Consider the following 119,838-nt stretch of genomic DNA (forward strand, 5'->3'; position numbering starts at 1 on the left):
TAGATTTAACTAAATTTAGCCTTTTCTAGGTTAATTAGGTTAATAGTATGGCTAATTTAGAAAACCCTATAATAAACCTCTAATAGTAGTTTATAAAGCCTATAAATACTTAAATATTATAAACTGTGCACAGGATTAGCTATTCTTAGATTATTTTAACCCTGTCTAGATTAATGCTAACCCCTTTAGGCAAGACTATGTACCTAAGGTACTCTGTACGTTAATAGTGCTATTTACACTTATCTAAGCGCATATAGAGGTTTACTTTAGAAAGCCTCTCTAAGACCTCCTTAATATGTCTAGCGTAGTCTTCCTCTATCTTAGAGTATACTAATATGTTGTCTAGATATATAATATAAGTTATATTAACTAATCCTATTATTGCCTTGTTTATATAGGCCTAAAATTAGGTAGGAGCATTTATAAGTCTAAATAGCATTACTATATACTTAAAATGTCTATACCTAGTTTAAAAAGTAGTCTTCTATTTATCTCCTTTCTTAATTTAGATTTAGTAATATGCCTTATGTATATCTAGTTTAGTATAGAACTTAGCTTACGCTAGTTATTCTAGTAACTCTGTAATTAGTAGTAATAGATAGTAGTTTTTAACTGTTATCTTATTTAGACCTCTATAGTCTACACATAGTTGTAGGTTACTGTCTTTCTTCTTTACAAAGAGAATAGGCGCCCCTGCTAGCGACCTTAAGTGTTATATCTAGCTACGTTATAGATATTCTGCTAGATACTTCCTAAGTATTTCTAATTCTGTTATAGATAGTCTGTATAACAGTTAGTAGGGGGGAGTAGCTCCTTCTGTAATATTAATTACTAGGTTGTGCTCTCTATGCTCTAGTAGGACTTAAGCATTATCTTCTAATCCTAAGTGCGTATATTTGCAATACACTTCTAAAATTAGGCCCTTTTTAGCAGATATTAGGTTATATATACCTAATAAGTTTACTATATATATATAAACATCTACTAAGAGACTTCTTATAGTGCGTTTAAACTCTTTAGCATCTTCTAATACTATTTTCTTTAGTTTAGGAGAGTCCCTATACTTCTTCCCTTAGAAGAGCATACACTAGCTTAAATAGCTTAGCTTAGGGTTTATCTAGTTAATCTAGGGTAATCTAAGGTATATCTTATACCTTTATAGGTCTATAACTATAAAAGGTATCTGTTAGACCTCCTGTCTTCTACAGGAGTTAATAATAGATACTTCTGCTGTAGTTACTCTATAGATAGGCAATTCTGCTCTGCCTACACCTTTAGCTACTATTTTATTTAATAGTGTAACCTCTAGATCCTGCTCCTTTGCTAGGAGAACTAAAATTAAGTTTAGTTGTAACCCTCTATCTATTAAGGCTTCTACATTCTCTATATTACCTATAGATGCTTTAACTATAAGTAGGCGTATATGGTTTAGATATACTACCTTATAAAAAGAGATATTCTTCTTCTTCTTTTTAGATAATTTAATATAGTCTACAAGAGAGGAAATTAGGTCTTAGGTCTCTTATCTTTTCCTAACTTATCTAGAGCAGGGTCTTTCTAGTTTAACTTTAGCTTTAGGTAGTTAGGGCAGTATTAACTAGTTTTTCTATACTTAAGGTATATGTTTTATGTCTTATATAGCCTATCTTAGCCCTTTTTACCCTTTACTAGCTCCTTACAGAACTTCTTAGACTTAAATAACTTTTTTAGAGTTTTTGTGTTCCCCTTTAACCTAGAGTTACTAAATTAGCACTTCTGTAGTCCTTTGTTAGTTATCTTACCCTTAGCTAGAGTCTTCTCAGGTATCTGTTAGCTATGCTAACCTAGTCTCTAGTTAATAATATTAGCTTGTTCCTCTACCGTGTCCGTGCGCGTGATGCCCGGATTCGCGTAACGCCCTACTAACCGCCTTAACGCTTATACAGAGATGAGGTTATACAGCCACCTACAATAGCTATTATTATAAGATTTTGTGGTAGAGTAGTAAAGTAATGCTTGCAATTAATTTAGCCTATCTATATTTACTTAGAAGGGTAATGTTGCAGCTGCTGCAGGTAGTAATAGTTAGGGCAGCTGGAGGCAGCAATAGGGGACTACGTCCACCAACATTATCCCTAGGAGCACGTTTTTAACGCTTTTTTAGCTAAGTTGCTTATAAAGCTTTCTTTTTACCCCTTTAAGGCAATTATATAGCTTTTGCAGCATTAAGCTCTTGTTATTAACGCTGCTTTTTAGCCTCCTGTTTGGCCTTCTAATTTGCTGTATCAGCCTTCTCCTTCTTACGTACTACCTTAGCTGCCTCTTACACTACACGCCTCTTCTCCTTCTCCTTCTTCTTAACTAGCTTCTTAGCAGCTGCTACTTCCTTACTAGTAGCTTTTCTAAGCCTCTCCTCCTTCTCCTTATGTTGTCTGACTTGCTTATAGAAGTGTGCTTTATTAACCTTTCTAGGTAACTAGAACACTGCACTACTATAGTACTTCTGCTGTTGCTGCAAGTCTAAGGTTTTACTCTTCTTTTTGTGCTTCTTCTGCGTCTTTAGAGTCTTTTTAAGGCTATCTATCTTATGCTAGAAGAGTAAGGTTTTAACTAAGATATAGTAGATTAATCATCTTATCTTTTTAACGTTACTCTTACTCTAGTTTTTAACTACACGCTGCAACAACGTCTCTATTTTAAGCTAATCCTTGTTGCTATAAATAGACAATAAGGACCTATCTAAATCTAAGCTCTCTAGTGTTTTAACAAAGCAGTAGAGGATAATGTTAGAATTAAGTAGATAGATACCTGTTGCCTTAAAGGACTTAAGTATTACCTTTTTAGTAAAGCTACACATCTACGCTAGCCAGAATAGGCAGAAGAAGTCTGCTCTAGTAATAGGTACGTTGTTTTAAGCCTTATAGATGTGTGTTATAACTACTTTTAAGTATACTATTAATAGAGGCTTAAACAGCACTATATTAAGCAGCTAGAGCGTTTAGGTTAAGTAAGGGGGAAGGACAGCTAGAAGGATCTTGTAGTTATTATAGTACTTAATAAAGTCTATTGTTATATAGGATCTGTGGCTATCTAGTATTAAAAGCCTCTACTTTCTTTATGCTTTCTCCTTAGTGTAGCAATTAAACACCTGCTTAAGCTAGGCAAGGCCTATATCCCTATTTGTCTACCCTAAGAAAGATAATATAACTATTATAGAGTGTTTTTCTAGCTTAATTTTAGCTACCTAGTCTAATTTAATACTAGCGTTAGCTAACTTATAGATAATGCCTAGTAGTAGTACTGTTCTATTACTACACACACACGCTATAAGCGTCTGCTAAGCTTAGTTACTATCCTAGATAGATGCTTTAATCTCTCCCTTTATCTATATACACTTACTAAACATATATTTTATCTTACCTTTAATGCTAATTATAAAGCCCTTTTTATCTATATTATGTGTGTAGTAACCCTTAATAGAGTATTTAGAGATTTTGTACTATAGTAGGTTAAAGTAGAGCGTATATTTATTATAGGAATTAGTATTATAACATAGTTAATCTATCCTAGTAGAGTAACGCAAGATAAGATAGATAGAGTACTTGTTAATAAAGCAGGTAACCTAGCTCTTACTAACTAGATTTTAAGCCACTAGCAACGCAAAATTCTGGATTATCTCTCTAGTAGGTAGTAAGTAATAAGTACTAAGCAACTCTATATACTTTATAAGCTCTATCTCCTGTTATAGCGTTAAATGTTGCTAGTTAATGTCCTTAGTCTCCTAGGAGTCCTAAACGTGCTTGTGTCTCTAAGCTAGAGTTACGCAGTTAACGCTAAACCTAGTAGCAAAATGCTAATACATAAGTTTTTTGCCTAGTTTTAGCGCATTAATTGCTGTAAGCGCTTTGTTAATAGCTGCTATAGTGGTTAAGTTACGACGCGTTAAAGTATGGTGTAGTTGTGATAATTCAGTTGTTGCGCGACTCTGGTTGTTGCGCGCACGGACACGGTAAGCCCTCTACAGGCGCTAATCAGAACTTCTGTGATGCTGTTTTGGATAATGCAACCGCAGCCCATCTTGCGGTCAAAGAGCTCCACGAGTCGGTACTATTTGATCGCAGAGTCAAAGTCCAACGTTTCACCAGCCCTTGACGACACTCCGGCTTGCGTCTCGAGTACGATTGGGTTGCATCGACGGATCCCAATCCTGAACGCGCGCAATGCAGACCACCGCTTCTCAGCGTCCCGTCGATATTTTTAAGCCTGTTCGAGAGGACCGTCGCGTGACGGTTTCCTGTTTTGGCCCTCAAATTTTGAACGCGACCCGTGAGTACGAAAACATGTACAGAATGCTCCACATGTACATCTTCGCCCTGAGCGAAACCATGTCGCCACATCCCAACAAACGGGCCTACTAGTCATCAGTTCATGCCTACTTCTGCACCCGAGATGAAGCCGATCATGCTCTACACACCTTTGATGGGTATAACATGTTCGGCACCCGGTGCATGGTGCGGAAATATCAGATCCCCGTCAAGCATCTCGGAATTTCCTGGGACTCTGGCCGGAAGGGAGAACACTTCTCCGGACGTGATCAAGGTAGTGCAGCGGGCACCAACTTTGAGCGTGTAAGCCCACCCAAGAGTTCGTCTTGTGTCCTGCAGCCTCTATGAGCTCTAACGTCGCACTATGCCTACGTTTACACAGGCGAACAAGCCGGTGTCTAGGCTCTCGATAATGCTAATTCACAACTCTGGGCTCAAGAATAAGTGTTTCGGAAAGCAATCTGGGAAAGTGTGACAATAAAATATGGGCTCCCTCTCACACCTACTGATGAGGCACCTCACAGACGCACTGTACTACCACAGTATGCCGTACTCAGACTGTTGATCATGTCGAAATGCTGATGCAGAGCAACAAGCCCTATGCTAGACCGTCGAAATAGTCTCTTAGCTCAACCACTCTCCCCACCACCTTACTGCGGCCCCCTTCCCCTTGGCCATCGCCTCCCTCTCGCCTGGCACCTTTTCATTTCCTCTCGTCAAACATCCATGCGGCACGCCCGGAAAATGAACCCATTCAAACGGCACATTCCGTTTCGCAAGCAGCGTCTTAAAAGCATACTCCTTCATCTCATCCGAAAACATACCATCCTGCTCCGGACTCAGCAATATGACCGGCACTTCCACACCATCAAAGTCTTCATTCGTGGCCCAGCTGGGGTGCGCACAGACGATAGCATCGACAAGTTTGACAGCAGCGAGGCGTAAGACAGCCCAACCACCAAAGCAGAACCCCGCTGCGCCGAGCTTGATGTAGCCTTTGGATTTGATCTCCTTGGCTGCGGCGAAGATCTCGGGCTCGCGGATCGAGCGGGCGTTGCGTTTGCTGAACCCGGCCAAGTCCAGGTCACCCCAGCGCTCTTCACAGATGGCGTCTGCGTCGAGGACCTCACCGCCGAAAAATCGGGGAGGTAAACTGTCACGTTTGCCTGGGGGTTTGTCAGCGTTGCCATCCTTTGAAAGCATGAAAACGCAGCGAACATAAGATCCAGCTCTAGCATCTATCAACTTCCAAAGAAACGAACATAGCAAGTCATCCATCCAAAGAAAAAGAGCCACTGACCTCCCTCGCATAATGATCAGCCAGCAGCCTCGCATTCCCAAACCGCCATCCCAGCGCATCATGCACATACAGCACCGCCTTGTCACTATTATCCCCCGTCACATACGCCGGCAACCCAGCCACCTTCTCTTCGCGCCCAGAAGGCAGACCACCCCACTGGAACGAGGTCAGACAGCAGGATCTGAACGTAGTCGTCGAGTCGGCCATGGTGCGCGGGCCTCTGCAACAACTGCGGAGTGAGCATCAACTTATGCAGTAAAGTGGTGCGTGGTTGGAAGCAAGACACTTGACGCGCCAGAGTCAGAGTGCCGATCAACTCCACGGAAGATCTCATCGCGTTTTATATCTCTACTGATCATCGCCCGTGCAGCATGCCGGGCTGACATGCGGACCCCAAAACGGGTCTATCGCGCGGGCGCTGGCCTTAACTCCATAACTGGTCCGCTGCAATCGCAGCGCAATTTCATCCGTCATAGGGCCCCAGTTCTGCTATTTATCGAAAACATGTCCAAGCTAGCTTTGAATCACGCGCCTGGGAAGTGGAACTCCCACTCGGAATTCCGCTGCTTGGTGGACGGCCGGAGTTTGCAGGTACGAAGTGCCGATGTGGGAGGGTGGTGTTGGATTCGCGGTTGGCGAATTACCTTCAAGTGAGTACGAGCCATAGTCGCTGATTTAGTGCTCTTTTAGCCATGGGTTTTTTTTGCGCGCTGCTGCTTTAGTTTGCTGTGAGTTTGGACGTCGTTTATAAGCACCAATCCACACACAGGGTCCAGCATAGAGTTCAGCTTAGCAACAAGACACGGTGACTCGGAGATGGGTAGGGTGCGAGCAAAGCGCATGATAGTGGTATAAAATTGGTGTGTAGCGCCTGTTGAGAGGCCAATGCATCTAAAGTAAAACAACGCAACGCAAGCGCCGCTCTGGACTTTCCCTCGGTGTCAAACTGCCTCCTTTCTTTGTGCAGAGTGATGAACTCTACGCCGTGAACGCCGTTCTAATGTGCATGAGTATGGTACATAGGAGAAATAGTCGAAGCTTCGGTGGAATGCGCAACAAGTGTGAGGCTACTTCCTGTTGATCAGGTTCAGAAACTCTTCTCTTGTCTTGGCCGCGCTCCGCATAGCGCCCAGCATGCAGCTTGTAGTAGTGGTGGCTCCTGTCTTCTGAACACCGCGCATAACCATACAAAAGTGGCTGGATTCGACGACAACGGCGACACCTTGGGGTTGCAGCATCTCGGAAAGTGCAAGGGCGACTTGCTTGGTAAGGCGTTCTTGGACCTGTAGTCGACGAGCGAACATCTCGGCGATACGGGCGAGTTTGGACAGACCGATTACGCGGCGGTTTGGAATGTAGCCAATGTGCATCTGTGGTTGTTAGTTGCTGTATCTTGACAAGGTACTGCGGAGGCTTACCCTTCCAGTAAACGGCACTAGGTGGTGCTCGCAGAGTGAAAAGATCTCAATGTCCTTCACAATAACCAGCTCATCGTGGTCCTCGTGGAAGACAGCGCCGTTGACAATGTCGCGTAGGTTCTCCTCGTATCCCTTGGTGAAGAAAAGCATGGCCTTTGCATATCGCTCTGGTGTATCTAGCAAGCCCTCACGATCGGGGTCCTCGCCGAGGCATTCCAGCATAGTCCTCACAGCGCCGGACAGCTTCTTCAGATTCTCTGCTTTCTCTTCTTCGGTGGCTTCCTTCCTGGTCCGTGTGCCTTTGCTGGGCCAACTAAGCCCATCGAAGTCGATTGTGGGGTGTTGTGTGTAGGGGCTGTGGGCGCGGCTGGTGGCTAGGGGTGTCTGCGGCTCATAGTGGTCTTCTACGTCGGTTTCGCCATTCCGGACGATGTGTCTGTTGTGCAGGCTGCCGCCATCAACGGCGGCACTCGAGCCTGCGGCAGCAGAAGGGAAGTAGCTCTTTGGTCCATCAAAGTCGACTATCTGACGGCCGCGCTCTGACAGTTGGATGGCATGGTGAAGACTGTCGCGCTCCTTCTGGTCGCGCGACTTGACTGACTTGACCGACTTCTTCAGCGGCGAGCCACCGTTGGCGATGTGGGAGGGGATGGCTGTGGGCTTCGCGTGCTCGTCCATTGTGGCTGCGGGGGACTTTCGCGGTCGAAAAGTTTTGGAGGGGCAGGGTATGTGGATGTCGATTACATCTACCTAGGTCCCAATGTCCCAATGTCCCAATGCGGTGCTTATGTATAGGAGAGCGGCACAGGTGCCTGGATATTGCAGAATCAGATCTGGCGCATGCTGGTTCGGGGACATGGCGAGGGACGCGGGACCCGTGAGCCATATTCGAATGACCTTCTTTCGACCGAAAAGGCGTTAGCCAAGGCCGATGACGCTCGCTGGCTCAGGGCGGCAGGGTGGGGTGGGCAGGTCGGCAACCGAAGGAAGGCGCGCCCGGTCACGGGTTGGCTGCGCTGCAAGCGGGCTAGGATCGAGCAGGAGCGCTGACTGCAGCAACACGACACCACCGGCACCACCACCCGTCGCAGCCCATCCCCACCGCCAACACGCCTGCTCCAGGTATGTGAGGTGCTCCGAGACCAGCTGCTGTTTGTCTCGATATTCACAGTGCTCCCGCTAGGATGACGACGTCGTTCAGTCCGCCCTGAAGGGCTTGTAGTGACGGGTGGCTCTCTCGACTGACCACCAACATCATCTCGGCTCCAGCAGACCTGGCCGCTCACAGCCTGCGTTGTCATGGATGCCTCCACGATGTCGTCATGGTCTTGCGTGCTTCGACGATTTTGATACTCGGTTATAAGGCGAGGGAGACGGACGCACGACGTGCAGGGGAGGGGTGTGTTTGGCAAGCATTCATCACAATGATGGATTTGCTTCCTCGGCCATCTGCTGCGAAGCGCCAGTGTTTTTTCTTCTCCTAATTCGCAGCCGTGTATGACCCCATGGTTGACTTGAGCTGCACCCTGCGGCCGCGCCATTGCCTGCGGGCTTTGCTCTTGGATCCAAGACAGCACCCAGTACGCCTACGCTTCTGCTACTCTGGCGCACAGTCTGTACGGGTAAGCTCTGCGTCGCTGTCGACGACTGGCCTTCAGGCGAGCACACTGGAAGCAATCTGGCGCCTGCACACTTGTAGTGCACAATCGTCTACCGGTTTTTGGGTGTAGCTGCTGCCATGGTGCCGCAACAACATCTTGCACAGTCTTGGTGGAGGTAGTGGCCTCTATCGTGCGTGCAGTGGACTGAAAACCTCTGCCCAATCCTTGACCACTCGAACATATCGTCAGGGATGCGCAGTACTATCAAGACGGCGGTCACCTCGCACTTTTACACACTGGACTGCATGACCTTTACTACAGTCTTTCTCACATACTTCTGGAAACATGCTGCCGCTGCAGTCCACGTTCATTCGTCGACGTTCACGACTCGGCCTTCTGCGCTCGCAGCTATCGCAACACCACCGGGCGCTTTGTTCACGGGTACGTACGCATGTGTCCTTGTAGTCTCCAACATGTGTGCATTAGATAGCTTTCGTGACTGGTGGAAGAGAGCTGCAGAGCTGCAAGCTGTTGGAGAGGCGCACATGCAAGATACAGACAGACGTTGAAGAACAGAGCTGCAGCTTGGGCAGGCTTCGAAGGCTGGAAGGGCTGCTTTCCCACCCGCTCCGCGGGTCACGAGGCTGGCTTGGCGCACGAAAAGGCGGCGACTGCGATGCTCGCTGCAACAGCACAGCCATCACTGAGAAGAGCCACACCTGTTACATCAGTGACTGTGTCCCGGCCGCAGGCTTACTCCGAGATTTCTTCCTTATTGTTGTTATCTGGCGCCTTTCGTCATCAGGCTGAAGGGTTGCGGCTTGCGGCTTGTTGGTGGACTTCTGACGCTCGGTTCGGCTGTGACACTCAGACTCCCGCGAACCGCGAACCTTCTGAAAGCTGCATCTACCCCAGTTCTGATGAGATTCCCGCCTACATGGCTGGGTTGCGACGGACCCAGGATATAGACCAGTGGAGACCCGAGGAACCGTCTGTCAGGGATAGGGAAAGAAGTAGGGAGCGTCCGAGAGAGCGCACCCACGAACCAAGCACGTCGTCACCCGTGCCACGCGCTGCGAGGGACACCTCCAGGCGCACGCAGGACACCGAAGCCCGCCCGTCAGCTAGGCACGCAGGAGGACGTTCGCGCGAGAGAAGCTTGAGCCGGGATCGTACGCGTCGACGAAGTCGGGGGGGTTCCAGGGACGATCGTTATCGACTCTCGAGGAGGGAACCCAGCGCAGACTGGGTCCCGCACTCACACCGGCACCACCACCGCGACCACCGCGACACGACCCCATCTTCAAAGCGCCACCGCAGCCGCTCTGCATCTCCGCGAGATAGCCACAAACGCATCAGACGGCAGAGAAGTCGAAGCCCCGTGCGCTCGAGATCAAGGACGCGCCGCGCAACTTCCTCGCACCGTCCTATTCAGAGGGCACTCTCCCCACGTCTGCCACGCCCTGATCGCGGCCGCGCATCTCGACGACCTACGCCAGACACGTATATTCCTCCGTCAGCGACTCGTCGCCGCTCGCCGTCTACCGACTCGTATTACCGGTCGCTTTCACATCGACCACGCAAGCGGTCCACTTCACCTGCTAGGAGCATCAGACGTGACCTGAGCCCCCAAAGGTCGCCGCACAGGCGACACACTGACCGAGTCAGCATTACAGCAGTAGGCTTGAGTGATAGGTCGCACAAACGCTACGCCAGTCGCGAGAGAAGTCGTAGTCGCGCATCCAGGCGTGCCAGATCGCCCTCCCCACGCCGTAGGCGATCCCCCCCGCTGTCAAGGAGACCATCGCCTCCAAGATCGCGAGCTGCCAGGCTTTCGTCACCAAGGAGCCGCTCCCCACGTGCATCAAGCCGCCGGTCCCGGTCGCCTGTTCGATCTTCCAGAGTCGAGAGTGAAAAGCCATCTCGTCCAGATCAGTCCACCTCCAGAAGGGACTCGCCTGCGCCTGCGCCTGCATCTGGTCACGACTCTGATACATCAAACACTAAGGTAGACGACGCAAAGATGCAAGGAGCCTACCAATACCAGGGCCGAGCTGGATCCAGTTACCAGCACTCCCCTCCGTACCCTGCACATAATCAATACTCTCCACCCAATCAGTCGCCATACCATGGCGGGAGAGGCGGTTGGAATGGAAACCAACATTCCAATCAAGAGTAAGCTGATGACGTCTGTACTTCTTCTGATCAGTTCTAACTCATGTCAGGTCTCCCATGCACAGCTACTCACCCAATCAGTCACCGTACAACCACAACCAAAGCTACTCACCAGGTTACCCTGCAAGCCAATCGTATTCCCAACCTAGCTACCAGAGCAGCCCTTATCGAGGAGGCCGCGGTTCCCATTACAACGGCCCGGATCGCCGCACATCAGGGCCTGGCTCCAACGCTGCCTTCGCACCACAAGGAGGTCGAGGTCGCGGTGCAGCGCCCACGCAATTCTCCAACTTGTCGTGGACACCAGCATCTGGCACAAGGGGCGGTCGACCTGCGACAGAAGCACCTCGTCCAAATCCGCCTACGATACAGCCATCAACCGAATCTACATCAGTCGATGCTGACGATAACCCCTTTCGACCTTCGAAAGACTTGCGTGTGGAGGATGAGGGCCCGAAAGATGACAAGATGATGCCACCGACAAAGTCTGTCGTTGCTACTTCCACACAGCCCAAGTCTGGCTTCAGCTTCTCGTTAAAGACCAAAAACCCAGTGCCTGTGGCTAGCAAAGCCAAGGTAGAAGAGCCTGAGAAGGTCGAGCCAAAATCGAAAGAATCTTTGCTCGAACCTAAGAAAGACATTGCGTCTCGCAACTCCCGGTACCCTTCCGATCCTCGAGGCGACCGTGATCGCGACTACAAATACGACCGCGAGCGGGAACGCGAGCGAGACCGTGATTATCGAGAGAGAGATCGGAGGTTCGACTACCATGAACGACAACCGCCGTACAGAGATCCGCGCGATAGAGATCCTCGCGACCTACGAGACCCACGAGACGCTCGAGACCCCTACTACCGTGAAAGGGAAAGGGATTACAGAGATCCTCGTGATAGGGACCTTCGGGATCCTCGAGACATCCGTGACCTGAGAGACCGAGATCCGCGAGACCTACGTGATCCTCGAGATCTACGCGATCCAAGAAGCTTGCGAGACCCACGAGACATACGCGACGTACGCGATGTGCGCGATCGTAGGGATGCATACCCATCACGACGACCAGACGATCGCCGGTCAGAACCCCGCGTTGAGAGCCGCCTCGATACTCGTCCAGACCGCAAAGTCCCACCGCCTGATGTGCCAAAGACAGTTATGATCAAGCGGAAGAGAATAAAAGCTCGTCCAACATTGGCTCCAGACTTTGCAGCTTCCGACTCTGTCTATTACCGAAAGCCTGGCAACGAGTCTGTAGTCGGCTCTGGTACGTATGGTAAGGTCTTCAAGGGTGTTCATGTCTACACGAAGGACATGGTCGCACTTAAGAAGATCCGCATGGAGGGCGAACGTGATGGCGTAAGTATTGCATAGCAAGTAGCATCTGTGATTCATACACTGACCATACTTAGTTCCCTGTCACTGCTATTCGCGAAGTCAAGCTTCTTCAATCATTGAACCACGAGAACATTGTCAAGCTACGCGAAGTCATGGTCGAGAAGAACGACTGTTACATGGTTTTCGAATACCTCTCGCACGACCTTACCGGTTTGCTGAACCATCCCACCTTCAAGCTCGAGCAGTCACATAAGAAGGATTTGGCGAAACAACTGTTTGAAGGCCTGGACTACCTTCATCGACGAGGCGTACTCCACCGCGACATCAAGGCCGCCAATATCTTAGTTTCCAATACTGGACAACTGAAGCTTGCCGATTTCGGTCTCGCTAGATTCTACGCAAAGAGGAGCAAGCTGGACTACACGAATCGCGTCATCACTATTTGGTACCGTTCCCCAGAGCTACTTCTGGGTGAGACGCAGTACGGTCCCGCCGTTGACATTTGGTCGGCTGCTTGTGTCCTTGTCGAAATCTTCACGCGGCACGCCATCTTCCCTGGTGACGGTGGGGAGATCAATCAACTGGACAAGATCTACAACATCCTCGGTACGCCGACGAAACAGGACTGGCCTGGTATAGTCGATATGCAATGGTCTGAGCTCCTTCGTCCCACGGAGCGCAAGCCCTCGACTTTTGAAGAGAAGTATCGCGACCGTGTTAGCCCAATGGCTTTTGAGCTTCTCCAAGCCATGTTCTTGTACGACCCATGTGCAAGACCTACAGCTGCCGACGTTCTCGAGCATCCGTTCTTTACCAGCGAGGCGCCGCCGTCGAAGCGCGCCGAAGCGTTGAAAGAATTGGAGGGCGATTGGCATGAGTTCGAGAGCAAGGCGCTCAGGAAAGAGAAGGAGCGGGTAGACAAAGAGGCCAGGAGGGCGGCGAGAGAGGAAGGGAAGAAGGATGAAGGGAAGAGGAGGGCTGATGCTACAGATAGCGAAAGGGAAGCGAAGAGGGTCAAGAGTAGCGAGACTCACTGAGTGGCAATGTTTGCATTAGGAATATTGTACACGGTATAAGATGGTCTGGAATGTCGTAATTTTAATGCATTGCAATGCAGTGTGAATCCCTCATATCTTGTCTTGCCTTGCCAGTCGTCTAATGATCAACCTCAAGGACAGCCCCTGTGAGAAAGCTTCCAGAATCGACGCTACCTTGCAGGCAGCAATTACTCCCAACTCGAAAAGAACGCGCAACACCTCAACCACCCTCTCTTGTCGTCAATCATCCTCGCTGACTATTCAAACAAACCCTTCTTGGACGCCATGCTCGTCTCAGTCATCGCTTGCATGCCTTCATCCTCGCAACGACAACTGCTAGTGTCGGGCTCCCAAGCCTACCGTGAATCTACCCAATTTGATTGACCCGTACATGCACACTGCTAGGTGCTCGTTTCTGGTATTGTGAGTTCGTCGCTTCGTACCTCGAAGCTTGGGGTCAGCGGGCGGTGTGTTTGGGTTATTGCATGATGTTGAGCATGGCTGGTAGATCGAAAACGAGAAGCCTTCTTCCGGATGTTGAGGACGCTTCTTTCTGTTGCGTTGCGAGAGGTGTTGGACTCGGGTTTTGGGTTGCTTTCTCTGAATTCTGGGAGGCGCTTGGGGCGGGTTTGGAGAATGGTTTGTAGGCTTGTAGGTACGGTAAGGACTACGGTTCTTTTTGACTGCTTGGGATGCTTGATGAAGTTCTGTGGAGGGCCTCCAGATGTTGTTGTTGGAGTTGGGGTTGGGAGGTGGCATGTGCTGTCCTATCTCGGTGTTTGGTTGCTGTACAGAAAGCTATTTCATGATGTTTAGAGTGATGTAGGGTTCTCGTATCACGAAACACTGTGGAAAAGGCAGGTTTCTCTGGATTTTGGGAGATGGTCAGAGCGGCTTTGCAGTGGTCTTTCAGGTTTATAGGTACTGAGAAGACTGCAACTCCTTCGGATTTTTCAAAATCCTGGCCGAATCACTGCTGAAGGCCTTCAGGCATTATTGTTATAGTTGGGATCAAGATTCGCTGCATCTACGTTGTCTCTTTACATGAGTGCTTCTGAAACGCAATGCATTCAAGCAGGTCGAAAAGGTCGCGTTCTAATGCGCTTCTAGTGTCTCAAACGTCTGCACCTTCTTTCTCTCAGTGAAAAATCACTACGATGATTATTAGCAAATTAGATCATCGTCCGGTGAGAATGTTAATGTTGTAATTCACTTGATTAAAGGCCTATAAACGGTCTCACAGCTGGTAGCATAGCCACTTCATCGGTCCTTAAGAAATGTACTCATTGTTCTCCAGATCAACTTCCGTCATTCCCAGACACCTTTCCGCTCGCAGAGGGCACATCGCATATGTAGTCAGAAGGGGTTCGTAGGCTTGTAGGTACTGTCAAAACTACAGCTCTTTTTGATTGTTTGGAACGGTTGGAAAAAGCACTGCTGAAGACCTCCAGGCACTGTTATCAATTCTGGGATTAGAGCTACTACATCTCATTCTCCTCACTACCTAAGAAACTCTAGACAGTGATACATCCAAGCAGCTTGATAAGGTCGTCATGTTATGATGCGCATTGAGTAATCCAGCTTTTCTCGTCTTCTTCTCTTCGGTGACAAATCATTGTGACGGTTGTGAGAGATCGGTGTTTATCGTGCTTCGAATGGTGTAGGTTAATTTTTGGTATTATTCGGGATCAGTGGGCGGTGCATTTGGTCCGTCCAACAGCATAGACGCTCGGCTGGTGACTTGCACACACCTTCGATTCTATCAGCATTAGTGCTTCGATACACAATTAGATGAGGGAGGAGCCAATCACCGAGTCAATATACTGAGGGACTCTCCCTTGTATTATGGCACAGCATGTATGAGGAATTTTCCAGGATACTTAGGAGGCAACCAGTGTTGCCGTGTAGACTTGCTGCAGGCTTATTATCATTTTGAGGAATACGTCGTTCTTCTACTGTTCATAGCACTTCTACAAAGAAGCTGTTAAGTGCCTCCTGGGGTCCTTTCAGGATTTGGGTTTAGCAGTTTCAGGTCTACTTTCACTACAACAATTTCGAAAGACACGACTCTAGTATGTGACATCAGCCTAGTTAAGTCACTTTAGTACTATCTGCACTTTCTCAAGATTCCCGCGCAGTTCCCTTACTTGATCTTTCATAGCTTAAGAGAACAATGTAATAACGCTATGTTCACAAGGCTTTATCAAAAATCACATTGCACAACTGCTGTCGTGAAATGACTTCTCGTGCTTGTCAAGTTATGCAACGCAACTGAAGACATGTTAACACATCTTTCGAAGGGTTCTCTATCAGAAAGATCATCATAAAGAAGGAGACATCAGCAGGGCCAGATGATAGAGAAATCTTCATCTTTGAGATGCTATTGGGCTGCTGCTTTATGCGCGAAGCTATCAAGAGAAAAGAAGAGGCGCTCTATCTAACAAGCTGCTCCCTTTATAAATGTGCGTATGCTTGTCAGCATCAGCGTTTTCATCAGCGTTTGCATCGTTGATGAAGAGGCACGATAATAGCTTTTTCTAGAGAATGACTGCATCTGTTCAATAGAAGTTCTCGTTTGATGAGCCTGTCATGGAACTCAACGCGCCAGCCGTTGACTGATGTCCAAGTGTAACACTGAAATAAGATAACCTTTCTCAAATACTGACTGCAATTAGTAGGGGGGAGTTTTCTTTTGATGAGACAATGTAGTTTGTTGTGGCAACATCAACATGTCAGCAGCTCACTACAGCGTTTGTTCCCTTGCGTTATCTACAGACCGTTGCGCCCTCGGTATGAGACAGAACCTTGAACACCAAAGGTTGGAAGTGGATACATGGAGTGTTGAACATCTTGTTAGACTTGAGTACACCTGGAACAAGTGCTAGTCGGAGTCGTTTGGCTACGCTGTAGAATGCCACAAACAGCAGAAAGTTCTTCTATATTGCAAAAGAAGTTATACACAAACGAGCCTCGCAACGATATGCGGCTGTGTCTATCTTAGTGCCTGTTCCAATTATGCACCAGGGACGACACTCTTTCTTGCTGCTTCCTTCTTCTCCTTCTTCTTTCACGACTCCTCAACCTTCAGTTTGACAAGCTGCAGGCTGGTTAGTAAATAATATTAGACTTGAACGATGCAACTTACGTTTCGGCGGAAGCCTTCCTTAGGCTACCTGCTTACCTTGTCCTTTGTGCTAGGCAGTACCCTATCCTCACACAAGAGAAGCCTCTCCTTCTTAATCTTCTTTTTTCTTAACTAATGAACATGTTTCTTAATTGAACCATAGGAGTAAAACTTGGAAACTCTAACAGCTTTCATCTACTCTTTGCAGTTTGCACGCTTAATAGCTTAACCGTTGTAAAACAGGTTATTCAAGGGAGTGGCATGCACACATCAGTGGCCGCCGTCAAGTTAAGACTTAAGCCACCGCATTGAATGGTGATCAGCATGACCCTTACAGGGTCACTCGGCTCCTGGAACTGCTTTATAGCAGCGTCTCTCTTGCCCGATGACATATGCCCGTTGAACTCGATCAAATCGATACCGAAGGCTTTCAGTGCGTTGGAGACAACGTCCAAAGTCTGTAGGATATCGTCGAAACAAGGATTTCACCCCCAGTTTCATCTTCTACTTGTGGCTGCAGCAATTTTATGAGCGTGTTGATTCGCGAAGATTGCCAGTTTTTCTTAGCTTTCGCCTTCAGGCGTTCCCGGTTATCGGGGTGTTCGGGAGGGATATCTGTTTCAATAGCGAGAGGTTCTTGAATGTCATCTTCAAGGATTTCCTCAAGAAGGTCCTCAATAAAAAACGACATCTTCATGTTCCGTCACCGCCAACTTACCATACTTATCGCCAAAGTCTGTGTACTCGCACTCGCCACACTCTGTATGCACGGACTTCATGCACGCTTTTTGAATTTCCGGCAGAAGGCGTCCCATCATGAAGAATCCAGCTTCTGCCTCTCCCGAGCCTTTGTCCCAGATGTACCCCGTAAAGTCCTGATATTCTGAGTCTTTGTCTTTGAGGAAAATTCCGGTTTGTTTCCTTACTGCCTTCTGGAGCTGGACAACTGGTTTACCGTCAAAGGTGCAATCGATCTGGAGCGGATACACAAAGGCCTTCAGGCTAGTTGACAAGATCGCGTTACGATGCGCTTTGAGTGTTTTGGCTTTGCTTGATTTTTTCCCGTCGTAATGAAGTACTGTAAGTTGTTAGTGATCAATGTTGTCATCTGCTCACTTCGGCGAAGGTCTTGGCATCGTCCCAGGACTCGATACGTAACCACTTCATCAATGTTTGTAGCTCGTGGTAATCCTTCTATATAGGCGTACCCGTTATTACCAGACGCCTTTTTATGCGAAGCTCACACATTGCATGTGAAGTCTGCAAATGTGCTCGACTCGCCCTACCAATCTCGTCTGCAATGATGGCAGCAAAGAAAGTAACCATCAGCGGATAATCTCCACGGGGAGATAAAGGTTTATGGTAGGTACCTGGCCATCTCTGATCGCGAACCGACGCGGCTAGCAGATAGACTTGGTGCTTTCGGCACACGTTGTCGTAGGTTGTCAGGATGACTCGGTGGGTCTTCAAGAAAGTAGAATCAGTCTCAAGATCAGGCCCTAGAAGTATCGGAATACCCGTCCCATGAGCAGATAGTATTGATCTTACTGCAAAGGTAATAATCTGTCAATACATAAATACCCAGGTCTTCTGTCCACTGGCTCGACAGCTATAGAGGGACAACTATGAGTATCGGTCTATCGCCACCAACGGCTAGGCAAGCGTTCAAAGCATCTATTGTCATGATCAGCAGAAAAATATAGCTGGACCCTTCTCAAAAGCAATGATTGAACCAGGCAGTGTTGCAAGGAACTTGGTGTGCTCTTCGCTAGAAGCGTCGCTGGAAATATAAGCGTCCATGATGACCTCCTGCCTACCTGTTTTACTCAGCTGGTGGGGCATGAGTTCGATCACCCGACTGAAGAAGCTTTCTGGTGTCTGAGACAAGGCCTGTGAATTAGTGTAATCGTGCGGGGCAATTTTGCGGCCTTGGTGGAACAAATCCCATGTCTGCTTGAGAACTGTCTCATCGAGATCAATATTGTAGCACAAGACGGAGCGCTTCTGGACTATCGTCAATATCGATGTCTTCTGCGTCACTATCCGCGTCGTTCTCATCAGATGAGAAGTCTGAATCAACGTCCTGTGCTGGGGGCAAGGGTACGTATGTTGGGCGAACGATGTATATCCGGTCTTCCACGAATACTACCATGTGAATTGCAGCAGCCCCAAGCTCGCAATCGCCGAGGAAGTGGTCTTCTAGTTGGACCGCATACTGGAACAAATGCTGAGGTATGTCGCCAACCATGTACACACAAACCATAAGCTAGAACTTTGGACTCTATAGATTTAATAGGCGGCACTGAAAAGATACACACATAAATCTACAAAAAGTTCTGGTCGTGCATTGCTGGTTGTAGCTGTTGTTGTTGTAAAAGTGTGAAAAAAAGTCAAGTAGTTCATCAGCGTCTCTCAGATGCAGTATTTCAATACTTATTTAGTGGTCAACTCGTTCTATGCCTTGTAAAATACCCGTGACTTACCATAGGACGCCGATTGCGGGGTATAGCAGTTTGTTGGTGAAACCACTGCAAACAGACCTCTATCTGCATCTCGTGTCCTTAAGGCTGCTGGTATGGCCTAAGTATTTGTCTTGTTTCATAATTGCAAGTAAGCTGACAGCTTTAAAAGCACGCTGTGATGCCGTAGATACTCTCAATTGTTGCGGTATCAATTGGGTGTCAATCGGACCGTCTACCCACGGCAGACGGCCCTAGCTTAGTTGGTCTCGGGACAGGTATATATTGCACTCTCCTAGCTAGACAGCAATACAGCGCAGTCTTTCCATTGTTCCCTACAGCGGCTAGTTACGCCGCCACATCAATTCTAAACAGGGCTCATTTGCTATTCTAAATCGTCCGTGCGCAGGAACAACTTGCCTGTGTCATCTCTGACCTCGATCCAGCAAAATCAGCTCGTCTTGTTCTCAAGTTGTCGTCCGCATGCGGCAAATGTATCTGAAGGACGGTATTTCTGTGCTTACGTCCGCGCTAAGTGTTGTGTTCCTGTTCAGCCTTAGTTGAGACTCTAAGGTCGTCATTGGTATACAAGCAAGATTTATTACTCAAGATCGGGATGCAAGGGATTTTCACAACTCATTGACTTCCAATCTTCAGTCCTGAATCATTGTAACAAATTCTCTTACGATGCACTTTTCCACTTCCTCGTAAGCTGGATACACGACTTCCCATCATGTTCTGATATTCACTATTCACACTAGTCGCCATATGCGGTCTTATGGTTTCCGTGACCGCGTTGACCAACTTAGACGATGCACAAGCTAAACTTGGATTCTCCATCACCAGTAGCATACAAAACCCTTGCGCACTAGTCGAGTCGAATCACGTAGATGCTAGCGCTCAGCTGTTCAGTTGGCTGGATTGTCAAATTAATTGTGAGTTTTGCTTTGTGTCATGAGTCATGCAAAGAGTCATGATGTTGTTGGAGTAATCTATCCATACCCAGGAAACGGCGACTGGCCCTCGGTGCGCAACTCGACATTTTGCAAAGACATCAAGTTCACTTTGTTAGAGCTCTATTACAGCTTCAAAACCATGCTCGGAAAGATTTTTCCGCCATTCGAGAATGGTTTCATCAACACACTAGGCATTCCCAACGCAAATGGTGACAAAGGCGGCTTTGTCTACAGGATATTTTGGGCAGGGAGCATGCATAGGCTGGCGAAGCGTCATATTTACTTTAAAAATGCCACATTTTCCGTCATAAAGGAGAACGATTGAAAGAGGGAGACCATCGAGTTCCGAGAGAGCAGTAACATCTCAAACACGGCACAGATGTTGGACCAGAACAAACGGACAGGTAGCTTTACGGAATATGAAGAATTGTAGTTGGGTAATCGTTTGGTATGACGAGCCCCGCAAGGCATATTTCTACGACATGCAGTGTTCAGCTCAAGCTTCAAACATCTTAGCACTACATGGATAGGTATCACTATGAAAGTCGACAACGGCCGTTAATACGTTTATGTAGCTTCAGCAGCCCTCGCATTGCATGCAAACCGATCAAAACTATAGGCAAGCTCAGCCCTGACCTCCTTCGTGCTGTTCTCAATCATTCCCAAACTCGCCTCCACATCCTCAAAATCTGCTTTCGCAATCTGTAATGCTCTCTGTCGTGATTTACCCGCAACAACATATATCTCTGCTACATCTGTAATGTCAATGCCGCGTGCGATGACACGATACTCTTCCACGTCCTTCTCCAGCATTTTGAGCTCTGCTTTGAGCGAGGTTAGCGCGCCTGAAATTTCTGAAGGTAACAGTGCGAAGCTTATTTCGTCATGTAGTGTGGCAATTTTGCCCCAGCGCTGTTTGATCTTGTCGTAGTTTGCTGGAAGGACTTCCCAGAATGTTTGGTCCAGAAGCGTGAGGCGTGGCGTTGGGTGTGTACTTGCAGGCATTACTACTGGCAGGCGAGTCAGTTTGCTGAGCAGCGAGTTTTCCTTGTTGGTCTTTGTGTGTTGGTCTTCGGTGGGCGTTGGTTCTAATATTCGTTGATGTGAACGCCTTGCATGATCACTGCACGCAGATCGTGGATAGCCTGATGTCACAGCGGAGCCAGAATTTCATTAAAGCCATACTTGAAGCTAACATTGAAAGCGACCGATTTGTTCACCGTATGGCGTTACTGAGACTCACGGATAGTACTTCAAGCATAACTCGGAGAAATCCTGCGCCACACAGTATCGTAATCCCCAAAAAGCTGTAAGACTAACGTCGTAACCTCGATGCGCATTATGAGTGGGTTCTAGCATCGGATGCTGAGCCATTGTTCAAGTCTATGGGTGGAAAAAGCGAAAGAGGAGCAGCATGGGCAAGACAGTGGATGAGTGGCGTCTTCGACGCATACGAGAAGTTAGGACAAGCCCTGACCGATGCGAAACTGGAGCTTGAATGCATATCGAAGAGTGAAAAAAGCGATAGTGAATCGTAGGTTTTGGGTTTCATTCATTAGAAAAGATATTTTCATACTACTCTAGCATCAAGCGGCTGATGTCGGATACCTATCGGCTCTCTTTGCGAGCTTGTGCTATGTAGTCGATTTAAGGTGTCGTCGTGCATTTCCGTCCACGCGCTGCCAGTGTACTTATTGCCGGGAGCGGTATCTTCAGAAAAAGTGCGCCCTCTTGGATATTCGGACAAATGAGTTCTGTCGACGGAGCTGTCCTCTTGGCGGCCGTGCGCAAGCGCATAGATCGTTGGTGCCACCGCGACAACGACAGCTAACAAGACCTCGAGTGATGCCCACACCGTGTGACTGCTCTGAACTCGCGAGCCTTTCCCTTTAACAATGCGGACGATGCTAATAGCGATAAGGAAGATACCGATACTGAAGAGGAACAGCACACGGAGTCGCCTGTATGACTGATTAGAATGATGTTGTTCCAGGTTTGCCCGTGTGCGAGGACAGATTCTACTCACTGCGTTGTAGATATTGTAACCGAACAGATAAGAGTAAAAGGCAGGGCCATGAGCAACAGATCAGTCACAATATTACTCATCTCATAGGTGATGAGCCAAATGTTACCAATAACACTGGAGCGATCAGCTTTTGGGCCTTCATCTCGAGTGGACTCTATCATACCAATTCCCAGGGTCTGGGTAGATTTGCCAGTGCAGCTCAAACGGACGACAACCAATAAAGACGGTGACCACAGAAGCAACAAAAGTCAAGGACAGCACGGTCCAGAGGCCGTAAACATGTACCCGTTCATATGGCATCTTAGCGATGATTCTTGCTAAGAGGTCAAATACAGCCATCTTAAGGCACCACAGCCTGTTACTTTGTGAATAATGAAAGCGCTCATTCAGTGGTTGGAGAACTTACAAACATGTCAACAGAGTTCGAGTCACCAAGACCAGCTTGCTTCCTATCACAACCTCAGAGGCTGAGGAACCAAACTCAGGTTCAAGATGAAGCTGAAGGCGGTGCTCTGTCGATAGAACTGCATTCGAGATTAGCCTGCAGCTCTTGCAACGAGATCGACATACATACTCCTTATCGAGCCATAGATCAATAGAAAATAATTGGCAGCCAGTCGCGTGATTGTAATTACAGCAGCCAATAAGCACCAGTAGTCACCACGTATAAGACGCTGTTTTCTCCATAGTCGGAGTCCGATCCGGAGGGCGATCAACGCGACGGCCAGCAGAAGGCATACCCACATGGAAATCGCGGAGGACGGGCTTGTCGGCATTGCGACGAACGGTGCGGTGTTGCCGAACGACGGAAATGAAGCGTGGGCCAACGCGGGCGTCTACATGGAGTGCAGATGTCGAGATCGGAGACCGCAGAGCAAGGTCATGTCCCGTCGTCTTATGGCATCGGAGCTGTCTGGCAATTATGCAAGCCACATGCCGTCAGGAAGCCGTCTATGGTCTGGTTACGGTTGCGCAGCTCATGATTGGGTCTGTGACACGCGTCTGATGAGCCGCGGCCGACACCATGACATAACGACTCACCCTCATCGAATTCCACTACTACGCAAAAGCCTTCCCAAAACATCAGCCCAAGGGTCTGGGTCTTGCGCAAAGCGGCAGATGAGCTAACAAGAGTTCGAGACTTTCCGCTTCGCGGGCTTCGCGGACTCGGCGCCGTGGATCCGAGGCCAAATGCGGGAAAATCCAAGGGTCGACTAAGAGCTGAGGTAGCGTATTTTTTGGCCCGTCGCAAAGCCACCAGCTCTGACTTTTCCGAGCACATGACAAGCTTGGTCTTGATCATGTGTCAACTTACATGAAGTCTATCCTATGTGTCGCCATTACTGAGTCACAGCTTTACCGACATACTAGCAGTCAAGCCACACAGTATTCGACTTTTCTGTTTACAACCTTCTTGATATCAGAGGGCTAGTGCAGGTTTTCTTTTTTCGCCAGAGCCGTGGTGCTCTCGACAATATTGCGGAGGAAAGCTTCCAAGGTTGAGCATACGGTCAGTTCAGTAAGCGACGAGAAAAGAGCTGAAACCGAGAGACAGGAAACGAGTAAGCATGACCACCAGATAGTACAACCATGAGCTTACCTCATTAACGCGAACGAGGGGACAATGTCCAAATCAGCTTTTGGAAATCCTCGAGTTCAGTGAGTGATTGGGTTTTGTCTATCAGACGACCTTCCATGGGCTTTGTTGCCAACCCTAGTAAGCGAACATGATTCGATTATACATACTTGAAGGCGCCTAAGACAATCAGAAAGGTGGATTATCAAAGTCGTGATGTGAAGGAAGGCCAGCAGTGGCGGCTAACAACACGCAGTCCGTGCTTAAACGGTCTGAGGAAGGTGAAGGAATCATGATCGGGTAGAGAAGAGTGGAGGATATCAAGTCTTCGCATAATCCAGTCATCTTCAGTTATGACCTGAGTGCTGCGAAGCTTCCACTTTAACATACAGGTCTTGTGTTCTCTACTGCCACCGTCGACATGTGTTTGAAGGGTGCCTTCCCTGGTACTACTCGCGCACGTGCCCACGCACAAACGGTCAGCCTCACATCGATCGCCAACTGCGCTTCACCTCTCGCCCTACTGACCAGACACTGTATCAACTCCTATGGTCGGTATGTGTGACTACATGGACACAAATCTGGAGACTGACACCGCAACTGCAGGCGCGGCAGGTCTGTTAAACTCGTTGAGACAACGCTGATTGAGAAGAGCTAACCACAAATAGTGCGCCAACGCGTACGGAAGCGCCTGGAAATACTGCGACGATTTCAAACGCAGCTCGAAGAAGACAATCGTGGGGTTCCAGAAGATCTCTTAGACCTACGTTTGTCTACGCTATGTGACCTGACTCTGCAATCTATCAAGTCGGAAGCATGTTCGTCGATTCCGAATGGAGAAACGGATCTCTCGCTTGCTGAAGAGGCAGCAAAGAAAGCACGAGACTGGATCTTCCATACTCTCTGCTGGCACTTCCACAAATACCACACAGCTAAAGCTCGTAACAAGGTCTTCCTGAGGTCAGCAATTGAGAAGGAGATGCGGGGTCGAGCCGAGGAATGGAGTGATCAAGAGCGTTTCTTCATGGCCGTTACAGACGTCAAGCTTGACACTTGGGTGGAACGACTGAAGACCGCGTTCCAAGTAGCTCTGCAGGGCGACTTCGCAAATCGATTAGCGCCCGTAGAGAACAAGGCTTCCCAACACCTCGAACGATCTAGACGAGCCAAGATCACGGGTAGAAAAGCAGACGAAATTCGAACAAGAATAGTTGACAGGATGCAGACAGAACGTGTCGATCATTTCGCATGCGCTGTGCCTCTGTCGAGCATCGAACACATACGCGGGCGTTCTGGTCCGGAATCAACATGTCCTATCTGCCACCATTCCTTCACCAACATGCACGCATACTCTATCGAAGAGCTCCTGGCTGACTTTCCGGTCCGAATCAAGTATTGTGGTCATATTATCGGAAAATCGTGCCTGGAACAGTGGATGGACACACCAAAGATAGACGAGGCGAAATATCCAAACCGCAGCTGTCCGCTATGCCGCGTCAAGATCGAGGGTGTGCCAGCACCAACGGTACCAACTCAGACAAACAATCACATCAGAAAGAACCTGACAGCAATCGTGAACAGGAGAAAGCTGGAAGAAATGAGCGAGTGCGAGCTCGACTTCGAAGAGTGTCTTGATGCCATTAGTGCTTGCAAAAGCGAAGAAATTGCTGCAGGAGAGTTGATGGCTATGATATCGAGACAGGATAATCAGCCAAGAACAAAGCTCGAGGTACAAGGGGCGTTTCTGCAAGAAAAACTGGAGACGCTGAAGATGGAACGATGGACCTGGGGCTTTCGCAATAACATGGCGTGGAAGAAGTCAAGAGACGAATGGATGACAAGTGGCGTCCCTGGAAAACTATGAAAAAAATACAACAGATATGCTATCGCGCAGATTTCATATTGTTTCTGATTTGTAGTTCGAAGCACCAGTGTCAACGTTCAGACGAGGTATCTGACCCAGCGTCACGTGCGCCCTGATTTTGGGTCGAAAGTTGCGTCCAGCGGTCCAGGTACGGGTTGAAACAGTACGTCTAGCATCGCGGCTGCAATTTCACTGTTGTTTACGCGTTGCAGGGTAAGCCTAGCTGCGCGCGTGAGCGAGCTCGATTATCCAGTATTTTGCGCCATGGCGTTCGTCATACCTACCGATGTTCCCAAATAAACAACGCACACCAGACATTCTTCCGCACTGTTCAACACGACATAGGAAGCATGATGCACAGACTCAGAAGATCGCTTGACCGAGGCAGAGGAGGAGGTACACCAACAACGAACACAAATGCAGTGCAGATTACGGATGTTGGCACGTCAATAGTACGTTTCGTAGAAAACTCGCGGAGGGCCGGGTTGTGGAAACTCGCTAACCGATTCCCTGCAGATCCAAGGGGCACGCCCGCACCAAGAAGACAGGTTCATAGCTCTGCAACCCGGAAGCTTCAAGTCAAACCAAGACATCGCGCTCTTTGTGGTGCTTGATGGACAGTACGTCTACTTTCCTGGAATTTCAGTGCAACATAAACTGATTCCCTGTGCAGTGCAGGCGCAAACGTAGCAGAACATTCGCGAAAGACCCTGGCAGACTATATTGACGCGGCCCTTTCCAAGACCACATCGCACTCGCAGGAGACTTACAAGGCCGCTATTCAGGAAGCGCTCGACCAGGAAGATGAGCATGCTGATCGAGAAAGTTGGGATGATGGTTCTACTCTCGCGCTGGCTTTGATCGACACAGCACAGAAGATACTTGTTGAAGCAGACGTCGGCGATTCTCACGTGATGCTTGCTGAACGCACCAGGCGAAACCCTAATGAACAGAAAAAGCTCAACAAGCTGGATAATGCGTTGAGGGCTCACCATCTTGCCAAGGGCAAAAATGAGTGGAGTATCACACGATTGTCCACGCCTCACGACCCTGACAATCCAGTCGAGAAGAAACGAATTGAAGACGCTGGAGGCGAGGTAAAATACGATACAGGTACACCCAGGGTCGGTAAGTGAACACCCTCACTGTGTGTTTGCGATTGCCTGACAGCGTCCTACCACAATACGATCAACACTGACCAGACGTCTCAGGCGCTCTCGCGATGTCTCGCTCCCTGGGTGATCTCGACTTGAAACTACCTAGAGTCAACAGGCTAGCCGGCCATAATCTCACTGATCTGGACGGTGTCGAGACAGGCCTGAAGCCAGGTAGGAAGGCGTCAGCGAATCTGGTCATTAATAAGGCACATTTTAGTGTACGAGATCTCAGTGGGGGAAGCTTGCTCTTTCTTTCTTCGGACGGCATAGGTGAAGCGAGCGACGCGGAGGTGGCAACCCGACAAGCTACTAGGTGGAAAACGGAAGGAAGATCGGCGAAGCAGATCGCGACGGTTATGGCTACACGTGCTGGCAAAGTCAAAAACTCCGACAATGTTACGGTACTTGTGGTGTGCCTGGAAACGTCTAGTGGTATGCAATAAGCCATCAGACGACCCAACAGAGGCGCCTCTTTAGTACGGTCTGTACTTCCACTACTGAAAAGAGAAATCTACCATTAGTATGTACGTGGTTTGATTTACCACATTCGTGATTTTTCCCTGACTGTGCAAGCGGTCAGCCATATGTACTCAGCCTCTGCCGAGACTTTTCAGTATTGTTCGGCTGCATTTGTTCGATTGCACAGCCCTCTCCAACTTCTCTTAATTAATTGATCGCAACCGCAAGGATGGCCGGGCGTATGCCATATCTTTGCACACACGCGGTGTATAAACTAAAATGCTACAGCAGATGAGAATGAGGTCTCAAAGGGTAGGGACGACAAACAAAGTAGGCTCAGCCAAGTACTGTAAGACCGCAACTTATCAAGCGCAGAGAAGAAAGAAGCCAGTAAATTGCGCTCGTCCATCAACTTATCTCTTGCGACTACAAGTACGAGACTTGCGAAAACACCGCGGGAGATAGGTGTTGCAACTTCAAGAGACAGTGCTGTCATGAAGATCATTGTTGTAATTACGACCCTCTTTCTCCCTGGGACATTTACAGCTGTAAGTTATATGTCTTCCTTGAAAGACCTGACATTAGCCCACTTTATCTAGATCTCCTTCAGTATGGCGTTCTTGGATTTAAATATAGATCTCAACTGTCCTGTATACTCGTGCTGGCTATGGCTTCATTTTGTCGTGACCCTTGGACTGATTGCTGTCGTAGTTGCAGGCACGTGATATCTATGGACAACGAAAGAGAAACAAGCGGAAAATCGATCTGCTCAAGAAATCAAACAGTGCCAGCCACCCTTGTAGATACTCACGAAGAGCGAGTTTAGTCTTGAGACAGTCCTTCTAAGGTTTGCGTCGTCCTTGCAGCCAGCGATACAGCAAGACAGATTATCGCATCCCTCAGAGTAAACCCCAACCAACCATCAATATTGCCCGTAACGAAGTCAAGCACAGCAGCATCCAGATCGTTTCACCTTGTCACATCTTGTGTAGTGAACAGCCTGATTTCACTAAGCTCAATCAATGCGGAGTCTTTCACCGTACACAAGCTCGGAGCCTCGTCATTTTGATTACTGCTTAGCAATGTGTTCCTGTTGCAGCCAAAAAGAGTAATTTTACTAGTACAACAATACCACAATTTAGTGCTACAATGTAGGCAAATTCCGGTGCGACAGTTCCGTTGTTGCTAACCATTAGAGCCGTCTTGCGCATTACTGGCTGGCATGATAAGGAAGTGATTTTAGATCAGATGATCGTCCAGGGCCAAAATGCTACGTACACCGTAAGCAGTCTAGCTGACCATCAGGAAAGCAGTGTTGGCATAACGAAGGATTGTTCAACCCCTATCAATAAGTGGAACACGGACAGTACCAAGTTACATCCAAAGTACAGGGGTATTCTGCGGGCACAAATACCCCGCTCGAGTACGACCATAGCCGTCCGGTATCTTCTCATCATTGACAAGACTCAGCAATTAGTTCATATGATGAACAACAGCGACTTCTTCATTGGGGGTTTCGTTGGTGTAGCACTCTTATACGCCATCGCTTCAATTGTGCGATTCTCTTTGCTGTCCCTTGCGCCTAAGAATTTTCCTCCCGGGCCACCTACACTGCCCTTTATCGGCAATGTGCACCATTTCGCTTCGAACAAGCTTCACATAAAATTCACCGAATGGCGAAAAACCTATGGCGATATCGTGGGACTCAAGGCCGGACCTGCCAACATTGTTGTCCTGAACAGTGCTGAAGTCACTCGGGAGCTGCTTGAGAAACGAGGAAATATATACTCTGGTCGGCCCACAGACTACATATTTCGAGAACACATCGTCCATGGTGCACAACATATTCTCTTCTCGCAGAACGATGCGTACTTGAAGCGGTGGCGTTCTGCAGTGAGGTACTTGCTTGGGCCTGCCGGCACTGAGCAAGCTCTACCATTACAGAATGCGACTGCAGCATGTCTAGCATACAACCTGGTTTTGACGCCTAAGATGTTCCAGGACCATCTGCACAATTGGGGCCTGGGAACACCGTTAAGCGCAATATGTGGCCATCGAGGAGCACAGAAAGACAAAAACCTCATCAAGCTGTTCTACGGCAACCAGAAGAATTGGTTGGAGCTGTTGAATCCCGGATCTGCTCCTCCGGTCGGCATGTTGCCGTTCCTGAAATACGTGCCCGAGTTTCTAGCCAGGTGGAAGGGCCAAGCGAAAGAGTTGCGCAAGAACCAGCTGGGTTTCTACTACATGATGTTGAACTCCGCTAAAGATGAGCTTGAGCGTAATAAAAACCGAGAAAACGACAGGCCTGATGGTTTCGTGTCGTTGATGGAGAGGCTTCTGCAAGAGCAAGGAGAAAAGGGAGGATTTGATGATCATCAGCTTGCGTACCTCGGGGGTGGCTTGCTCGATGCTGCAGTCGATACTACATACCTCAGTGCCCTTACTTTTATCAAAGCATTGGGTGCTCATCCTGAGATTTTGAAGCGTGCGCAGGCCGAGGTGGACAATTTCTCTTCCGCAAGCCAGCCACCCCGATTGAAGGATCTGGAGAAGCTGCAGTATCTGAAGGCGTGCTTTTTCGAGGTAAGCTGCCATATCAGGAAGATGCACTAGCCAACAGTGAAGACTAACTTCAGTAGGTCCTGCGCTGGCGCCCAGTAGCCGCTGTCAACCTGCCGCACACCCTGGATGTCGACGACATCTTTCGCGGCTACCACATCCCCAAAGGAACAGTGGTGTTGCAAAATATCTGGGCCGACTCTCACGACCCTTCGATCTACCCATCACCATCCACATTTGATCCCGAGCGCTACCTCACCAACCCCTACGGAACACAGATGTCAGCAGAAGCCTGTCAGGCCGAAGGCAGGAAGATATCCTACGCTTTTGGCAGCGGCCGACGCCAGTGTCCTGGTAATGTCTTTGCGCAGAATGGGTTTTTGGCCATGGCAGCCAAACTCGTCTGGGCTTTCGATGTTGTGGCGAAAGAGCCGTTGGATCTGAGTGTCGAGACAGGATTTCATGGTGGACTTCTGTTGGGATCTGAGCCATTTGAGGTTGATTTCGTGCCAAGAAGTGAGGCACGGAGACAGGCTATCATCGAAGATTTTGAGAAGACAAGGAACTGGTTAGATTGAAACTATGTGGTGCTGACTTTTGGGTAGGCAACAGACTGATAGAGATGTGGAAAACCAAAATTACTCGAGTGATCGTAAATTACTTGCATCTTCCTCCTTACGGTTTTTGAAAAAGTGCTAGCAAGCTAGCTGCTGCTGTGAGCCTTTGCTGTCGTCCTTGAGGCCTTCTGTGTTCATCAGAGTAGCGAAAAGCGCCATATACTCCTCGTTGGAACGGTTCCGGGTATAGATCTGTGGAGGATATGGGTACCGTTTGATCACTGACTTCTGATGCACGATGGGCTTTTGAGACTTGCACGAGTCTTCTTCAACTAAGCCTTGATGTGGAACCTCAAGAGATTCTTCGCATTCCCGTAGCTTTTTCGACTTCTCCTCGTGTGTCTGATCCTGTCCAGCAGATGCATAGCTACTCATAGAGCCGCTCAAAGAGCCACTCATGTCTTCTTCGAAAAAGCTCTCGTATTCTTCTGGGCTTAACTCATTTTTAGAGGGCCGTAGCTTTGGCTGGTACTGATTAGGATATAGCACTCCGACTGGGTGGCCTTCGACTCGGCCTGTTATCATCCATTTGCTGATGGGACCAGCTGCTGTGGGATCACGCAGCTTATCAATGAGGTCTACATAATTTTTAACGGGCTTGTTGTGGCGGCTAGGCCGGGGGTTAGTTGGAGGTGTGGAGTTCGACTTTGAGATGTCAAGGAATTTCGGTGCCATGTGTAGATGTGTCTGCAGCTTACTCAAATTTATGTATGGTTGACTCCAAGACTGGGAGGGGTTATTCGATGGTCTATATGTTCTGAGACCGTTTAGAATCAACCTTGTTCGTGAATGATGCGCAACAGAGCGCTTGAGCGCTTGAGTGCTTTTGGTGCACATGGTGTTTTTCCACTGCTTTGGTTGCAGTGCTAGACCCAAGATGAAAAGTTAAACATTGTGAGCTTCTCTATGTCTGCACAGAGAAAGTACTTGGTCTGCTCAGTTACGGCAACGTTGAAAAGGTGTTGAGTGTTGACGATGAGCAAGGTGAGGCAGTTGTGGTGTGGTCCTTTGGACGCAGTGCACAGGCCAACAGATGGAGCTCAGGGAAGAATGAACTCTGCGACTTCCGCCGAGCGCGCCAGTCGTCACCAATTGCAACGTAAACACTAATCCACCCAAACGCTCCCGCACCTCGCCGTGAGGAATGCTTCTCTAGCAGAAGCTGCTCACTATGAAGCTTAACACGGTAGTCCGAACATGGATCATTGGGGCGATCCTTGGGCCGACAATGCCAGCCACAGATCACCAACAAAGGACGCGGTAGCGTCACCACTCCCGCCGGCCTTCACGTTCGCGCCTGTCCCTCTGAACGGCTTTGTGGATGATGCAGGCTGGGGAAATAACGATGAGGATGGTTTTGGCGACTGGGCGACTTCACCAAGAGTCGACTCGGGAAATGTAGCGGGAAATGTAGCCTTAAAAGGGGTGGAGTCTCTACCAGCTGGAGACCAAGCTTTGGACAGCGCTCGATGGGGCAGCACATCACATCAGGGAAAAGAAGATCTCGACCAAGATTGGCCAGAAGCAGTCTCAAACACGGCCCAGGACTTCGAACACGTCGATTCAGAACCCTCGGATTCAGCGACCGTGTCCCAGCTCGACGAAGTCGCGGACAAGGATACTGTCAAAGAACCCATTCTCCGATCACAGCCAGATGTCGAATCTCTACGATCTTCGACGTCGCCTTCCGAAACGAGTCGCAACGAATACCCTATCGAGTCGCCGCGAACTTCGATCGAGGATGAACGGAGTATCACGAAGGGCAAAGTACCTCAAGACGAGGCATCGGCTTCCACCTCAGAGCCAGACACCGTCGTAACAGAAACCAGTTCTGAGGTAGAATCCAAGGTGAAAGAGAGTGACAAGGCGCCAGAAGACAGTGAGGACGCAGACAAGCACGCACCAGGCACCTCAAGTGATCCAAAGGGGTTATCACCAAGCTCACCAGACGATTTGCATGAACTAGATGTTCATGAAGAATCAGATGTGATACCTGATGATGCCACTGCAGTTCAGTCTCGTGTACCATCGACCGCGTTTGCCTCTGATGAAGCCGCCCTGGCTCAGTTGTTTCCTTCAAGCAGAGATTCCGGAGAGCAAGTCGATGCACACGACGATCCTATCTACACAACCTCTGCTCGCAAAGCCTGGTACAGGTTGACCCGGAAGCAAACCATGCGCGAGTTCAATCACGGCGACAACGACGACAACTACATTCGCGTCACATGGATGAACTCACACGTCCGAACTGAGGTCAACAAGGTAGTCGGGCGGTGGGCGCGAGAAGATCGTATCTCAGGTACCGGTCCAGGCGCAAGAGCTTCGTTCTACTGGGACACAGCTGCGCCTCCTGAGCCCAAAGCACCCTTCGGTCATCTTCGTACACAGTCGTCCGTACCTACTACGAAAACTGCCCTTCCCGCGAGACAGAGTCTGCCGCCACTGGCTACCACGGACAAACCAGCAGCGTTTGATTGGAGCTCTCCAGCATCTGCCGATCCATGGAGGTTGGATAGCCCTGCGCAACATTCAATCTCTACACCCTTAGCGCTGAAGAATCCTGCTGTGGCCATGATTCAACAGCAGGAAGGTCGAGCAGTGTCGGTAGACTTTACTCCGCGCAGACCAGAGCAAACTATGCACAAGCGAACCGCAACCGTGTCACACACATCTCCTGAAACGACAGCTGTAACAAAGCTAATATCAACACCTGTATCACAGCTGTCCGCTGATGTTTCGGACCCTTGGACCAACGGCAGCAGCATTGATAGCTCCTCAACTTCTACAGCTAAAGCTGTTGATCTTCCCATTGATGACGAGGATGATTGGGGTGAAATGGTACAGACACCTACATTGCCAGCTCCAAATCAGCTAGATCCATTTCCACAGCCTGCGTCTTCGAACACTGAAATCACCCAACCATCGTCCTCCAGACCAGGTTTGCTAGGAGTTCGTCCAGCTCAGGCTGAACCTACCGAGTCGATGTTTGCTTCTCCTATTGTACGGTTGCAGAGCACCATTTCGCCAACATCAGCTCTTTTCCAGACTAAAAGCTTCGTCCCACTCCGCGTTGAGCAGGGCCCTGTTGGTCCAGAGCTTTTAAAGCCAGCGAATCGCAACATTCAATCAACCCCTGAGAAGAAGCCGAAAGAGGATGAATTTGCCTTGTCAAGTCCAGAGAAGTTCGGTGCCGTTGCTCCAACCTTGATTGAAGACAAGGGTGCAAGCGATGGCGAGGACCATGCATGGACAGCACCAGAACATGCACTAAGTCACAGGAGCAAGGAACTACATGCTGCCACTCCCACAAACAGGGAGTCAACATCAATCGCACAACCAGTCACGCCCATACAGGCTTCAGCAGATCCTTGGGCAAATGCCGACTTCTCATTCTTTGAGTCTTCGTTGTCGGTCCCAGCATTACAACCTACCTCGCAGATGCAGGAAATATCTGGATTGTCCGATCCATCTTTTACAGTCTCTCGTAGCACACCGGATCTAACATCTTTATCCCGGCTGCCGCAAGCCTTCTCGCGCTCGCCACCTCGAGACATAATGCGGCCAGTGCCGCAACCACTGACCACCGCCACCAGTTCGGTGCAACGAAGGAGGGTCGAGGAAGAACAAACGATCAGCAACATTCTCGCCGGGTTACCAAACTTGAGGTACATGTTGCGATGACAATATGACTAAACCCAGACGACTGCACTTGATTTGCATCTTGTATGATGTTTAGGTCCACCAGATATTCAGCCCAAGGGGTTGACATCTCATTACATACACTGGAGAAGTACATAGGTATATAAACACATTCGCAAGTTTCATCAACATCGAACGCAACACCAAACTGTATTAACACTTATTGCTCAACCCTCACGACGTATAGCAGTGTCAATCGTTAAGGTGAGGATTGACGACTGACTCATGTCCAACGAACTTTCTCTACCTTCACTTGAACACCTCTATCCTGGTGGATGAGCCAGGCCCATGGAGACTGGAAAACAAGAAGTCCGTCTTTCACCAAGCCACTGCGATATGCTGGTCTGAGCGTGGACCCTAGCGGATCCAAGCTCCCACAACCTACATCTGCGTGCGCCCAGCAACATCTATACACATACAGTTCGTTCGAGTTTACCTCTTCCCGTCGATCCGCCAAGTGAGAATATCTCGTTCGCACATCCTACACCATCGCGCCACCCTCCTCTCTAGAGCTTGGCGCCTACAGCGCAGGAAGACGACTGGTCGACAGCGTCGTTCTACACCGTGGAAGAACACATTCAGGACCTACGCTCCCCCAATACTTCGCCGAGCGCTTCCATTTCGCCCCTTCGATCAGCAGGACGACGTGAGATATCGCCCACTCCCTATCTCTCCCGTCAGCCCACACCCTACCGCCAGGTGTATCAGTCGTCACGAACACGCCAAGTTCGCCCGTGCACACGTTGCAGCTCTAGACATGTTGAATTAGAGACGAGGACTGTTAACCTCGCCGGAGGCCGTGGTCTGAACATGATCATTAACAATCGTCACTCAGATGATACTCCGCAAGCCTTGCATAAGGGAGGAACTTGTGTTCGGTGCACTCCATGTGGTCCGCTCGGCTTCCGCTACTGTCCTGCTTGTGGGAAAAAGCAACATTCCCATTCCGGCATTCAGGATCAGTCGTTCCAATTCCCAGATACCCTGAAGTGCGCCAGTCCTAGCACTGATTTCCAATAGGACTTGCGCGCTCCATCACAGTCAGTACTGTGAATCTGCGCCCTGCCGTTGCCCACCATCTGTCTTCGAGTCCCACTGTCTCTGACAGCATGGACACCTTGAGTGACATCTTCAGCACTAGACAATCGTGTCTTAGTCCTATTTCGAGTAGGTCGGCAATTCTTCGTATTCAACATTCGCCGCGTGTGGATCTACGACCACTTCCTACCGATGTCAAGTACGGACCCGTTACACGTCATTCGGATGGTGAATATAAAAGACGGCATACCTACGAGCAGGCTACGAACATAAGCAAACGTTGTTTGGAATCTTCCTTTTCAGGGCAAGTAAAGCCTCGCTCTGCTTTTAGCGGCCAAAGTACTGTTCGCGCCCCCTATGCACCAAGACAAGCCGCCAACCTAGGTCCACGCAGTATTTGCAACAATCCCTCTGACAAGGTTTTCGATGGATACGACACAGGAACGCCGTACTACGAGTTCACAGACAAGCGTGAACGAGCCGTTGAGGCTCTGGGTCCGTCATGCGAGCCAGACAATCCTTCTGCGCGGATACGTTACGACGAGCGCCCCCGTCGATTTCGGAATTCCGTTCCTGTTTACCCACACTGTAATGGTTACGACAGCCGTCCTCCTCGTGGGGGGGTTTCCCAATCTTTGCCGTACGCCAGTTCTGGATGTGCTCCTCATTGGGGCCTTTATCCTACTGCTTTCCCTTACCCCGGCGGCATCGAGGGTTTGGATTTTCCTCCTCTGGATATGGCACATCGGCCTACGACATACTACCAACACCCCTGAAAAATCTATTATGGTGAATGGAAGGGAATCCTTGCCGCTAAATACTATAACGGTGCTCGCGAACACAGCACCAAGGCCTCTCCGTTTCTTTGTTCTGGGTAACCAGTCGCTCACATTGATGGAATTATATTGTTTGCACAGAAAGGTTGGAAAGCATCGTAGAAAGTGTTGTCAACTGATGTCTTCTAGAAGATGGCGTGTGTGGAGATATCAAGGGGTTGTGGACCAGGGACTGGTACAAAACCATGGGATTATTTGCGTAGAAAACTTAAAACGATCGACGGATTCTGTCAAACTTGATTGATTCGACGACTTCGCGCCATGATTTGGCGCCTAGTACTGCAAACCACTGCGTAGTACAGTATAACAAAAGACGCTGTACAATTAATAACCGCACATTGCAGATAATGAGAGATCGTGACATCGAAGAGGACGATTTCACAGATTGGGTGCTGTTTAGCAATGCATACACTTTTGTTGCAGCCAGAAAGAGTAGTCATACTAGTACAACAATACCACAACTTAGTGCTACAATATAGGCAATATTTCCGGTGCGACAACTTTGAAATATAATCTCAGACACGGTCGGGTGAATTGGAAAGCATGAGTACCACAAATAAAGTCTCACGGTCCGCTGGTTGGGACAGCAGCGACCTATATGTACAATAGCTCTGGTGGAGTATGCAGAATGTATTATGCTACAGGACTGCTTGATTATGTACAAAGAAGATGACACTATGAAGCCACATTCCACAAGGAACGGTGGTTTACTTGAGCGCAAGGATCTTGGCAGCTGCTTGCTCAGCGACCGCAATGATGTAAGAAGTTGGATTCGTAGTGATGTGGCTGCGTTATGTTAGCTTTTGCTGTGCGTGAGGTAGTAGGTTCGACTTACGCAGGGAAGATTGAGGCATCAACGACGTGGATATTATCTGTCCCGTACACCTTGGTGTTCAAGTCAACGACTGAGGTGCCGCCTGTCAGACCACTATCGGATCCGATCTTGTTGGTACCGATCCAGTGGTTGGCACGGCGAGCAGAAGGAGTTTTTGGTAGCTACAACTACATTAGTATGGTCCTTTAAATTGTAAGGACGCGACTCACGCTGGCGACATATGCTTCGACGGTAGTGCCGGGAGCCGGGACCTGCATCTCGATCTGAGGATTCCTCTGGATGGCCTTAATCATGCTCTTCAGACTGGCGATGACTGCATCGGTATCTGCCTGGGTCTGAAGGTACGGCGCCTTGGAAACTGTCATAGTAAGTGCGCCGTTGATTGATGCAACACCACGAGATGTAGACCCGCGACCAAGGTAATTGCTAATAGTCATAGAGTGGGTATCGTTTGCTCCTGGGCCTTCGACACGAGCAGTCCATTGGAACTGACGGTCGATGCCGTCAGTACCTTTAATGACTTCCCATGCCACGGGGCCAATGTTGGGAGCAGATTGAGTAAGAATACCAGCACGCTTGTTGAGGTATGCATCCTTATCAGCCTGGATGGGGTTGCTCCAAGCTTGGTAGAAGTCGTAGAACGAGACGTTCTTGTGCTGAATGACAAGATCAGTGTTAACGTGGTCGTTCAGGTTCTGGCCAACAGGCAAGTTGATCCACTGAGCCTCTGGGATGAAGGTTTTACCATCTTGAGCGCTGCCCTTGACGATGTTAAGCTGGTCTTTGGGCCCGATGCCACTGCGGAAGAGAAGCTTTGCTGAGCCAAAAGCACCAGCAGAAAGGATGACTCGCCCACCAGCATTGAGTGTGACATTACCGCAGTAGCCGCCAGCTCCTCCCTCGAGCTCAACACCGGTCGCCTTTCCAGCAGTTCGGATAACCCGCTTGACGGCAGTATTTGTCCACAACTTGAAGTTCGATCGCTTCATCGCTGTGACGAGATACGTACCAAGAGGACCTTGTCGCTGTCCGTTCTCGTACATGTAAGGAGTATGGCTGTAGGTGCGGTGCTTCTCGTTAGGCTTGTCGTTAGCCTTAATATTGGACCAGCCATCTGCACCGAGTGCTCCAGACAGCACATCATAACCCTCCTGTTTGTAGAGCTTGCCGTCTGATGAGGGTTTATCTGTGCCAACAATGCGCTGGAAGACCCGACCAACGGCAGCGCTCATGTCGCCGGCCTTCCAACCGTTCGGAAAGCTGAGGTCCCAGTCGATACTGTTAGGCTTCCACCAAAGAGCAGCGTTGACAGCAGCGCCTCCACCAAGCACGCAGCCAGCCATCTGGTCGGTATCAGTACAGGCAACACCAGCAGAATCAACCCAGATCTGATTGCAGAGACCCGGTACATCGAAGCGAGTGAGGCCGGTTCCCTTGAGCCAAGCTGGTCCCATAGTACCACCAAAGCGACCAAGAGAAGGTGGGCCTTTCTCAATGAGGAGGACCTTCTTGCCAGCTTCCGAGAGCTTATCGGCTACTGGAATACCGCCAGCACCGCCGCCGACGATGATGTAATCGTATGAATCTTTAGGAGCAGCGCTGCCAGTGCAAGCTGCCGGGCCGACAGCTGTGGACGAGGGAGTAGAAGAGGGAGTAGGGGTAGCACCACCGCCCACTGGGGGCAGATTAACCCAGTCTGAGTACTTTGCGTTCCTAGCTGGAGCGACGCTGATACCGAAAATGGATTGCCCATTGTCGTGCTGCACAATTGCGGCTGGATCATATGCTTTGCTGTGTTGAGCCCATCCAATGACTTGAACTTCTCCAGTCGGCAGCTGTGATCCTGTTGCACCCCCCTGGTTCCACACCCAACACCATTGACAGCGGTAGACCAGTTCGAAGCTGGTGTCTGTGACTGTAGCGTTGAGTTGGGTCAAGGTAGCGTTTCCCGTATATTTCACGGGCTGGGAGTAGGCGCTGTGGATTGTCAGCAATGCATTCGAAAGAGACAAAAGGAATTTACTTACGCAGCAAAGGTGAACGCGGTCTTGACAGCTGTGCCCTCTGCCCAAGCCACGAGGAGAAGTGAATTGGGCATAGCTCCAACGTGGCTGATACCAGAGTATCCTTGCTTACCGGCGTTCAGAGGACCTTTCTTGAGAGAAAGTCAGTGTGCTAATGCTAGACTGCCAGAATACATCCAACTCACAATGTAACCGATGTACTCATCGTTGTTTCCGCCGGCCGCTGCTGGCAGTGCATAGCCCCATTCGAATCCACCTTTGGTTTGAGCTTCAGGTATAGTCTGTTTGTAAAAGGTGATGCCAGTCTTAGCATGTGTGTAAGTTGCCGCTTGAGCGTCGACAGAGGAGGCAAAAAGAGAGGACAGCAGCGAAGCTGCTTTGAAGAATGTGGTGATCTTCATGATGGAGAAACGTCCAGCGAATGCTATGGTATCAATCGATCGAAGTCGCCAGCGAAACAGACAGCAAGCTTGATGTTTCGAACAGGCATTGCACTGCGGTCTTATACACGCTCGGCTTGGACTGCATCGGCTGCAGTCTCCATGATGCAGAGCCACAGAGCCTATTAGCCAAGACATGGCATTCTCACGAATCGCCACGCCCACGAGCGCTCTATGCCAGGTACGGCTTCTGCAGTGAGACGCATCCTTTGGGGAAGGATGTGCTCCAAACCCAATAGCCTGATGATCATTCGCAAGCGTGTGATTGGATCGTGCGGCGCCAAAAAGCCGGGCCAGCGATTCAAGGCTGGCTTTCAATCTGTAAGCGCAATGTTCACGGGGTACTTTTGATTGATATAAATTGATGAAAGGCGGGATGCAAGGCCCATCTACCGGCGTCCCTGTCGGCCAAGCCGCCCGTTCCAGAAAGGGCGGCCCCAGACTCGCTTAAATGCCTTGAAGTGGCCTGGCAGTGGCGCGTCGTGTTCCTAACTCCTGTTCGTCCAAGACGTTCTCAAACACTTCGCCTGCATACCGATATCCTTCGAGAATTTCCCACTCCCGCCATTCACTGCACTGACATATTCCTTGCAATTAACGCCGGCTCCATACCCGGTTAGATGTTCCATGTGGCTCCCCCAAACAAATGGCGACTGCTCGCCAATGACCTGTCTCATGATTTGGAACAACCTAAACAGCAATAGACAGCAATATAATAGATTGTGATGTCTCTCGGTTCTAGTCTTCTCAGGCAATCTTTGTCGTTATTTGGCCCTGCAATCATCCACTGACCTATCATCAACCACCGGCTTTTTCTACCACAAATGCGCCACACAAACTACATCCAGAAAGAAGATTTCCAAATTCGATTCAGTAATCATCTACCAATCTACACGCACCTGTTCTGGACTCAACGCCTCGTCGCACATGATGCTTTCGAGATTCCTTCGCCCCAAATTACAGTACTGTTGCCTGGAGGTTGGATCATTCACCTCTCCTGCGATACTGCCATCCCGAAAGTCTGGCCGGTCTGCGATACGATCCGGTAACCCGTTCTCGAACCTCGTCACTTTCAGTCTGTATGCGTAAATGGACCACAGATGGCTGAAATCCAGGGCGGATACGCCCGTATGTTGTATACTATAGGAACTTATTGACAACGATGTCAGGCGACCACGTACCCCAGTTGCAGGCACGGCCTTGCCTCTCGGCTCAGGCTACCGACCACCGACAGCTCCGTACCCAATTTGGTGGATTTGAGGCCAAAGTACTGGTGTAGTGTCATATAGGAGCGTGTTCCAACACGAAGGCAGGAGGTACTAGCTTCCTCTCGCCACGCTTCCTTACGCTTAGGATGAAATACACGATCATTACAAGCGCTTTGCTTGCTAGTGTTTCAGCACACACGATATTTACCCAGCTCCACGTCAATGGAGTAGGCCAAGGGCACACCAAAGGTGTCCGAGTACCCGTGCGATTGTCTCCAGGACCAGGTCATCTGACGCCTACTGACTGAGTCTTAGACCTACGATGGACCCATAACTGACGTTACCTCGAATGATGTGATATGCAACGGAGGCCCCAACCCGCTGAACCAGCCGCTACCCAAAGACATCATCAACGCCAAGGCCGGCGACCAGCTCTCCACAGAATGGCACCACACGCTCGACTCGACTCCCGAGACCGACAAGTCTGACCCCATTGATCCAGGTCACCTAGGGCCGATCATGATCTACCTTGCCAAAGTGGACAGCGCCTTGACAACCACCGTGACAGGGCTCAAGTGGTTCAAAATCTACGAAGACGGCCTCGACTCGAATGGCACCTGGGCAGTGACCCGCCTCTACAACAACAAAGGCAAAGTCTCTTTCACACTACCCAAGTGCATCCAAAATGGACAGTAGGTCTCCTCTTCGTCTACTTGCACACTCACTGCTAATACGCCACCCTAGGTATCTTCTCCGCGCAGAGCTCATTGCGCTCCACGCCGCCTCCAGCTACCCTGGCGCACAGCTGTACATGGAGTGCGCACAGATCAACGTCACTGGCGGAGGGAGTGCTACCCCGACGACAGTAAGCTTTCCGGGCGCGTACAAGGGGACAGATCCGGGAATCAAGTTTCAGCTGTACTGGCCAGTGCCAACGAGCTATACGATCCCGGGGCCGAGGCCGTTCACCTGCTGAGTAGGGTGAAGTGATGCATTTAGTGGGTTGTAGAATGTGGCTGCTGCTGAGGAGGGGCAGAATGAAGACAGAGCCAGGTTGTGGTGACGATGGTTGATACGATGGCCTTATTGATATGACTTTACAACGCCGAACTCCTCGCTCGTAACTCATGAACCCCCAAGAGCAACAAAAGTTACTTCATACTCAGCCCCCCAAACACCCTATCCAGCTCCTCCCCTTCCCGACTCTGCCCACCACCCTGCGCACCCGTAAATTGAACATCCTGCATCTGTCCCAAACCTTTTCCCTGCGCCTCTCCAGACACAGGTTGAGCCTCGTCTACATTCTCCGGCTTCAATATATGAACCCCACTATCGAGCCACCCCGGCGCAACCCTCCTCTTCTCATCCAACTCCTCCTTCTCACGCCTAGCACGAAACGCCTGCAGCGTCTTCCGCGCCTCGATCTCTAGTTGATCCAGATGTTCCTGCAGCGCGACACAGCTCCGGAGGATCGCGTCCGGGTGCGCTGACTGTCCGGAGCTGGATGTGACGTATTGCGGTGGTTGGCTGGGGTCGGCGCTTGCGTTTTGCTGCAGGATCGAGGGTGGGAGGGTAGAGGGGAGTGTGACGTAGGAATATGGGAGCGGTACGCTGTGCGGGAGCGAGAGGAAGGGGGAGACTGTGAGGGGCACCTGGGCGAGGAGTGGGTGCGGGTCTGGTAAAGTTGTGTTAGGGAAGGGTGGCGTGGGTTTGAGAGACTTACGTTCGTCGTGCATATTGAGATTCTTGTTAAAGTATATCCACGGTAGTAAGGTTTGTGTTCTAGGCGCACGATTGTGTCCTGGTTGCGGCTTCGCGGGTGGTGGGTTGCTAGGGGACGGGATGACGCGGGGGAAAGACGGAACGGTGGAGCTCTGAAGCAGGTACCGAAGTTGACTTCAATGAGAGCACGTGAAAACAAGCTCGTTTTATATGTCTGCACCTTAACAACTCAAGAGTGAGGGTTGTCCCGACTTAAAACAAATAGTCCATGCTGCAATAGCTACGATCGAGCATCTGCACGTGGTACCAAGATCATAACAGCAAGCTTGCGGATATTACAGCGCGGAACGGCAGTGCGACCAGCCGCACCAAGCTAGATTAATCTACCAAGTAGAAAGCTATGAAGTATAACACGTAACTCGAGCCCTTCAACCCAGTACACATTTTCGTTCAACCCGGAACCCGCAACCCCGTCGCGAAGTGGCATTACAAACATATGGAAATTCGAAATAAAGAGGGGAATCTCGAAGGAAGAATACTGAAGATCGACGCCCTAGTGCACAGCAACCATTGCTGCTACACAAACACCATGCAATACGCTTAACGACGGCCGTGCGAGCGGTTGACGCTGCCTTGCATGGAATCGACTTCGGTCTCGAGACGCTTGATCTCGGCGTGGCTGGCCTCGAGGTCCTTGTTGAGGCGGTCGCGCTCCGCAATGAGCTTCTGCTCCCACTGCCTGAATCGCTGCTCCTCAACCTTGACCTGCTCGGTGAAGCGCTTGCGGAGAGCCTCCTCCTCTTCCTTGAACTTGGGGTTGTCGAGCTTCCTTGGGCGTGCCTCGCCAAACTTCCGTGTCTCCATTTGCTGTGCGCGGTATGCCTCGTAGTGGTTCTCCTCGGTGGTGTGGATGAGGTCGAGCATGTGGGTTCGAATAAGAATAGCGCGAAGCTTTTTGAAGTCGCAGTGCTCCTCGTTCTCGACCTCGGCGACGCCCCAGGCGTACTGACGGCCCTTGACGGTGCGGCCGTCGTTGGTCTGGACGTCCTTCTCGGAGCCAATAACGGAGAAGGGCATGGCGTCGATCAAGCCGTGGGCGTGGGCCATGGCGGCAGCGTCGTCGTCCTCGAGTGGGGGAGTGTAGATCTTGATGCCCTGGGCATCAATGACCTGGCGAACCTGGATCTGGTCAGCTTTTGCAATTACAGAGCACCCGCGCTTCAGCGTACCCTGGTCTTGAATTTGAAGAGGTCCTGGGGGCTCAAGGTATCGGCCTTGGCAACGACGGGTATCAAGTTGACGCGTGTGCACAGCTTCTTCATGACTTCGATGTCGAGGGGCTTGAGAGTGTGGCCGGTGGGGCGAATGAAGTACAGGCAGGCGTGTACACGAAGATCGATCTTCTCCTTGCGCTGGGGCTGCTGCTCCTGCAACATGTACGACTCGTGCTGGTCATCGAGGAACTCGATGATGGGCTGCCACGAATCACGGTTGTTGACGTAGTCGCCGAAGCCGGGGGTGTCAATGACAGTCAGGCGGACTGCAGCTGTTAGCCAAGGGGTTCGTCAATCATAGGATCGCCAAGTGTACCCTTGAAGAACTTCTCCTCGAGCTCGGCCTTGGTGATCTCAATCTCGACCGTCTTGTCCATCTGCTTGTGGTGTCGTCGCTTGTGGTCGGCGTAGTTCTTGATGGTGGTAGAGAAGAGGGTGTTGATGAAGGTTGTCTTCCCGAGACCGGACTCGCCAGCAACCTATACGTGTAAGTCATGCGATGTGCAGAGTTCCTGGGACAGTCGTACCATGATGGTGAAGGCAGCACCGCGCTTGGCGACAATCTTGTGCCTGTCCTACGTTAGTCTGATACGGATGCGTGTCCTGAGGGGGTTGTACCTCTGGTTGGGCAGCTAGGAGAACAGGTCAGCATGGAGTTTGCGGAGCTTGGAGAGGGAGTAAACGCACATTGGCAATGCCAATTGGGGAAGCTGACTCGGCCATGGTGAGCCTATGTGTTCAAGCTGTCGTGTGTATGGGGGACTGGGGCGCGTGTTAGTCAAGAGGGCCCTTGTTGTGTCTGTATTTCCGTGTGTGTAAGACTGACGTGCTCGATTCGTAGACGGATGGACAGGGCAGACACCGTGAGGAGATGCGCGCGCTACAGTCGTGGGTGGAGGGTGCTGGGGGAAGGTGGTGGTGGTGGACAATTTGGTTGTCCCCTTTCTGCACGACGCCCATTCGGCAAGCACTGGCCCTGAACGGGGAAACCGCGCTACTGCGCGCCGGCCATTTTCAACCTGCGCTCGGACCCGCGACTCTCAAAAAAGTTGAGATGATGCTCCTACGCCCCGCCGCGACCAGTCGACAGTGCCGAGGTCAGGAACACTGCAAAAGACCTGCACAATGAAGACAGACTTTCAGGTATGTCGCGCGACAGCTACTGTTTCAGTGCGACGCCGCTAACTTACTCCCAGTTCTCCAATCTGCTGGGGACCGTCTACAGCAGAGGCAACCTGCTGTTCACGCCAGACGGCACGTGTCTGTTGTCGCCGGTTGGTAACAGGGTGACTGTGTTTGACCTTGTCAAGTACTTGCACTTCGAGCCCTACTCACATAATCCCACTGACAGTTCTTAGCTCGAAATCCTACACCCTTCCATTTGCACACCGAACGAACATCGCCCGCCTGGCCCTCAACCCTCGCGGCAACCTGCTCCTCTCAGTCGACGAGAATGGCCGTGCCATCCTGACGAACATCCCCCGCCGGGTCGTCCTCTACCATTTCTCTCTTCGCGGCGAGGTCACCGCCCTCGCTTTTGCGCCATCTGGACGTCACTTCGCAGTAGGCATTGGAAGGCAGATCGAAGTCTGGCAGACGCCTTCGACACCAGACGTCGCGGATGGCGATCTCGAGTTTGCACCATTCGTGCGACACCGAATATATACGGGGCACTACGATGCTGTGCAGAGCATCGAATGGTCGAGTGATTCGAGGTTCTTCCTTAGCGCATCCAAAGACCTGACAGCGCGGATATGGAGCATCGATGAAAAAGAGGGTTCTGCACAGACAACACTAGGAGGTCACAGGCAAGCAATCGTGGGTGCATGGTTCTCAAAGGACCAAGAGACGATCTACACTGTCAGCAAAGATGGAGCCCTGTTCATGTGGAAATATATGTTGCGATACGATGCGCCAGACGACGCCGATGAGGACGACGATGATAACCTGCAATGGGGCATCGCGGAGCGACACTTCTTCAACCAGAACAACGCACATGTCACCTGCGCTGGCTTCCACCCGGAATCGAAGCTGCTGGTTACGGGCTTTTCGAACGGTACCTTCTTCGTTCACGAACTTCCCGAATTTGCGCAAATCCAGAGTTTGAGTATCTCACAAAACGACATCGACTACGTCGCAATCAACAAGACGGGAGAGTGGCTGGCATTCGGCGCATCGAAACTTGGGCAGTTGCTCGTCTGGGAGTGGCAGTCAGAATCGTACGTCTTGAAGCAGCAGGGACACTTCGATTCAATGAACACAATCGCATACTCTCCAGAGGGACAGCGGATCATCACCGCAGCTGATGACGGCAAGATCAAGGTGTGGGACGTAAACTCTGGTTTCTGCATTGTGACCTTCACCGAGCACATGGGCGGTGTGACAGTGTGCGAGTTTGCAAAGAGAGGCAACGTCTTGTTCACAGCCAGTTTAGACGGTTCAGTAAGAGCATGGGACTTGATCAGATACCGTAACTTCCGCACATTTACAGCACCATCGAGGCTATCCTTCTCATCGCTAGCGGTCGACCCTAGCGGTGAAGTCGTATGCGCAGGCTCGATCGATACGTCAGACATTCACATCTGGTCTGTGCAAACGGGGCAATTGCTCGACACACTATCTGGCCATGAAGGGCCGGTCTCGTCACTAGCATTCTCGCCAGACGCATCGACATTGGTGAGTGGAAGCTGGGACAAGACCGTTCGCGTCTGGAACATTTTCGCTCGTACACAAACCAGCGAGCCTCTACAATTGATGGCAGATGTCCTCTCAATCGCTTTCCGCCCCGACTCGAAGCAAATAGCTGTCACAACACTGGATGGTCAATTGACATTTTGGAACGTGTCTGATGCCGCTCAAGAGAATGGCGTCGACGCTCGTCGCGATGTGTCCGGTGGGCGCAAGATGTCAGATCGTCGCACGGCGGCCAACGTAGCCGGCACCAAGTCTTTCACAGCGGTCACGTACAGCGCAGACGGCTCCTGCGTTCTTGCAGGCGGCAACAGCAAGTATATCTGCTTGTACGACGTACAGTCAGGTGTCTTGCTCAAGAAGTTCACTGTTTCCGTCAACCTTTCGCTGGACGGTACACAAGAGTTCCTCAACAGCAAACTATTGACAGACGCTGGGCCACAAGGCCTTATTGACGAAACAGGCGAAGCTTCAGACCTCGAAGACCGACGCGACACCACACTGCCTGGCGCTCAAAAGGGCGTTGGCGCAAGACGAGTGCGTCCCGAAGTCAGGGTGCCTGCAGTGGCCTTCTCGCCAACAGGGAGGGCTTTCTGTGCAGCCTCAACAGAAGGACTTCTCATCTACTCCCTAGACAACACATTTCAATTCGACCCTTTTGATCTCGACATCAGCGTCACACCCTCCACAACTCTCGAAACTCTCGCTCAACAAGAGTACCTCAAAGCACTTGTCATGGCTTTCCGCCTCAACGAACGCAATCTCATTCGCCGCGTTTACGAAGCCACACCAGTCGAAGATATTCCTCTCGTCGTCAAGGACTTGCCAGCTATATACCTTGGACGATTACTACGCTTCGTTGCTGCACAGGCTGATGAATCACCACATCTCGAGTTCAACCTGGTCTGGATCGAATCGCTCCTCAGCAAACACGGACGATGGATGAAGGACAACAAGAGCGGCCTCGAGGCTGAGCTGCGGAGCGTAGAGAAGGCAGTCAGACGGATACAGGCAGAGCTTGCGAGACTGGCGGATGAGAACATTTACCGGATAGAGTATCTGCTTGCGCAGCCCGTCGAGAAGACCACAAAGTCAAAGGAGCTTGACTTTGAGGTCAAGGCGATAGGCAATGGCGTTGTGGACGAGGAGATGGCTGATGGCGAGGACGAGGAAGACGACGGAGGTTGGGAAGGTTTCGAATAATTGTTTTATATAGTTTCAATATACCCGCATCAGCGGCTTCATGCTGACTTTCATCAGCTCAATCATTTCCCCATTCCAGATCATTACATCGCATATGCTTTTGCCGGCCTTGCACTTGACTTATTGTACCATGCTCAAAACAGCCTTAGTCTAGCGTGATACCCCACAATCAGCCACCATACGTCAGCCATCTCTACTCCAACCTTGGAACCTTCACGACTTTCTTCGTAAAGCGCAATCTTACCAACTCCGTTCCTAATAACCTCTTACGATACCGACTGTTAGACGAAAAGATGCCTTCCAACTGTCCGTCTGTAACGCATCCAGCAATCTCCTCAATCAACGTGACTTCGCTCTTATACGAGCAATACCAGGACGCGCCTAAAGACGACTGGGAGCGGTTGTTGAAATGCTGGGGCATTTCTGACTGCGGAGACTGTCATCGCAGCAACGGATCTTGTGGATGGTGTCCGATTGTAAGCTGCTCTCCATCTTCTCCTTTTGCCTCCGCTTCCCTTTGAACCTTGCCAAAAACATCACGTCATCGCGTAGGACCAACATTCTGATATCAATGCAGTCCTCTACATGTCTCCCTCTTCCTAAAGACCGCCTTTCTAGAGCTTTCCCGCTGTTGACCCCTGTCAGATACAAAGGTATCTGCGCCCTGGGATCTGAGCGTTTCGAGCTGAGGACTAGCGGCCTGGGATGCCAAGTATCCACGATTACATTCTTGACTGCCATTGTCACTATCTTCGCAACCATTTTTGGGCTCTTGGTCATCTATGGCCTAGCAAATGTGATCAGGTGGATGTATCTAGCTATCAAGGGAAGCAACAATGGCTGGGTACAGTATGAAGATGGTACGGGCGAGATCTGGGTCCGAAAGGAAAGCTGGGGCAGGTGGTGGAGGAGAGTTACTGGACAGCAGAAAGAGTACGAGATTGAGGAGGTTGATGAGGGAACGCATGAGAGGGGCTGGAATTGGTGGAGAGCCGTGAAGAGCAGCGTCAATGGCACGGCGGCGGATGAGGGCAGGGTGCGGTTGGAGTGATTCATTTCCTGCCGCATCTCGGTCCAGGGTCGCACATGGGTCTGTCCGTATTGGAGTGCGGACGTCTGTGTACACCGAGCTGGGTGTAACTGTACGGCTCTGAACTTGCCTCGAGCCTATCGCCTATGGCGTCATCAGCGGCAACGTATCAAGGTTGGCCTCAGCAAAGCGCGCTCTCAATTCCTCTCTCACCTGTCCCCCTTGCGGAAGTGGGTCTTCGCCCGTGTTGCGCCACCATAAAGCTGCGTTTCCTCGTCTTGGTCCACCTTCTTTCTCTACTCCACTTCATGTCTATTGACCTACACCAACAACCTCACTTTTACACAGCTTTCTCACATCAACTGCTGTCAACATGTTCAAGGTGCCCAGCAGCACCATCCTGTTCAAGCCAGACTCAGGCGGCCCAGACGGATGTAACGTGTCTGAGTCTGAGTCTGTTTGTACACCGTCCGATTCTGACTCTGCCGATGACACCAATTCTCTGGCCAAGGTCAAGGCTATCTTGAAGACGCGTACATGTTCCAATGTGATACTCCCATTCTTGACTGACATCACCGCAGGAGATGAGCTTCAGCGCGAGTACCAGAAGCTACGCGCTGCTCGTTGCGATGAGAACGCCGACCCTCCGATCGACCTGCGCAGCCATGTTCGACGTGAAGGACGTCGTACCAAGCACAAGTGGAGTTCGGTCAAGGTCACGCGTAGTGAGAAGTCGGTGGATGAACAGGTGCAGATGCAGGCTTCCGTGACAACACCGCCGGCGCCCCACAAAGCGAAGACCTGGGCAGAGTTGTTGCAAGACAAGTAGGTGTTGCTTGTGTCTCATCTGTACAAGAGTGCTAACTTTGACCAGGAAGCTTAGAGACCAACGCAATGAGGCCGTGCAACACCACGCTACGGCTGGACAGAGCTACAAGAATACACGCGCAGGGAATAAGTTCCGCATGACCCAGAGGGCTAGCAAGAAAGCCAAAGACCCAATCAGCGCAGTGTGTGTCGATTTGAGAAACATCAGTGGTCCATCGATGCAGTTCAGCGAGGCTCATTCTGTCTCACCTGTCCCTCACTCCAACACCTCGACCTTTCCCCATGCTACGCAAGCCAGTCAAGCTACCTGCGGTGTGTGGCTGCCCCCACATTTGCGGCGAAGGGTCGCCACGCCTTCAAAGCCGGAAGCCTCCTTTGATACCTTTGACCAGGCCGCGGCAGCATCCACTGTGCAAAAGGAACCGAAGAACAAGTACGTAGAGAGATTCACGCATTCCTTGGACTTGGATTTGATTCTTTCTCTCCTTACACACAAGCTAACGACGTCAGATTCCCGAAAGCAAAGGATATCGACGACCCGGGATCTGAGCATGAAGGTGCGGCTGGAGTCGGGTCCAGCAGGGTAGACGAGAGACGCTTTACGCGCACCGACTGCACACGCCAGAAAGACAAAGATGTGGCAATGTTCGCTAATAATGCTTCTTCCAAAGACAACAGCTTTGCTAGCGCCGACGCTCCTGCTGCTGAGGTCTGTGGCCCATGTTACCTCAAAGATGATGAGCCCGCGTGGACTTTTGACCATATTAGCAACGGTTCGACTCGTACTGAAGATCCAGAGGATTTTAGGCTCGGCTCGGACAACAGCAGGTCCCTCGAGCAGCGCATGCTGGAAGACTTTGGCGACGATGCCGTTTCACGTCCTGTTTACTCGACGCCAGACTGCGTTTCCTCAGCACCTATCGTAGCCAGCCAGACTGCTCGACAAGACCATGGTGTCAGCGACTGCCAAGATCAAGGCCGTTGGAGCAACTCCTGCTGTCCCTCACTTCATGAGTCCAATTTCAGCCAGACCAACGTCGACCTCGACGCCGAAGGTCATCCTGAGGACAACGGAACTATCCACTGCCACCATTGTTCGTTTACTTTCAAATCAGAGCCGGGTCTTGCATGCTGCCCTGCATGCCATCAGTCTTCTGGACTGCACACTGGCGATCCTGCAACTGCAGATGTTGCGAAGGGTACACTGCGCACAATTTCGGAACCTGATATCGCAGAAGAGCGCGCCCAAAACTACTTCACATCTCCTCGTAAGTTCTGCGATCGAAAACCAGATGGTTTCGGGACAACACTCGAACACGCTTGGGAGGTGCTTGCGCTCCAGCGCTATATGTCTGTTGATCATCCCACGCTGCTGCAACATCTGGGCAACGCCACAACGCAAAAACTCGACTATACCGAAGCAGCGACTGCCTTTGCTGCAGTCTTGAAGCACCAAGAAGAGACCGGCTGTTGGGATCTTCGTCTGTGCTGGACCGACGCTGATGACAAGAAGCTACGGGAGTGTGTTGTGAATGAGCAACTCGAATGTGATGACTCGTTAACAGACAGTCTTCAGACCAGCGCAAAGGACTGTCGTCGACGCTGGAGACAGATCAAATCGAAGGACATATCGTTGGGAAAGACCAGCACGCCAACTACGAACCAGCCTCCCAAGACCACATACCCTGATGGCTGGAGTGCAGAACTTGACGAGGAGCTTTTGGATCTGAGGACCAAAAATTACGATCTCCGGGATATTGCCTTCGAGTTGGGGAAATCGGTTTCGGTGTGCAAGTCGCGCTTCAAGCAGATCGAAGCTAAGGGCTGCAACTCGAAGTCGCTGGAGCAGATCGAGAAGGACGCATCCGAGACACTTTGGTCACCTGAAATTGATCGCGACCTCATGAGCCTGAAAGAAAAGAAGAAATCATGGCGCGACATCCATGAGAGACTCGGCATACCTGCGGGAGATTGCAAGGCGCGCTTCAAGGAGATCAAACCTGCAGACTGGAGGCCAAATTCCAAGAAAGCCGGCAAGAAGTCTGCTGCAAAGCTCTTCACTCTTTCGAAAGGCAAAGACAAAGGCAAAGATGTTCGTGCAGAGACACAACATAGCGGCGGTTGGATGCTGGAGAACGCGCGCGATCGGGGTCCTTGCGACAGCAATCCAGACCGTGATCATGTCCACGGAAACGACATCGGGTACAACGCTGATGACGACAAGCCCACTGTTCAAACGCGAGATTGCGGATGCGAAGACAATGGCTGGTGTTACTGCCCTACTGCTGCAGAAGTTTTACGCACCACGGCTGACACTTCCGACAATCAATCCTGGTGCGCGGGGTGCGGTTATCATCCTGACTGGTGCATTTGCTGGCTCAATTCGATGGACCAGACCGATCCTGTCAAGAACACAGAAGCCGCTGATGGTTGGGGCAACGCTGTGGAAGATCCCTGGGGTACCCGTGACTCTCCTACGCCTCCACTCCGTGACTACAACAGCTCAGGCTGGGATTTTGGACATGGAATCCCTGTTCCCCCCAAACCAGCATCTTCGGATGACGGTAATCAACGGTGGGGCATGCCAGACACCTCTCAGCACCAGCCTCGGTCTGCACCGTATACCCCTTACACCGTCACCTACCGGGCCACCATCGAGTTTGGAGACAAAGAGATGAACGTCCCTATCGACGGCAAGAACGTCTATGGTCCCGAGAAGACCGTCGTCGAGGGTGGTATGCAGAAAGTGTGGAAGTGGGTGCACGACAAGGATCTCGCTAGCAAGATCGGTCTGCAGGATGCGTTCGAGCTCGCCCAGGCTATGCATGAGGGAGAGCAGGATGAGAAGATCGAGACCGTCAAGGTTGGTCGAAAGGGTAGGTCAGTCACCAAGTCTGTTCGCAGGAGCAGGTCTGGCAGTGAGTGCGGAGGTTGGGGATGCTGGGAAAACTTGAACCGAGCGAATGTCACCATTTGAGAGTGTGGAGTTCATGAGCTTGGCGGGGTGCGATGCTTGCTTTTAAGGATTTGGGAAGAAAGGTACGGTTACACGGTGCTTACACGATGAGCTCACCAAGAAGCTAAGGTTATATGGCAGACTAGGGCTTGAAAGTCATGATCAAGCAAAGATGGCAAATGAAACCACATTCGTGACAGTCTCGTCCACATGTTCAGTAAGCCATTGATACCAAGCTGTCTGTCCACGTTCCCTGGAGTTGTGTCTCGTAGCCACTGATCATAACAACCATCCTCACGGTGGGCAACGCTTCTGCAATCGCACTCCCTCACATCCACAGCAGCCACTCCTTTACACATAGCCCGCCTTCCCTTTCCGTCTTCTCGTCCTCCCCATCTACAACAGCCCCTTCCGAGCCAACTCGACCTTCTTCGCAAACTCACCCTCCTTCCACCCTCCCTTGGACCCACAGATCGCAATACCATCCCCAAGCTCGACCTTGTCTTCATTCGCTTCCCAGGCGCAGGGGCAGTGGTGGGGGAAGTGCACGCAGGAGAGGGTGCCGGGGCAGAGGTAGTGGCTGCATTGTGCTGAGCAAGGTATTAGCACTGAACGGTTGGTAGACATGAAAAAACAAAATGTTTTCTTACCGTTCTCGTACTGTGCCTGGTACCACGAGCTGTCGCTGCGCACGTTTGCTTGCTGCTGCTGCTGCTGTTGCTGGCCTCCGCCATTGCCGAACATTTGGTCGAAGAAGCCGAATTGGGCAGTCGCTGTGAGGGTCCAGAGACCGAGGAGGAGGAGGGTCTTGAACATGGTGCTGTGTGTGGTTGTGCGCCCAGGAGCGAATTTGGGGATTGGACAGAGTGACGACGATGCCGGTGGTGTTGCTGATGTGGAACTTGGAGGCTGCTTGGAGCTGATTGGCCGAAGGCTGGGAGGGCAGGAGAGCATCGCAGTGCAGGGATGCACAGCCAAGACGCGCCAGCTTCGGCGGTCCGCAAAAATTCAATGTCGAAATTCGCACAGCTGCAGCATCCGCGACCAACATCTCCACGCACGCCGCCGTCCACTACACGACACCAACACCGCCGCCATGCATCTCATGTACATTGTCGACCCCACCGACCCGACCAAGCGCGTCTACACCCTGCAGAAGGTCATCGATGGAAAGGTCTCCAAGAGCGCCCACCCGGCCCGTTTCTCGCCCGACGACAAGTACAGCAGGCATCGCGTCACCATCAAGAAGCGCTACGGCCTGCTCTTGACACAGCAGAGTAAGTGAAGAACCTCGTGGGTGGGGTGGGGGTGGGGGTGGGATGAGCAGATCGCTAGAAACAACAGGACAGCGCAGGAGCAGAAACTTTGAAAATAGAGAATGGCGTCCAACTTGGAACAGCGCGCTGACCACTCTGCAGAGAACAAGGTCGCCGAGCGCGCTTAGAGGGTTGCAACACCAGATTCGCGAATGGGCGACTTCCAGCTACTGAGACAATTCGCCTCGATTTGCGCACCCATCCAGCACGACACCTCCAACGCGCAGGGTACGGCTGCTGGAATGACTGCGATGTATACAAAAAGGCACGGCATGGCGTTATACGGCGTATGGGCAAAACTGCAGTCGACCATCACACGACCAGCATGAGCCTAGGATATTCTGAGGGTGCATCAATACCATTTTCACACTTCACAAAGCTCTGCCTAGGCGTCCGTTCCTGTCTTGCAACTCACACCTCTTCCTTCGCGTTCACCTCTTCGTCTCTCTTCTCATTCACAATCAACTCGTTGCCCTTCTCGTCCACAGCCGAATTCGCTCCATCACTCCTCGCGACCAACGCCACGTACGAAGACAGTAGTCCCGTCCACATGAGTATGTCAAATGCCAACAGCTGCGTCAGATTCAGCAAGCCACTCGGAGTGAACGCAACATCCATCCCCACGAGCCCTGCGCTCCAGACCACAAAACCCCAGAACAAGGCATCTATGCCAAGACCCTGTATCAGCCGCCTGCCGAATTGGACGTCCATGTTGCGTTCCGTGATACGGAAGCAGGAATCCACAATGAAAGCCAGTTGGCCGAACGTCGCCACAGTCGTCGTCTTCGGGTGCCGCTTTCGAGGCGACGTCCATGTGTAGCTCATGACCAGGCAGAAGTGGGCTAGCTGGAGGCTGGCGATGAGAGCAAACGCGACGCGGCGTGCCAGCTTGCCCAGCGTCAATCGATCCATGGTCGCGGTGGATACTGTACTATGCAATAGGTAGATGTCGGCGAGCGTTTTGTGAACGTCGATGTGCGTGGTTAGACAAAGGGCAGAGGTCGAGTGTGCCGTGTGCGAGGTTGTGAGGTCGGTCATGACCATAAGGGTCAGGCTGGGCTGAAGCGGGGGGTGTCAGCATGCAGGGTACACAATGATTGTGTTCTGATTGAGGACTTGGATAGATGTTCACTACATTTTTCAGCCCTGCGTGTTCGCAGCAGATCGATCAATGCATTTCTCTCCGGCGTACGGTCTACGCTCGCACCTTGATGTTCCAACCCGTGATCGATGCTCGTCCGACGACCAACACACAGCTCCCAATTAGGACCGTTGCGCCTCCAAACATCTGCGCAGCTAGATAGCTACCCCCGTGGCTCTGAATCAACGCACCTGCAATGGGCGGGCCCACGAGTGTACCGACTCCCATGATGGCGAAACCCATGCCGTTCCTTGTTCCCACGCGACTCATGTCTTTCGTTAGAGTCGTCATGACTGCGGGGAATATACCCTGAAAGCCAGCAACGAAGAATCCATAGCACACCGCCCATCCATACAGTCCCGCCTCGCTGTGTACCAGCGGCCAGAAGAACAAGACAATGGATGATACGAAGCAAAACGGTATCAGCACGTTGTACGGGCCCGTGTACCTGTCGGCGAAGTAACTCGGTATCAGCCGCCCTAGGATGCCAACACCGTTGAGCACCAGCAGGACATTGACGCTCGTTGCGTACGACACGCCGATGACATGGACGGCAAAAGAGGAGATGTAGTAGAACGCAAAGTACTGCCCCAAGCCGATCAAGAAGATGGCAATCAAGAAGATACTATACGCCGGCTCTCGAAACGCACTGAACTCGAACAGCGGCCCGGACTTGCGCGGGGGCAAGCGCGGTTTGAGGAGCGAGCAGTACATGGAGCCGACGGCCAGCATCATGAAGCCCATCACCCTAACCGTCCACGGAAACCCGATCCGCGGCATCAGCTGGCGCGCAATCGTCGGATACACGAGCCCACCCGTCGCGCTCCCACTGGCCATGATAGCCATAGCGACGCTGCGATGGCGCGAGAAATACGTCGTGACGAGCGAAATGGTAGGCGCAAACTGCAGCCCGCAACCCAGCCCGGTCGTCAGGCCCTGCGCGAGGAAAAACTGCCAGTACGTCCCGCACAGACTCGTCATCATGGTGCCCAGGGCGGCGAGCAGCATGCCCGGGATCACCACCCAGTGGAAGTAGCCGGCGTCGAACAGTCGCCCGCTGAACATGCCCAGCGCAAAGTGGCCTAGCATCTGCATGGATCCGATCCAGGATACCGCTGAGGGCTCCAGGCCGAGGTCGTTGGTGTAGTGCGCTTGGAAGACGCCGAAGGTCGCGATCATGCCCCATGTGTTGAAGACGACAAGGTGGCCCATTAGGGATTGCGTCCAAGCTATCGTCCCGCCGTCTGGTGCTGGTCCTGGGTCGATGACCGAGGCATTGCTGCGGGCGGTGATTGTTTTGGCCACGTTCGTCAAGGCGTCTTTGGTCTTTACGGCGCGGGAGACATGAGAGGAGTGCGTTGGTATTCTCGATATGTCCTCCTCTTCATTCGAGTGTTTTGACGATATCGACGTGTGGCTGGGCGCGCAAAGGTTGTTGATAGTGTGGGCGATGTTTTCCGTCGCGGCGTCATCGGACATTCCCTTCTCCACGTCGTGAGCCACCATTATTGTGATGGTCGTGGCGGTGCCTTAACGATCCCTGCTCTTTCCTCGCAAACCAATGCCCTGGGGGTTGTGTGAAGCTCAGTGTACAAGCCACACAGGAAGGGAAAAAAAACAAAAAAACTGCACCAGTGTCGAAGAATTCAATGTTTATCCGGACCGCACGATGCGTCTTTCAAGAGCTTTTGCTGCAGCGAAACCCGCTCCGGCCGCGGAAGCTAGCCAGATGTGATTTGGTAAGAAAGCTTGTCTCTCCCGCATCTCACGCATCTGCAGTGATTCCCCTCGACAAAACTGTGTCACGTTCGTGGAGACAAAGGTTTGCAAAGATGGGGGGCCGTTCTGGGGTCTCCACATTTCCGGACTTCTCGCCGGGGGTTGACCAACATCTATTCGGCCTTTCTGCTGCATCCTCACCACATAGTGCAGCGCTTTTGCTCTGTCGTCGACATTATAAATCTACGGATTGCTGTACGTCGCACAAACAGCAGCATGTTGCGGTGCGCGTGTCGGCCGCGGGGGGCGTTTGCTGCTTAGCAACGCGGTGCTCCTGTCGTTGTCGTCAATCTTCGCCTGGTGAAGCGCGTTGGGTGATGGCGGATTTCAGGTGACGAATCGTTCGATATTCAAAAATCTGGTATTGGCGTGTGATCACACTTCGGCTTTCACCAGTTCCATGGCCAGTAGTCGATTAAAGAGAACGAATGGTTTGCGACAGGGCTTTTGATGCAAACATGCATCCACCTTGCATCTGTTTGCCTTCGAATTACTCCATGAAAGCCCATGGAAGACACCATGGAAGGCTGAGTCCATCGTAAAGCGTGGCGGTGCTGGATGCTTACGGACTGATATTGATCTTGGCCTAGCTCAGCCACGGTCTCGAAACGCCACTCTTTGCATTTCCTCATGTGTGGTGCATACAACCCGTGGAACACACTCACTGCTGGTCAAGAGGTGACACCAAGTGTGGCGGGGGGTCTCAGAAACCGGGAAAGGCCGCGTGAGCTCAGCAAGGCAGCCTGTTGAATCTCTCGACAAAGTCGTACCCTCAATATCGTCTTGATCGCTTTTCAGGACACTACCTACCTAAAAAAACGCTACCTCCTTCAGACGAGGCCATTTAAAAAATATCGACAGATTCCAATGGTCGATAGATACCGACAAATATCGTAAACGAAAAGACCTTTATTTGGGTTGTTCCGCTGCGCGCTCGCTAGAACACATGAGCAGGTGTTACGCGAGTGTCAGGGTTACAAAGAGGACAGCGACCTTTTTAGGGGTGAAGATATTTGACATTGTTGGAGATTTCCTGTAGATGCGCTGCGAGGACTGGTGTATGAGATACAACGTCATCCAGCAAGCAGCCAAGGTCTCCAAATGCGTGTTTGAGTCAGCATGCATGATATGGGACGTACAAGGCCAGGAAGCCCATCAGACCAATTGCTGCAATGCTGTGAAGATTACTACTCTGCTGATGCATGTTTGTGAATAAGAGTTGAGCCATAGATCGGCGTTCCTCTCTACCGTGTTCCTTAAGCCGACGTTGACAGTACACTGTTCTCTGCACCACGCAAAGCGTTCAATGCGCGATCCAGCTCATGCTCCGCTACCATCACAGTCCCCGCTCGTGCTGTACTAAGATAGCTCATTTCAACAGGCTCTCGGAAGCCTTCAGAGGTCTCTCCAACCAAACGCCCTGCAACACCGCACACAATGCCCGTGCTCTCCATTGGAAGATCGCGCAAGTCCAGCGTTATTGGGATGAGGTACTCCTCTTTGGAGCCAAGAAGGACGTCTTGCGTGAAGTTTGGCAGTAGCGTATGATCGATCAAGAGCGACGCCGGCTCAGAATTGGTTAGCGTGAGCGATAAAAATCTCGGACAGGGAGATGATATGAGGCATTTGACAAGACCGAGGTGCAGCGCATCGTCTGCAACACTTGCCGAGCGGTTGCTGTGTTCGTCTCGGCAACCAGCGCATTGGACGAGACGGATCTTGGAGTCGACTGTGGGGACAATGTTGCGGCGTTTGAGCGTGGCAAAAGTCTTCGTTTGTAATTCCGAAACTGTTGCTGGGGGTGGCGAGCCTGGTGGTTGGACTTCAAATGTCGGCACAGAAGTCTTTCGAGTGTGGTGATTGGGGTTGATGTACGACGAGGTCTCATCCTCAAAACGCAAGCCCTTGTCTTCTAGAGCCTGAATGACTTGCTTGCGATATCTTGACGGGACGAGAATGTAATCTGAGAAGTAGCTGGTGATGAAGAAGATTGATCTGTGACCCGTTAGATCGGTGCTCTGTTTGAGACAGCACAGCACTCACATTCCCGCCAGAGCGAGTGGTCCAGTCAATTCTAAGACACGACGGTCTGCATCAAGACCCTCGCCATCAACCTGCATGACCACAAAGTCCTCTGTGGTAATATGAACTTCGTTCCTGGAAGTGGCACTCAAAAGATTGAGGATAGGAACGAAGAGTTCGTTCACAAGTTTTCTAGAGCAGACGACCGAACATTCGACAGGCGTGATCGAAATGTTGATGAAAGGCTGTTCATCGTTCCATGCATCAGGTGGTTGGACAGCGCCGTTACTGCCATCGACTCTGCCACCATAAGGTGCAGTTGGTAATATTAGTTGTAGGACGGACTGGAGGAAATTGCTGTAGAGATGCAGCGGAATATGAAGGAGAGCGAGTTGTGTATCCTGAAATGAGAACATGTTAGTAAGAGCTTCTAGGCGAGAGGAACAGAGCACATAGCGGATATAAGACATGCCTCCCGTACATCCGTTCATACGCCCCACATGGCTGTTCCAGGGCAAGTATGTGACAAGAACTGTATTTGGATGCAAGGTACACAACTATCATGAACGATAAGACACATACCAGAAACTTGATGTCTGCACTCAGCAAGGTCTGAGATGAATCCATGACGTGCAACTACGCAGATAAGACTAGACCACGGAAGACGGCCGGTAGCGTGATCGCAGAGTGATGCTGTGGGTACCTCCCGGGTCGGCGAGTACAAGTTCGACAGGGCTGAAGCCAAGACCGGGGATGGGTTGATGAGAAGCGTATGAAGCGACGCCCGCTCGAACAAGCAATATGGACTTGAGATGGTACTTGATACTCGGTGTTAAAGTATGCAAACTAAAAACTATCGGTTGATGTGTTCTTGTCCAACGGGCCAGTGGGATATATCGTTCTTGAATCCAAAATTCATTCCTTCCAAAAAGTGCTCAAAATGCCACTCAACGTGGGGAGCGAATCACGGCCGAATATCGACGGTGGTGGACAGGATGCTCAAGCTTTAACGAGAAGGACTGGACCTTCCAACGGCCAGTAGTGCGGATAGACGTATCGGGGTACTTTGGCAAGAAACAAGACCGCTGGTGCCGCTGAGTGCCTCTTGGTCTCGGTACGAACAAGGGCGGTAATCTGAGCTTCGAAGAAGTGCAGAGTGGGAAAAGAAACCCCTCTTTTGTGATTGGCTGGCAGACTCGGAAGACTTGCAGCTCAATCTACGTTGCAGTTCGTGTCAAGAGCGCAATGCGCGGAAGCGGGGCGTGGGGGTAGACTGGATGTGAATAGGTTAGAGGCGGCTGAAGGCTAGTCCCGTGCCTGCGTGTAATGCGGTTGCTGACGCTGACGCTGACGCTGACGACTGCCCAGTGCAGAGACCAATATCGTTGAGCACGACGACAGAGGATCGGGCATGATCTGATATCTGGATATGCCGGAGCTTAAATTATTCAGACAGTAATGTGGAGCAGATCTTTTGTGGATGACTCGAACCCCAAGGTCCGAATTTTTCCCTTGGAGCGTCGTGCTGGAAAATCGGAGATAAGAGCATCGGCCAGCCAGACAATTAGCAAACAGCGAAGAGAATGACAGCGAGCTTGGACGACAGCCACAACGCATCACCCTTGTTGGTCATGCAGCGTGTCTTGGAAGGATGGAAAGGGAAGGATGGAAAGGGAACGGTGGGTGGGTGGAAAGGGAACGGCGGCCGTGCGCGCATCGTGGTAGCGTCGCTCCTGCCTGGGTTGTGACCTCATCTGCCACCACCACATCGCGTACCTGAATGTACCTGGCAGATGAACATCAATTCGACAATGGCGACATTACACAGCATCGATCGACGCAGCCAGACGCCTCCCTTCTCTTCTCGCCTGCAGGCGTTGTGCCGCACATCACCTTTCACCTAACCACAGGCTCGAACTTCAACCATCTCCAGGCAATCACAAGCAAGCTCTGTCATGCAGCTTGGTGAATTAGACCTGGCGTTGCATGTTTCAATCGCCTGCGCGGCTTCTCCATGCGGAAAGCCGGGCTGCTGTAGCGAGGATAGCTGCCGCCATCTTGGACCCTGTTCGCTGATCACTCTATTATCGACGTCGTTGCAACTCACAATGGTCCACCATGCTCGCAACGTGGGACTGGGCCGTAAGAAACGCACTACACGTTCTTTACGGTTACAACAGCCAACAAGAACTGTGCCCTTCATGGTTGTGTGACGCTGGCCTACTACCCCGCATCTTCATCTCCACCAACTCGTCGCTTGTGCGTCGACCACCACTCGTCCAACCATCTCACTGGCCAAGCAAATGACGTGCAGCGAAACAGGAGAGCTTTAGGGGAGCTCGCGGCCCTATGCGATCAGAGCGGCTTCCTTCGAGTGGAGGTTGCCCCGCTAGACACTCAGCCGACGAGCATGCTGACCCCCACGCGTCTCAGCACATGCATAACACATGCTGCAGCTGCCTCGAATCGTAGGAGTCTGACGACGCCAGGACGTGCCCCAGGTCAGGCAACACAGTCTGCTGGTTCATCTTGCAAGCTGAGCTAGAAGTGTGTTCAACGCTCACTAAACTGCGACTGGCCATTGATAATGCGTCCGCAGATCATGCATGCAAAGCTAGGCCCTTTCCCAGGCATCAAAGAGGCTATCTTCCGTATTCTTATACCACCTCACACGACCACAGAATGACGTGTAGCGGCCCCGCTTGAGCAGCAAGTGGTCACTCCACTACATCGAGCGATAACGCATTGCAATTTCCTTCGGCAATGAATCCTATGATGGCTTCTTCTTCGATCCTCTATGGAATAGTCTACGTCTCGAAATCGAATTCACCTCAGGCTGCACTTTGTTGCGGTGTATGGCAGTACGATCGTGAGTACTCTGCAGGCTTTGAATTGACACGTGTTAGCGCATGCTGTTACTGGCTTTCACGTAGCTACAAATCAACTGTTTTCTCTGGATCCGACACAGCAACTGTCTTATCACCGAGCACCCGCCTTGTGTGCTAGTGTGCTGGACGTCACACACGCCCTGCTTGTTTCCGAGAGCAACGTCGTATACACATCGGGTCTACGTCTTTGCACTACCAAGCGTCACCTCTATCAGCGACGTGTACGGTGTACTTTGAGTCTGTTTCCTAGGTCCCATGGCTTCTGGTGTGAGATTGTGTTGATGATGTGCAGATTCGACCAGACGGTATCTCGTGCGTGCACTTCGGCAACCTCGTATCTCTTGAATTCTTTGGGTCTACACGTGAGTTATAATACAGTAGTGTGAGGTACTAGTACCGCATCTAGAGATCATCAGGATTGAGATTTGGCTTGATCCATGTCTTTTATAAAGATGGACAACTAAGTAACCCCGGGGCAGCTATAGTGGCTTACTGCTGCCTCATTTCGTATATCTATCAGTGAGACGACGCTGGTGGTACCAGATGAGAATCCAGTCAAGAAGTGCTCTCTGATACAGGCTCATGTTCTCAGCGCTTGCGTAGAAGCTTAGTGAGTAAAGACTCGTTGGGAACATTGTTCTGATCTAAAAAATGCGAAAGCATGATTCTCTATAACTCGAAGCCGAGTCTCTCACAGCCATCAACCAACGAATAGAGCGTCTTTGCCACGTTTGCGTCTTTGCCATGTTTGCGTCTTCCCCAGTCATCCCAATCTTCGCCCACAGTTCGCACAAAGCTCTTATTCGCTGCAGACTCCTCAAAGCTCACTCTCTTCGTCCACCACGGCAATAACTCCTCAGCCCTTGCCCCACTATCTGCATCCAACTACCCAACCGCTCCGTCTACCAGCCCGACTCTTCCCTCCTCCCTCCCACCATCCCAGGAAATGATGGCAGCACATCGCCCACGGAACGTCCTCGTCACGCCTCCGCTGCTCGTGTGAGCTTTCATAGTACCCCAGTACTCATCCGGCGTTTCTGTCACGCTGTGGTAACAAGGCCCTCTATCACGCTGGCGCAGGCTAGCATTCCCATTGCGAGTGAAGAGTATTCTCCCAAAGTGCGTGATCATGAGAGGAGCGACAAAAACCAAGAGAGTTCCGTCGCCAAGCCAAGAAGAGAGTCTCTGTACAAGGCTCGCGCAGCCATTGAATCGGGCCGATGTCTCTACCATGTATACCATTGGGTGTATATCGATGTTGCCACTTGTACAAGCTTCCAACGCAAGCGTGGCCTGGCTTGATCTCCAACCGTCTTTTTTCTATCACGTGACCCTTGGGAATCTCATTCGACATGTCGCGGTTTACCAGGCTGAAGCCAGCGCACCGTTCTTGAGATCCCCTCGTCCTCACACTTCTCCTCCAGCCCCTCACCGTGCTGCGTGAAGTGATCCTAATTTTCTTAGTGCACAGGGACAAGCACGACATCTTTGATATCGCGAAACAGCCGCGCAGCCTGGCAGCCATCCATGGCGATCTGCAGGACGTCACCGGGCTAAGCAGGGTGGTCATGGGGCGTTGATTTCGTCAACGGTCACGCGTCCGAGATTCATCATGGCGATGGCGATGTGGTATTTTTTGGATTCGCAGGCCAGCTCTTCAATCCACACGGTGTCGCTGGAGAAACACGGCGTTGGGAAGGCCGTTCGGTGCGGTTCTGAAACTCGCCGTCGACGGGAGGAAGACAATGCACTCGCTGGCCGGGCCAGTGCTTGCACGGCGTGGCGGTGATGTGGAAAGTGGTCTCCGCAATACGGACGTGCTTTTCTTCCCAATCGCTGGATCCGGGGACGATGGGTCTTGGGGCTAGGTTCTTTGCGCCGTCGTTTGTAGTGACGACGTGACGGCCGTCGAGCAGCTGCCGTCCCAGCTCGTCGAGGTTGTCGGGGTGGTTTTCGTGGCTCAAAAGAACGGCGTCGATGTGCGGGGGTTCACTCAGCCTCAGTGCTCGGTCCGAGGTCACTCTGAGAGGCGCCTCGTGGTGTTCGGTCTTTCACTCGCTGCCGGCAGGGGAGAAGAAGGGGTCTGTGAGGAAGATGATCCCGTCGATGTCGAGGATCGCTGTAGCTGTTCCGATATGGGTAGTGCTATCTTGTTCTTGAACGCCGAGACGGTCATGTTTGCGGGAACCGCTTTGAGGTTAGGCAGAAGGAACGAGGTGACGTTGAAAGAATCTTAGACCTCCTTGTAGAGGCCACTACTGCGAGACGCACTGATCGATCTTGTACTTGGCTGGGAGGAGTTTTAGTTCCTGACTTAGTGCTCATGATACACCCCCGGCCCTCATCTCTTGCTGGCACTGACAGGTACACTACTTCTTCCTGGTACCATGGCACGGCCGACAAGCTTGTTCAAACCTTCGCGTAGCTCGTCATCGGGTCTCAGGCGCAGTGGATGGCAACACGAATGTTTGTGCAGTATCTTTCTATTGGGTTGGTAACAATTCGTAGACTGTACTATTTCGCACGCCATCGCGCTGTGCCCTACTTACTGCCCCTTGACCACACGTAGTTGTCCACCGGCGCCTCCGCCTTAACCGTGTCCCAAACCTGCTCGATGTTCTTAGCCGCCTCGTCACTCAGCTTGCCCTTCTTGATGCTCGCCGCCGTTTGCTCAATCTGGCTAAGCTTACTCGCGCCGAAGATCACACCATCGCCCTCCTCCGTCAGCGCAGAGTGGTAGGCAACCCAGCGGTACGCCAGCTCAGCCTTGCTAACGCCCTCCTTTTCGGCAATGGAGTTCCACGCCTTCAGTCCCTCGCGCAGACTCGGCTTGTCGTACATGCCGCTGTACATGCCGCCGAGGGCGTCTTTGCCGAAGCGCCCCACGCCGGCGTCGAGATCGGCGGCGGATTTGGTCAGGAAGCCGCCCGCGAGCGGCGAGTAGGCGTAGAATACCATGTTGAGTTTGCGCAGCACGGGGAAGAGGTCCTTCTCAAGGTGGCGCGCCACGGGGTTGTAGTTGCCCTGATAGACTTCCGGAAGCGGGTAGCCCTTCTCCTTGGCGAGGTCGTATACGCGCTGCACGTCTTGGGGCGCGTAGTTGCTCAGTCCAAAGCGCTTGAAGATGCCCTGCTTGTGGGCTTCGTTGATACCGGCGAGTGTGTCATCGAGGGGGATGTCTGGGTCGGGCGAGTGGATGTAGAGGATGTCGAATTGCTTGATGGCTACCTTCTCAAGGGCTTCCTTCGCGTGTTCGACGATGGTGTCCTTGTGTGCTGTGTCCGGCGCAAAGCCGCCAGGTACCTTTGTATCGATGGTGAATTGTGTGCGCTTGTCTTGTCGACCGAGAGCAGCTTCTGAGCCCGGGTATATGCGCGCTGTGTCAATGGTGGTTACGCCCGAGGCGAGGAGGACGTCAATGGCCTCAGAGACCTTGTCTGTGGTGGGGAAGCTGCCCATGGCGCCCTGGTCCATGAAGCTGCCTCCGCCAAATACTGCCTTAACCATGTTGCCGGAGTGTAGTGGGATTGTTGTGTATGTGTTGGAGTTTATTCGTGATGGAGTTGTAGTGTTGAATCTTTCTTAGAAGAGAGTGATGTGTGGGTGATTTGCAGTCATTTAGTACCATACTTATACCTCGCGATGGCCCATCGATCGATCGACATCTCAAATACTCACGTTCGACCCCACCGAGTGCCGTAGAATAGCGGCGCAACATCGTGGCGGATAGCTCCACAATAGATCGCAAGGGCACGTCACCAACCGTGGATCTTCCCGGGGTCTGGAATTTGCATGGCGTTATCTCCGGGGCAAAGATGAGAGAGTGCAATTCATTCCCGCTCCCTAGCGTGTTCATGACTAGGCGGTCGAGGACGTGGTGTTCCCAATCAGAAATCAGAAGCTTGTCAGAAAGCTTGTCAGAAGCGTAAACAGTGTAAGCAGTTCTTAGCGAGGCGACCTACACAGCCGGACGGGTGGTCGTTGAAGCCGGACGAATGATTACCTACACCGCGCAGTGTCAATGCCACGTCGGTGTGAAGGTTATGAAGCCAGTTCTCGTTTCGTTCGAGTAACATTCAAAGGTCAGTGTTGTCAGATGTTCATATGCTGAACGCTCCTACATTGCCAGCTCTCTTTGTTACTGGAAGAACCAGGTCCGACTTTATATCCAACACATCTAGTTTTGAGTATCTATTCAATGCCGCTCTAAACAGGGAAGTCTACGATGGTCCGGAGGCCATATCCTTCCATCCCCCTTCCGCGCCCCAAACACCAGCTTTCGTGTAGTCACCGCGTCCTCCGCCATTTAGATAGGCGAAGCGGAAGTATTCGGGCACGTCCTTCATGTGCTTGACCCATGTCCAACTTTCCAGGCGGTTGTCTGCATACCCTCTGTACCGCTCTACATCGTTGACTAGGATGCTAAGGCCGTCGTAGTGCTTTGGGAAGGGTAGAGTCCATTCGAAGGTGATGTTGGCTTTCAGGTGCGTGTGTAAGTTTTGATGGATAATCGGGGCGGTTATAATGGGCAGGAGAGAAGATATGGGTCCGTCGCGACGCAACTCATCTGGTGTTTGGAGAATACTGTCAAAGCCCCATCGCGCTATGCCGTTGATGAACAGTCCGACGAGAATACCTTGGAACAACAAGCTTGGACGCGTTTGCATAGAGGTGCCGGGGACAAGGAGCAGACCGAGAATGTAGTGGTGGATCCGAACATTCATCTTTGGTATCGCTACCAGCAGAAGTAGAGAGCCAACAAAAACACCATAGATGCCAAGATACTGAGGCAGTCGACCCTCGATGCGCAAGCACCATGCTTGTAGCAGTGCTATGCTGAAGAGACATAGCACGACGATGATGAGCGCGGGAACGGCGCCTGGCTGGTTCTGTAAGTCGTGGGGGGTCAGGCGCTCGATGGGGATCTTATCAAATGTGTAGTTGTTGAGTGCACCGATCCAACAACCTCCCAGCCATAGTATCGTTTTCTCGAACTGGGCATCCAAATCGCGGAGGGTCCTGGAGACTGCGAAGCGGTACACAGCATACATGCAGAAGCTTGCTGGGAGCAAACGGCCGAGGCATATAGATACCAAGGCATAGTAGTCGGTCAAAGAGGGCGGATCGGAGGCGAGCGCTACGTGGAAGAATATGCCTGGGAAGATGGAACAGAAGAAGACAGCTGGCGATGTCGTGAAAAGGGAGAGTAGGATTGTGAATGTCAGAGAGACACCGAGGAGAGGCCAGCGTAGGTCCCGACACTGAGACGAGGTGCCGGGGAGGAAGGAGAAAGATTTGGGGAAGTAGGAATCGAAGCCAATCGATCTGAGGTGCTTGCGGTTCACGCTGGGATAAGACGCTTTCTCGCCGATCATGGACACGACACCACATCCGCCTGAAGCGTCGCTGATGAAGCCGGCGTGGATAGCAGCGCTGCAAATGAAGGAATCTGCGCGGTAGTATGTGTTTTCCAAAGACTCGTCTTCGCCTGTGGGGCCGCCAATTACCAGGGGCTGGTAGTTCGCGACGTACTCACCCACGGCGTGAGGGTTTTGCAGTATTACACGCCTGCAGTTTGCGGGACAGCGGAAAGGCATTGAACTGTTCTCGAATGGGCGACATGAATCCCCGTTGAGGCCGCATCCGTTGCCGTCATTCCAGAAGCGTTGGGTGCAGCCTATTCTCACTGGAGCCCCGTAGCCCGGTACGTCAGCTGAAAAGGCACTCTTGTGCAGGATGAAAGCAAAACTAAGAATCCAAGCGGTGTAGCAGGCAAGCAGCAGCAGCAGTCTTTGCTTCCTCTTTGGGAAGAAAGTGTCTATCAAGCGTATGGGCGCGGTTTGGATCTTGGGGAGGAATGGGTGTATCTTCCAAGGTCGCGAAGGCTGTGGTCCCTTGACCCAGGTCTTCACGCGGATCCAAGCATGGTGTAAGCGCGGTGGTATGTGTCTACCGGTGTGATGATGCTCCTGTTGCGGGTGCTCTTCCTCTTCAGGCGCGTCGGCATGACCGATGACTACGGCTTCTTCGGGATCAACGTCAATGAGCTCGTCATCTCGGTAGGCTCGTGGAGGTGCAGCCTCGTCGTCGACGTAGCGCTCTGGGCTCATGTCCCGGATCGAGCGAAGCTCGTGGCGGGAGATTGGCGACGACAGCTTGGAGGTGGTGCTTATCGATAGGAAGTCCGCGGGGACGAGATTCGAGCTTCGAGCTTCGAGCTTCGAGCTTCGAGCTTCGTTGATGTTGAGGATGCTATTGGCCAACGATAGGGAATGATTAGAGTGAGATGGGAGGATGACCAGAGTGAGATGAGAAGAGGATGACAGTGAGATGAGAAGAGGATGACAGTGAGATGAGAAGAGGATGACAGTGAGATGAGAAGAGGATGACAGTGAGATGAGAAGAGGATGACAGTGAGATGAGAAGAGGATGACAGTGAGATGAGAAGAGGATGACAGTGAGATGAGAAGAGGATGACAGTGAGATGAGAAGAGGATGACAGTGAGATGAGAAGAGGATGACAGTGAGATGAGAAGAGGATGACAGTGAGATGAGAAGAGAAGGACCAGAGCAAGATAAGAAGAGAATGGAGATGAGAAGCGCAAATGCAGACCAAAGGTGCGAGATGTCCGAATGTCTAGTGTTTAGATGTATAGAAGTAGAAGTACAAAGGTACAGAAAGGAAGAGGACTGGAAGCCGCGGAAGCTTGAGGCTCAGACGTTGCCGACTCCATGACGCGCCAAGGCAGCCTTGCCAGCCTTGGCTTGGCAGAAGTCGAAGACGCGTCGACGCTTCGGCGCTGCACCCCGTCGCGCGTTTTCAGCATTTTCATCGTTTCATCGTTTCATCGTTTCATCGTTTCATCGTTTCATCGTTTCATCGTTTCATCGTTTCATCGTTTCATCGAGGTCAACGACGAGAGTGGTGCAATGGATGCAGCTTCCTCTTCGGGCGGGCTGCGGGCGCATGTAGCCTAGGTAGTCTGTTGTGGGTTAGCTGGATGTCGTCGTCTCCTTCTGGCATGTCGTCATGATGTCTCAGAGCATTTCTAAGCAGCGCGGCTTATCGAGTGCGCTCCCGCGGCTCACGTGAACGGACAGCGGATCGACTCTCTTGCTCTTGGTTGCACACGGATTGCTGCTGATTGCAGACCGCACCCGCTCCCTGGACGATTGGTATTGCCGTGAAGATTGTGGTTGTGATACAGCGAGCGTGTTCGAATCCCGCCCACCGCAGCTCGGTCCTACCGCCACCATGGCGCACTACACGTCCGACCCCGAGAGCTTCCCCGAGCCGGTGGACCTCTCGCACCACCTGTCGCGCAGCACAAAGGCGCGCGAGGCGTCGAGTGTCAAGCGCTTCTACCAGTACTTTTCCATCCCGGGCATCGCCCAACTGGCTGGCGGTGAGTGCCGTGCGCAGACACGCTCGCTCGCTGCACGCACTGACAGCACCGCCCAGGCCTGCCCAACGACAAATACTTCCCCTACGACACGCTCGAAGCAAAGGTCGCGCACCCAAGCCGATGGGAGCCCACCCCCAACAAGCCCGTCGACCCGCCCGCCGACGACCCGCCCACCGCCCGCCTCGCGGAACGCAGCCTCGCGAGCGGCAGAGGCAAGGGCAAGCATGACGAGCCGCCAGCCGCGCGCCTGCTCGTGCCGCACGACTCGCACACGCCAGACCCGCGGCACAAGATCGACTTGATGTCGGCGCTGCAGTACGGACAGGCCCAGGGCTACCCGCCGCTCTACTCCTTCATCCGCCACTTCACCCGCGAGAACCTGCACCCGTTCATCCCATACAAGAACGGCCCTGAAGTCATCCTGACCTGCGGCGCCACCGATGGCCTCTCCAAGACGATCCAGGCCCTCAGCAACGAGTGGTCCGCAGAGCACGACCCCGTCCACGAGAGGCCGGGCCTGCTGTGCGAGGAGTACGCCTACATGAACGCCATCCAGACCGCCAGGCCCGCGGCTTCAACATTGCGCCCGTCAAGATCGACGACGAGGGCATGCTGGCCAAGGGGCCCGGGGGTCTCGCCGACGTCATGGAGAACTGGGACCTGTCCAGAGGCCGACGCCCACACCTCCTGTACACGGTCACCATTGGCCAGAACCCCACATCCGGCACCCTCTCCGTCGCACGCCGCACCGACATCTACGCCGTCTGCGTCAAGTACGACATCGTCATCATCGAGGACGACCCATACTGGTACCTGCAGTTCCCCTCGTCCTCGCCCGGCGTCGTCGCCGCCAAGCCAAACAAGTCTTCCGGCTTCGCCTTCCTCGACAGCCTGATCCCCTCGTACCTCAGCGTCGACTACCAAGGCCGCGTCGTGCGTCTCGACACCTTCTCCAAGACGGTGGCCCCAGGCTGCCGTCTCGGCTGGATCACCACGCAGCCTGCCCTCGCCGAGCGTCTTCTGCGCATCACCGAATCCTCCACCCAGCAGCCCTCGGGCTTCGTCCAGGCCATGGTCGCAGAGCTCCTCATCGGGCCCAACAACGCACACGACCCAGGCCGCGGCGGCGCTGCAGACGGCAGCGGCTGGAAGGTGGACGGCTGGGTGCGCTGGCTCGAGGGCCTGCGCGGCAACTACGAGCGGCGCATGCAGACCATGTGCGACGCGCTGGACGCGGGCAAGGAGATTGTCAAAGCCGGGCGCCGCAAGTCGCTCACCTCCGTCGCCGACTCGGACGACGAGTGGGCCGTCGTCGAGAAGACGCAGATCTACTCGTTCGTCCGCCCCCTTGGCGGCATGTTCGTCTGGGTCCGCTTCGATTTCACCACCCACCCGCTCGCCGACGACGTCGCCCACGCCCGCCTCTCGCAAGCCTTCTGGGTCTTCTTGACCCAGAAACCCTATCTGTGTCTCGTCGCGCCGGGCAGCATGTTTGCGCCCTCGCAGGAGATTCGCGAAAAGGACGCGTACAACTGCATGCGCCTGTGCTTTGCCGCGTGTCCCGCCGAAGACGTCAAGCCCATCAGCAAGCGCTTTGCCGACGGCGCGCAGGCCTTCTGGCGCATCAAGAAGAAGACCACCATCGACAAGCTGCTCGAGGAGGACGAGGCTGCGGGCTTTGATCACGTCGCGGGTATGGCTGTGTTGACGGGCATGTGCTAGGTCACAGCGAGTAGACTTGAATAGATGCAGGCGAATGACCAACCATGGCTCCTTTTTATCCCAAGACAACGTGACTACTATGATATCCAACCTTGTGCGAACCTCGAACCCAACTACTCAACTACCAGTCCCATCTATACAAAAGCAATGTCCCGACTCACGGGCCGAACAGAAAGAACCTCCTTTGCGTCCTCAAACCGCGCCTCGTCCTCGAGACTCCCAGCATCGTACGACTCGCGCAACGTCTCCGTCTCGGAGCCACCGGCGCTCAGACTCTTCCTGCCGTCGGAAAAGGGCAGGAGATGCATGGCGTTCAACCGCGTCTCGACCTCGACTTCAAACTCGCGCTTCCACTTCATCTCCGCGTCACCGGCGGCGCGGTCCGCCATGGGCCCAAAGCGCCCGAGCAACTCTGCCGACGCGGAGCGCATGAGCTTGTTGAAGCTGAGGGGCGGCGGCTTGTGCACGGCCGTCTTTGACTTTCCGAGGTCGGGCTTCCACCCCATCGCCATGCGCGTGCCCGAGGCTACCTGCTGAGCGCCCGCTGTCGCGTCGGGTGCGCTGACGGTGCGCCAGTGCTTGCGCTGGCTGGGTCCGTCGGTGCCAGGGATGGGGGTGTTGCTTGCAATCGCATGGACAATTTCGGCAGCAGTTGCTCTCGTCCCCGTCGATGAAGCAACGGACTCCCCGTTGGGGCTTTCTCCCGTCTCCGAGATGCCTTCAGAGGACTTCAGGGTGTCGCTGCCCGAGCTGCATCCCAGATGAGGTACTGGTGTCAAGGAGCTCAACCGATGGGGACGGGACAGCGAAACAGAGGAGCGTGAGTACCGGTGTCGGTTGGAGAAACTACTCATGCTGCGGAGGTGAGGTTGGGATCGGCATGTGCTTATGGATCGGTATGGAGAGGCCGTGTCCGGGTATACTGCTCGTTGTGCAGATGCGGAGAACTCGATGGGTATCGAGTAAGGCGCGTATGCTGCGGGTGCGAGAAGCGCATCGGTGCGGGGCGTAAGTGATAGGCAGCGGCGGTGCGCAAACGGAACCGAGACGGGTGCCTGGAGCTGAAGCGAAGGGCTTGTGAAAGCAGGAGGAAGTGACGGTGGAGCAAAAGGCGAGGTAAAGGCGCCCAGGCCTGCTTGATCGCGTGATGGCGACGACGACTGTACGATCGAAGCTGGCCTGCTAGAGTTCAGATCTAACGTCTCGACATCCGCGTTCGTAAACAGCGACGTGCTCCTAGTGTAATCGTCTCCAGGCATTCCGCCCTTGGGAACCAGCTTCTCGGTCGCAGCACGATCCTCAGACAGCCTTCGAGAGGGGGGTGACGTTGGATCAGGGTTGGTCGGTTGACGTTGGCCGTATGCAAACAGATGAGCTTCGAAGGGACGCCGCACAGCAGCCATCATGCCAAACAAAACCAGGGATGCGACACTACGCATACGTGTCAGTGGAAGTCAAACCAAGCAGGGTCCTGGTAGCTACTCACAGCGAGATCATAGCGAGAGCCATGCCTACGCGGCTGACAAGGCAAGTAATGCCAGATTCCCAGCTTTGACCATCAAGCTGATTAGGTAGGCAGCTTGGCCTCCGAGCCACCAAAATCATATTCCATCCAGCAGTCAACAGCCACAAAACACACAGTGAGATCACCAAACGATTGGCGATGTAGGTCGTCTTTTTGATGGTGCCTGGATCTAGTTGCTGGTAGGTCAGAGCTCTTTGCTTGACCGAGTATGTTGTATGTACGACTGTGTAGACTATTGTCACAGTAGCCTGGTGCTAGTCAGCGAACGATCTTTACACAGTGTGTGGTGCTTTATACCGAAACGAGCGTCAAAACACCTGGTAGAATGTTTGAGGCATCCTCAGAATCGGATGCAATCTGGAACAGCGCGATGACCAAGCATAGGACGGAGCTCCAAAGTAGTGTGTTCAGGATGATTGTTATTGTGAATAGACTGAGTTGCCTATGGGGTGCTGGGGCGCTGATTCTGAAGGCGACAAGCTTCGCTTCGGTTGACGCAGGCTTTTGAGACAACCGCTCGCCTGTACGACTGTGGCGATTCAGTCTTGCCATTTAGGCTACTGTGTATTTTGAAAGTCGCCTCCAAGTCTTTGGTTGTAGATGCAGTATCGCAGGGAGGAGTGCGCAAGAACTCAGGGAATTGTAGACAGCGATGGCATGTCGGAAGTAGCAGGCGTGTAATTGCACTTGTGTTGTAGAATACAATCGTGAACCGGGAGCCAGCGGCAGGACGAGGATGCTCGAAACTAAGCTGTCGCAATGTATCGACAGCTTAGTTGACGCAGCTGTCAAACTGTCAGAGTGATAGTGTTTCAGTAATCGTGACAATAGACATGCAGCGGTAGAACCACTAGTATAGCGCTATCTGCATTCCAAAGGGCTGTTGAAGCGATGCTCAGGCAAATTGCGAGGAGGATGCTTGTGCAACCTCGAAAGAATGCTGTTGTGCAGGGAATGTGACTGCCTCCCCATCAATGCGCTAACATGTCAATCGAACCATAGTGGAATATCGTCAGTCGCGTTTGACCTCGTGCTCACACAGGTGGCAGGGCTTAGGGTTCATAGTGGTCTGTGGTGGTCCATGTCGAAGTCGCAACCTGCATGGGAAGCAGGCGCGAAGCGCAAGCCCATAGAACCCGGTTACGTTCCTGGCGGAGGCTCACATGAAGATTAATGACTTGGCTTTGTCATAGACCCCCGTGCCGACGGTCACTGACAGTGGTGTAGTAAGAACCAGAACCGCAATACCGGCTACGAAGAAGGTTGAGTCATGCATGCAATGACGGTGTTTCGATCGCTGTGCTGGTAGATACCATGCTGATCCATCAAGTAAGTGCATGGAGGGTCCTGTTCACCAGTGCCGGTAATCTGGAAGATGGCTCCTGAATAGCGTGCCTTGGATTCTAAGGGCGCCGGATAGAAATTTACAATCTTCGGGTTCGTGCTCAGAGGATCAGGAGCAATACCAGAAGGAGGATCAGGACAAAGATGAGAACTGCGATGCAGCAGCTCGACCACTTATCTTCGAGAACAACATTAGCAGTGGTATATATATATATGTGTGGAAGCACCTACCCTCGTTCTTCCTGATGATGAAGCCGACTTTCTTCATACCGGTCTGCAGCTTGCCGCCAACCCTGTCGGCCACTGTGTCGACGTCGTTGAGCATCTCGCCCTGCTCTTCCAGCTCGCGGCCCATGTCATCGGCTTGCATGCGCAGGTTGCCGACGGTACGGAAAACGCCGTCAAGTGCTTCATCCTGCTCATTCATGATCTGCATCTGTTGCTCTTGCTCGAACTGCGCGTAGTTGTCTTCGTCTTCCTCAAAGGAATCAGGGTCTGGCAGCATGTTGCCCTTCTTCTGCGCATCTTGCACCGTCTGCTGCAGCGCCTTGTGCATATTCTCGATCTCGTCGCCGACCTCCTTGACTAGTCTTCTGCGGCGCTCCACCTCGTCAATCTCAAGTCCGAACTTGTAGGGGTCATGTTCGACGGCTTTGACACTTTCGACGAGGTCTTCGAGATCTTGGCTGAGGTCCTGGAGTGTCTGTTCAAGCTCGTTGCGAGCTTCACGGAGCTCTGGACTGTTTGCTGATGACGCCGAGGATCGTATGCGAAGGTAGGATTTGAAAAGCGGGCGCGATGTATTGAGGGCTGATAGTACGTCTCTGTGACATGTGTCAATGGAGCTGCTTGCCTTCATTGTGGCGGAGATGCTTACGCCTGGACCTGCAGAAAAGGGTCCTCGTCACGGGTCGAAGACATCATTGTGAGGATGGACTAAGCTCAATCGCTGGAACGCTGCACGTATAGCACGAAGACAAGCAATGACGTTGGGGTGTTCAAGCTGCGGCGGCGCTCGGGGGTGTTGAAGACGCGCCGCAGCATCTAGGTACCCCAGAGCCACAACTGAGCGCTAGCACGGCACAGACCACCCACCGTCGAAAAACCGCACAAGTCAGGAATAGAAACACCACAATCACTGCCATGCAGTTGGTGGCACACGACCTCCAAGAACAAGCTAGACCGGACTTTCCAGAAAGGGGGTACGGCTAAGACTATGGGTCCTGAGCAGCCTCTCCCACTTCCGGCCGAGTTCGACAATGTCGACGAATATGTTGAATCACTGTTAAAGTTCAGCACTTCCTCATGGCTTCTTCAGACTCTGTGTGGAGGTGTCCACGTCCTAGATTTCTACACACGCACGCCTGATCTATACTCAACTATTCTACCAGAATCTTGGAGAGATTGGTTCAAGACCCGAGATATCATGGACGTCCTTGACTTGCTCATGCGAGAGGATTTGAGCCAATTCAACCATGGAACACCTAACTGGCGAGATGGCCCAAACCCCCCTGAAGATCTCCTGCGGTACATTAAAGATGTTCGAAGACATCTGCTGGCACGCGAGTTTCCTCGACCAGGCTCCGAATCACGGCCCGAGAAAGCATCGTTAGCACGGCATATCACCATGGGCATGAAAGTCAAGAAAGTGCACGAAGTTGACAACTTTGCACGCTACCTTGACAGGTTGACTTCAGAAGTCGCCTCCTCTGGCAAAGAGCCCATCACGCATCTTGTAGACTTTGGTTCTGGACAGAATTATCTTGGCCGCGCGCTCGCTGCCCAACCTTACTCCAAGCACATTGTTGCTGTTGAGAGTAGACCACACAATATCGAAGGCGCGAAAAACATGGATGTCCTTGCCAAACTAGTGGAAAAGCCTCTTGTGATGAGGAACAAGAAGGAGTATCGAGCATTGACAGGCAAGGGAAAGAAGAAGAAGAAAACCAACGACCCCCAAGTCATCGGTTCTTCAGATACCAACAAAAAGGACTCGGCCTTAGAAAAAGATCATGCCAATAGCCTGGAGCCGAATGTCATTGAAGTTCCTTCAATACCTGTCGCTGTTAGAGAAGTATCATCTTTGCCTACACAGACTGCGGGTGGTGCAGAATGCGATGACGATGGCTGCACTGTCGAGCACGCGCCGCCGCCAGGACAGAAGAAAACTTCAGATGTTGAAGTTGTGCACAACGACTCCAAGGGTAGCTTTGTTAAGGCTTCGAAGGCCAACACGACCAACCTTCAGATATACTCAGAGGGCCATGGTAGTGTACAGTATGTGGAGCACATCATCCAGGATGGCGACCTCCGCCCCGTCATCGACCAAGTTCTCGACCCCTCGCACATACCAGAAGACAAAGTCACCACTACTTCCGCAACTACCGAAGTGCCATCAGACCTCACGACAGTGCCGAAACCAAAGAATGTCAATGCCATGGTCATGTCGTTGCATTCGTGTGGAAACCTTGTGCATTACGGGCTCCGCTCTCTCCTCCTCAGTCCAAACATCTCGTCAGTGGCCATGGTAGGCTGCTGTTACAATCTCCTAACCGAACGTCTCGGCCCTCCCACATACAAACTCCCCACCTTGCGTCCAAACCACCCACGTCTCGAGGCTACAGCAAACGCGTTCGATCCCCAGGGTTTCCCTATGTCTGAGAAGCTCGTCAACTACCCTATTTCCAGGCCCCCGCAGCTCGACGCTTCATCCCCCGATGCATCTTTCGAGCCTTCCGGCGCCAAAGGTCTCCGCCTCAACATCACCGCACGCATGATGGCTGTGCAAGCGCCCTTCAACTGGGGCCGTGCAGACAGCGAGACCTTCTTCAGCCGGCACTTCTTCCGTGCGCTGCTCCAACGGATTTTCCTTGACCGCGGCATCGTATCTGCGCCCGTAGATGCATCCAACTTCCCCGGCCCTGTCTCGGCGAACGGGCACACGAGCCACGTCAACTGGACACCGCCGAACGGGCGCGGACCGGGCCTGAGCTCAGACGGCACTTCGACTCCGCTGACGATTGGCACGCTGCGAAAGTTCGCATACGGCGATTTCGTTAGCTATGTCCGGGCCGCCGAGGCTAAGCTCGTAGCTCCAAACTCGTTTTGCGAGGTGGATCCCGAGTTTATCAAAGGGAAGATGGAGGGCTTGACGGACGATGACATTCGAGACTATGAGGTGCGCTATGCAGAGCGCAAGAAGGAGCTGAGTGTCATGTGGAGCTTGATGGCGTTCAGCGCGGGCGTGGTCGAGGCTGTCATTGTGACAGATCGATGGCTGTGGTTGAAGGAGCAGGACGAAGTCGAGCACGCATGGGTAGAGCCCGTGTTCGAGTACAAGCAGAGTCCGAGGAATCTTGTTGTCGTTGGCATTAAGAAGTAGATGATAGCGGCGGCGACGCGAACACCCCTTTATTGCTAGAATCCAGATTCTGAGCTCGGGTTCGTCAAAACTCATGTAATGCTCCAGCATGTTCGCTCTGAGTAGACTTTGTTTGTGCCATCCCACATGTGCAAGGTGCCACTGCGCGCATGGTGTCACTTCAAGTACCTCCAGCAACACACGCTCTCTACTATTTAATTCGCGCAAACACACATCAAGGGCTGTAACCCATCACTCACGAGTTGCCATGCTTTACGTTGCGTGCAGTCAGATGAACTTTGAGAGCGAGCAATACGCGTCGCGAACTAAGACCCCTTTGCTAAAAATAGCCCTCCACCACACCACCCTCCAAACGCAACCACGAAACCCCCCCCCCCCCCCCAAAGCTCGCCACATCCCCAAGAAGAAAAGACCTCGCCATCTGGCACTCAATGACCAGGCATTTGGTTGGTACAAGCGCAGGCCACCGTCGGGCCATCCGCTTCGTACATCCGTTGTCCGACGATGCGCTCCGCTCCGTTCCGGACGCTGCTGTCGAGTCGACACGAGTAGGTACCATGCGTACTAGAAGGAGATCTGGAGACGCCGTCTTTGCGGGGACGGGGGCGGGTAGGCTACGGTAGCGGTGCGGACGTTGCGGGTGTTGCGGGGGATCGGTGAAGCTAAATCAGACCGCAGGTGGTGTTGGATTCGGTGTTGAAATGGTGTTTGAGAAGAGCTGAGTGGACGCAGTCATGGATTAGTGAGCTTTTTGTGGTAGTAAGGATAGACGGAAGAAGGCATGTGTGCATTGCTTCAAGTACGTGGTGCTGGTGGTGAGGCTCTTGTGAGATGGGTCAAAGTGGGTGGGAAGATGAGACGGTAGGTAGTTACTCCTCTCGTTCCACTCAGAGACAGCTAACGTCCATTCGATGCGTCCGTGCTTGTTGAGCCCGAAGTGTTTGATGAGCTGGTTGATGTGCTCGATGCACTCGTCGAAACTCCTGATGCTTGAGGTTGAATAGAGGACGTCTGAGGTTGGCCAGAAGAGGGTGCGGCTGAGACTTGGAAAGGCGCGAAGCGAATCGGCGTAAAAGACATACTGCTTGAGGGCGGTTGGGATCTTGGACGAGAGCGATAGATTGATGATGAGATGACAGTGATGAAAAAGGTTGCGGTTCGAAAATCTGAAGTTCGATATTGGCAGCATAGTGAAGGCCATAATATAGGCTTCCGATACAAAGCTACACATCGCTTACTTCGCGTAGAAAGCGAGCACCGACAAGAATAGAGACGAGATATGAAACCGCGTACACCAGGGCTTTTGTGATGTTGTCCGAGGGTTGTGGAAACGTGTCTGCCTTGTGCGTGAGCTCCAGGCACATCCTATGTTTGGCTGTACCTGCGCGCTCGCACTTGACCCTGTGTCATATCATTCGTCCCATGTTCTCTCTAGGTCAACTGCGGTTTGGGCCGCTACGTCAGAGCGATTTAGGTTTTACGAAGCGGAGTAAGCATTCAGCCCTGTCCGCCTACCAAGACTTCGGTATAACATCGACATCGTAAACGAATTATGGAGCTATTGAGCGTTCACCTTGAGCTTTGCTTAGGACCTAAAACTCTTGACAAGTTTCCCCACAGTACTAACTGTTGGCGTTGAGGTACGTAGTTGAATATAGCGGTGATGTATCAGTGCTTGAAGCGAAGTTATCATAGTGGAGACTGTCGAGGTAGTGCATTGCAATTAGCTGTGACGGGTCGAAATACGCTTCGCATGTTCGACAGTGTGTGTGTGTACTGATTGATGTGCCCTGGTCCAAGCAGTACGGCCTACGGCTCCTATTTAGTGAACAGACCCTGTACGGAAAAATCGCAGCGTTCATCATCTCGGGGGCCGCGGACGCCTGAATGACACGGGAGGATGCAGCCACTGTCGCGCACGGTGAGCTGGGCGGGAGGTACTGCAAGGGCGTAAAATAGCTCTCGAAGATTCGATCTCACCTATTGGCAATCATGGCACTGCACAGGATATCATGTGCGGGCTGTGTAACGTTCTTCAGGAGCCAGCGAGAAACGACAACGCCAAGGCTTCCGCGGAACCCGTAGCACTCAGTCACGACTCACTGTTGAGCTCGGTAGTCTTCCGCTGCTGCGAGTCAATCACTGTCAAAGTCAGCTCGTCAATATGCGCCCTTTTTTTCTTCTCTGTTTTCTTTCTTCCCTTCAAGAATTGCACACATCGCTCCTCCTGATAAGCTTTGTCATGAGCACAGATGAGCGCAGATGAGCACAGATGAGCCGAATCGACACTTGCCAGCACGCAGGCAGAAGCACCGGTACCGGTGGAGGCGCCGAACGCCAAGCAAGATTCGATAAGCTTCGGCGTCATGAAACCTGAGCGCAGAATCCTCGCGGCGTCCAAAGCGCAGACGGCAAACGGCAAATGAGACGCTGATACCTAGAGATGGAACGTCTGAAAATCTAGACTAATGCAGGTTGCTTATGATTCCCCACCTTGCACCATCCAAGGTAGTCCGAGAAGAAGGAAAGAACAAGCAACACAACACACCTGAATCGGGCCTGCTCGAGTTCTTGAGGGGAGCGGGACTGGCATGACTCGAGACGATGATATCCTGACAAAGACAATGTGGGGCGTAGTGGATAGAGGATAGTGGCAGGTGAGTGGATAGTGGATAGTGGATGGTGGATGGTGGAGAGTGGTTAGTGGATCCGTGCAGCAACATCAGCCTTACACGTATGAGGACCATCGTTCCCTCCCCAAACAGGGGTTTGTTCGTGCAGATGGCCGCCGAAGCCGTCGTAAGACCGTCTTGCTGTTTCACGCAACACACGCAACATGCTCGCGACACCTGGCGTCGTGTCTTGCGGCCACAAAGACGTCTGCGAGGCTCGACGTCACTGCCTGCTTCTGAACTGCACTTCCCGATGCGGGTAGCAGCCGCTAGAGCACGGGCCCTCGGCATCGCAGCATCGCTTCTTCGGTGCGCGTCTGTGTTGGCCAGGTGTGAGTCGATCGCCGCCCTTTCTGCTTCAATGCAAGACGGCGTCCGTCCGAAGCAGTCCGCTGAGCAAATGACAGGCTCCACTCCGCGCCGCGGGTTTGAACGTGTAGCTGAGCTGGTCATTTGCCTAGCCGCTGAGAACGACATCTTAAAATTCTCGTGTTAACCTCCCTGAGGCGTCCCGGGCCCACAATCTCTAGCCTGCGCGGAGATAAGACCCATCGCTGCCATCCCTCTCCAGTTTTTGTTATAACAACAGCCGCCCCCAGCCCACTTGCCTTCTCGGTTTGTTGTTGCTTTCTTCCCCAATACTAGTTCTTTAATCGACGTGCCGCAGTGTGGAAGCACATTTCCCCTGCACAACCCTCTCCGGTAATAGTGTCGAGGTGCGCCTTGCATCTTTGTCGACGCCATGGAGAACTCCAACGTGCCACTGAACCACTCAACCGCCCGTGAGGAGACCGAGGGGAAAACATACGAGTACATCCACCCGGATCGCCACCACATCAAGAGCGACAATGAAAGCGCCAGGACTGCCTCAGTCTATGGTGAGACTACACGCAACCCTGAGTACGTCAATGAGAAGGGTGCCAGCCAAGTCAAGGGCGGTATCGCCGTTCAACGGGCCGAGGCCGAGTTCGCTCAATTGTCCAAGGAGCTATCGCGCACGAGTGGCATCTCACGCCGCATGAGCCGTGTACAGAGTCACAGCCACAAGGCCCACACTACCACCGACGTCGAAAAGGCTGTCGATGGGTCCAGCGTCTCGTCTGAAGAGGCTTTTGACCTGGAGAAGACATTGCGCGGTAACCGCGATGAGGAAGAGGCTGCAGGAATCAAGTCCAAGCGCATTGGCGTTGTGTGGGATGGTCTGACTGTTAGCGGTATTGGTGGCGTGAAGAACTATGTCAAGGTAAGGACCAGTCCTTTTTTCCAACCTGCCGAGCTGTGATAGCTGACTGCCGTTTCAGACTTTTCCTGATTCATTCGTTTCTTTCTTCAATGTCTTCGCGACTGCTCAGAGCTTACTGGGCCTTGGCAAGAAGGGCAAGGAGTTTGATATCTTGAAGGACTTCAAGGGTGTACTCAAGCCCGGTGAGATGTGCTTGGTCCTCGGTCGTCCCGGCAGCGGTTGCACTACTTTCCTCAAGGTTATCAGTAACCAGCGATTTGGGTACACCAAAATCGACGGCAACGTTCTATACGGTCCTTTCGAGTCGCACTTCTTCGAGAAGCGGTATCGTGGTGAAGCAGTCTACTGTGAGGAAGACGAGAATCACCACCCTACTCTTACTGTCGGCCAGACACTCGACTTCGCTCTTGAGACAAAGGTTCCTGGCAAGCGCCCAGCTGGTCTATCGCGGCAAGCCTTCAAGGAAAAGGTCATCGACATGATGCTGAAGATGTTCAACATTGAACACACCAAAAACACCGTTGTCGGTAACCCTTTCGTTCGTGGTGTATCGGGTGGCGAGCGGAAGCGTGTCTCCATCGCAGAGACCATGATCACGGGTGCATCACTCATGTCCTGGGACAACTCCACCCGTGGACTCGATGCTTCCACGGCTGTCGACTACGCACGATCGTTACGCACGCTCACCAACATTTACAAGACAACCACGTTTGTTTCGCTTTACCAGGCTTCTGAGAATATTTACAAATGCTTTGACAAAGTCTTGGTCATTGACAGTGGACGTCAAGTTTACTTCGGTCCCGCTGACGAAGCGCGAGCCTACTTTGAGGGTCTCGGATTCCTCGAGAAGCCTCGCCAGACCACACCCGATTACCTGACGGGCTGTACCGATATATTTGAACGAGAGTACAAGGTTGGCCGAGATGAGACCAATGTCCCATCCACCCCCGAAGCTCTCGCCGAGGCGTTCAACAAGTCCGAAGTAGCCTCTCGACTAGCAACAGAGATGTCCCAGTACCACGCTTCCATGGAAGAGGAGAAGCACGTCTACGATGACTTCCAGATCGCTGTCAAGGAGGGTAAGCGTCACGCCTCGAACAAGTCGGTTTACTCGATCCCATTCCACCTTCAGGTCTGGGCTCTGGCTAAGCGGCAATTCTTGCTCAAGTGGCAGGACAAGTTCTCTCTCGTTGTTTCCTGGTTCACATCCCTTGTCGTCGCCATCATCATCGGTACTGTCTGGCTCGATCTCCCGGACACCTCTGCTGGCGCCTTCACCCGTGGTGGTGTCCTGTTCATTGCTCTTCTGTTCAACGCTTTCCAGGCCTTCTCTGAGCTCGGAAGTACTATGTTGGGTCGTCCGATTGTCAACAAGCACCGTGCATTCACCTTTCACCGACCTTCCGCCCTATGGATTGCACAAATTGGAGTGGATCTCGTTTTCGCCGCCGCTCAGATCATGGTTTTCTCCATCATTGTGTACTTCATGACAGGTCTAGCTAGAGATGCTGGTGCATTCTTCACCTTCTTCCTTATGATCACAACGGGATATCTCGCCATGACGCTGTTCTTCCGAACTGTAGGCTGTCTATGTCCTGATTTTGATGTGGCTATCCGTCTCGCCGCGGCCATCATCACCCTTTTTGTGCTGACTTCCGGATACTTGATCCAGTGGCAGTCTGAGCAAGTCTGGTTGCGATGGATCTTCTACATCAATGCACTCGGCCTTGGCTTTGCCGCTCTGATGCTTAACGAGTTTTCTCGAGTCGACTTGACTTGCGCTGATACTTCGCTTGTTCCCTCCGGTCCAGGCTACACCGATATCAACGCTCAAGTCTGCACGCTTCCAGGTTCTGTTGCTGGCTCGTACATCGTCCGCGGTCGTGACTACGTTTCGTCATCGTTCTCTTGGCACGTTGGTGACCTGTGGATGTACTGGGGAATCTGCGTTGCCTTGATTATTGGCTTCCTTTTTGCCAACGCTTTTCTCGGAGAGTTTGTCAAATGGGGTGCTGGAGGCCGTACTGTTACCTTCTTCGTCAAGGAAGACCAGGAATTGCAGGAGCTGAACACCAAACTCCGCGAAAAAAAGGACAGGCGTAACCGCAAGCAAGAGGGTGCAGATGACAGCTCCGAGCTTAACATCGCCTCAAAGGCCATTCTGACCTGGGAAGATCTCACATACGACGTGCCCGTTCCATCTGGCGAGCTTCGGTTGCTCAAGCACATCTATGGATACGTCAAACCTGGCCAACTCACAGCGCTCATGGGCGCTTCAGGTGCAGGAAAGACTACGCTTCTCGACGTGCTCGCAAACCGCAAGAATATTGGTGTCATTGGTGGTGACAAGCTCATCGACGGCAAGCCTCCTGGTGTTTCCTTCCAGCGTGGAACTGCGTACGCCGAACAGCTTGACGTCCATGAACCCGCCGCAACCGTGCGAGAGGCCCTCCGGTTTTCTGCCAATCTCCGCCAGCCATACGAAACACCACAAGCTGAGAAGTACGCCTACGTCGAAGAAGTCATTGCTCTCTTGGAGATGGAGGACATTGCCGATGCTATCATTGGCGATCCTGAGACTGGTCTTGCTGTTGAGCAGCGCAAACGTGTGACAATCGGTGTTGAACTCGCAGCCAAGCCTGAGTTACTCCTCTTTCTTGACGAACCCACGTCCGGTCTCGACTCTCAGAGTGCATTTAACATCGTTCGTTTCCTCCGTAAACTGGCTGCCGCCGGTCAGGCCATTTTGTGTACCATTCATCAGCCGAACTCTGCCCTTTTCGAGAACTTCGATCGTCTCCTGCTTCTCCAGCGTGGTGGCCAGTGTGTTTACTTCGGTGACATTGGCAAGGATGCTCACGTTCTTCTCGAGTACTTCCACCGCCACGGTGCTGATTGCCCGCCCGCTGCCAACCCGGCCGAATGGATGCTTGACGCTGTAGGCGCTGGTTCTGCTCCCCGCATTGGCGACAAGGACTGGGCTGATGTCTGGACTGACTCTGAAGAATTCGCACAGGTCAAGCGTGATATCATCTCCATGAAGGAGCAGCGTCTACAGGAAGTCGGGTCTGCCGAGCCTGTCGAGCAGAAGGAGTACGCCACACCTCTGATGTTCCAAATCAAGTTGGTGAACAAGCGCATGAACCTCTCCTTCTGGCGAACACCCAACTACGGCTTTACCCGTTTCTTCAATCACGTCATTATCGCCCTATTGACAGGTTTGATGTACTTGCAGGTTGACGACTCGCGTGCCTCGCTGCAATACCGCGTCTTCATCATCTTCCAAGTCACCGTTCTCCCGGCCCTCATTCTTGCCCAGGTCGAACCCAAGTACGCCATTGCTCGTATGATCTCCTTCCGCGAGCAGATGTCCAAGGCGTATACGACTTTCCCCTTCGCTCTCTCCATGGTTGTCGCCGAGATGCCTTACAGCATCATTTGCTCTGTCGCCTTCTTCGTTCCCCTGTACTACATCCCTGGCCTCAACTCTGAGTCGTCCCGCGCAGGATACCAATTCTTCATTGTTCTGGTCACCGAGATCTTCTCAGTCACCCTCGGTCAGGCCATCGCCGCACTTACTCCCTCGCCCTTCATTGCGGCTTACGTCAACCCTTTCATCGTCATCATCTTCGCCCTCTTCTGCGGTGTAACGATCCCCAAGCCCCAGATCCCCAAATTCTGGCGCGTCTGGCTTTACGAACTCAACCCCTTTACACGTTTGATTGGTGGTATGGTCGTCACTGAACTCCACAACCTGCCCGTTAAGTGCACCTCGAGCGAATTCAATCAATTCCGTGCTCCAGACGGCCAGACTTGTGGAGAGTACATGAGCGATTTCTTCGCCAACGGCGCGCCTGGGTACCTCCTCGATGAGGCCGCCAACCTTTGCAATTACTGCGCCTACAAGGTTGGTGACGAGTTCTTCATCCCGCTCGGCTACTCGTTCGACAACAGGTGGAGAGACCTTGGCATTTTCATCGCTTTCATCTTCAGCAACTTGGCCATTTTGTTTGTGGCTGCCAAATTCCTGAACTTCAACCGTCGTTAAGCTTCGGCTTGCGCAAAAGTGTTCGATTCATTCAGCATCATGTAAACCGCATAGATCTCCATTGGGCGGTGTTTACAAGAAATTCACCAGCGAATCTACACACTCTAGACTAAATAATGTTTTCAATCCACATGCACTTCTCAAGTCACTACATTCACACGTCAGCATCTCTGTGAAGTTTCCACATCAATATCCCACACCATGTCTTACACACCCCGTTGGCTGCTGAATCAGGAATTCACACAATGCCCAAACGCGTCTCATACATGAGGAACAATGTCTCTGTCCAGCCTTGTACTTTGCCTTACGCGCTTATTTCAGTAGAAACTCTTCGCTCGTTACAAGACCCTCGTTCCGTGGCTCGAGACCTGGATTTACAGAAAAAACGCACTTTCTTGCTGGCTTTGCAGTGTAGATACAGCATGGCGCCCGCCGCGCACCGTAGCCAGCACGGGCAGACCGTCACGCACATCCGGCACGGGAGTTTACAGGACGTGAGTTCATTCTCCGAGATTGTCGTTCCTTTGATATCGGGGTTAGTGGGGGTTGACCATGCACTTCTATCATCCTCGCTTCCACCTTCACTTCCACCTTCACTTCCACCTTCACTTTCAAGAACCGGACCAATACCGCTTTCCTTGGCACCCGCGACAGACTCTCCAGCTCCGACACAACCTCCCGCTGCACCGAATCAACGGCCGACGGCGAACTACTTCAGATCTTCACCGCCAGCGCTTCTATATCCGCAACTGATTGTCCCACGGCGTGTCTGCGAATGCGCCATGCAGCGCGAACCAGGACCGCTTACGACCCGCCCGAACGGCCCGTCCTGGAGTATGCCGGTCTGGCTAACCATTACCATGTTCTCTATACTCGCAACTGCGGCAGCATGGAGCGTGATCGTATGCGCCATCCACTGGAGAAGAGCGGCAACGGGAACGAGACGCGGACACCAACCGCCAAAGAACAAAAAGCACGCGAACGAGTGGAGAGCGTGGATCGTGGGGAAAATCAACCCGTTCGCTAGAGGAAGAGGGTACACCGCGCTTCTTGCAGCCGACGCCGGGCGCGATGAGTGGAGTGCAGTGGCGCTTACGTCGGTGCACGATGGCCCTGCGCGGCTTGCGTGCTCGTCACCGCTGAACCCGTACCTGGTGCCGCCAGACGCTCACGGGGACTTGGCTGGCCGCAGTGTGCGTCTGCGTGGCTCAGGCGAGTGGGCTGCTGAGCACCGCACGTTCTTCTTGGAGGCGCTTGGTCGTGGCGGTTCGGCTGCACAGTCGCGAGCGTCGAGCTCGACGCATTCGCTACCTGGGTCGGAGCGGGACTATGTCGAGTCTGAGGCGCGCGAGGCGCAGGGTAGACGGGCGTCGCTGGGTCGGGAGCTGGGGCGGCTGGGGGGCGATGAGATGCGGGCGAGCTGGGTGGATGTTGGCTTGGCTTTGGTGGATGGTGCTGTGGATCGAGCTGCTGCTAGGATTGTGCGGTGGGCAGATGACGGTGGAGAGGATAAAGGACTGGTGCTACCACTTGTTAAAGGCAAAACCGACTGAGAGTGCTGTGCAAAGAAGGGATCAGTGATCAGTTACAATCGATATTGAGTCAACAAATTTGTTTTGAAAGCCTGTTTCCCTATTTTGAATGCTGTGAGGCTCTCGTATTTCCCGCTTTTGCGCTTGCCCCTATCAGCGCCTGGCTGTGTGTTCTTCGCTTGCCGTGTCGCCATCGTATCACCGCGTCTGACGATGTGTTTGGTACGTGTCCGTGAGTTGCATCACTCGTTCGTTCGCTCGGTTTTCGAGGTCTCTAGACGTACTGGCTGAGCCACCTGATGCCTTCGCCGTAACCTGGTGCAAGTTAATAGCCATCCTTTGCGTCAGCGTTTGCTCCAGTACTCACCCTGCCTCATTACCACACTGCACATGAAGACCTCGATAGGCCTGATGCCCTCCAGCGGTACCTTGCCCTTACCTGTCGTCTGGTACAACCCAAGCTCCGCCCTCAGCTGGTCCTCGGACACGGCCTCTGGGTGGTCGATCTTGTTTCCGAGCACGACAAAGGGAATGTTGGCCAGCTGCTCCATAGCAAGCAGCGCGTCGAGCTCCGCCTTGGACTCGGCGAGACGTTCGTGGTCCTTGGCATCAACCAGGAACACGATACCGCTGACCTCGGGAAAGTAATCACGCCATAAGCGGCGGGCTTGCGCGTGGCCTCCCAGGTCGAAGGTTGTGAACTTGACGTTGCCAATGGAGAGCTCCTCAGAGGCTGTATCGCGTTAGGGGGAGTAGGAGTGGAGGGCGGCAAGACGCCTACTTGGGTGGAGAGCTAGAGCGTGTCAGCAGGGATTCAGTGAGGGCGATGAGGGGCGGTGTGCGTACTGGGCTGCAGAACGGCTACGCGGTCGTTCTTGAGCATGTGCAATAGGGTTGTCTTTCCGGCATTGTCGAGACCGAGGAACAGGAGCTTTGCGTGCTTGTTGGCGAGGCCGAGCGAGGCCAGGACTTCGAAGACTAGGTGGCTGTATCAGCGTCGTGTGCTTTGCGCAGGTGCTGGGGTGCGGCGCTCATGGGCTACGTGGAGGCTAGGGAACACATACACCTAAAGAGGGCGGTCAGCTATGTGTCAATGCAAAGTATGTAAGCCACTCACCAGTTGACAATCCACATGTTGATATCTTTTCGGCGCGTGCTATGCTTTGTGTAGGGATGCGTGCACTGCGGCAATCTACACTGTAGACTTGTCGGAGGTTAGCGCATCCACGCTTCTTGGCAAGTCAATCACATGTAAGAGATCGCAACGCCAACGCCTCCATGAATCAGTCAGAGACAGAAAAGAACAGCTGTTCCATAACTTGGACAGGCCCACACTCTCGCTTCTTGCTTCTTGCTTCTTGCTACTCGTTACAAATATGATATCATCCAGGATCCCTACCTAACGCCAATGATGCATCGCAACCAACGCCACTCCATCCACCTCAAATGTTGACATCTGTCTCCAGGATGGCCTGCGCAGCCGCGGAGAAGTTGTTGGCGATGATCTGGTCGGCAATAACGTCGCCGACCTTGCCGTTCAATCGTTCCCTCAGCCCCTCCATATCAGCGACACCGTTGGTCATTGTTGCAGATCTTGTGCCTCCCAGTGCCTTGAGGGCTTCGAGCAGGATAGCAAGCACTCGCTCCGCGTCCTTCTTCTTGCTCTCGTCCGATAAGGCACCCTTGAGCACGTCGTCATTGTAAATCTTCAAATTAGGCAACACAAGCATCTTCATGCCCTCATTCCCAGTGATGATCAGCAGCGCTAGTAGTGCACCGTAGTGCGTGCCCAGCGGCTTGCCAATGTCCATGAACTGCCGTAGGCACGTCCTTGCGATCCGCGACTTGAGCCCCTGATTCGATGACCCATACTTCTGGCAGATGCGGCTAAGGATCGAGGCAGCCAACTGGCGTAATTTGAAATGGTCTGGGCCATTCGAACTGTGGCCGTTGGGGCCAACACCGTTGAGCGTTTCCGATAAGGCGTTCGAGGACGCTGCTTGTGTCTTTGGTCCTAGGTATTTACCCGTGCAACAGGTCAGGACAGGCGGTACCATGTATGCGACATACGGATCCAAATAAATAGCCTGGTTGTCCAGCAGGGCGCTAGTAGCCTGCATCATCTGCTGCAACACGAACAGGTTCTTCACACTGTGGGTGACCTTCTCAGCGATGAAGGTGAGCAGGTACGTTGTTAGCTGGTGGATGCCAGGCTCTGTTCGAATAGCCGCAAGCGCGGCGTTTTGCCATTCAATGTTCGTCTCATCGATGAGTGCACCGGAGAGCTTGGCGAAAAGCTCTTGCGATTCTTTGGAGAGCACATGTTTCACCAGCGGCTTGACATTGACGTTATCCAGACCGTTGGCTGCCGCGAGATGAGGATTTGCATTGGTTCCCTTGGGCAACAGGTCTCCCTGGTTGGTCGCCGTTGGGTTCTGGGGTATCGATGGTTGCACTCCTTCCACGGCGAGCCAGTGCGCTGCAGCTTGTTAGAGATGATCGATTCGGGTACAGGAGAACGTGAGCAGGTGTGATGACATGCCTGTGAATGTGACCTCTCGTGGCACCTTGGGAAGCGGCGCATTGATCAATTTCTCAAAGTCAACCTCCTCATCCTCGACATAGTACAACGGCTGTCCAGGCCCCAGGGAAGCCTCGCCAAAGCGCAGCGGCCGAGTGGACTCGTAGCCGTAAAGCGGCTCCACATTCAATATTCTCAGAGCATTGGACACGTCCTGTGTGCTCAGCGTCGTCCGCTTGCCGTGTCGCATGAATTTCAGAGCCTCCTCCAGTACCTGTGCAAGCCGGAAGTCAACGTCGCGCGCTAGCTCCTCGACGACGTTGTCGGCGAGTGAGGCGATGCCAACTGATTCGGCGACGTCTCGCACATTGTCGGGGTTCCAGACGGAGGACATGCTGGGCAGCGCAATGCCGGCGATGAGCTGTCAACGAGGGGGCGGTTCGGTCGCGGTCGTGTCGCGTTGAATGAAGCGGAGCGGTAGCAGCTGAGCCGATGGGAGAAACAATAGCGTGTCACCGGCGCGGGTGACGCAGGTCTGGAGGACGTGACGGCCAGCCCTATGAGCAAGTGAAGCACATCCCGGACGCGCGCGTGCGACACAGTTCGGCAGACTCGGGAGTGGAATCTTCGTATACGGCGCACACAATCTGGTCTTGCTGAGATGCGTGTCGAGGTGGAGGCGAGAAGGTGAAAGCACGTGAGGCGGGGCGCTGGGCTAGTCGGTGCGTGAGTGCGTGCGTGCTTGGGTCCTTGGGAAGGAAGTCGCGACGTGAAGCTCGACCGCCAAGCTTCGCGCCCGCTCCGCCCTTCAGGTCCATTCCCTCCCTTCGCTCCCCTCTCGCTTTTGCTCTTACTCTTGCACTGGCAATGCGACGACCCATCACCGATATCTTCACCGATCACCCCGGTTTGTACACGAAAGCTGCATCTCTCCAGCTTGATGGATTTTTAGGTTTCTGCCCGCTTCCACACTGATGGAACACCAGTTGTGGTCTAGCGGTTTGCAGACAAACATGGCCTTGCTGCAAATCAATGAATCTGGAAGTTTGATCTGGCCGGCGGTTGGCTCTACGGCCAATGATGACTTCACCCCTCGCTTGCTCAATCACGGCCCCTCGCAGCCATACGCATGGCCTAGGAAGCTCTGCTTCTGAACAGCACCTTCGACTGGTCCCAGCATAGCAGACCGCCATTTCAAACCCTTCCTACAAAACACCAGTCGCCTTAGCATCGTTCATCGCCTGGACGGCCGCGGCAGCTCATCCCCAGCAAATAGTGCCTTCGCGATCTTTCTCCATCCTTGCTTGTTATGGTTACACGCACATTTCAATGTACACCTTCGTTTCCCCTATCCGCAGCCACGTTTCTTACCGTTGCTGGGACTGCCAATCTTACTGCCATGTCGGGTTTTCTTGACGACGGGGAAGGGCTACATCTCCCGATTGTACCCCCTACCAACCAAACAAGTATCTCATTCCAGGTCAATTTCTCCTCACCTAGCTTTGTCTGACGCCACCCGTCTTCCCGTACGGCCCGTTGCAATTGTAATTGTCTTTCTGCATGCGCCAGCTAGGCAGACTCCTCCGGTGACTGACTGATCGGGCCCTGGTCACAGACTATTTAACACCCAGCAACGACATTGGTCTCTTAAAAACCACACAGCGTCTTTCGCCTCTTCAAACAGCAAAAACACTTGTCTTTGCGGATAGATCTACTACAACTCAGTTTCATAATTTGTACTTGTACCGTCAGATCAGCTCCTTCAATTCGCATTCAGTAACTACCATGGCCGTCACCAAGCCCGGATCGAACACGAGGGTGCTGCGATACCACCAGCTCAACAACGCCACACACTTGACCATTGTCACATCTGCCTCAGTGAACAATGGATCAAGAGACGAGCCACCCTCCCCACCGCCTCAACCACCCCCGAGCCCGGTAGGCTGGAACCGTCTAGTTTCAGTATGTTGTGTCCCCAGTGATGCCTACCAATACTGACTTCACGCCAAGCTCGAACCCCTTGCACCGATGGATGTCTGATCTCTGGGGTACATGACAGTAGTGCGAGTAGGTGCTACGCCCCGTACTGTGCGCGCCTTCTGACCCTACTTGGACAGGTTTCAAGTCACTTCACACGATAACGGTTGTACTGTCACAAGCTGTAATGCTGTATCGACGTTTCACAGTTCTCCGTTATTGGCTTTGCGATGGGAATTCGCATTGGAAACCTGACCACGGCTTGGTGCGACTATCGAACATACCTGACACGTGTTACCGTTATACGGCGTCTTTCACGTTGAGTACCCTGTGACCCGCGATAACAGGGCAGTCCAGGGTCTTCACCACTTTTCTTGCAGCCTTTTTCCTTTACCATTTCTTTCCATGCACCATGGTGCCGTACATGCTGTATCGTATCCCTAATAGGGGCTACGACCCATCGAACCAGTTGGTTCTCGAACTGAGTTCTCTGGAAACCACTTCCAACCCCCCTTTGCTCTTACTTGTGTGATGGTACGTGAGGCAATACATAGCTGGAGCCAGCTCCTACTCGACACTTCCGATTCGCGTACGTGGAACGCATCTCGCCAGCAATGCTCGCCCTCCAGCAGTTTACCATAGCTCTGGACGTTAATTGTCAAAAAGGTGAATCGCCGGCTCTGATAACGGTGATATTTCTGGGTACGCGAGGGAGTTGTGCAAGATTGCAACACAGTAGCCCTGCACATGAGCACACTGTACCAACAAAATGCTGAACAGTAGCTTCTAGAGTCTTTGAAAAATTCACAGGGTGTTGGTGGAACCAAAGGTCAAAGAGAAGGCACAGTAAATGTATGGAACAGGTGTGACTCTGGTTGGCACCAAGGCGGTCCCAACAATTCAATGAACTCCACACCCGCTTTGGACCGATTCGGATGTGGCAAGCGAAGCCGGGGCGGCTCCTTGACCGCCCGCTCCTAGCGCCTTAAACGGCAAGCGCTTCTTGCTCACCTTTCCTAAAATATTCTCCTACGTCTTCGACCCCAACAAACACTGCCATCCCATCCGCCCCATTCGACGACACGACTTCCAGAGACTCACGTTACCTCTATACCTTCCTTAGCCATTGCAAGAGCAGTGTGCCCATTCGAAGCAGCTCCATTCGGTGTGCAGACAACTGGGATTGCGACGCAAAGCTTATCGTGCTTGCGGCCTGCACAGACTTCAAGCCACTCACGACCGGCGGCTTTTCGCTGAGCACGGGCTGCTACATCCATTCCACTGAGGAGGAAATACCTCTATTTTTGATGATTGCTGTCCACAACCAGCTGTAATCATCTATACCACATCTCTTCTCGCCGCCACACAATATGGCTGGCGATAATTCTGCGGTCTTGTCACGGATGGACACTACAGATCAAATCTTACAATGGTACTCCAAACTCTTCAGTCGCCGTGTTGATCTTGTGGGCGACTTCGCGGGCAGCGAACGATTCTTGATTCATGGTGAGTCACTTCTGCTCCATTGCTTTAGCGATGCACAGATCGACTTCGAACCTGGACTGCAGCTGCTACACGCCTCATATGCCGTGGAAAAATTCCTGCATGGTCTTGTTTCCCGTCGTTGCAACTTTCACATTGCTTTCTTCGACGAATATCAAGATCTTTGCGTTCCTCAAGATGCTTCGCCTGCCGTTAGCGAAAAGTATCTTCTAGCACGAGCGGCCATCATCCGTCATCTGCAAGTCAACCTGCGCCCAGTTCACCCAGACATCGAGGTCAAGGTCTTCCCATCATCAACGTCTGAAGCCTTCGAAGACTACCTCAGTATAACAGACGTTTACTTCATCCTGTGCCACGATGGAGCATCCACGAAAGACGTTCGTAAGAGAGCAATCCTGCACAAAGATATCGACTCTCTCAAGAGCGAGGACAAGAGTCTTGGGGAGCGTCAAGAGCAATACAAGGCATCACTCCGCACACTGATCTACACTATGATGCAGCGAGGTTACAGTGCTGCACTTGTTAACGGCCTGGAGTTCAATGACACCAAGGCCATAGCGTCTGTTCTCGAGCACTCGCGTGCTATGACCTTAGCGATCTCACAAACGGTAAGCAATAGTCGCGCAAGTTCGCTGCTCTACATCCCACCCTACGCAAGTAGGTTGAGGCGTCACATGTAGGGACATCAGAGAGCAGAGCTAACATACTCTGCCACAGACCCCAACACCAGATTCAAATGCTGAAACAGACACTGCAACTTTACAGCAGTCATTGGCAACTGTTAAGTCAATCCATGAGCATTCTTTCACGGAGCGGGAGTACCTGGCGGTACTTATCGCTTCGAAGTTTGCATCGAAGTCAAAGAACCACCAAAACTTTGCTGTTGCTCTGCTTCGCCATACTGCACTACTCTCGGAGCTGAGTTTGCCGGACCGATTGATGCAGTACCAAGAGCCATCGCAAGAATCCCGCACCTTGATTCTCGAGTTTTGTCAAGAAGCTCGCAGAGTTCTCGCGCAAGCCGCGTGGAGCCAAGAAATCAGTGAGCTAGCCACGACTTGCGATGTTGCAGATCTCATCGACGGACGCTTGTTCGCATCCTGCCTCCAAGACCCCTCGGCCCCAAGCTCGGAGCTCTTCCAATCTTTGGCAAGAGCTGCATCCACTCTGTGTGGTCAGGAGGAGCTCGCAAGGGCAGACGGTGCTGCAACCGCGACTGAAAAGTCTAACGGCAACGCCGAGAAGTCAGACGACGGGGCTTCCTACCGCCTCCTCCCGTTTTCTAACGAGGTGTTTGACAAGCACCTTTCTCCAGTCCATCTCAAAGTAGCCAAATCTGACGGTAAGGTCGATTCGACATCGGCAACGATCTTTCGCGAAGTCTCGCATTGGCACAATACCAAACCTCTGCAGAGTAAAAGTGGTCCCGTTGTGAAAGACGAGAAAGCAGCAAAGAAAGCACTCCGCCGCAACCAGTTCTTCATGGCTGAAATGACAACCTATGCTGCTAGTCTCACGAATGCAGTCGGAAAGGCGCTTGAGCCGGAGACAATTATGGTCGGCGCCTCAAAAGCCAACACACCAGTTCCGTCGAGACCGGGAACGCCTGGCCAAGATTCGGATAGCAAGAAGCCAAAGAAGCAAGGTGGGAAGCCAGGTGGCAAGAACAAGAACCAGGCCAAGCAGAACATGCTCGCCGATATTGCAGCGAGCTCGAAGCGTAAAGAGGAGGACACGGCAGAGAAACAAATCAAAGCCTGGATTGTTGTCTGCGATGGTCTCGAGAAGGAAGTCGACCTGACAACGCGATACGAGAAGGCAAAGAAGTACCTTGTCAATCTCAACACAGACATCAAGCGAAAGGCTCTAGAGGCGGAAGTTCGTCTCTACATGTTGAACGTTCTGTTGAAGATGTGGATGGAACACTGTCGTAAAAACGACAAAGAAGAGGGTCTGTACACCGCCGCGCTGATCTTCGATGCAGTCAGAGCTATCTGTGGTCTTTCCACCGTAACGAAGACAGTAGCCGCATGTCTTACGAAGACCATCGACCGTCTAAAGCTTCCTTCTTTGCAAATTCCACCAACAGAGGGCGACCGAAAGCTGCCGTTTCAACTCACCCTGGATGATACGTCGAGTGCGGACATCGCTCTGAGCCTATCACCAGAAGAGTTCCAGCTGCTTTATTGTGGACCGTACTTCGACCGAACCATGGACTCGGCTCCGGACTCTCGAGTGTCTTTCGAGCCAGATGCGTGGCAACGGAAGGTTTTGGACGAGATCGATGCCCGCCGCAGTCTGCTCGTCGTAGCTCCGACTTCAGCGGGTAAAACATTCATCTCGTTCTACGCCATGCAGAAGGTCCTAGAGTCAAGTAACGACGACGTCTTGGTGTACGTGGCTCCCACAAAGGCACTTGTCAACCAGATCGCAGCCGAAGTACAAGCTCGCTTCTCAAAGAACTACAAGTACGCCAACTCGGTTTGGGGTATTCACACACGTGACACTCGTGTCAACAACCCTACCGGTTGTCAGATCCTGGTAACAGTACCTCACATTCTCCAGATTATGTTGCTCGCGCCCACCAACGCCAGAAGTTGGTCCGAGCGAGTCAAGTGGATCATCTTCGATGAAGTGCACTGCATCGGCCAAGCTGAAGACGGGTTGATCTGGGAACAGCTCCTGCTTATGGCACCCTGCCCCATCATCGCTCTTTCCGCCACCGTCGGAAACGCTGAGGCTTTCAGCGACTGGCTCTCTTCTACACAAAAAGCTGCTGGTAACGAGTTGACCATGGTTCAGCACAAGCACCGTTACTCCGATCTGCGAAAGTTTCTGTACATACCACCAAAGGATTCAGCAAAGCGTCTCGCGGCATCCCTTCCGCTGTCAGCAAACCGTACATTTGCTCGTCTAGGCCTGGACGATGTACCCAACTTCACCTTCATGCATCCTGTCGCCAGTCTTACCAACCGAAGGCGTGGTATGCCAAGTGACTTCTCGTTAGAAGCACGAGACTGTTACTTCCTCTGGCAAAGCATGTCCAAGCACCAGACCAAGGAATATCCAGTCGACAAGTCTCTTACCCCTTCAAGTGTGCTTCCTAAGGTTATGCGCAAGGCTGACATCATTGAATGGGAATCGGGACTCAAGACTCTGCTCGCTCAGTGGATGGCAGATGAAAACTCTCCATTCGAAGCTGTACGAAAGGACTTCAGCTCCTCCGTCACAAAATTGGCTCTTCAGATCAAGGACAGTGATAACGCAGAGCCAATTCAAGATGACATGGAAGTCGATGACCCAGCGAGCAACCACGATGTTGACAATATCCTGCCTCTGTTGACAGAGCTGCATCAGCAAGATGCTCTTCCAGGTATCATCTTCAACTACGATCGAGCCGTCTGCGAGAGGATGTGCCGTACCGTCTTAACCCAGCTGGAAGAGGCCGAGACCGAGTGGAAGAAGACCAGCCCGAAGTGGGCAGAAAAGTTGCGTGAGTGGGAAGAGTACAAGAAGGAGGTTGCCCGCCGTGCCAAGCAAGGTGTTCGCGCCGCGAAGGGTACTACGAAGGAAGAGCAGATGATGGAGGCTGCCAATCGCGAGGTCAGCCCCTTTGCGACCTTCGATCCAGATAGGCCATTGGAGGGTTTCCACTTTGCGAACAGCAAGAGACTGTCCAGTGAGGAACTCCGTAACCACGAGAAGGAGCTCCGATACCGCGGCGTTGACGAGATATTTATCCAAGGCCTGCAGCGTGGTATTGGTGTTCATCACGCTGGTATGAACCGTAAGTACCGCTACGCCGTCGAAGTGCTGTTCAGGAGAGGCTACCTGAGGGTTGTCATCGCGACGGGTACCCTTGCCCTTGGTATCAACATGCCCTGTAAGACTGTTGTCTTCTCTGGCGACTCCATTTTCCTGACGGCTCTCAACTACCGCCAAGCCGCTGGTCGTGCGGGTCGCCGTGGATTCGACTCGCTTGGTAACGTTGTCTTCCATGGCATCTCACTCAGCAAGATCAACAAGCTCATCAGCTCTCGTCTACCTGATCTCAACGGACACTTCCCAATCACCACAACTCTGGTGCTACGCTTGTTCACACTCTTGCACGACTCTGAGAACTCGCCGTTCGCCGTCCGGTGTATCAACGCGTTGTTGTCTCAGCCTCGTGTGTACCTTGGTGGCGAGGAGTCGAAGATGACTGTTCTGCACCATCTACGCTTCTCTATCGAGTATTTGCGCAGGCAATCGCTGTTGGACTCTCGAGGAACGCCACTCAATTTTGCAGGTGCTGTTAGTCATCTGTACTTTACCGAAAATTCTTCTTTCGCCTTCCACGCACTGCTGAAGAATGGATACTTCCACGAGTTGTGCGCGAAGGTGAACACAAACCAGGACTCGGTCTTGCGCGAGCTCATGCTCACTATGTCCCACCTCTTTGGCCGCCTTCACTGCAGACAAGCCGATGAGGAGTTTGTGCAGGAAGTAGTCAAGGGCAGTCCGTCAGTTGTGTTCCTACCCAACATGCCCGAAAACGCAGTCAGTGTCCTGCGCAAGCACAACAAACAAACATTGGACATATTCACATCCTACGTCCGCACCTTTGTTGAGCAGCACCTCCAGGAGGCTGACAACACTCTCCCCTTGACCACGACTAAGGTTGGTGGCAAGTCAAATTCATTCCCCTCGCCCATCAAGGTGCGGTCTTCCTTCGTCGCGCTCTCAGGCCACAACGATGAGTTCGAGTCTATTCACGATCTCTGCACCACAAGCAGGTCCGGAATCTTCCTTGAAGAAGCTGTGGTACCGTATGTCGGCATCTACCCAGAAGACTCTGACTTGCCCCTCAATGCCTACCTGTACGACTTCTTCATGCATGGCAACGCCACCGCTGTTGTCACAGCAAATAGGATCCGCCGCGGAGACATTTGGTTCGTACTCAACGACTTCAGTATGGTGCTTGCAACCATCGTCACCAGCTTGACCAACTTCATGAACCTCGGCACTGAATCTGACCTTGACTTCATCGACGTGCGCGGTGGAGGAGATGACGAGGAGGAGGAGCAGGAGGACAAGCTCCTGCCCACTGGACCTGGTGGGGATGAAGCTACAGGACCTCAATCTGGTGCGCAAGGCGTCAGGGGCCCTGCGCAGCAGCAGAACCTTCCCATCCAGCTTGCGAAGAAAAAGAAGAAGGTCGTTGAGTCCTGGGACGAAGAGGCAGAGAGCTCGAGTAGTGACGGCGAGAACTGGGACGATGGGGAGGACAGCGACGAGGAGAAGGGCGAGGTTGCTTGGGATGAGCAGACTGGATTGTTGAACGTGCTCAAGGCGTTCAAGCTCTTAAAAGCGGACTTTGACACGAAGTTCAGGGCTATGTGGGCTTAGTGGTATGAATGTTGGTATTGCTTGGCTTCTACCAGGTTGATGACATTTATTGCTGCACCTAAGACCAAGAAAGTGTGATGGAAAATGACATTTAGATGACCTCAACACGCGGTCGATGGATGATTGTGAGGCAACTCACTTCAGGTCGAACTACGTACAAGAAACAGATCGAGCTCTTCCATCCATATTACTTCCAGATGACAGGATGAACTTACTGGCTAGCAAGCTTGCTGAAAGGCGGCGTGTTGGGGTAGTAGCTGGCAGGAAGAGTCGGGATAGGAATGCTGCTTGCAGTACCGAACGCCGTCTGCAAGTTCTCCTTCATGCTGGCCGCCGAGTAGGCAGTAGGCGCGGTGGTAACAGTCTGGGTAATCTGTGCATACGCACCAGTTCCGCTCTTTAAGCAGGCTCCAGATCCATGGCCAGAGCGGCAAAGGTTGATGTTCTTGTTGCCCGTCTCGGTCCACATGTTGATGTCCGACACGTTGATATCGGTGCAAGGCGCCGTATCGGCACACACGACCTTGACGGGCCCGCGCTGGGCGCCGTTGGCCTGCGTGCCGCGCCAGTTCTTGGCCGTGATGTTGCTGAGCTGCACGCCGTTGCCAGCGATGGCGCTCATGGACGCCCAGTACTGGTCGATGTTGAAGGCGTATGCGTTGCCGTGGCCGGAGAAGTTCTCGAAGAGCACATCCTCAACGTAACCAGAGCCGCCGTTGGCCTTGATCATCATCATCTGGTTCGACTTCCACGTGTAAATGTTCTTGTACTGGATCTTAGAGATGGCCGTGTCGGCGCCAAGACTGCCCATGCCGCAGCCGCCCGACCAGTTGCAGTAGATGTTCTCGATGAGCAGGTTGGTCGAGGGCGACTTGACGGTTACGCATTCGTCCTTGTTTGTGACCATGATCTGGGTATGTTAGCCGCTAAGAAGAAGGAAAAGGGGGATAACAAGGATTGAGAGAGAAACGTACGTCGTGGACCCAGACATTCGTACCGACGATGTCGACACCATCAAGGCCACCCCAGTCACCACCACGGATGGCCATGTTGTAGGCCTCGCCGTTGGTGACGGTGTTCATAACAAAGTGAAACATCGGGGCGTCGACAAGGATGATATCGTGCACAGAGAAGTTGTTGGTCTTCTCGACACGCAAGAGGCGAGCACCGTTGCGCTTGCCGTTCTTGTGGTCCTCATATCCAAGACCTGATGAAAACATCAACATGTGGACTTTGCAAGAAATGAAGAGTTCGACTTACCTTGTACAGCACCCTTGCCGGTGCTGCTGAACATCTCGAAGTCGTTCGCGTTGCGAATGAACAACATGTTTCCAGCATCGGTACCAGTACGGTAGATAACACCATCAAGCTGCAGAGCCCACGCCTTGCCGCCTTCGAACGTAGCCCACGTCTTCATAGCATAGTCACCAGAAGGGACAACAACAGTGCCGCCTGTCTTGCAAGCCGCAAAGGCACTCAAAAGAGCAGGGCCAAGATCAGTGCTTTTATCAGCCTTGCCACCATACTTCAAGACATTGCAAGTCTTCTTCGCGGTTTTGGCAGCGTGGGTTGTCAAGGGACCAACTTTGCCCGAAAGCTGGCCGAAGACGGCGGTAGGGAGAACGGCAACGGCCGCTACGAGAAGTGACGAAAAATGCATTGTGAATGGAAGAACTGCTCAGCAGAAACGAGTGACTGAAAAACGAACGACGAGTTGAAAAGAGCGACTGAAGAAAGAAAGAAGGTCTCGAGGAGCCTGTGGACTAAGGCACCAAAGGTATATGAATACAGGCGTAGGGTGCGTATGCGCACCATCCTGGTGTCGATCCATCTCAATCCATTTCCCACCATATCTGCGGCCCAGCAGGATGAGCGCTCGTGTTGCACGCAGAGTGCATGATCTTCATGCCTCGTCTGCGGGGGTGGAGCGTCAATCGCGACACCGAACCATCGCAAAAGCACACATCCTCCAGATCTGGGTTCCTCTTTCCACAGCGAAGCCTCGCATGCACATCAAGATTGGGTTGCGTCAGTTCCTTGTTTTTCCCAAACACCCCTTACAGGGACCTCATAGCGTGCGTAAAGCTTGGCTTTCTTCTTCGTTCTGTCGACGTTTCATGTTTCGAGGTCTCGACCATTATGCTATCAGCGCTTGTCCCTCTTTGCAACGGATACCTGATCGGATCTATATTTGTGGGGATGAGTGTTTGCGCGCATGTCAAGTGCCATGCCGGAGTCGTGGTTTTATGAAAGCTTGTTTCAGGCCCCAGATGAAGGATGATGTACTGATGGGGCCTGCAGACGCTGTTGTGGTTGCTGTGCTGTCGCGGTGAACAAGTAACCAAGTCTAATTCAACTGTTGTTGCTTTGATTGCTTTAAAAATGGTTATGGATAGAGTTGTCAAAAGTTAGGTGCTGGTCTTCAGGGCGGCCTCGGCAATCTTCGGAGATTATCAATTGCCGGAGATATACTAGTATGGGTTGTTAACGAAAGACTATTTGCACCCCGTGACTTAGGATTAGTAGTGTAGTTTATATACTTGCTGCGTATTCCTGTCGAACGCTAGGATTTAGCGCCCTTGTCAAAGAACAATAACCTTTACATTGAGTGCACCTTTTATTACATAAATAGAGGAGTTTGCTCTTTATTAAAAGAAATCTCTTACTAATATATATAAAGTAGAAACTTTATAAGTATCCAACCTAGTCTTACTCTCTTAGGATTGATTAGCTGCTGAAACTTCTGTCACGAGGTGTAAAACAGTAAAAGGTCCTTCATTAACGTCTTTATCACATGCTGGAGGTATAAGAAACAACCTTGACTCCGGATAAAGAGGTTAGGAACGGGCCGTTCATGTACCTGAACAGTTGGGGTTGACAAAATGGTGAAGAGCTATGTACATGACTGGCTAAAGATGTACACTCATGACCTAAAGCGTTCTCGAGCAGAGTCACCCAGCGCAGAAGAAAGGTTACAACCAAACTTGGAACAACAATCATGTCAATTTCACCGCCCGTTCAGAGCGAAACTGGTAGATGGTAGATGAAGCACTATCTGTGGCGTGGTCTTCGTTGCTGCTTTACGGGAGCCAAAAGTAGGCGCGCTAAGCAACGAGCGGATTGCGTGTTGCTTCCGCTGCGGTCAATGAAATAGTCTTATAGCACACCCATAATCCTCATTCATACCTCAATCCTCCTCCCTCCGCAGCCCTGGATTTCACTGCCTCCAACAGCAACGCATCGTCCTCGCTCAACTCGCCCACATAATGCGTCCTAGCGTGCAATCTGATATTCCCACTATCGCAATCATGCGTGATCCACGCTGACATGTTGCAACCCTCTTCCGTACACCGCCAAATTCTACTCCTGTCTCTCCATCTTCCAAAGAAAGGTAAGTACTCCCTCGAACCGAAGGAGATACATATCGAGTTGGTTCGTCGACGAATGGCTCGGAAGAAAGCCGGGTCGGAGGTGCATCTGTGTGCGCAGATTGGTTGGTCCAGGGCAACGAGTTTTCTTCGTAGCCTCCAGCAGGGGACCCTATCGAGATCGATATGCTTGTGGAGGTGGATGGATATGCTGACTATGGTGAAATGCGAAGATGGTTTGGATATGGTGCAACGATAGTCATCGCCTCGTTCGAGACACGGTCCTGAGGTGGAAGTACGATGGTCGAAGGGTAAGTACGGCGGCGGAGAAAGCATGGGCAATATCTTTGGTAGATAGTGTTTGAGAGTGTGATCGAAGCGTTCATACATATCTATGACTTTGTGACTCTTGTAAAGGTAGCAAAGGAGACCAATGTTCGATGCGGAAAGAATGATTCTAGTTGCATATCGAGGTCAGCGATATCTTTCGTGGTAAGGTCATGAGACTCACTTGACGTACCGTATATGCTTCCTTATGTTCTGCATTGGGCCGTTATGTCAGGGGTTAGCATGTGCTGCGTCAATGTCCGATACAGAAGAGGTCCATGCTTGCTCTGTTACTGTCTGCCAGCAACCATAGAGAAGATTGTTGTCCAGTCGCGACTACGCAGGTATATGCGAGATACACTGTTACTCAGGTGAAACTTCACAATGAGTTGGCCACAATGACTATGACACGCGGCTCCAACCCGTTGCATGGTCTTCCATTGTTTGCCAAGTTACACTTTCAAATGGTACAAACCTAAGATGGACTGACCATTTGTAGTATCAGCGTCCTGGCTTACACGAAACAGGTACCCGTACGGCTGCGACACCCCAATGGAGATAGCTATCTATCACTGCTCTTAGTACCTTTGCGTAACGGTGGGACAGCCCTGGGATGTGCGCGAAAAGAAGTGTTGTCTGTTGTCGCTTCCTCCCAGAGTTCTCGTTGAGCCGCGCTCCGCGGAGGCAGTCAGCAAGGCTGAAATGTTAAATGGATGCGGAGTATTCAGCTCTCTCTTTGGCTATTCGATCTAGACTATACGTGCAGACTGTTGTTTGGTTCGAAGAGATGCTGACTTACCGTTCAATGTACCTGTAAGACTGACCAGATGTCAGTCTGGTCCTCAGCCCTACAGTGTACGATGCAAACCAACGATACGCCATGCAGGTAAGGACGAATATGAGTGACGCAGTAAGATACCGGTGAGCTGGACATGAGCAATTATGTTGAACGTGCACATTGCGGCTCCCTCCACAGCATCGCCAGCGACTGCTTTACTGCCTGCGTATAAGGTCGCAAACAATTCCCGTGTCAAGTGTATTGAGGTGCATCGAGCCGAGCCGATCTGTACTCCTTGCACCTCTGAACACTACTCTTGTACTCCCTTACTTTAGTCATACATTCTTCGCTACCCCTCGCCATTCTGCACTCCAGTTTCGCCAAAACTTCGAACAGCCTCGGAACTTGAACTCTGGGTTCTGACACTACTGCCCAACTGCAGATTCTTGAGCAATGCCAGCGACACATCCTCAGCCATCCGGCCAACCTTGGCACCATCCAACGAGCAACAGTACAGATGCAGCCATCATTGTCGGCGTTCTGATCGGTGTACTAGGCGTGGTCGCAGTACTTCTGTTCTTGTGGGATCGGCAACGGAAACATGGAGCGAAAAAAGGGTTTCAATACAGGTCTCAGTTGGCATTGCCACCATCATGGAGTCCGCCGTGGCAGGAGAAAGACTCGCAACTGGAGATTGGTGTGATCCGTGAGCCTTTGCCAGTGTATCAAAGGGAACCAAACTCAGAGGAGAGACGGACATGAGCCGCAGTGGCGGACAATGTTTTGGACTTACCGTCGACTCTAACTCGGGGATTACCAATTTTTTTTTTTTTGGATAGGCGATTGTATCGTGGAAATTTGGTGCAGTCGTCGACGGTCTCACACACCCCAGACAATGACATTGCCATCACCTCCTCCGCTGACCCATTCCCTTCTTGTCTTGCAAAATGTTACAGCCGAAACAATATCCTTCTTGCTAGCAGGCTGCACTGCCGGCATTTTGCCCTGCACCTCGCGCATCTCAGAGTGTTTGAAGCGATGCATGCATTCTTCTCCCATGATATCCCACGCAAAAACCATCCCATCATCACTGCCGCTCAAGACAACGCTGTCGTTCAAGCCCAGCGTGCTTCTCACTCTGAGGTCCTTGTTGACGAATGCCTCGTCCTTGTAGGCTTTCAAAAGCTCCCCGTTTGTGCGGTCCATGAGCCTGACTGTCGAGTCAAGCGAGCTGACCAGCATCTCTGTACCCTTCTTCGAGACGTCCAAGCTCGTGCAGGGGAACCCAATGACATCGGCTTGACACATGCCGGTCCTGAGATCGTAGCTTCTCACCCTCCCATCGACACTTGCAGCCAGTATCTCTGCGTCGTGAACGGCAACATCTGTAATGCTGTCCTTGGCATCATCGAGCGTCATGATCGGCTTGTACGAGTTGGACTTGATGTCCCAGACCCTAACAGTGCCGTCGAAGCTTCCCGTCGCAATAATGCTGTCTCCATCTCCACCAAAAACACCGCGATTGACGCGCCCAGAGTGTCCGGTGAAGCGTCTGACGGTTTGCGCAGTCTGCACATCCCAGACAAAGACAGTCTTGTCGCCGCCAGTGGACACGAACTTGTCGTTGTCTGTGTTGACGTCGATAGAGAGGACTTCGTAGCCGTGCGCGCTGTACTTGTTCACAAGACCGGGCGGGTAGGCGTTAGACGCAGTCGGCGCGACGGAGGACGTGGGGGCTTTCTGGGGGTTGAAGAGTCGAATCGTCCGGTCAGATGAGCCGGTCAGGATGTATGACTGCGAACCGGAGGAGTATGCGACAGCGTGTACGATGCCATTATGGCCGGTGAGTTTGGCGATAGGCCTCGTGGGGAAAACAGACATGTTTGCGGCTCTCGCAAGATATAGCAGGCTTGCTCAAGGCATCGCGATGTTGGGACTTTTGCTAGACGCACGAAGTCCAGACAGGTGCGAGCAAGATGCGTGGGGAGTGAAGAGGGAAGATCCCCACCAAAATGTTCAACAGCAAGGAGCTATGACGCTCGGGTCACTTTTTCGAAGGTAGCTGGCTCGAGGTGACGTTTTCACATACCGCGCTTCCCAAGCCTCTAACGGCTCCAGAATTACCGAATTCCTGTCGCAGACCCTAAGCAACCACACTGCACCCGCCAAAATGTCCATTCGACACGTCGACACCGCGCCCAAGGCCGCTGACTTCACCCCGCTACAAGAGCACCAAGAACAGACACCGGCAACCTTCTTCGGCGCAAAGCCAGTAACATACGCAAACTACTCTGGAGTTACACTCTCAGCACCAGCATCGCAGTTGCAAGAAGATGTCGTGTTCGCCAAGTTCACACCCACAACAGACGGCGACGACACTCTGATCAAGGATGTAGACATCTGGGTGACTTCAGAGTACGTTCTACAAGACTCTACCCCTGAAGACAGATGCTGACGACACATAGATCACTCATCCTCTTTCAAACCGCTCCTGTACCGACCGGGGCTGCAATTTCGTACCCCGCCATTGCCCTCCACGCGACGATGAAGTGGAAGTCCACAATCGAAGCGCTCTACATGAACCTGTCCCTCAACGATGCCGAGACCGTGAACGACGAAGAAGACATCCAGACTCTCGAGCTCACCGTGCTACCGCCCAACTACGCCACTTCGCCAGACAACACATATATCAAGGACATCTTCAGCGCGATGAACATATGCGCAGACCTGCACCCGGATCCTGACGCCGACGACGACGGACAGGATATGGAGGATGGCCTGAGTGCGCCGGGTGCGAGTGGATGGATCACAGCAGACAACATAGACCAGTATGTGGACGAGGAGGGGAACTTCAATGGGATGGTGATTGGAGACGAGTTAGGACCTGGCGCGGGGACAGTGAGGCACAGAGACGATAACGAGGGCACAAATGGCGTGAACGGAGATGAGACGAAGTGGTCCAGAACTGGCTAGAAATCATAGCGAGACGACGAGGGCTTGTTGGAGTGAACAGTGCGTCCAGCTGAGTGCGTCCTACTTGAGCTGTAGCGAATCGACCGACATGAGTAATCGTCCCATGAGCGCGACAAGACGGTGGGTCGTAGTAGCCTATATTCAGAGTCTGGTTCGACACCGACTCAAACCAGCTTTCAGTACCAGAGCAACATAAGTTGCTGACAGCTTGTGGTTGTATCTGGGGCACCACGAGCACGCATTTCTCAATCTCCGCAAATCGAACGATTCGTAATGGAAAACACGTAGAATGTACAGTTTATACTTCCACTCCAAACGAGATAACTCAACCCCTCAGAACCGCTCCTGTTCCAAGCGTCTTCAACTCCTCTTCTCCCGCCTTTCCTCACAATTGTCTTCATGTCAGGCCCTCCGGTGCTTCTCTCTTTCTTTCTGTCTTTCTTCAAGCCAGTAAGTCACCGCCATCCACCTACGTCTACTGGAAGAAGACGTAGTACAGCGAAGTGACGACGGTCAAAGCAATAGCCGACCAACCCGTCCTGATGACCTGCTGGTTTGTGAAGCCGACGCCAATGTCCCACAACAGATGCCTCACACCATTGAACGAGTGGAAGAACATGGGGAACGCGAAGAAGCTCTTAAGCGCAATCTTGGCAGCCACAGGCCACGCCGCGACGGTCGCAACCATCGAGGCGGTCTCGAGGTGCCATCCGGTGTAGGGTGCGGCGAGGTATGCGAGACCAAAGAGGTAGAGAGAGCCAGAGAGCGTGATGCCCGTGATGCGGTTCAGCGACGAGGCGTACCAGGTGATTTGCGGCTTGTAGATGGAAAGGTGGGGCGAGACGGGGCGCTGGAGGCGCTGCTTGCGAAGGATCTCGGAGGCGGTGTCTCGCGAGGCGGCCTCTGTAGCTGCGAGCCTGATGTATCGTCAGCCTGTGCGTGGTGGTCGAAGGAGGGAGCGAGATGCTGCTACAGCAACATACCTCTTCTGGATGGTGCGGCCAGCAGGCGCGATCTTGAAGCTGGGGGCTGCCGCGCGGCGCAGGCCGAGCTGGAATACTCGCTGAGAAGCCATTGTCGTCTGCTCTGCAAATTGACCTTGTCGTGGATTCGAGGGTGGTTGTCCCGTTACTGAACGTATCGATGTCGTCGTTGGTTCCTTCCTCCGATTCCCGAGGTCCCTGCCGCCTCCAATCACAGCCCTCGCTTACTCAACCACAGAATCGTCTGTGCGCAACGCATACCCGTAAAATCTTCGCACGCGCGCTGGCGAAGGTTCTGCTTCTCTCCTTCACGAACCTCGTTATCGCCAACGCTGAGCTTTTGCGCTGAAGGCGTTGGAGTGACTTCTCATCTGTCTGCTGGCGTTATGTCAGTGGACTGGGACCTGAGGGATCGGAGAGAGACGCCCGTCGTTAATCACTCGTACTGTTTAAATAATAACTTAACGAGCTTCATATCAAGGCAACATACTACGTAATGTGCAGATGACTTCGTACCTTCCCGAGGCAAGTCCTGTGATGTTGGCGTTTGCTCAATTTGAGATTGCAGACGTAGCTGTTGTCAGCTGCTTGCAAATGAAATGCGCTATCCCGCCTGCACTATGCACGACGACCAGCAAGGCTGCACGTCGTGCGGACCAGTCGAGCTGTCACTGAAGAACACAGTGAGCAAGTGACATATGGATGGAGATGTGCTTCACAGTGAGCCAACAACGATGATGATTTGATGGCCTGGTCCTTGGGCTGAAAAGTTTTCTCTCCGCCTTGTTCAACTCTTCACCTACCTTCCATTTGTGATTACGCCTGTCGCTGCCAAAACCGAGAATCCTGTAACCAAACGGACATCTCGCTCAACAAACGCCGCGATGGCGTCGCAAATATCCAGCTCTGACGTTGGGCTACCGCCAAACTCCTACATCTACAGGATCATTTCCACCGCACCGCGGCTAGATCCGCTTTCATACTCCAAGACTGATCAACTTGCCATCATCTCATCTGACGACTCTCTGCGCTATATAGATCCAGCCACCTTGAACGTGAATGGCGTGGTCAAAACTGTCAACAACAGCGTCACCTGTCTGGAAAGGGCAAACGATGCACCAAGCAATGTCATTGCAACGGCTGGAAGAGATGGGCTTATCAGATTCTGGGACAACAGAAGTAGACAGAAGGTCTTAGAAATTCAGAGCCGTACGTTCACAATTAACTGGTTTGATCATTCGCTGAAGACTGACAATATGCGCAGCGAACAAGCTTGTCTCATCTCTCGTTTGCGATGCGCAGAAAAACTTCGTAGCCGCTGGTATCGAGAATCCAGACGACGGGCCTCACGAATCTCCCGTCTACGTTTGGTATAGTGGTTCCATACATAGTCCCTCAACTTCGACTCCTGACCTTGTATCAGGGATCAGCGCAACACATCAGCGCCTCTGCGCTCGTTCTTCGAGTCACACACAGACACAGTCACATCTCTCCAGTTGCATCCGACACTTCCTACGCTACTTTTGTCCTCTAGCACAGATGGTCTAGTGAATATCTTCGATACGTCTCAATCCGAAGAGGAAGACGCACTTTACCAAGTCATCAACCATGGATCTGCCATCGCACATGCAGGATTCATGTACCCAAGCACCGACATATTCGCACTCGGTACTGACGAAACAATGAGCTTCTATGCCCTGCAAAGTCAGGAGGAGGAAGAAGAGGAACCGACGCCGAAGGCTTTTGGTGATGTGCGGGAGCCGCTTGGATGTGAGTATTTGGCGAAGATGCATTGGGTTGGTAGCCAACCATTTCTTGCTACAGGGAAGCACAGGTGAGTACCCGCGGAATTACAATGCGCCACAGATGCTGATACACGACAGCGAGAGACGTCTCGATCTGGTACCCGTGTGCAAAGGAGTGGGTGGACCGTTGCAATATGAATACGATATCGCAAAGAGCGTCAGGCTATCAAGTGCACATGGCGAGGAGGTCGTGCGAGATTTATTCACCGACACTCACGTACGTTCTTGAGGAGCTCACCTCGCCTGCAGATACTAACATGAATGTAGTCTCAGACTACCTACACCGTTGGCGAAGATGGACACGTCCGCGCCTGGAAGACTGAAGCATCTACTGACGAGACTATGGTGGTCGATGAGGAGGCAGATACTAGGAAGAAGGACAAGAAAGACAGGAAAGAGAAGCGCAAGGAGAAGAAAGAGAAAAAGGACAAGAAGAGGTATGAGCCATACTAAATGCCTGTTGAGATGTGAGAGTACGAGTTGCACACAATGACCCTGAATGGCACACAATGCTCCTGTAGCCTTTGTCAAACTACAACGGTTCTCAACACCTTTTTCATCAAGCTATACATGAGCTTGTAGAACACAGCGTCCCCACGTCGTCCGGATCTGCCGCTAGTCAAATGTACCCCGCAGCCACTCCGCTGTGTGGTTACATCACATCCTCCGATTATCACAAAACGTTCTATGACTTGCCGTTCTGGGGATCGTATTCATGTAATTGCTTGACGATCGGAAGGATGACAGGGAGGGAAGTTACATCGTGCCATGCCAAGAAGGCAGGAATGAACGGTCATATATACCCGCAAAACCCATTCGCACGATGCACTCCCATTGTTTTGATGAAGCACGGGACAGTCCTCGCGAATAATGCAGTCTTCATCTGGACTGAAGGCCTTTGTGGTCTCTTGCCTCGTAGTCTCTACTAGCGCGCAAGGTGAGCCAGATGCACGAGGCAAAACGCCCTACGAGTATGTGAATCCACTCATCGGGACCATCAATGGAGGCAAGTAGAATGAATCTAAACACAAAAGATAACGCAGGTTAACATTGAACAGGTCATGTCTTCCCTGGTGCAACGCTTCCATTCGGTAAGTTGCGGTACACATCAATCACTTCTCATCTTCTATTAATTAAAACTCAGGCATGGCCAAAGCTGGCGCTGATACCTCCGGTGGTGAAAACCAAGGAGGTTTCGCATCAGACACGTCACCGATATATGGCTTCTCGCACATGCACGACAGCGGAACTGGTGGCTCAGCATCGCTCGGCAACTTCCCTATCTTCGCGCAAGCGGGGTGCCCAAACGATGATATCAATGCGTGTAAATACGCTCAGTGGCAACGTGCACAGCCTCGCCAAGAAGGGAGCGTGAATGCACGACCAGGGTACTTCGACATCACCTTGACATCCAACATAAGGACAGAGATGACAGTAACAAACCACACGGCTCTGTGCAGACTCACGTTTCCAGCCACTCCAGTTACTGCAAACACAACACTGAATCCGCACATCCTAGTCGAGCTTGCTGATCTCCCCAGGACCAGGAGTGAAGCCAATATCACTGTGTATCCAGATAGTGGACGCATAACGGGCGGCGGACGCTTCTCACCTTCTTTCGGCAGCGGAACATACCAGTCCTACTTTTGTCTCGACTTCCATGGTGCGAAAGTGAAAGATGTAGGTGTCTGGAGCAATTCGCGCGCCTCTAAGCAAGCACAGAGCCTCAAGATCAAGCCTGGCGACGAGCGTCAAACACCCAGCGACACACCCGCAGGTGGCTGGGTACAATTCGAGAAGCCGGAAGCAGCAAACCAAATTTTGGCTAGAGTTGGTATGAGCTTTATCAGCGAAGCTCAAGCCTGCTCTAATGCCGAGCGAGAGATTGCGACTGGAGATTTTGATAGCGTCGTAGCTGTAGCCGAAGCTGCTTGGAAGTCAAAGTTCTCTGTGATCACCTTGAAAGACGGCGGTGTATCAGAGGTCCTCCTGAAAGCGTTCTGGAGTGGCGTGTACCGTTCCATGATCTCGCCGCAGGATTACACAGGCGAGAACCCGTTCTGGGAGGACGGAGAACCGTACTATGATTCTTTCTACTGCATTTGGGATTCTTTCAGGAGCATACATCCCCTCCTCACGATACTTGATCCACACAGCCAGACCTTGATGGTCAGAAGTCTGCTGAGTATATACAAGCACACTGGCTATCTCCCCGACTGCAGAATGAGCCACTGCAAAGGTATTTGCGCTGTTGTCGTTCCCAGTGACTTGCTTACCTAGTCAGGATTCACACAAGGCGGCTCAAATGCAGATATTGTAATCGTAGACGCGTACCTTAAAAACATCTCCGCAGGAATTGACTGGACTTTCGCCTACGAAGCCATAGTCAAGGATGCCGAAATCGAGCCTCCAGACTGGAACCTCGAAGGCCGTGGTGGCCTCGCGTCCTGGAAAAGTCTTGGCTACATCCCCACCGAGAACCTCGACACCGACGGCACCGGCCTAGAGACACGATCTATATCCCGCACTGTAGAGTATGCATACAACGACTTCGCCATCAGCACGCTCGCACGCTCACTTGGAAACCTGGCGGACGCGCAGAAGTATCTTGGACGGAGTGGGAATTGGAGGAATATGTTCAACCCCACGCAAAGAAGCGTTGTGAACGGACAAGACACAGGTTTCGAGGGCTTCCTACAACCCCGTTACATGAACGGTACATTCGGCTACCAGGACCCGATTTTCTGCTCCCCACTCCTCAACTTCACAGGCTGCTATCTCAACCCATCTGGGCGCGAGACCTACGAAGGACCTATCTGGATGTACTCGTTCTACGCACCTGGAGATATGGCGTCCCTCATCACCACGCTCGGCGGCACAGACACTTTCGTCAAACGCCTGGACTGGCTGCATGAGTCTGGCGTCCTGTATGTCGGTGACGAACAATCGTTCCTCAACCTATTCCTGTACCACTACGCTGGTCGCCCGGGCAAGAGCGCGCAGCGAGCACACCAGTACATCCCCAGTCTGTTCAACGACACCATCTCTGGGATCCCGGGCAACGACGATTCCGGCGCCATGGGCTCTTTCGAAGCGCTTGTCATGATGGGCTTGTATCCCAACGCGGGACAAGATGTGTATTTCATCACCCCTCCTTTCTTCGAGGAGGTGAACATACTGAATCAGCAGACCGGCAAGACTGCCACGGTCAGGAACATCAACTTCGACCCTGCATTCGAGAGTATATATGTTCAGAGCGCGACGCTCAACGGACAGCCGTACACGAAGAACTGGTTGACGCATGGCTTCTTCCTTGGAGGAGGGGTGCTGGAGCTGACGCTGGGGCCGCAGGAGAGTGACTGGGGTACCAGACCGGAGGATGTACCGCCCAGTCTGGGGCCATTTGGGAATGTCACAGGCATGAATGAACTGGATCGCAGGTGGACGGAGAGTGGGTTCGTGTAGGCAATGAGCGTAGACAGATCCGTCCTCTGGCTGTAGACACGGACGCAATATCGAGCACGACCAATACGACAATGAACTTGAGCGGTCCTTTTGCATCAGTGTTGTACAGTCTGCAGAACGACTGATGCCCTCCTCCGGTGCTGACAATGCTCCAGTACTTCTCGCTGCTCTTCTTACGCAGTGTTTTACCATACTTCATCATGATCAAGAACGTGGACACGCATGCCAAACCGACAAAGGCTGCCGAAATAAAACAGTTATGGTATCCCATGTTAGTTACCCAAGGAGTGATACTGCAGCCGGTTAGCACAGGACCCAAAGCAGGAAGGAGCAACGTACGCATAGCTGACAGCCAACATCACAGTGTCTCGAACAACGATAGTGGCCGCCATCGCATCGGCGCAAACACCCGGGTAGCTATCAATCAGGGTAGTTGATACTCAGCGTAAACCCCAAGCAAGTCGTGAACGCCAGGCTGCCCATAGCCGCAAGAAGGCCAACCCAGTGAGTCCGCTGCGCTGCACCCCCCCCCCCCCCCCCACAACAGAACCGCAGCTGCAGGCACCATGACCATGCAGATTGCAAGGGGCCAGAGGCGGAACTCGGCTTCGGCGCCCCAGAAGTAGGGCGTGTCGCTGAGGACGAGTGAGGCGGTGGCGTTGAGGATATTGAACCAGATGAGGTACGAGCCGGCGGAGAAGCCGGTGTAGAGTACAACCGGCCACGTTAGGTACAGAGATATGCTCTTGAGATGGCTGAGCATGGTCCCGTTCTGCGATGGGTTCCAAAGCGAGAGCTTTTGTTTGAAGGTCTTGGTCTGGGTGGGAACTCTGTATTCTTCACTCGCGGAGGTTTGTACCGCCGCCAGTTGCTGCTGTTTGAGCCTGCATTGGATGAGCGAGAGGTTCACTTAAACTTGAGCCACCTCTCGGGGCATGCCCAGAGGCCATTCAAGTATCACGCTCCTCGCATCAATTGATCTCGACACGCTGTTCGAAACGGGCCAGACCATTCGGTGTGCAAGGCTGCCAGCCGACCTTGCAGTGGTCGAGCAGAGCAATCAGCGACAGGTAGCAAGAAACGGACTTTGCGAACGTCTGCCGATGATGATTAGGATCTCTCCTGACGCTGTACGCGCACCGCTGTCGTGTCTTGGAGATGAATACCCCAGACTCGTCTCCGCACACCGGCTCGTCCCCGCTCGCGTGGCGTTCTTCCGTGAAAGTCAAAGCTCAGCAAGATCCATAAAGGATTGCCAGACCGCCGGCGCAACCCACAGGTCCATCAAAAATCAGAACTAGGAGAGCCTTCACAGCAATCGTCGTTGGGAGCAAAGACGTTGCTTGTTGCACGTTAGGATTGTGGAGACGAGGGGCTGTGAACAATCAAGCTGGAGTCTGTGGGTATCTCCGGCGATTTTGTCACTTTGCTGAACAGCCTCACGAGGTACGGTTATGATTATCGGCCTCAGCTTATCTCTAGAAACTGAAAAACATACCATCTGCGTGTTTCAATGCGATGGAAAGCTTAGGTTATCATGGTCTGATGTAATCATTAAAGTCTATGCTATGCTGTATGTTGTATCTACATATGTACAAGCTGTCATCGTTCTATCATTATCGTAATCTCAAAACCTTCTCTCGATACAACATGCACTTAGTTGTAGGTGAAGACGGGAGCAGTGAGGTTGGCGTACTGGCCGGAGCCGAAGGGGTTGGAGGGGGTGACCTTCTGGCCGTTGATGTCTGAGACGCCGAACCAAGCCAGCTCCTTGCCGTTAACAACGGTCATGACAGCGAAAGCGGGGGCAGGCTGCGCAGTGTATCCCCAAGAGACGGTGTAAGGAGAGCCAGATGTGCAGGGCTGGTTGGACCAGGACTCGGTGGCAGCGTCCTTACCGGGCATGCGGATGACGGTGCAGCGCTCGGTCTTGCCGTCGGCCTCGATGACGAAGTTGTAGTCGCAACCAGAGTTGTCTTCACCGCAGTAGCGGCTCAGATTGTTAACAGCCCATGTCTTGTCAGACTTTACTGGGTTGGAACCACTGGAAACTGGGACAGCGGAGGGTGTGGGGCAAGAGCCCGGGTGAGCCGGGTTGCAGCCTCCGGGGATCGATGTTGCAACAGGTGTAGCAACAGCCGTCGAGAAGTAGGATGAAGGGCAAGAGCCAGGATGAGCCGGGTTGCAGCCTCCGGGGATCGATGTTGCAACAGGTGTAGCAACAGCCGTCGAGAAGTAGGATGAAGGGCAAGAGCCAGGATGAGCCGGGTTGCAGCCACCAGGAATGCTAGTAGCAACAGGGGTCGCCTGTGTGGAAGTAGGCTCGGGGTCGCATGATGTAGCTGATGGTGTAGCGACTGTGGACGAACGGACAATGGTCGCAGTGGCAGACGCGCAATACTCACGGCCACGAGCGTTGTCCTCGCCGAGGCAAGACTGGAGATCACAAGCACATGCGACCTGGGGAACTCCTGAGGCGACGCAAGACTTGTATGTGTCCTGGCACGGGTCCTGGCGGCGGTTGAGCGGTCCGGCGGAGATGACGGAGGTAAGAGCAAGGGCAACGGCGAGAGTCTTAGTGTACATCTTCAAGGTCTTTCTTGCTGATGATGAGGTGATGAAATGGGACTAGATATCAGAAGAAAGTGTCGTGGGATGGAGGAGTGATGTTTGTGGTTGGTGAGTTTGGATGTGAATAAGAGAGAGGGATTCTTCAATCCTTATATGTAAATTCAGATCGCTTCTCCCGGTAGCCCGGAGACCTTCACCATGGTACTCATGCGAGGAAAATCAGTGCACATGACGTCGGTTCTCGTGTTTTGGTTGCACTGACCTAAAGCGCGAGGCTGGTGAGGGTCCTGCCTCTGCGCTAGATCGCTAGTACCCGTCGCCCATGCAACGTCAGTATCTAAATTTGTCTTTGACCACTCACATTGCCACCCGGAGCCTCGGCCGACTCGACACCTGCGGCACTACCTATCATGCGAGCGAGGAATGTCCGCCGTATCCGCTGCGCTGTCAAGGTACTTTTGTGCCCTGTAGCAAGACCTGGGGTGCAGATCAAGTCCCATGGAGCGGTGGCAATCCCAGTCGGGCATCGCAGGATGGACTCAATAGAGCGCTAGCCCATGTCAGATCCGACAGCCCGACGACAGAGTCGTATGGGCCAAAACTCAAGACGACCTCGTATCTGGCGTGTTGCTATCTGAATGAGGTCTGAAGTCATAGACTCGGCGAGTTGCCAACTCCCCGAAAGCATCTTCAACGTCACTCGCCTCGTATAAGACTTGCCAGAGAATGAGATGCTATCCCTGAACGAAGCTAATCAGCGCGAGCAGCGCGCAAGGTTTCTAGGAACGAGCTCAATCGCCAAGCAGAGTCCAACGCAGCTGGTTCCGATCACAAAGGGCGACTGTTTGTGATCTGTGGCTGGGATGAGCGCGCATTGACTCGTGAGTTTTCCACATCAGAAGAGATGGTCGATGCTCAGGTGTAAGTGTGGGGACCTGTGGATCGTCCGTTGACCATCGCGTTTATGACACGCCACCTGATCATCTTGCATGGTACCTGCGGATGGCATCTCAGCGTCTCTCAGGCAAGTGGTCGTCGCATTAGCAACACACGTGAGGTCCTCCAGACTTTTCATCCTCTCCCAGACTGCTGTCACACAAGTCAAGATTGATTGTCTGCTGGAGCCATTGAAGTGGCTGGGAGCGATACGAGATGGAACGTGCGTGATGGAGGTGGACTTGGAGAGAATGTTCTGGTGGAAAAAACGAACGTCGTCGAAGTACCCTTGCAGAGTGCTGAGCGGATATCGAATGGCTGGCAAGGACAAACGTTTACATTTGGTATCGAACGATAATAGGAACACACAACAGCCGCCGTAGCCACTCGTCCCGCCTCTCCGTCTCAGGCACTTTATTACACAGCGAACAGAGCGAGTCCACCGAGCAGACCAGCCATAGCAGGCGAGAGCCTAAACTTCTCTGCAGCGCCCGTAAACGGTTGAACACTGCTTCTCGGCAAGCCGCCACTTCCACTGGCTGACGCGGTGCCTTGAGCAGTCCCGCTCGCTCTGCCATCGACCATGAAGAAGTTGCCCGCGATAGGCGGACTGACTTTGTTCTTGACCATGAAAGCATTAATATCAAAGTTGATCCGATCTGAAACACTGGTGAAGTCTGACGCCTGCACTTTCAAGTCTGCGGGCTGTTGGAACAAAAGCTCAACGTAGCGATGCGGAATGGTGTCCGTTGGAGGCGGGCCTGGCGGTATGTACGCTGCTGGCCCTTGCTCGGTTGACGCAAGCAAGGTAGCGGACCCGCCAACCTTCTGCTGTGTGGCTTTGAACCCTGTGTTCATGGCGTGAAGCAGAACGCGGCGCTTTGCGCTGCCTCCCTCCGGCGGGACGTCAAGGTCGAGCATAACGAACATGTAGGTCGCGCTCATGTTCGATATTGTGTTCGCTACCGCAATCTTCGGCTGGGTTGCTGTTTCTGCGCAATGTCAGGAGACGTTTTGTCACAACCAACCCGAGGCTAGCTCACCAGCTTTTGAAAGAACCTGACCTGGCGTCATGACCATGGTTGTGTTGAAGAAAACATCCAGCTTGCTACTTGCTATTGGTGTGAAGCCTGAGGGTGTGACACTTTGCGCCTGCACCAGACCTGCCAGGGCGGCGATGAGCAACGACGAAGCAAAATGCATGATGGATTCGGTGGAGAAACGACTAGAGAGAATGGGTGATGAATGAATATGATGATGTTACTAACAGTCGAATAACCGCAGACCCGAAGGCCTGACTATATCAGTCGAGCGTCGAGTACGCGTCTCAAAGCCTGGCTGTGTCAAAGATGGTACTCGCCGTCAAAACCGAGCTGGAGTGCATATCCCGTTGCGCCCCTGTGCGGCGACCATGAAACGGGAATCGCGTGAGGCCTCCACCGAGATCCTTGGCGAGACAATATTCTGTAAGGCAACGCAGTGAATAACGGTGTAGTCTGAGGCACACTGCAGTCTGCACTGCCGCAATGTTTGAGCCTCGAGGTTGCGCGATGGCAAACTTACTGGTAGACCAAGGTGGTTATTGCTTCCTGCTCTAACATATATGTCACCACAACGCGAATTCGCGACACTAGAACGGAGAAAAGATAACCAGCTGGAGCTTTTTCGCAGCCGCTGTAAGGCATCGTAACGCAGCGCGGCTCGGCTTGCCAATGCGTTCGTCCAAGCCGTTATTCAGAGTGGAGGCCGAAACAAGTACACGTCTGAGACACCCCGCGCAACAGCGGCGACAGCCTCAAATGCGAAACCTGTCACTGACGCTGGACATGCACGTAATCGATGAGAGATGGCGAAAGTACGAGTTTGGATGGATTTCAAGCTCTTGACATTTCCCCACTCGTACAGCCAAGTATCTGTCAGCGACGTTAACTGGAGTGTGCACAACAATGTGTCGTGACCGTCCCTCTCGAGCTGCCAGAATTCACGCTTTGACTGAGAGGTTATTGACTGGGCAAATTGCCGTGAGACTTCTGTACTGCGAGGATCGTTGTGTGAGTTACTGCCGCAGCACAGCGGACAGAGAGTATGGAAACAGGACAATCTTCCAGCGACAACAGAGTCGCATAACTCTGATAGGAAGTTCCAGAAGGTGATGTCTGATGTGCGGGTTCGTCTGCGCTCAGCAAGTAAGCGCGCACGTGCTTTCGTGCGTTAGCGCGGTGGCAATGTCTTCGCGTAATAGACCGGATGAGCATCTATCAACAGTGGCCCGAGGGTGCTCTTCCAGCTTTTGGACGCACCAGTTCCTCATACATGCTGTTTCCATCCTTCTTTCGAATGACGGACCCCGCGTCCAAGGCTGGGACTTTGAAAAACGCAACGAGCGCGTTGAGTGCCGAGAAGGCGCGCTGGCCACTCGCATTCAAGATACAACCGCAAGCACCGCAAGGATCATCTGCATTTGGCGTCCCTTGGACGAATCGCAAGCCCACCAAGACATGGTGGAGCCACGTTCTCTATCGAGGACCAAACAACGAGCGGGTCAAGATTCTTTACAGCAAAACCAAGGCAGACTCGGAAGTACTGGCTCGACAATTTCTCGGAGAAGAAGTGGTTGGCTTCGATATGGAATGGCCTTGGGACGACTGGAAGAGAGCGAACAAGCTGCAGAACAAGATTGGGTTGATTCAAGTTGCGACCGAAGACAAAGTCGCTCTCTTTCACATCGGTCTGCACACCGGCGAAACCACCGACGACATCCTCGCTCCATCGTTGCGCAAGCTCATTGAGAGCGCGAGCATTGGGAAGATCGGTGTCGGCATCCTGAATGCAGACTTTGCCCGATTGAGCAAGTACTTCAAGGTGCATCCAAAAGCCGCAATCGAGCTCAGTCATCTACACCGTCTCGTCACGTTTGGAGGACGCAAGCCAGAGCTTGTGTCGACGAAGATGACGAGCCTTGCCAATCAAGTCGAACAGCATCTCGGACACCCGCTCTATAAGGGCAATGTCAGGACCTCGGACTGGAGCCAACCATTGTCACGGGAGCAGATCAAATATGCCGCCGGAGATGCGTACGCGGGGATCATGCTGTACCATTGCCTAAACTACAAGCGACTACAGATGAAGCCTACGCCGCCTCTGCCCATCCACGCGGAGAAGTACCTGGGCTTGAAGGTTGGTGGGATTGGCTCGCTGCATCTGGAGCCCGTGGAAGAAGGCGGCAAGATGATGAGCTCGGCATTCTTTTTTGGTGTTGCCACTGCGCCAGAAGACGTGTCAAAATCGAGGGAGGCTGCGAAGAGCTCAGGAAGTGGAGGGAAAGTGCCTGCAGCCCGCAGCGAGGTGATCAAGACTAGAACACCTTCTCTAGATCCTACTTCACAGGCTCTTTACGAAGAGTTGTGCCTCCGGCGCACAGCGTTTGCTGTGGAGAGCCAGGTGTCGGAATACCGCGTTGCAACGAATCTAGTCCTCACGCAGCTTGCACAAGAGCGTCCGCTGAACAGCGAGGCGCTGTTGAAGATCAAGGGTATCGGGGCCGTGCAAGAGAAGCGCTATGGCCGCGGCTGGATCGCGGTCATCTCCTCGTTCATGGACAAAGAGGGAATTCGTAAGTCTGAACGTGCCGCCGACGTATCCACCGAGACAGTCTCGAAAGAGGCGGTCGGCGTAGCGCTTCCTTGTACACGTAGTCGCCACTCGAGACAGCGAGCGCGCGAGACAGCCGACTCGTCGCCTGCTTTCGGTACACCTCCACGAGCACGCACACGGCAGTTGCACACGGGGCTGTCCCTCGCGCTGGCAGAAACAGGGATATCAGCGAGTGCTTCGACGACCGAGGCATCAGACGACAGCCTGCCATGCTTGGATTTCGGCGACCATCCATGGCGGAGAAGCCCAGGCGCGAAGCGAAAACGGAGGGAAAGCCCAAGCCAAGCAGACACGCCCCCCCACCAGCGGCACGAACAAGGCGTCGCTCCAAGCGCCTCGCTGAGAACGAAGACGACCGCAGCCAGCTCATGGAAACCCGACTCTCCACCGCAGCGACCCCTCACGCCGCGCTCCATGGTCTTCCGCAACAAGCTCATCGCGCTCAGCCGGCAGGTGGCGCGCAGACAGCAGCTCGATGCCTCGACGCTCGTGTCGGGCAAGACGCTGGAGCTGCTCGCTCGGCGGCCGCCGCAGACGCACGAGGAGCTTCGACGGGTGCCGGGTGTTGAGGGGTTTTTCCGTGCGTGTGTGGAGACGAATGTGGATTTGCTGGAGAGGATGGGGAGGTTTTGGCCGGGGCGTGTTGGGTAGGGGTGGTGTGCTGGGGTGGTGATTTGTGGTTGCGTGCACAGATACAAATATGGGTTTGCTGGAGTGGTGATTCGTGGTCAAGTTATTAGAGGATGGGAAGGTTTCGGCCTGGGCGTGTTGGGTAGGGGTGATGTGCTGGAGTGTCAGAGGCAGGGAAGGCTGGTACTCAGAAGCATCTGACTATACACCAACAAGGAGAGAGGGGGATAGGATTCTGATATCATGATTCTCAACGTCCTGACATGTTCCTAAGCGAGTCGCTGTAGGTATGCAGGTGGGATAGTATGTCTTCGGACGGCGTCGTGATTGGCCGAGGGGAAGAAGGAAAGGGTGCGAGGTGGTTTGTACCCGTGCAGCCCACGAGTGCAGCGCGCTACTGTTGAGCGAGAATAGACCGACTGGGTTTGCGGGGGGCGCACATGGCGTTCCCCCGTAGCGAGGGCTAGTGGCAGCCACTGGTCTGGGCAGCGTGCCGGCGAAAGACAAGGTGCAGAGGCGGGCTGCGGACTTGCGAGTGAGTGCGAGGGCGAGGGCTTGGCTGCATGCAGCTGCGCAACGTGGGCGACGATGCTTGGGCGCTGCAGAGGGAGGTCTGGGGGCCTGAGCAGGTACGATAACGATGCTAACGATGCTGGCTCACGGTAACGGCAACGGCAACGGCAACAGCAACAGCAACAGCAACAGCAACAGCAACAGCAACAGCAACAGCAACAGCAACAGCAACAGCAACAGCAACAGCAACAGCAACAGCAACAGCAACAGCAACAGCAACAGCAACAGCAACAGCAACAGCAACAGCAACAGCAACAGCAACAGCAACAGCAACAGCAACAGCAACAGCAACAGCAACAGCAACAGCAACAGCAACGGCGCTGGATGCCGAGGGCCTGTGCGTAGCGTGTCAGTGGTGGGCGGGATCGTCACGACATGTGATGCGGAATTCTGACATGTGAGAAGGGTGCCGCTCGTTCGCTGCAAGGGCCCATTTGCTCTCCCTCGCTCCCTGCCATTTCACCAGAGCACGCAGCCTGGAAATCTCGCATCTCGCATCTCGCATCTCGCATCTCGAATCGCGAACCGCCATCCCCGAGCCTGACGCCGCTGCCTTGACGACGCGCGCAATGCCCTCGAGTGCGTAGAAGCTCGCCGACCCCCCTTTCTGACGTCGAC

The 119,838-nt window shown here is 52.4% G+C and overlaps 46 protein-coding genes across 47 annotated transcripts, besides 28 other annotated features; 20 read left to right on the plus strand and 26 right to left on the minus strand.

Moving 5' to 3' along the window:
• Positions 1–1,857: part of a mobile genetic element that runs on past the window's edge.
• Positions 570–688: a mobile genetic element.
• Positions 570–691: a mobile genetic element.
• Positions 573–703: a mobile genetic element.
• Positions 1,858–3,978: a mobile genetic element.
• Positions 2,317–2,338: a tandem repeat.
• Positions 3,947–3,991: a mobile genetic element.
• A 937-nt stretch (positions 3,992–4,928) lies between these two features.
• Positions 4,929–5,811, minus strand: EKO05_0009964 (uncharacterized protein; the record flags this gene model as incomplete). The annotated part of the gene is made up of 2 exons (XM_059637649.1): positions 4,929–5,495; positions 5,605–5,811. The coding sequence occupies 2 exons, from the start codon at positions 5,809–5,811 to the stop codon at positions 4,929–4,931; spliced, it is 774 nt and encodes a 257-aa protein (XP_059493632.1).
• Positions 5,812–6,671: 860 nt separating this feature from the next.
• On the minus strand, positions 6,672–7,700 carry EKO05_0009965 (GTP cyclohydrolase I; the record flags this gene model as incomplete). Its single annotated transcript, XM_038942959.1, has 2 exons — positions 6,672–6,974; positions 7,023–7,700. 2 exons carry the CDS (start codon positions 7,698–7,700, stop codon positions 6,672–6,674), a joined length of 981 nt encoding a protein of 326 aa, XP_038794523.1.
• Positions 7,701–8,075: 375 nt separating this feature from the next.
• Positions 8,076–8,133: a tandem repeat.
• A 1,166-nt stretch (positions 8,134–9,299) lies between these two features.
• On the plus strand, positions 9,300–13,164 carry EKO05_0009966 ([Pyruvate dehydrogenase (acetyl-transferring)] kinase; the record flags this gene model as incomplete). The annotated part of the gene is made up of 3 exons (XM_038942778.2): positions 9,300–10,798; positions 10,849–12,148; positions 12,202–13,164. 3 exons carry the CDS (start codon positions 9,300–9,302, stop codon positions 13,162–13,164), a joined length of 3,762 nt encoding a protein of 1,253 aa, XP_038794524.2.
• Positions 9,409–9,454: a tandem repeat.
• Positions 11,478–11,535: a tandem repeat.
• Positions 13,165–16,200: 3,036 nt separating the features above from the next.
• Positions 16,201–16,231: a tandem repeat.
• A 2,717-nt stretch (positions 16,232–18,948) lies between these two features.
• Positions 18,949–19,108: a mobile genetic element.
• Positions 19,109–20,270: 1,162 nt separating this feature from the next.
• On the minus strand, positions 20,271–20,708 carry EKO05_0009967 (uncharacterized protein; the record flags this gene model as incomplete). The annotated part of the gene is made up of 1 exon (XM_059637650.1): positions 20,271–20,708. The coding sequence occupies one exon, from the start codon at positions 20,706–20,708 to the stop codon at positions 20,271–20,273; it is 438 nt and encodes a 145-aa protein (XP_059493633.1).
• A 565-nt stretch (positions 20,709–21,273) lies between these two features.
• Positions 21,274–22,505, minus strand: EKO05_0009968 (uncharacterized protein; the record flags this gene model as incomplete). The annotated part of the gene is made up of 5 exons (XM_038942962.2): positions 21,274–21,664; positions 21,730–21,843; positions 21,893–22,084; positions 22,136–22,253; positions 22,304–22,505. The coding sequence occupies 5 exons, from the start codon at positions 22,503–22,505 to the stop codon at positions 21,274–21,276; spliced, it is 1,017 nt and encodes a 338-aa protein (XP_038794526.2).
• Positions 22,506–23,494: 989 nt separating this feature from the next.
• Positions 23,495–23,650, minus strand: EKO05_0009969 (uncharacterized protein; the record flags this gene model as incomplete). The annotated part of the gene is made up of 1 exon (XM_059637651.1): positions 23,495–23,650. One exon carries the CDS (start codon positions 23,648–23,650, stop codon positions 23,495–23,497), a length of 156 nt encoding a protein of 51 aa, XP_059493634.1.
• A 203-nt stretch (positions 23,651–23,853) lies between these two features.
• EKO05_0009970 (Protein-serine/threonine phosphatase) lies at positions 23,854–25,169 on the plus strand (the record flags this gene model as incomplete). Its single annotated transcript, XM_059637652.1, has 2 exons — positions 23,854–23,920; positions 23,974–25,169. The coding sequence occupies 2 exons, from the start codon at positions 23,854–23,856 to the stop codon at positions 25,167–25,169; spliced, it is 1,263 nt and encodes a 420-aa protein (XP_059493635.1).
• Positions 25,170–25,519: 350 nt separating this feature from the next.
• On the plus strand, positions 25,520–26,769 carry EKO05_0009971 (Protein-serine/threonine phosphatase; the record flags this gene model as incomplete). Its single annotated transcript, XM_038942939.1, has 4 exons — positions 25,520–25,621; positions 25,686–25,789; positions 25,843–26,297; positions 26,381–26,769. 4 exons carry the CDS (start codon positions 25,520–25,522, stop codon positions 26,767–26,769), a joined length of 1,050 nt encoding a protein of 349 aa, XP_038794528.1.
• Positions 26,770–28,267: 1,498 nt separating this feature from the next.
• EKO05_0009972 (uncharacterized protein) lies at positions 28,268–29,925 on the plus strand (the record flags this gene model as incomplete). The annotated part of the gene is made up of 2 exons (XM_038942972.2): positions 28,268–29,371; positions 29,428–29,925. The coding sequence occupies 2 exons, from the start codon at positions 28,268–28,270 to the stop codon at positions 29,923–29,925; spliced, it is 1,602 nt and encodes a 533-aa protein (XP_038794529.2).
• A 117-nt stretch (positions 29,926–30,042) lies between these two features.
• EKO05_0009973 (uncharacterized protein) lies at positions 30,043–30,801 on the minus strand (the record flags this gene model as incomplete). 2 transcript variants are annotated; one of them, XM_059637653.1, is made up of 2 exons in its annotated part: positions 30,043–30,542; positions 30,663–30,801. In XM_059637653.1, the coding sequence occupies 2 exons, from the start codon at positions 30,799–30,801 to the stop codon at positions 30,043–30,045; spliced, it is 639 nt and encodes a 212-aa protein (XP_059493636.1). The 2 variants fall into 2 exon arrangements, with proteins under 2 accessions (XP_059493636.1, XP_038794530.2); XM_038946976.2 differs by having other exon boundaries at positions 30,043–30,801.
• A 360-nt stretch (positions 30,802–31,161) lies between these two features.
• EKO05_0009974 (uncharacterized protein) lies at positions 31,162–33,645 on the plus strand (the record flags this gene model as incomplete). The annotated part of the gene is made up of 1 exon (XM_038946977.1): positions 31,162–33,645. One exon carries the CDS (start codon positions 31,162–31,164, stop codon positions 33,643–33,645), a length of 2,484 nt encoding a protein of 827 aa, XP_038794531.1.
• A 2,599-nt stretch (positions 33,646–36,244) lies between these two features.
• Positions 36,245–38,974, minus strand: EKO05_0009975 (Cellobiose dehydrogenase (acceptor); the record flags this gene model as incomplete). Its single annotated transcript, XM_038942830.2, has 5 exons — positions 36,245–36,323; positions 36,373–36,533; positions 36,582–38,349; positions 38,400–38,527; positions 38,582–38,974. The coding sequence occupies 5 exons, from the start codon at positions 38,972–38,974 to the stop codon at positions 36,245–36,247; spliced, it is 2,529 nt and encodes an 842-aa protein (XP_038794532.2).
• A 350-nt stretch (positions 38,975–39,324) lies between these two features.
• Positions 39,325–39,513, minus strand: EKO05_0009976 (uncharacterized protein; the record flags this gene model as incomplete). Its single annotated transcript, XM_059637654.1, has 1 exon — positions 39,325–39,513. One exon carries the CDS (start codon positions 39,511–39,513, stop codon positions 39,325–39,327), a length of 189 nt encoding a protein of 62 aa, XP_059493637.1.
• Positions 39,514–40,190: 677 nt separating this feature from the next.
• Positions 40,191–41,020, plus strand: EKO05_0009977 (Stearoyl-CoA 9-desaturase; the record flags this gene model as incomplete). The annotated part of the gene is made up of 3 exons (XM_059637655.1): positions 40,191–40,307; positions 40,360–40,736; positions 40,789–41,020. The coding sequence occupies 3 exons, from the start codon at positions 40,191–40,193 to the stop codon at positions 41,018–41,020; spliced, it is 726 nt and encodes a 241-aa protein (XP_059493638.1).
• Positions 41,021–41,195: 175 nt separating this feature from the next.
• Positions 41,196–41,780, minus strand: EKO05_0009978 (uncharacterized protein; the record flags this gene model as incomplete). The annotated part of the gene is made up of 2 exons (XM_038942764.1): positions 41,196–41,719; positions 41,768–41,780. 2 exons carry the CDS (start codon positions 41,778–41,780, stop codon positions 41,196–41,198), a joined length of 537 nt encoding a protein of 178 aa, XP_038794534.1.
• A 586-nt stretch (positions 41,781–42,366) lies between these two features.
• On the minus strand, positions 42,367–43,763 carry EKO05_0009979 (Septin spn4; the record flags this gene model as incomplete). The annotated part of the gene is made up of 6 exons (XM_038942875.1): positions 42,367–42,945; positions 42,996–43,306; positions 43,357–43,519; positions 43,568–43,610; positions 43,659–43,672; positions 43,728–43,763. 6 exons carry the CDS (start codon positions 43,761–43,763, stop codon positions 42,367–42,369), a joined length of 1,146 nt encoding a protein of 381 aa, XP_038794535.1.
• Positions 43,764–43,931: 168 nt separating this feature from the next.
• Positions 43,932–43,965: a tandem repeat.
• Positions 43,966–44,165: 200 nt separating this feature from the next.
• EKO05_0009980 (U3 snoRNP protein) lies at positions 44,166–46,934 on the plus strand (the record flags this gene model as incomplete). The annotated part of the gene is made up of 3 exons (XM_038942884.1): positions 44,166–44,183; positions 44,237–44,349; positions 44,399–46,934. 3 exons carry the CDS (start codon positions 44,166–44,168, stop codon positions 46,932–46,934), a joined length of 2,667 nt encoding a protein of 888 aa, XP_038794536.1.
• Positions 46,871–46,915: a tandem repeat.
• A 293-nt stretch (positions 46,935–47,227) lies between the features above and the next one.
• EKO05_0009981 (uncharacterized protein) lies at positions 47,228–47,985 on the plus strand (the record flags this gene model as incomplete). The annotated part of the gene is made up of 2 exons (XM_038946978.2): positions 47,228–47,248; positions 47,383–47,985. 2 exons carry the CDS (start codon positions 47,228–47,230, stop codon positions 47,983–47,985), a joined length of 624 nt encoding a protein of 207 aa, XP_038794537.2.
• Positions 47,986–48,337: 352 nt separating this feature from the next.
• Positions 48,338–51,769, plus strand: EKO05_0009982 (uncharacterized protein; the record flags this gene model as incomplete). The annotated part of the gene is made up of 4 exons (XM_038942953.1): positions 48,338–48,497; positions 48,546–48,789; positions 48,839–49,225; positions 49,303–51,769. The coding sequence occupies 4 exons, from the start codon at positions 48,338–48,340 to the stop codon at positions 51,767–51,769; spliced, it is 3,258 nt and encodes a 1,085-aa protein (XP_038794538.1).
• A 375-nt stretch (positions 51,770–52,144) lies between these two features.
• EKO05_0009983 (Long chronological lifespan protein 2) lies at positions 52,145–52,564 on the minus strand (the record flags this gene model as incomplete). The annotated part of the gene is made up of 2 exons (XM_038942863.1): positions 52,145–52,338; positions 52,399–52,564. The coding sequence occupies 2 exons, from the start codon at positions 52,562–52,564 to the stop codon at positions 52,145–52,147; spliced, it is 360 nt and encodes a 119-aa protein (XP_038794539.1).
• Positions 52,427–52,471: a tandem repeat.
• A 280-nt stretch (positions 52,565–52,844) lies between the features above and the next one.
• Positions 52,845–53,192, plus strand: EKO05_0009984 (snoRNP complex protein; the record flags this gene model as incomplete). The annotated part of the gene is made up of 2 exons (XM_038942844.1): positions 52,845–53,025; positions 53,167–53,192. 2 exons carry the CDS (start codon positions 52,845–52,847, stop codon positions 53,190–53,192), a joined length of 207 nt encoding a protein of 68 aa, XP_038794540.1.
• A 283-nt stretch (positions 53,193–53,475) lies between these two features.
• EKO05_0009985 (uncharacterized protein) lies at positions 53,476–53,976 on the minus strand (the record flags this gene model as incomplete). Its single annotated transcript, XM_059637656.1, has 1 exon — positions 53,476–53,976. One exon carries the CDS (start codon positions 53,974–53,976, stop codon positions 53,476–53,478), a length of 501 nt encoding a protein of 166 aa, XP_059493639.1.
• Positions 53,977–54,259: 283 nt separating this feature from the next.
• On the minus strand, positions 54,260–55,711 carry EKO05_0009986 (uncharacterized protein; the record flags this gene model as incomplete). The annotated part of the gene is made up of 1 exon (XM_038942848.2): positions 54,260–55,711. The coding sequence occupies one exon, from the start codon at positions 55,709–55,711 to the stop codon at positions 54,260–54,262; it is 1,452 nt and encodes a 483-aa protein (XP_038794541.2).
• A 1,529-nt stretch (positions 55,712–57,240) lies between these two features.
• Positions 57,241–58,633, minus strand: EKO05_0009987 (uncharacterized protein; the record flags this gene model as incomplete). Its single annotated transcript, XM_038942819.1, has 3 exons — positions 57,241–57,979; positions 58,028–58,407; positions 58,589–58,633. 3 exons carry the CDS (start codon positions 58,631–58,633, stop codon positions 57,241–57,243), a joined length of 1,164 nt encoding a protein of 387 aa, XP_038794542.1.
• A 707-nt stretch (positions 58,634–59,340) lies between these two features.
• Positions 59,341–59,365: a tandem repeat.
• Positions 59,366–63,435: 4,070 nt separating this feature from the next.
• Positions 63,436–64,401, minus strand: EKO05_0009988 (uncharacterized protein; the record flags this gene model as incomplete). Its single annotated transcript, XM_038942760.2, has 1 exon — positions 63,436–64,401. One exon carries the CDS (start codon positions 64,399–64,401, stop codon positions 63,436–63,438), a length of 966 nt encoding a protein of 321 aa, XP_038794543.2.
• Positions 64,402–65,114: 713 nt separating this feature from the next.
• On the minus strand, positions 65,115–67,004 carry EKO05_0009989 (uncharacterized protein; the record flags this gene model as incomplete). Its single annotated transcript, XM_038946979.2, has 1 exon — positions 65,115–67,004. The coding sequence occupies one exon, from the start codon at positions 67,002–67,004 to the stop codon at positions 65,115–65,117; it is 1,890 nt and encodes a 629-aa protein (XP_038794544.2).
• An 83-nt stretch (positions 67,005–67,087) lies between these two features.
• Positions 67,088–67,131: a tandem repeat.
• Positions 67,132–67,721: 590 nt separating this feature from the next.
• Positions 67,722–67,801: a tandem repeat.
• A 348-nt stretch (positions 67,802–68,149) lies between these two features.
• Positions 68,150–70,022, plus strand: EKO05_0009990 (uncharacterized protein; the record flags this gene model as incomplete). Its single annotated transcript, XM_038942945.1, has 3 exons — positions 68,150–68,300; positions 68,357–68,799; positions 68,865–70,022. The coding sequence occupies 3 exons, from the start codon at positions 68,150–68,152 to the stop codon at positions 70,020–70,022; spliced, it is 1,752 nt and encodes a 583-aa protein (XP_038794545.1).
• A 134-nt stretch (positions 70,023–70,156) lies between these two features.
• Positions 70,157–71,519, minus strand: EKO05_0009991 (uncharacterized protein; the record flags this gene model as incomplete). Its single annotated transcript, XM_059637657.1, has 2 exons — positions 70,157–71,453; positions 71,509–71,519. 2 exons carry the CDS (start codon positions 71,517–71,519, stop codon positions 70,157–70,159), a joined length of 1,308 nt encoding a protein of 435 aa, XP_059493640.1.
• A 1,279-nt stretch (positions 71,520–72,798) lies between these two features.
• On the minus strand, positions 72,799–73,815 carry EKO05_0009992 (uncharacterized protein; the record flags this gene model as incomplete). Its single annotated transcript, XM_038942916.2, has 3 exons — positions 72,799–73,064; positions 73,123–73,715; positions 73,769–73,815. 3 exons carry the CDS (start codon positions 73,813–73,815, stop codon positions 72,799–72,801), a joined length of 906 nt encoding a protein of 301 aa, XP_038794546.2.
• Positions 72,997–73,030: a tandem repeat.
• A 292-nt stretch (positions 73,816–74,107) lies between the features above and the next one.
• EKO05_0009993 (uncharacterized protein) lies at positions 74,108–76,273 on the plus strand (the record flags this gene model as incomplete). Its single annotated transcript, XM_038946980.1, has 1 exon — positions 74,108–76,273. The coding sequence occupies one exon, from the start codon at positions 74,108–74,110 to the stop codon at positions 76,271–76,273; it is 2,166 nt and encodes a 721-aa protein (XP_038794547.1).
• Positions 76,274–77,012: 739 nt separating this feature from the next.
• Positions 77,013–77,462, minus strand: EKO05_0009994 (uncharacterized protein; the record flags this gene model as incomplete). The annotated part of the gene is made up of 1 exon (XM_038946981.2): positions 77,013–77,462. One exon carries the CDS (start codon positions 77,460–77,462, stop codon positions 77,013–77,015), a length of 450 nt encoding a protein of 149 aa, XP_038794548.2.
• A 1,445-nt stretch (positions 77,463–78,907) lies between these two features.
• Positions 78,908–78,982: a tandem repeat.
• Positions 78,983–79,687: 705 nt separating this feature from the next.
• EKO05_0009995 (ATP-binding cassette transporter snq2) lies at positions 79,688–84,236 on the plus strand (the record flags this gene model as incomplete). The annotated part of the gene is made up of 2 exons (XM_038942928.1): positions 79,688–80,188; positions 80,247–84,236. The coding sequence occupies 2 exons, from the start codon at positions 79,688–79,690 to the stop codon at positions 84,234–84,236; spliced, it is 4,491 nt and encodes a 1,496-aa protein (XP_038794549.1).
• Positions 84,237–84,481: 245 nt separating this feature from the next.
• EKO05_0009996 (uncharacterized protein) lies at positions 84,482–85,789 on the plus strand (the record flags this gene model as incomplete). Its single annotated transcript, XM_038946982.2, has 1 exon — positions 84,482–85,789. One exon carries the CDS (start codon positions 84,482–84,484, stop codon positions 85,787–85,789), a length of 1,308 nt encoding a protein of 435 aa, XP_038794550.2.
• Positions 84,806–84,850: a tandem repeat.
• Positions 85,790–86,042: 253 nt separating the features above from the next.
• On the minus strand, positions 86,043–86,902 carry EKO05_0009997 (COPII coat GTPase; the record flags this gene model as incomplete). Its single annotated transcript, XM_059637658.1, has 6 exons — positions 86,043–86,083; positions 86,136–86,501; positions 86,550–86,561; positions 86,615–86,746; positions 86,833–86,834; positions 86,886–86,902. 6 exons carry the CDS (start codon positions 86,900–86,902, stop codon positions 86,043–86,045), a joined length of 570 nt encoding a protein of 189 aa, XP_059493641.1.
• Positions 86,903–87,104: 202 nt separating this feature from the next.
• Positions 87,105–87,131: a tandem repeat.
• Positions 87,132–87,210: 79 nt separating this feature from the next.
• Positions 87,211–88,683, minus strand: EKO05_0009998 (histone H4-like TAF Taf6, SAGA complex subunit; the record flags this gene model as incomplete). The annotated part of the gene is made up of 2 exons (XM_059637659.1): positions 87,211–88,247; positions 88,311–88,683. 2 exons carry the CDS (start codon positions 88,681–88,683, stop codon positions 87,211–87,213), a joined length of 1,410 nt encoding a protein of 469 aa, XP_059493642.1.
• Positions 88,684–89,011: 328 nt separating this feature from the next.
• Positions 89,012–89,037: a tandem repeat.
• An 87-nt stretch (positions 89,038–89,124) lies between these two features.
• Positions 89,125–89,155: a tandem repeat.
• Positions 89,156–90,074: 919 nt separating this feature from the next.
• On the plus strand, positions 90,075–90,287 carry EKO05_0009999 (uncharacterized protein; the record flags this gene model as incomplete). The annotated part of the gene is made up of 1 exon (XM_038942768.2): positions 90,075–90,287. One exon carries the CDS (start codon positions 90,075–90,077, stop codon positions 90,285–90,287), a length of 213 nt encoding a protein of 70 aa, XP_038794553.2.
• Positions 90,288–91,636: 1,349 nt separating this feature from the next.
• On the plus strand, positions 91,637–97,157 carry EKO05_0010000 (RNA helicase; the record flags this gene model as incomplete). The annotated part of the gene is made up of 2 exons (XM_038942923.1): positions 91,637–92,377; positions 92,487–97,157. The coding sequence occupies 2 exons, from the start codon at positions 91,637–91,639 to the stop codon at positions 97,155–97,157; spliced, it is 5,412 nt and encodes a 1,803-aa protein (XP_038794554.1).
• Positions 97,158–97,368: 211 nt separating this feature from the next.
• On the minus strand, positions 97,369–98,817 carry EKO05_0010001 (Rhamnogalacturonan hydrolase; the record flags this gene model as incomplete). The annotated part of the gene is made up of 3 exons (XM_038942930.1): positions 97,369–98,067; positions 98,132–98,364; positions 98,418–98,817. The coding sequence occupies 3 exons, from the start codon at positions 98,815–98,817 to the stop codon at positions 97,369–97,371; spliced, it is 1,332 nt and encodes a 443-aa protein (XP_038794555.1).
• A 3,692-nt stretch (positions 98,818–102,509) lies between these two features.
• Positions 102,510–103,511, minus strand: EKO05_0010002 (uncharacterized protein; the record flags this gene model as incomplete). The annotated part of the gene is made up of 1 exon (XM_038946983.1): positions 102,510–103,511. One exon carries the CDS (start codon positions 103,509–103,511, stop codon positions 102,510–102,512), a length of 1,002 nt encoding a protein of 333 aa, XP_038794556.1.
• A 289-nt stretch (positions 103,512–103,800) lies between these two features.
• EKO05_0010003 (uncharacterized protein) lies at positions 103,801–104,603 on the plus strand (the record flags this gene model as incomplete). Its single annotated transcript, XM_038942833.1, has 2 exons — positions 103,801–104,045; positions 104,096–104,603. 2 exons carry the CDS (start codon positions 103,801–103,803, stop codon positions 104,601–104,603), a joined length of 753 nt encoding a protein of 250 aa, XP_038794557.1.
• Positions 104,604–105,021: 418 nt separating this feature from the next.
• Positions 105,022–105,046: a tandem repeat.
• Positions 105,047–105,078: 32 nt separating this feature from the next.
• Positions 105,079–105,678, minus strand: EKO05_0010004 (uncharacterized protein; the record flags this gene model as incomplete). The annotated part of the gene is made up of 2 exons (XM_038942859.1): positions 105,079–105,520; positions 105,587–105,678. The coding sequence occupies 2 exons, from the start codon at positions 105,676–105,678 to the stop codon at positions 105,079–105,081; spliced, it is 534 nt and encodes a 177-aa protein (XP_038794558.1).
• Positions 105,679–106,470: 792 nt separating this feature from the next.
• Positions 106,471–107,844, plus strand: EKO05_0010005 (uncharacterized protein; the record flags this gene model as incomplete). Its single annotated transcript, XM_059637660.1, has 5 exons — positions 106,471–106,795; positions 106,851–106,956; positions 107,010–107,420; positions 107,470–107,608; positions 107,659–107,844. The coding sequence occupies 5 exons, from the start codon at positions 106,471–106,473 to the stop codon at positions 107,842–107,844; spliced, it is 1,167 nt and encodes a 388-aa protein (XP_059493643.1).
• Positions 107,845–108,261: 417 nt separating this feature from the next.
• Positions 108,262–110,856, plus strand: EKO05_0010006 (uncharacterized protein; the record flags this gene model as incomplete). The annotated part of the gene is made up of 4 exons (XM_059637661.1): positions 108,262–108,397; positions 108,450–108,482; positions 108,536–109,630; positions 109,676–110,856. 4 exons carry the CDS (start codon positions 108,262–108,264, stop codon positions 110,854–110,856), a joined length of 2,445 nt encoding a protein of 814 aa, XP_059493644.1.
• Positions 110,857–111,379: 523 nt separating this feature from the next.
• Positions 111,380–111,396: a tandem repeat.
• Positions 111,397–112,512: 1,116 nt separating this feature from the next.
• On the minus strand, positions 112,513–113,442 carry EKO05_0010007 (uncharacterized protein; the record flags this gene model as incomplete). Its single annotated transcript, XM_038946984.1, has 1 exon — positions 112,513–113,442. One exon carries the CDS (start codon positions 113,440–113,442, stop codon positions 112,513–112,515), a length of 930 nt encoding a protein of 309 aa, XP_038794562.1.
• A 1,338-nt stretch (positions 113,443–114,780) lies between these two features.
• EKO05_0010008 (uncharacterized protein) lies at positions 114,781–115,566 on the minus strand (the record flags this gene model as incomplete). The annotated part of the gene is made up of 2 exons (XM_038942936.1): positions 114,781–115,355; positions 115,407–115,566. The coding sequence occupies 2 exons, from the start codon at positions 115,564–115,566 to the stop codon at positions 114,781–114,783; spliced, it is 735 nt and encodes a 244-aa protein (XP_038794563.1).
• A 1,044-nt stretch (positions 115,567–116,610) lies between these two features.
• EKO05_0010009 (Exodeoxyribonuclease I) lies at positions 116,611–118,668 on the plus strand (the record flags this gene model as incomplete). Its single annotated transcript, XM_038946985.2, has 1 exon — positions 116,611–118,668. One exon carries the CDS (start codon positions 116,611–116,613, stop codon positions 118,666–118,668), a length of 2,058 nt encoding a protein of 685 aa, XP_038794564.2.
• Positions 118,669–119,315: 647 nt separating this feature from the next.
• Positions 119,316–119,536: a tandem repeat.
• A 166-nt stretch (positions 119,537–119,702) lies between these two features.
• Positions 119,703–119,736: a tandem repeat.
• The last annotated feature ends 102 nt before the right edge of the window (positions 119,737–119,838 follow it).

The sequence above is a fragment of the Ascochyta rabiei genome, chromosome 18 (assembly GCF_004011695.2).
Source record: "Ascochyta rabiei chromosome 18, complete sequence".
Taxonomy (NCBI): Eukaryota; Fungi; Ascomycota; class Dothideomycetes; order Pleosporales; family Didymellaceae; genus Ascochyta; species Ascochyta rabiei.